The following is a 144179-nucleotide window of genomic DNA, read 5'->3' as shown; positions in this document are numbered from 1 at the left end:
GCAATCCAAGACTTGCCTATTGGCAAGATTCGTCCAACAGAGGTGAAGGAGAGTACTTCGTCCGTCCAAGGCATCCACAAGTGGGACACACCAATAAGAAGAAAATGAGGAAGTACACCAAGATGAACCTCATCAACCTCCTTCTCCACCTCGACAAGCAAACGACAACATCAACAACGAGGAAGGCGAAGAGGAAGAACAAGATGATGAAGAAGATGTTCCACCCTGACCCAAACAAAAGCTCTCATGAGTTTGAGAAAGAGTCTCATAAGACCATCCCGTCGAACAAATCTTCAATGATATCCAAACCGGGAGAATCACTCACTCTAAAACTCGTTTGGCTAATTTTGGTGAACATTATTCATTCATCTCTAGCATTGAACCTATGAAGGTTGAATAAGCATTGGAATATCCGTATTGGATAAGTGCCATGCACGAAGAGCTACACAACTTTGAGAGGAACCAAGTGTGGACATTGGTTGAGAAGCCTGATAACGACCACAACATCATCAGTACCAAATGGGTGTTTCGCAACAAGCAAGACGAAGATGGACAAGTCGTTCGCAACAAAGCACGTCTCGTCGCCCAAGGCTACACTCAAGTCGAAGGTATGAACTATGGTGAGACATACGCCCCCGTTGCTATACTTGAGTCCATCCGCATCTTACAGGCCTATGCAAATCACCATGATATTACCTTCTACCAAACGGACATTAAAAGTGCTTTTCTATATGGTGAAATTGAGGAGGAAATTTATGTTAAACAACCTCCCCGCTTTGTTAATCCTAAGAAATCCGACCATGTTTACAAACTTCACAAAGCTCTTTATCGTCTTAAACAAGCTCCTAGAGCGTGGTATAAATGCTTGACCAAGTTCCTTATTGAAAAAGGCTTTGAAATTGGAAACATTGATTCTACGCTTTTTACTAAAAGGGTTAATGGAGAATTATTTGCGTGCCAAATTTATGTTGATGATATCATATTTGGTTCGACGAACCCTCATTTTAGTGAAAAGTTTGGAAAGCTAATGTCGAAGAAGTTTGAGATTTCTATGATGTGTGAACTCAAGTTCTTTCTTGGTTTGCAAATCAAGCAAACTAAGGAGGGAACCTTTGTTTCTCAAAAAAGTATACCATGGACTCATTCAAGAAGTTCAACATGCAAGAAAGCAAAGGTATGAAAACACCCATGCCTACTAGTAGACATCTTGACTTGACTAAGGATGGCAAATTGGTTGACTAAAAGGTTTACCGCTGTATGATTGGTTCACTATTATATCTATGTGCATCCCGTCCTGATATTATGCTAAGTGTGTGCATGTGTGCACAATATCAAGTGGCCCCCAAAGAATGTCATCTTGAGGCTGTGAAAAGGATAGTGAGATACTTAATTCATACACCAAATTTTGGCATTTGGTATCCTAAGAGGTCTTCTTTTGATCTTGTTGGCTACTCCAATTCGGACTATGCCGGTGACAAGGTTGATAGAAAGTCCACTTTGGGTACTTGTCAATTTCTCGGTAGATCTATTGTGTCTTGGTCCTCCAAGAAACAAAACTCGGTATCCTTATCCACCGCCGAAGTGGAATACATTGCCGCTGGTTCATGTTGTGCTCAATTACTTTGGGTGACCCAAACTCTTAAAGATTATGGGATCTATGTGAAGCATGTTCCATTGCTGTGTGACAATCAAAGTGATATTAAGATTGCTCATAATCCTGTGCAACACCCTCGAACTAAGCATATTGAAGTTCGTCATCATTTCATTTGAGATCATGTTGCTAAAGGAGATATTAATCTTAAGCATGTTTGTACCGATAAGCAATTGGCAGATATATTCACCAAACCACTTGATGAGAAAGTATTTTGCTGCTTGAAATGTGAATTGAACATCATTGATGCTTCAAACTTGGAGTGGAAACTACATTTGGATACATGCAAGACATGAGCCTTTGACTAATCCTTGACATTTCTCTTATGATGATGATCATATGTCTTGGATATACTTGTACCCTTGCATGCTATCTAACCCTTGTAGGTACTTTGATGAATCTAAATCTATGAGATTGCAACTCACTCACATCTTGATCAATCTCAACATCACCAAGTCTCTACAAATTGGTGGTTGAAGACAAGGAAGCATGAAACTTTTCAACATGTCCTTTGACAATCTCTATATATCAAATTTCATGCTTGTCACTTTGTATACACAAGTACTCTTCCTTGCAAGACTAACCCATGTAGGTAGGTGAACTCAAACTACAAGTGGTGCTCCCAATCATTGATGAGCTACATCAACCTTGAGCATCCCACACAAGTTCAACTACATGATCAACACCACCACCCAAGGTATGTTATTCCATCTTAGAGAAGCTTTACCCCAAGTCATGGGACAAAGCATCTCAACAAGATGTGAATACATCAAAATGCTTAAATGAAAAATGACAACCCCATTTTGAGCTTAAACGATGAGTATGACCTACGATCAAGTGTTCTCACTTGACTCCTCAGTCAATATACTCTAACATAGGTGAATTTGTCGCCGACCAATTATAGATGAAATTCTCTAGTGTTTCTCTGAGTTCTTGCATTTGCCTCTTGCATGTGAGTTTCCCTTTTATCAAAAAAAGCTTTATCTAGATTTCTTCCTTTTTCCCTTTTATCTTTCTGCTTTCCCTGCATCCAATTCCTTTCAAATCTTTGGGAGATCCTATCTACCTACTGAGCTGAGATGACAATTGTTCTCTTGCTGTGTTGAAATCGGCCTCACCGATTTGCTCTTCTCAGCCAAATCGAAAGAACTCGGTGCCACCGAAGCAAACACCTCGGTGTAACCGAATTCAACACTGAGAAAACAGTTTGTCATTTGCATTTTGCATATTTGTTCTAGGTCCACTCGTTGATTCTTGTCCTCTACCAGCATCTTATATTACATGTTGCTTTGAACTGTGACTCAAGGACCAAACCTACCAGACTCATGCTCCAGAAGATACCTTCTTGGAAATTGATGTAAAAGGGGGAGAGAGAGCACATCAAAGCTTATCACATAAGAGAATGCACCTTAAGCTTCTCCAGATGCTTATTATCCATACAGGAGAGAAGTCACATGTCTTCAAGAGGGGAAAGACATGTTAGTATGTGTTGATTGTTTATGATTGTTTTTGCTCTGATTTTCTTTTCCCTATCTTCTCCCATTATCCAATTCAAATTCAGGGGGAGAAAGACATCTAAGGAAGGGAAGGAAATCTTCGAATTCATTGCATATCTTTACTCTTTGGGGACATGTCTATATCCGATAGAGTACCTAGTACTCACTCTCTACATGTCATCCCAATCTTGGTACTCTTGTGGTCTCCTGTTCTTGCATTGCTTAGTAGGTGTTCTTGTGTTACTAACCCTGTTTCCTCAAGTTCACCTCCTCCAAAGCCAGCTCAAGACCACAAGGTAAGTATATGCATCACACTCATATCCATGGTGATGTCTTGCTTATGTACACATTGTTTGCAAGAAGGAATCATGAACATGAAGGTACACTTCCTATATTCACATCATTTGCTCTGATGCATATAGCCAAGATACATGTAACTCATTGCTTGCTCTGCCATGCTGATGCATTCACATGCTCTTTCATTCCACATTTATATGATTGCATACATGTAGGGGGAGCCTATGCATGTTACATGTCCTTCCAAAGCTTTACTTGCTATTCTCTATATCTTTATCTAAAGCTTTGATGTATGTTGTCATCAATTACCAAAAAGGGGGAGATTGAAGGCACAAGTGCTCCCTGGGTGATTTTGGTAATTAATGTCAACATATTTCTTGTTGGACAACAATTTTATCTAGTGTATTTCAGAGAGTTCAACAAAGGCGTGACGTGGACAAGAGGATGTGGAACCCCTTCAACAAGCTAAGGATGGAGGATTGGCAAAATCTCAAAAGCTCAGGACTCTACATTTTCATTTAATTGATACAAGATCACATTGAGTTCATAGGAAAGCCAATACTATTAAAAGGGGATGAGGTGTTGCTTAATGGCTTGCTTGCTCAAAGTGCTTAGTGATATGCTCCAAAGCCCTCAACCACTTTCTCATATCCACATATGTCCTAAACCTAAAGTCAAACTCATCCCCAATGATTTGATCTATGTGGCGCCACCTAGTTCATTTGACATAGCCACTGCCAGAAACCCTAATCAGTTCGATCTCACTGAGATGGACTTGCAAACTCTCTGTTGCCTATTGCAACCATTTCGGTCTCATCGAGATATGCAATCGGTCCCACCGAGTTTGCTTGAACAATTCTATGTTTTGCCTATTACCCAAATCGGTCTCACCGAGTTTGTGTAATCGGTCAAACCGAGTTGAGGTTTTACCCTAACCCAAGCACATCGGTTCCACCGAGTTGATCATATCGGTCCCATCAAAAAGCCTAACATTCACATTTTGAACTAAATCGGTCTGGCCGAGTTTCAGTATTCGGTCCCACCGATTTTGGTAAATTGTGTGTAACATTTAGATTTTGTGTGGAGGCTATATATACTGCTCCACCCTTCCTCCATTCATGGGGAGGGCCATCAGAACGTGCCTACACTTCCAGCATTCATTTTCTGAGAGAGAACCACCTAGTCATGTGTTGAGACCAAGATATTCCAATCCAAGCACAAGAATCTTGATCTCTAGCCTTCCCCAAGTTGCTTTCCACTAAAATCATCTTTCCAGCAAATCCAAATCCGTGAGAGAGAGTTGAGTGTTGGGGAGACTATCATTTGAAGCACAAGAGCAAGGAGTTCATCATCAACACACCATCTATTACCTTTTGGAGAGTGGTGTCTCCTAGATTGGTTAGGTGTCACTCGGGAGCCTCCGTCAAGATTGTGGACTTGAACCAAGGGGTTTGTATGGGCAACGAGATCGCCTACTTCATGGAGATCTACCCTAGTGAGGCAAGTCCTTCATGGGCGATAGCCATGGTGGGATTGACAAGGTTGCTTCTTCGTGGGTGGAGCCCTTCGTGGACTCGCGCAACCATTACCCTTCATGGGTTGAAGTCTCCATCAACATGGATGTACTATAGCACCACCTATCGGAACCACGGAAAAAATCTTCGTGTCTCCAATTGCGTTTGCACACTCCAATCCCGTCCCTTTACATTCTCGCAAGTGGCATTCTTTACTTTCTGCTGCTAATATACTCTTGTCATGCTTGCTTGAAATGTATTGTGAATGTTTAAACTTGTGCTAAAACTCCACCTTAACTTGAAGAAATTAAAAATTGCTACTTTTCTTTGTTGAGGTCTAATCACCCCCCCTCTAGACACCTCTTCTCGATCCTTTCAGACAACAACCCACCAGGGCGTGCCTGGGATTGCTGGTGCGCCCTGGTGTCTTGTGGTCACCAGGAGCACCCCCTGATGTTATTTGTGCCCGAAATTCTCAAATATTCAGAAAAAATCGTGTTAAAATTTCAGGGCATTCTGAGAACTTTTATTTTTTTGACACTTTCTAATTGCACGGGAAATTCAGAAAATAGGACAAACATGGAATTTTATTTTATTTAACTAAGAAAAACATTAAACAAAAGGGTATGGACAGAAGTTTGTGCCTACTAAATTCATCAAATTCATACCTCTCGAAAATGATCCATTAACAAGGTTGATCAAGTCTTATTAACAACCGCTTTCGATTAGCATGAAACCGAGGAACTTCCGTAGAACATGAAGTTACCTCCACGGGGATATGCATATCCCAAATAATAAGTATTGCATATTTCTTTTTGGCAGTTGGTAGAGGTAATTGAAAACTTCCAATAGTGAGTGTCGGAGATTTTTCAATAGCATTAATACCATTCACTTGGAATTGTTTCTTTGGAAAGTGCACCGTATGCTCATTACCATTGATATGAAAAGTGACCTTGCTTTTATTGCAATCAAGAATAGCTCCTGCAGTATTCAAAAAGGGTCTACCAAGGATAATCGACATGTTGGCGTCCTCTAGCATCTCAAGAATAACAAAGTCGCTTAAGATAGTAACATTCACAACAATGGGCACATCCTCACAAATACCGATAGGTATGGCAGTTCATTTGTCAGCCATTTGCAAAGATATTTCAGTAGGTGTGAGTTTATTCGAATCAAGTCTTTTATATAAGGAGAAAGGCATAACACTAACACCAGCTCCTAGATTCCCTCAAAAAAAAACACCAGCTCCTAGATCACATAAAGCAGTTTTGACATAGTTTCTTTTGTGGAGCAAGGTATAGTTGGTACTCCTGGATCTCCAAGTTTTTTAGGTACTCCATCACTAAAAGAATAATTGGCAAGCATGGCGGAGATTCCAGCTTCAGGTATTTTCCTTTTATTAGTGATGATATCTTTCATGTTTTTTGCATAAGGTGCCATCTTTAAAATATTAGTCAAGAAAGTTCGCAAAAAGACTCGCCTAATCATTTCAGCAAAGCGTTCAAATTCTTCATCTTCTTTTTTCTTAGATGATTTAGGTGGAAAGGGCATGGGTTTCTGAACCCATGTCTCTATTTCTTTACCATGTTTTCTAGCCACGAAGTCTCTTTTATCATATCTTTTATTTTTAGGTTGTGGGTTATCAAGATCAACATTAGGTTGTATTTAGACATAAATATCTGGTTATTTATCATTGTTTGGTTGGGTATTTTCATGAGCATCATCATTATCATTTTCATTACCACTAGCTGGATGTTCATTACCAGATTGAGTTTCAGCATCTGAAATAGATACATCATTGTTATCTTCAGGAGGTTTTTCATTCTCAGGTATGCATAGTCCTATCATTTTTCTTTTTCTTTTTCTTTTTATAAGGACTAAATGCATTAGTGTTAATTCTTTGAGAGTCTTGTTCAATTCTTTTAGGGTGTCCCTCAGGATAAAGTGGTTCCCGAGTCACTTTGCCTCCTCTAGTTACTCCTCTAGAAGCAAAGTCATTAATATTGTTGTTCATTTCATTTAGCAATTCTTTTTGAGATTGAGCAACTTGTTCTAACTAAGTTTGAACCATAGAGGCATGCTTTCCTACACCTCTAACATCATTAGAGATTCTAAATAACAAGTCACTCAAGCGAGCAATCATATTGAAATTATATTTCAATTGTTTCATAACATTGGCATTGAAATGATCTTGTTTGATGACGTACCTATCAAATTCATATATGTATTGACTAGGATGTTTATTGCAAGGGATGTCACTTTCATCAAACTTTATTAAAGAGTTTACCTCTACCACCTGTGGAGGTGGTGTGTCAAGCCCATGTATTTCTTCAATAGGTGGTAAATTCTTAACATCCTTTACTTTAATACCTTTTTCCCTCATACTTTTCTTTGCCTCTTGCATATCTTCGGGACTTAGATATAAGATACCCCTCTTCTTCGGAGTGGGTTTTGGCGGTGGTTCAAGAAGAGTCCAATCATCATAATTTTTCAATATATTATTCGGTAATTCATCAGCTTGTTCAATAGTTTGTTCCCTAAAAACACAACCAGCACAACTATCTCCCCTCGTCCTAGAGGGAATGATCTTGGTTTTGGTATCCTTCAGATTATTTATAATTATAAATTGATAATAATCCCAAGTGACTCAATAAATATAGCTATGCTCCCTGGCAACAACGCTAGAAAAAGGTCTTGATAACCCACAAGTACATGGGATCACAACAGTTTTCGAGGGTAGAGTACTCAACCCAAATTTATAGATTCAACACAAGGGGATGCAAAGACTATTTGCAAGTATTAGTAGTTGAGTTGTCAATTCAACCACACCTAGAGATTAAATATCTATAGCCCATGGTATGAATCGACCGGAAATATGACCAGGCCGGGCTTGGCGGTTTACTTGTGACCCGGTTAACACTTGGCGATTCACTTGGGACCCGCCCTGACCGGACGGTTTACAAGCAATCTGCCTGAACATTATGACTCACTGGTAACCCGGCAATGGGACAGACGGATGACAAGGCCCAAGGCACAGAAGGCCGGCTTATGTTAATAGTGGGCCGGTTTAAGAGGAAAGGCGTGAGGAATATTTACCTTACAAGGAGTTAAGACCCGGACTTGTATCTGGTTTGTATTAGAAGATAGACTAGTCTTAATCCTAATAGGACTCCACATGTAACCCGCCCCTTCAACTTATATAAGGAGGGGCAGGGCTCCCCAAAGAGGGACAAGAAAGAAGAAACAATCTCGAGGGCTAGACACAAAGAGCCGGTTGACCGACGACTCTCTCGTGATGATAATGAGGCCTAGCCACAAACAACATGTAAGGTTATTACCGGATGATGTTTTCCGGGGCCCGAAGCTATCTAAACGATTGTCTTGTGTTGCATCTCTCGATTCCGCTCAACCCCTCTCAAGCTACCACATAGATGCACTGGCCTCACGACTAAGTCCTCACACTAGGACATCTTCTATGACAAAACCTTGGCGCCCATCGTGGGGCCTGCGCACGGTGGTGTTGAGTTCTTGAAGGAATTTCATTCAGGAATCGTGAAGCTCGCATTATGTCAAAGAAAAAAGCGCCTGCACGGAAAGCGCGCAGGGTAACCCGGCATGAGACAGCCTTGAACAGAGTCGGTACGTTCATCAGTCTATGTTCAGAATTATTATTAATTTTGAGGTTGGCAGATGCAAGTCGGAAGATTGAGAGATTAGGGTTCAGTACGCCGCCGTCGCGTCGTTTCAATCCACCGAGTCCGGGACGAGAACTTCTGTACAAGGTGATTTATCTGCCACGTTTCTACTCCAAAGGCTGACAGGAATTTTTCTATAGCTATCGCGCGCCGGGTCGGGTCAATCAACACACGCGTGAGGAGACAAGAGTCAAAATACGAGGTGTTTTTATAAATTGATCTGCCAAAGACTATTGCTACTATTGCTCACAGTAGTACTACTTCCAATAAACAATTATGCTACTGTTGCTTGAAGGCAAGTCTATACGTTGTTACAGATTGCATAAAGTGATTTTGAGGAGGCAACCTGTCCTGCTTCACATGAGCATGCATGTTTGGACAAGGATTGCAACACCGGGTCAAGCTGGCAGGTGAAACAGGTCCAATCACCAGCGCCGTACGTCGAGGACGACTTGTTGGAGAAAGTTAACGGGCGTGAGATTCCTTGGACGTGCATCGTTGCCGTGCCAAGCCGGCCCCACTGCTCCTCTGCCCCGACTCGACCTCGTACTGCCGCGTAGTCTGACTGCCCCGGTTTCGTTTTCCTTCTCGCCGAAGTGGCCCCGTCTTCGATTGTTGCCGCTGCTATCTGTCACTCGGTACGAGTCCAGCCTTCCCGGGCGCACATCCTCACATGCGGCCTCGCCTCCCGCTACTGTTCTGCTGCGATCATCGGTTGCACCCTCGGCCGCTGTTTCGTCAACTCACCTCACCGGATTGTCGGGTCGTCTCCACTTTGAGCCGCCCTCGCGCAAGCTCACACCCGCGGCCTTGAGTCGCTCGTAGTGAATAAGTCGCCGACGCAAGGGTCTGGAGTTCTGCTGTGTGCTGCCAACGCAAAGTGATCCGTCGAATCCGATCAATCAACAAGCACGTGTGCAGGCAAGGGTCAACCCTCGAGTGATCCATCCATTGGTCTGTCAACACAAGAAGAAAAGTCAAACCAACAACAAATTGGAGGAGGATTTGGTAGTGGGTGCATGCCAACTCTGAAACATTTCCAACCTCGCTCTGGTTATACCTACTTCACTCTGCCTCTGCTTCAACAGCCGCCATCATCTGAAGGCCGCTGCAGTCAAGTATTATTCCATTGGATGTCAGGAAGACGCAGTACATCAACTAGTAAACAGAACCTGAGAAGGAAAAGAGAAACTCTGCTCAAGGGACCGTGTGTGCATTGTTCTGGACTTGTTTAAAAAGAAAGGGGAGGAGAAGGTCACATGGAGACCTCACGCACTTGAAGACAAGAGAACCAATCAATTCTTTTGTCAAAAACAAAAGCAGCACTATGCATTATCTAGCGCCAACATCCGTGTTCATCTGGCAAAAAATACCAGGTGTTATTCTTCCAATGTATTTTATCAGTACATGTTAATTCATCTGACAACATTTACTCTGGCCTGCAATATTTTTATAAAAGGACGGATATTAAAAGAAAAAGGGGTGGTATTATACCGCGGAGGCACGTTTGGCTGTGCCGTGCAGCTTCACGGACACGCGTATCGCGGTCCGGTTTACATCAATGCGCCGGCCGACTCGCTCGTCCACACCACCTTACAACACCACGGACGACTCGCACGTCCGCCCTCGCGGCCGGTTCATGCGTTCGTGCCGGCTTACAAAACGGAGGACAACTTGCTCGTCCGCACCGGCTTAAAACACCGGGCTGACTCATCTGTCTGCTCCCGTGACCGGCTCACCCGTGAGTGGTTTTAGTTTCACCTAGTGATCATCAACTTCATGGCGGGTTATTTCCGGCCTAAACGAATCACGTGCTATCCATCTAAATTCTATTTTATTAGTACGTACTATTTTTTGTCAAAGAACAATTACTTTGATCTGTGTATTTTTATATACATGACAATCATTCACTACAAATGTGGTTTATACCATGGGTATGGAGCATGGGCTGACAATATTCCACCCGGCGATAGTCCGTATCATGTTACCCGATGAATGGATGCGCACAAGCCGCCACCCGTACGGCCCGGTCTACATCTACACAGCGGGCCGCACCTGTCTACATGAGCTGTTTATTGAGTATGAGCAAGTCACAGCTTGGGTAGCTCGGTTTTCTTTCAACAAAATGGAGGCAGATTATCATATACTATCAACTGCCGTCTGCACTGGGTGGCTCAATGGGCAGGCACACAAGTCGCCCCCCTACAGTTTGGTTAATTTCAAATCACCAGTTGGAAGGAACCATTGGCCAAGTTGTTGGCACGGCTCATACGGGATCATTTATAACCCGCCGCAGTCACCTCAACCTTCTATGGATTCACATCGTGCTATCAACACCAATGATATACAAATTATGCCGGTTTATATCACGGTCAAATATGGAGAATCTCAAGTCAACTCCTTGAGTCACCTTGAGACTCAAGAGCTACAATGACATGACTCAGCAAATCTGGCTAGTTTCAGCAAATTTAAGAACCTCGGGACGATGGAGGGAAAGATAACCCGATCCCGGAGGCTACTACTATATTGATGGAAATTTAAAAGCTGTCAGAAAATTTCCGGCTTAAAAAGTATATGACAATTACAAAATTCTGGCTCAATGAAGAAGTTTTGGGTCATCAGAAAGGATTCCGGTTCAAAATCCGGTTCAAGACACATCTCTCTCCCATAAAGCATTAAAGCTCTCAAATATCTGGTTTAAAATCCGGCTCAAGGGACGTCAATCTTACTAAAGCTCTCAAATATCCGGTTTACAATCTGGTTCAAGGGAAATATGTCTCCTACAAAGCCCTGAAGCTCTCAAATCCGGTTTAAGAATTTCCGGTTCAAAAAGAATTGATCTCTCGCAAGTTCGAGTCTAAAGGCCGTCAGAAAAATTCCGGCTGAAAATGAAGATTCCAGTTTAAAATCCGGTTCAATGAAAAATTAAAGGGACCAAAGAGAGTGTGTCGCCCAGCACAACTCAAACATAGGCACCCGGCGAACAAAGTTCAGAAATATATTACTTGGGGGTTTCTGTTTACAAAGCGGAGTTCTGATTACCCATTGATCCGGCTATCAAGCTAATATTACCATAAGAGCACAGCTCTGGTTACTTCGGTAATCCGGCTGTCAAGCTAATATTATCTTGATTGGCCAAAGAGAGTATGTTGCACAGCACAAGTCAAACATATGCACCCACTGAGCACAGCTCAAAATGTTACCTGGGGCTCTTTTCTTGCACAAAAACAAAGAGTTTTAACCCTTTGTAATAGGCTATCAAGCCAGGCTTGGAAGCCAGGTGTATTCACCTAAAACCCCGGGTTATCCTACCTTTTTAAGTAAGCCACTCCGTCCAGGTAAACCTGGTATGACCCGCCGAACTTTTGACAAGTCAATATCATAGACCCTGAACTTGTCAAAGTTAAAACAATGATTGGTTAAAGATTGAGGTCCATCTTAAACGGCTTTGTAAAATGGTAACTCAGTGGCCTGGTAAGCCATGAAAATCCTCGATTTGGGGCCTGACAGCCCGTGAAAAGCCTCGACTACAAGTTTTCATTTGCTTTTATTTGCCAAGTTTTTTCTCCTTTGATGAGATTTATAATGTTTTTGATAAACCGGCGTTCATTGATCCGGCTTGGATTTCAACTAAAAGTTGTTAGTACATGATCAATTATAATCCGGCGCTTATTGACTCGGTCTGGTTTCGACTACAAGTCGCTAGTGTTATATATGGATAATCCGGTGTTTATTACAACCCGGTATGGTTTTATCATAAACTGGCAAAATATGGGAGGAGTTATCAGTACTCAAGATTGGGTTATCACCCTTACTGCACAGGTATCCTAAATCGGTAGTACGATTCAATATCACAGGAACCGGTTTTCCAAACTGGATTATATTATTCAAATCTTTAATAGCCAACATGGCTGGATTTTTATGGTTATTAATAACCAGTATTATGATTGAGGTTTTCAAAGTCGCTTTAGCGCAATGGCTATTATTTTATCAATGGATATGATTTATTTTACAATGGAAGGAATAGTCCCGAGTCGTTGTAGGCTTACGACCCGGCACTTGGGGGCTACATTATTCAAAGTTGAGATTATATCAAGTATGCCAGTCTCATGTCGCTGCAAGCATGCACCATGACACTTGGGGGCTAATGCAAAGTCATTTTTTGCTCATCTTATTGAAGACCCGACTCATCACATCATAATGAGCCGGCCCTTGGGGGCTACCAATTTATCCTATCAACAATTCGAGGTACACAAGTTAAATCCATTATATTGCAGGGTCCATTGCTTAGTTGATAAAGCACAAAGCTCTTAACCTTGTGGATGTGGGTTGAAGCCCTACGATGGAAGCTACATTATAAGATGTTATTTTCATTAAAGTATATATCAAGTCCCAGCTCATTATTGCATAATGACCCGGCCCTTGGGGGCTACACTGGTTAAGTTTTTATGAGCATAAGGCAATTTCAAGTCCCAGGTTGCTGCAAGCATAACAACCCGACACTTGGGGGCTACATATATGGAGTATTCAGTTTTTACTAGTGACTGAGATGAACAACATGGATTTCTTCAAAGTGGCAGTAATTATATGGAAACAAGTCTCAAATCATCATTTTGTTCTGCTCAAGACTTGGGGGCTACAGGTAATTTATGGATATAAGGGAGAAATATATTCCATTTTTCAGTTTTGAGCAAACCAGATTGACCCAGCATCACTAATCATTATGACCCGTTGTCTGCAACAATCATAACCCGGCATCATCAATAATCATGGACCGGCGTTGGTAATAATCATGAACCGGCATTGGAAACAATCATGACCTGAAATTATCAGTTTTTATAACCCGGTGATTTTGGAAATCATAGATCGGCAGGTTTTATATTTTCAAGTCGGCTAAATATCAGTTGAATATTTGAAGACCAATATTTTTTGTCAAGATAGAGCATTGAAGGCCGACTCAAATGAATTCTTTATTTACAATATTCTCTTCTACGAGAAAATTGATTATGAAGTTGGTCTATTCACCTGGATTTTCTAGAAGGAGGAAATGACAAGGATTTAAGGATGATCAGGTGTCGGCTTACAAAATATTTAACCCGGAGCACAACCTGCCAAATTTGTTCTTGTGTTTATATTGCAGATCAGTTTAACATGGATAAATCTAAATTAAACTGGGGGCTAATGTTAGGGATATACCCCCCGGTATGAACCGGACGGAAATATGACCCTACCGGGCTTGGCGGTTTACTTGTGACCCGGTTAACACATGGCGATTCACTGGGGACCCGCCCTGACCTGACGGTTTACAAGCAATCTGCCTGAACATTATGACTCACTAGTAACTCAGCGACGGGACAGACGGATGACAAGGCCCAAGGCCCAGAAGGCCGGTTTATGTTAATAGTGGGCCGGTTTAAGAGGAAAGGCGTGAGGAATATTTACCTTACAAGGAGTTAAGACCCAGACTTGTATCCAGTTTGTATTATGTCACAGCCCCAGATCAGCCTTGCTTGACTTTGCCTGCTCATCATGTCATCATGTTTAAATTACTAAGAAACTTGAAATGGGGATGTTGAAACCCTAGCACTAAATGAATTCAACTAGGGCTTACTAAAATCTTTTTCAATAAACCCAAAATGTCCCTAAGAAAAGTTCATGATTTCTGGTTAAGGTGGAAACCTCTGCCAAAAATGATGAATATATTCATAGATCATTTTTGGATTTTCGAATCAAATCATATTGTATTTGAGTTTGGGCATTTAAATACTATAAATAATTTAAGTGCTCAATTAATTCTGAACTTAAGTGTGGGCTGTTAGGAATAATCCCAACAGAGCCCACAATTATTTGCAGGATTTTTGGAAACATTTTACCATTTTTAATAAAGCCCAATATTTACAGAAAAATAGAAAAAAGAAATAAAACAGAGCAACCTTACCTGGACTTACCTTGAGGCCCACCAGGGATACCAGCCCACCTGCGCGGCCCGTTACTGTGCAGCCCAGCTGCCAGTCATCTTCCTCCCCCTCGCCCCGAAGCAGCTGTGTGCTGGGCGCACGCGCGTCGACGCCGGCCACCTCCTGCTTCGCGCTGGAGGCCTCTTCTTCGTCCTAATCTGCGTCTGGCGATGCCACGCACCCTTCTGGACCTCTCTCATAATCTCCCGTGCTTCTCCCACCTCCTCTACTCTCTCCCGCGCCACACCCGAGCGCACCCGACGCCGCCGTTTGCTGCCACCACGGCCACCGACCACCCCTCGCCCTGCCGATGAGTCCAGAAGCTCCGCCGCGTCGTCCTCGACCTCCTCGCTGAGCTACGCAACGCCGGACGCCCTGAAGCCTCGCCAATGCCGCCGTTTCCGACCTCGGTTGCCGGAGATCCCCGTCATCGGTTCGCTGCAGCCAGGCCGTCCCCGAGCCTCCCGTGCTGATCTTCAGGACCGCTGTGAGCTCCTGCTGCTTATCCCTTGCTCTCCCCCTCCGTTCCCGTCCCCTAGCCCCGTCCCCCGATGACGGCCGAGCTTGCCGCCGCCGTGCCATGTCGTTGCCGTGGCCACAGTCGCCCTCTCCCGTTTTTGAGCATGCCTCCGTGCTCACCGAGATCCCAGGAGCCGAACACGACCAACACCGGGCCCTGCCGTGCACCATAGGTCCTTCTCCCCTCCCCGCCGAACTCCGGCCGCCGCTGCGAGCTCGTTTCCGGCGAGCTCGGTCCACCCCGGCTGCTGCCGCTAGTCGTGTTGGATGCGCGTGAGTCCCAGCACCACGTAGAGCCCCTCCGCCGCTCTTTTGGCCGCCGAAGGGCGAAACCCGGCGCCCTCCGCCGTCTCTAGCTCCGCCGGCGACGAGCCGCGGGTCAACTCCAGCGAGTTGACCCGGGTTTAACCCATGTTTGACCCCCAGGGTCACTGACGCATGGGCCTCGCCCTGTTAATTCTTAGTTAGGTCTAGTTAGAGCTAATTAACCTAGATTAGTGCTTAATCTAACACTAACTAACGATGTTAGTTAGATGTGTCACTGACCAGTGGGCCCCACTGGTCAGGTTTGACCCGAATGTGGTCAGTTGACCTGCTGACCTCAGCCTTACGTCGTGCTAACACAGTAGATATTTTCTAGGATTTAAAATAAATCAAAATGATTTATTTATTTCAGGAAATATCCAAAACTTCTAAAAATCATAGAAATTCAACCGTAACTCCAAATGAGATAATTTATATATGAAAAATGATCAGAAAAATCCAATCTACCCATCTGTACTATTTTCATGCATGTTAGAACAACTTATGACTACTGTTTAGGACAATTCACTTAAATGGCATTTAAATAACCACATGTGAAGTTTGAATTTGAATCTTGGATTCAAACCAACTTCATTTAATCTAGTTTTAGTTGCATTAGCTCAAACCACAGCATATTGCCATGTCACATTCATGCATCATATTGTTGCATTGCATTGATTGTGTTTCTTCTTTGTTTGTCGGTGCTTGTCCCCTCTCAGTAGACGTGGTACCGACGATGTGATCGATGACACCGATGAAGAGCTATACTATCTTCATAAGTGCCACGCAAGCAAAACCCCCTTGTTCATTCCGATACAATCCCACTCTCTCGCTCCTGCTCTCTTTTACTGCATTAGGACAACAACGATTCAACTGTTACTTGCTGCGGTAGTTGAACCCCCTTATCCTCTGCATGACCTGTCATTGCCACAGTAAATAGATGAAACCTACTAGCATGAGTAGGAGTTGTTTGAGCCCTGATGTGCCTACTCATTCATGCTTGTTTGTCATGCCTGCTACTGCTTAGAGTTGAGTCAGGTCTGATTCATCGGGAATGAATCGGAGGTGTGTGAACATGTCCTACTGTTGAGAGCTAAGTGTGTGAACACGATTTGGTAAAGGTAGCGGTGAGAGGCCATGTAGGAGTACATGGTGGGTTGCCTCATTGCAGCCGTCCTCAGGAACTGAGTTCTGTGTCTGTGATCCATGACCAGATACTACCACGCATTGGAATGCTTAAGTGCCCCTCTCAACTTATTAATCAACTTGATCTCTGTCCAGGAGTTGCAACTAGTTTCTGGTGTTTGTAGGTAGTGTTAGTAGTCTACCCAGTGGCACCCGGTACAGGTGGGCTTGGGACAGACTAGGCCCCATGGCACGGTGTACCAAGCGTAGATCCACCCGTCGAGGTGGGCTTGGGAACCCTGCACACATCGTTTGGGGCCGTGAGCGACACCCCAGCCGGATCTCCTTGCGGATGGAACTCGAATAGGCGATAAACCTGGACTAGAGACTTGTGTGGTTAGTCAGGTCATGGACGACACCCTCGCTGGGCTTCCGCTTGAAGGTTGCCGAGTACGTGTCGTGTAAACGACGGTAAGTGGTGAGAGCGTGTGTGAAGAAGTACACCCCTGCAGGGTTAATATGATCTATTCGAATAGCTGTGTCCGCGGTAAAGGACTTCTGGGTTGCCTGTACAGTTCATAGACAAGTGAAATTGGATACTCTAAAATATGCAAGATAAGCATGAGTGCTATGGATGGCGTTCTTGTAGGGAGACGGGAGCGGATCCATAGTGGTGTATTGATATGGTGAATATGTGGACTCGTGTGCGCCACCTCAAAAGAGTTACTTGCAGTCATAGATCAGGTTAGGCACCGAGTCAAAGCTGGCTTGCTGCAGTTAAACCCCACCATCCCCTTGTTGATAATGATGCATATGTAGTTAGATCTGATGTAAGTCTTGCTGGGTACATTTGTACTCACGTTGCTTAATTTATGTTTTTGCAGAGAGACTTCTGTCAGGACCCCGATCCTAAGTCACACCAATCTACAATGTAACACATCATATCACTTTGCGGCCTCACGCATGGTATTCTCACGGGTGCCACCTTACCTGGCCCGAGACTGTTTGCGCCTTTTGGCTCATGTATATGATAGTGCCGCTAGCATCCATATGACAAAGAACCCGAGCTGACATGGCTAGTCGTGAACCCAAAGTGGCACTAACTTACAGGTACAGGCATACATGACCCAACAACGAACGTGTCGGTCATCAGCGAGTGAATCCAGGTTGTAGCACTAGGCTAGCAGGACTCCGGTGAACCGGGCTGTAGCGGGCTAACACGACTCCGGTATTCATCGCGTGACATTTCCCCGAAGGGACAGACACAGGAACGAAGAAGGACACATGCCGGCCAGCCTAAGTGTTCCGGAGCAGTAGCAAGCTACCATGGCTCAGTGGAAACACTAGGAGACATTTCCCGGTAAGAGAGGCTACTAAGGATAAACAACTAGATAGTCAGATCCCACACATACCAAGCATTTCAATAACATACACACAATATGCTCGATATGTGCAAATACAACATGGCATCACAACATGACTCTACGACTCAAGTATTTATTCAATAGGCTCCGAGGAGCGAGATATTACAAACATGGGTTTCATGACCCAACACTCAGAGCATACAAGTCAAAGCACAAGCAGAAGGTTAACATGTCTGAGTACAGACATCTACAAATGAAAAAGGCTGAGAAGCCTGTCAATCTACCAGATCCTACCGAGGGCACAAGATCGTAGCTGAGGTAACAAGCTAAACGTCGAAGTCCACGCGGTACTACTAGCGAGACTGAAGTCTCTCTGCAAAAACATAAATTAAGCAACGTGAGTACAAATGTACCCAGCAAGACTTACATCAGATCTATCTGCATATGCATCAGTATCAACAAAGGGGTGGTGGGGTTTAACTGCAGCAAGCCAGCTTTGACTCGGTGGCTATCCTGAACTACGACTGCAAGTAACTCTTTTGAGGTGGCGCACACGAGTCCACATATTCACCATAACAATACACCACTATGGATCCGCTCCCGTCTCCCTACGAGAACGCCATGCATAGCACTCACGCTTATCTTGCGCATTTTAGAGTATCCACTTTCACTTGTCTATGAACTGTATAGGCAACCTAGAAGTCCTTTACCGTGGACACGGCTATTCGAATAGATCATATTAACCCTGCAGGGGTGTACTTCTTCACACACGATCTCACCACTTACCGCCGTTTACACGACATGTACTCGGCAACCTTGAAGCGGAAGCCCAGCGAGGGTGTCGGCCACGACCTGACTAACCACAAAAGTCTCTCGTCCAGGTTTATCGCCTATTCGGGTTCCATCCGCAAGGAGATCCGGACGGGGTGTCGCTCACGGCCCCAAACGATGTGAGCAGGGTTCCCAAGCCCACCATCCGGGTGCCACTTGGTACACCGTGCCACTATGCCTAGTCTGTCCCAAGCCCACCTGTACCGGGTGCCACTTGGTAGACTACGAACACTACCTACAAACACCAGAAACTAGTTGCAACTCCTGGATAGAGATCAAGTTGATTAATAAGTCGAGAGAGCTTGGAGCGCCCGGAGCCCAATGTGTGGTAGTAACTGATCATGGATCACAAACACAGAACTCAGTTCCTGAGGACGGCTGCAATGAGACAACCCACCATGTACTCCTACATGGCCTCTCACCGCTACCTTTACCAAATCGTGTTCACACACTTAGCTCTCAACAGTAGGACATGTTCACACACCTCTGATTCATCCCCGATGAATCAGACCTGACTCAACTCTAAGCAGTAGCAGGCATGACAGACAAGCATGAATGAGTAGGCACAATAGGGCTCAAACAACTCCTACTCATGCTAGTGGGTTTCATCTATTTACTGTGGCAATGAACATGTCATGCAAAGGATAAAGGGGTTCAGCTACCGCAGCAAGTAACAGATGAATCGGTGTTGTCCTAATGCATTAAAAGAGAGCAGGAGCGAGAGAGTGGGATTGTATCGGAATGAACAAGGGGGTTTGCTTGCCTGGCACTTTTGAAGATAGTATAGCTCTTCATCGGTGTCATCGAACTCATCGTCGGAACGTCGTCTACTGAGAGGGGACAAATACCGGCAAAACAAGGGAGAACACAATCAATGCAATGCAATAATATGATGCATGAATGTGACATGACAATATGCTGTGGTTTGAGCTAATGCAACTAGCAATGGGTTAAATGAAGTTGGTTTGAATCCAAGATTCAAATCCAAACTCCATATGTGAAGGTTTAAATGCCATTTAATTGAATTGTCCTAAACAGTAGTCATAAGTTGTTCTAAGATGCATGAAAATGGTACAGATGGATAGATTGGATTTTTCTGATAATTTTTCATATATAAATTATTTGATTTGGAGTTACGGTTGATTTTATATGATTTTTAGAAGTTTAGGGCATTTTCTGGAATTTCCTGAATTATCTTTATTCCAGAAAAGATTAATTGCGTCAGCATTGCGTCAGGGAGATGTCAGTGGTCAACGGGGCTGGTCCAGGTCAAACCTGATGCTGGGACCCACTGGTCAGTGACTAGACAAAATAACAGAGACTATTAGTGCTAATTTAATCCTAACTAAAAGTGTCAGTGGGCGTGGCCCACATGTCAGTGATACAGAGTTTAGTTAGCGAGGTGATTAACCTCTAACAGTGCTAATTAGGACTAACTAAAACCTAAACTAACTCTAGTCAGAGGCCGGCCCCACATGTCATCGACACAGGAGGGGCCCAGTCATGGTCAAAGTGGGTCAAACCCACCGGCGACTCGACGCCGGCGAGGCCTGAGATGGTGGCGCGGCTCGGAAAATGCCCACAGGGCACGGACGAGGCCGTTCTTGGGCTTGTTGGAGAGCTCTCGTTGGCGCGCGTCGAGTGGTGGTGGTGGCCGGACCTATGGTGGCTGGAGCCAACGACGGCGAGCTCCAAGGCGGTGGCCGGAGTTTGGGTGGTCGCGGGATCGGTGTTGCAGCTCGCAAGCGAGCCATCTGATGTGCTGGGGCTGCTCTACGGGGTGCTACGAGCGTGTTGGAGTCGCCGGGGTGACCAAATGGTCACCGGAGCTGCGTTGACGGCGAGCTCGGACGGTGGCGTGCTGCGGGCAGCAAGGGGGCGACGGCTACGGCGAGCAAGAGGCAGCGGGGTTAGGGGGGTTAGATGCATGTGCTCACAGCGAGTCCAAGGAGCGCGGGGGCGAGGTCGGGGACGTCCGGTAGCTCCCGAATCGGCGGCGATGAGCTTCGGTGGCCGGCGACGGAAACAGCGATGGTGGCAGTGTTGCAGCGCGTCCGGGACCTCGTGGCTCGGTGGAGATGAAGAGGGGGTCGAGGCGGAGCCTCTGGGCGCAATGACGAGGCGAGGCAGTGGCTGTGGCCACGGCGGTGCTCGTCGGTGGCGACGGCGGCGCTCGGGTGCGAGAGGGAGAGAGAGCAGAAGAAGGGATGGGGTCCATGGGGAGAAAGGAGAGGTGCAGGGGGGCGAGGGGGAGTGCGTGGCACTCGGAGCTGGCTCCAGAAGCGGCGGAAGCAGGAGGTGGCTCGGGTGCGTGCCGGCACGCGGTGGCCACACACCCTCCTGCCTACTGGCAGGAGGTTGAAGATGGTGGCGGCTGCGGTGGGCTGGGCCGCTAGAGTTGGGCCAGGTGGGCTGCGAGGTGAGAGCCAGGTAAGATTCCCTCTCTCTCTCTCTTTTAATTCCATTTTCTATTTTCTGCAATTGTTTTGGCCTCATTAAAAATGTCAGAGAAATATTAAAATCCTGAAAATATTTGTGGCACTGTTGAAATTATTTCCAACAGCCCTCAACTGGTTTCAGAATTATTAGAGCATTTAAAAATATTTATAAGATTTAAATGCCCCAATTCAAATACAATATGAGTTAATTCAAAAATCCAGAAATGACCTATAAATATGTTCATCATTTTTGGCAGAGGTTTTCACCTTTATCAGAAATCATGAACATTTTCAAAGGCATTTTGGGTTTATTGAAAATGATTTTATTTGGGCCTATTTGAATTCATTTGGTGCTAGGGTTTAAACAATCCCCATTTCAGGTGTAACTGAAATTTAAACATGATGCAACACATGACTAGCTAGCTCAGAGCAAACCAGAAGCTAGGGATGTGACAACTCGCCCCCACTAAACAAGAATCTCGTCTCGAGATTCAAGCGTAGGGTAAGATGAAGGGGGACGCAAACTAACACAATCTTCACGATCCAAGGTGCACTTCATGAGAGCATTGATTCGATCACCATCTTTGTCTCGTCGTCTTGCTCTAAGAACTCCAACTAACATGACAAGAAGAGGAAAGGAAAACTCTAGAAGAATTGATCTTCTCGAGGATCGAACACCTCAGGATCAACTCACGGGGTGAGTCATTGAAACATCTCTCGATCTGAGATATGAAGCATACATCTGAAGGAATGGAATGAGATAGATGATGAGGGTTCACTAGGTAGACAACAATTCTACCCTTAAGAGGGTGGTGAATGGTTGTCATCGTAGCGAGGAGTTGAACTGTCATGATACCATAACGAGACATCTTAGAGGAGGGGTATTCGTAGATTATTACCCTAAGTGGCAAAAAGAATTACCTTTGATATAGAGATCATTGAGACTCTCTATACCAGCATGGGCAATCTCAAGTGATCGTTTGGAGGAGTTTGGTAGAATGGCATACCCAGATTAGAATGGATGATGTGGATTACCTTGTTGAAAACAACACAAGGAATGATTTTAGTAACTAGGGAGAAGCTCAACAGTAGAGAGTGAGTCCACTGTTTGAAAAGTTATAGCATAACAGAGGAAACTGAGAGCAATCCCAGTTAGTGCCGATGATAACACCTAGCGCTTGTGCGTGCTCTCAAGAACTTGAGCATTTCCATATTCATCAAGGTTTTACCAATATCCGTGTCAAGGATCCTGGCAACACAACTTACTACCATGATGAATGGTGATGGAGGTTGCAGATGCAAAGGAAGATAACACTTTCTCAGATTTCACCTTAGCGAGGCCAATGAATCAAAATCTGGAAGATCGACCGAGAGACATTTAGCACTCCGCTTCTAATGTTCTCCTTGATGTGCTAGTGTAACCCATTCATTGAAATGGTTTGGTATCTAGAACATCAAGTAAAAGGTCGGACTTCGGGAACGCAAAAATCATAAGGCACAACTAGGGAGTAAATCCTACGAAGTCCTTATGGGAAGGTGGCCAACTTCCTCAATCAAGATACTACAATAAAAGGTCTTTCGGCCGGGTGGTGCTGGCCACGACATCCACTTTACCGGTTATCGAGGGACCAATGTTATAGTTCTTGGGAAATGTTCCAACCATCATATCTGCCTGAGATTCAGATCTGGTTTGTGTTAGGATATTCCAGACTCATCGAGTCTAGGAAGAAAAATGAAAGTTTGCAACACAAATCGACGAAATGACGTTGCGAGATTCTCGGGAAATGAACTACGATAGCAAGCTCCAAAACATGAGCTGGTTCTGCTACACATGTGTGAACACGCTATCTCAGACAAACATGATCACATGGTAGTCTTACAATAAAAACACTACCGAGTTCTGGTAGGGAACCATCATTGAGGATATAGGAATCTTGTGCATGAACTAGTATTTGCACAGCAACTCCTTTTCCTTGAACAATTCAATCAGTGGCTTGGTGTGCTACGGAATACATATGGAGTGGAGGTAATTAATCTACCAAACCATAGTATACTTTGCACATGTGTGACTAATTTGGGATGATTCCAGGGGAAACAAAACAAACCTTTCTTGAATTCATGGCGGCAACTTGCTCCAAATGCACATGAATTAGAGGAAGTCACTCCTTTCATCCAAACATATGTTCAAGAATGGATCACGAAATAATGCTTACAAAAGTTTCCAACACCAGCTTGATGTCCGACAAAATCATGGAGAGGATAAGGATCTTGTCGATGGGCTCAACAACAATTTATCAAAATTTCCATAAAATAGAATTCCATGACTAGGTGAACAAGGTGATAGCATTGGTCAGACCAAAAGATGTAATGGTGTATGCTCGAGGGATAACCGCAACTAAGACAACATTACGAACATCGTTGGTTCTGATTTGATTTGACGACAGCCCATACTCAAATCAAAGTTTTTATAAGATAATAGGTCCAACAACTGATCACAGGGACCAATCGATGAAGATATCATCTTTCTTTAACTAACACACCAACGCCAAGATATCCCTTTGAAATGAACTAAGTTAGGTAAGCTTTTATCTTCCAACTCTCCAAGTTGTCGTTTAGCTTAACCAACTAGCTCAGGGGTATCCTGCACAGATCCTTGGAGAAGGGGGTGGTTTGCAAGAAACCAACTTGATCACGAACTCAACATAGCGGTCAGGTGACAACCTGGTAACACTTCCGAGAAGATAGTCGGAAAATCACGAACCACCGATATGTTACTAAACTCGAGATCAATCTTGCTTTTCACGGCAAGACGATATGATCAAAAGAGCAAGGAACCGACAAAATCCTAACTCACCGACCGAAGAGTGCACCGGAAAATGGACTAGGTGGCACGATCGGCCTTAGGGTGATGACTCAATAATCAACACGCTAAGAATGAGAATATTGTCCATGAACTACCAAGCAACACGGTTGCCAGGGGTATAGATTTCACACATCACGATTCACTTGTCGGTGTTCCGGTTACAATAACACGGAACCGAGGAATGAATAATGATGGTGAGAAGTATCACTGTATCAAGAGTTCATAGGATGGTGTGCAATTCCCATGATATTCTTGGTATAAAGATGGTAACACTCCAAGGTGGAACAGAACAAAAACTGGATTAGTATTTTGATCTACGGAGTATGACTACTTTGACCCAATCCTAAATATGGATGAGGTACTGGAGTTCATTTCTCCTAGTCATTCTGGAATAGAATGGCTTGACGGAACACATGAATAATAGGCATCGATAAACATGAATGCACGACTACTCCTGACTATCAATTGGTAGATGCGGGTCATAATACAACTAAAGGGGGAACAACTCAAAAGAACATATGACTTTCTGAGTTGTGGATGCATGGATTAGCATGTCGAACGAGTTCAACATATTTCTTCCGGACAACCCATGCGGAAAGGTAGAACTGGCAGATTCACAATATAGAATGGAGAACTCATCAAAAGCACTCTGGTTGTGATCTTTTGGTTCAAAAGAACTCCTGCCAAGAATGGTTCATGGTATTTGGGAGAACGATATACCACGGACCTCGGGGACTATCGCAAAGGTTGCTAATATTCTAAAGGAACTAGCAAATACTAACAACAAGAAGTAAGTAGAGAAATCTCGGGTTCAAAAACCCAGAAGTAGAATGTCTACTAACTATGTGGCATCACGGGATGCCTTCGGGAATGATGGCCAGAATCATCACACTGGGACACAGAACATGGCTAGATTACTAGGTGATACTCTAGACATCTAGGGTCATAATAATAGCTCCAACATATACGTTGAGGCAATAGAGTACCTCAACTCACCGTTTAGTGTGGTTAAACTGGCCAGAAAGGACGAAACAGAGGGAAGGATTTTGCAATTGCATCAGATTATTTAGAAACCTGGGATGACTCGGACAACATAACGTCTGTAAATGCTCAAAAAGATTTGAGACATGCTATAAAATGGTGGCATAATCACTCGATCATCATAATATCAAGGTTCTGAGATCAACTATGAACATACAGAAGATAGTAGGAACTTAACTCAAGCTTAGAACCATCAATCCTATAGGACTATGGATTAGTAACACGTGATCCTGATAGAAGGAAGAGAAAGCCTAGTTCCTTAACCCCGTAGGAAAGATAAGATGACTCAGATCAGAAGGGCATGAGGTAAAGGAGTAAAAAGAACCTTACGTTCCATCCCACAATCAATTCCCTTATATAACTAAAGAATTTCTAGACTCAACTTCGACCAGTTTGGCTTGGTAATCCTACAGGCAGTCAAGCTCTGATACCAAAGCTGTCAGGACCCCGATCCTAAGTCACACCGATCTAGCATGTAACACATCATATCACTTTGCGGCCTCACGCACGGTATTCTCACGGGTGCCACCTTACCTGGCCCGGGACCATTTGCGCCTTTTGGCTCACATATATGATAGTGCCGCTAGCATCCATATGACAAAGAACCCGGGCTGACATGGCTAGTCGTGAACCCAAAGTGGCACTAACTTACAGGGACAGGCATACATGACACAACAACGAACGTGTCGGTCATCAGCGAGTGAATCCAGGCTGTAGCACTGGGCTAGCAGGACTCCGGTGAACCGGGCTGTAGCGGGCTAACAGGACTCCGGTATTCATCGCGTGACATTTCCCCAAAGGGACAGACACAGGAACGAAGAAGGACACATGCCGGCCAACCTAAGTGTTCCGGAGCAGTAGCAAGCTACCATGGCTCAGTGGAAACACTAGGAGACATTTCCCGGTAAGAGACGCTACTAAGGATAAACAACTAGATAGTCAGATCCCACACATACCAAGCATTTCAATAACATACACACAATATGCTCGATATGTGCAAATACAACATGGCATCACAACATGACTCTACGACTCAAGTATTTATTCAATAGGCTCTGAGGAGCGAGATATTACAAACATGGGTCTCATGAACCAACACTCAGGGCATAAAGTCAAAGCACAAGCAGAAGTTTAACATTTCTAAGTACAGACATCTACAAATGAAAAAGGCTGAGAAGCCTGTCTATCTACCAGATCCTGCCGAGGGCACAAGATCGTAGCTGAGGTAACAAGCTAAACGTCGAAGTCCACGCGGTACTACTAGCGAGACTGAAGTCTCTCTGCAAAAACATAAATTAAGCAACGTGAGTACAAATGTACCCAACAAGACTTACATCAGATCTATCTGCATATGCATCAGTATCAACAAAGGGGTGGTGGGGTTTAACTGCAGCAAGCCAGCTTTGACTCGATGGCTATCCTGAACTACGACTGCAAGTAACTCTTTTGAGGTGGCGCACACGAGTCCACATATTCACCATAACAATACACCACTATGGATCTGCTCCCGTCTCCCTACGAGAACGCCATCCATAGCACTCACGCTTATCTTGCGCATTTTAGAGTATCCACTTTCACTTGTCTATGAATTGTATAGGCAACCCAGAAGTCCTTTACCGCGGATACGGCTATTCGAATAGATCATATTAACCCTACAGGGGTGTACTTCTTCACACACGCTCTCACCACTTACCGCCGTTTACACGATATGTACTCGGCAACCTTCAAGCGGAAGCCCAGCGAGGGTGTCGGCCACGACCTGACTAACCACACAAGTCTCTCGTCCAGGTTTATCGCCTATTCGGGTTCCATCCGCAAGGAGATCCGGCCGGGGTGTCGCTCACGGCCCCAAACGATGTGAGCAGGGTTCCCAAGCCCACCATCCGGGTGCCACTTGGTACACCGTGCCACTGTGCCTAGTCTGTCCCAAGCCCACCTGTACCGGGTGCCACTTGGTAGACTACTAACACTACCTACAAACACCAGAAACTAGTTGCAACTCCTGGACAGAGATCAAGTTGATTAATAAGTCGAGAGAGCTTGGAGCACCCGGAGCCCAATGTGTGGTAGTAACTGATCATGGATCACAAACACAGAACTCAGTTCCTGAGGACGGCTGCAATGAGACAACCCACCATGTACTCCTACATGGCCTCTCACCGCTACCTTTACCAAATCGTGTTCACACACTTAGCTCTCAACAGTAGGACATGTTCACACACCTCTGATTCATCCCCGATGAATCAGACCTGACTCAACTCTAAGCAGTAGCAGGCATGACAGACAAGCATGAATGAGTAGGCACAACAGGGCTCAAACAACTCCTACTCATGCTAGTGGGTTTCATCTATTTACTGTGGCAATGACAGGTCATGCAAAGGATAAAGGGGTTCAGCTACCGCAGCAAGGAACAGATGAATTGGTGTTGTCCTAATGCATTAAAAGAGAGCAGGAGCGAGAGAGTGGCATTGTATCAGAATGAACAAGGGGGTTTTGCTTGCCTGGCACTTTTGAAGATAGTATAGCTCTTCATCGGTGTCATCGAACTCATTGTCGGAACGTCGTCTACTAAGAGGGGACAAATACCGGCAAACAAGGGAGAACACAATCAATGCAATGCAATAATATGATGCATGAATGTGACATGGCAATATACTGTGGTTTGAGCTAATGCAACTAGCAATGGGTTAAATGAAGTTGGTTTGAATCCAAGATTCAAATCCAAACTCCATATGTGAAGGTTTAAATGCCATTTAATTGAATTGTCCTAAACAGTAGTAATAAGTTGTTCTAACATGCATGAAAATGGTACAGATGGATAGATTGGATTTTTCTGATAATTTTTCATATATAAATTATTTGATTTGGAGTTACGGTTGATTTTATATGATTTTTAGAAGTTTAGGGCATTTTCTGGAATTTCCTGAATTATCTTTATTCCAGAAAAGATTAATTGCGTCAGCATTGCGTCAGGGTGACGTCAGTGGTCAACAGGGCTGGTCCAGGTCAAACCTGACGCTGGAACCCACTGGTCAGTGACTAGACAAAATAACAGAGACTATTAGTGCTAATTTAATCCTAACTAAAAGTGTCAGTGGGCGTGGCCCACATGTCAGTGATACAGAGTTTAGTTAGCGAGGTGATTAACCTCTAACAGTGCTAATTAGCACTAACTAAAACCTAAACTAACTCTAGTCAAAGGCCGGCCCCACATGTCATCGACACAGGCGGGGCCCAGTCATGGTCAAAGTGGGTCAAACCCACCGGCGACTCGACGCCAGCGAGGCCTGAGACGGTGGCACGGCTCGGGAAACGCCCATAGGGCACGGACGAGGCCGTTCTTGGGCTCGTTGGAGAGCTCTCGTTGGCGCGCGTCGAGTGGTGGTGGTGGCTGGACCTATGGTGGCCGGAGCCGACGACGGCGAGCTCCAAGGCGGTGGCCGGAGTTTGGGTGGTCGCGGGATCGGTGTTGCAGCTCGCAAGCGAGCCATCTGATGCACTGGGGCTGCTCTACGGGGTGCTACGAGCGTGTTGGAGTCGCCGGGGTGACCAAATGGTCACCGGAGCTGCGTTGACGGCGAGCTCGGCCGGTGGCGTGCTGCGGGCAGCAAGGGGGCGACGGCTACGGCGAGCAAGAGGCAGCGGGGTTAGGGGGTTAGATGCAGGTGCTCACAGCGAGTCCAAGGAGCGCGGGGGCGAGGTCGGGGACGTCCGGTAGCTCCCGAATCGGCGGCGATGAGCTTCGGTGGCCGGCGACGGAAACGGTGATGGTGGCGGCGTTGCAGCGCGTCCGGGACCTCGTGGCTCGGTGGAGAGGAAGAGGGGGTCGAGGCGGAGCCTCTGGGCGCAATGACGAGGCGAGGCAGTGGCTGTGGCAACGGCGGTGCTCGTCGGTGGCGACGGCGGCGCTCGGGTGCGAGAGGAAGAGAGAGCAGAAGAAGGGATGGGGTCCAGGGGGAGAAAGGAGAGGTGCAGGGGGCGAGGGGGAGTGCGTGGCACTCGGGGCTGGCTCCAGAAGCGGCGGAAGAAGGAGGTGGCTCGGGTGCGTGCTGGCGCGCGGTGGCCACACGCCCTCCTGCCTACTGGCAGGAGGTTGAAGACGGTGGCGGCTGCGGTGGGCTGGGCCGCTGGAGTTGGGCCAGGTGGGCTGCGAGCTGAGCGCCAGGTAAGATTCCCTCTCTCTCTCTTTTAATTCCATTTTCTATTTTCTGCAATTGTTTTGGCCTCATTAAAAATGTCAGAGCAATCTTAAAATCCTGAAAATATTTGTGGCACTGTTGAAATTATTTCCAACAGCCCTCAACTGGTTTCAGAATTATTAGAGCATTTAAAAATATTTATAAGATTTAAATGCCCCAATTCAAATACAATATGAGTTAATTCAAAAATCCAGAAATGACCTATAAATATGTTCATCATTTTTGGCAGAGGTTTTCACCTTTATCAGAAATCATGAACATTTTCAAAGGCATTTTGGGTTTATTGAAAATGATTTTATTTGGGCCTATTTGAATTCATTTTGTGCTAGGGTTTAAACAATCCCCATTTCAGGTTTAACTGAAATTTAAACATGATGCAACACATGACTAGCTAGCTTAGAGCAAACCAGAAGCTAGGGATGTGACAACTTCAGTCTCGCTAGTAGTTCCACATGGACTTCGACGTTTAGCTTGTTACCTCAGCTACGATCTTGTGCCCTCGGCAGGATCTGGTAGATAGTCAGGCTTTTCAGCCTTTTTCCTTTCTAGATGTCTGTACTCACACATGTTAAGCTTCCGCATGTGCTTTGACTTGTACGCTCTGATTGTTGGGTCATGAGACCCATGTTTGTAATATCCCGCTCCTCGGAGCCTATTGAATAAAATACTTGAGTTGTAGAGTCATGTTGTGATGCCATGTTGTATTTGCACATATCGAGCATATTGTGTGTATGTTATTGAAATGCTTGGTATGTGTGGGATTTGACTATCTAGTTGTTTATCCTTAGTAGCCTCTCTTACCGGGGAATGTCTCCTAGTGTTTCCACTGAGCCATGGTAGCTTGCTACTGCTCCGGAACACTTAGGCTGGCCGACATGTGTCCTTCTTCGTTCCTGTGTCTGTCCCCTCGGGGAAATGTCACGCGATGAATTCCAGAGTCCTGTTAGCCCGCTACAGCCTGGTTCACCGGAGTCCTACTAGCCAAGTGCTACAGCCTGGATTCACTTGCTGATGACGGACACGTTCATTGTTGGGTCATGTATGCCTGTCCCTGTAAGTTAGTGCCACTTTGGGTTCACGACTAGCCATGTCAGCCCGGGTTCTTTGTCATATGGATGCTAGCGGCACTATCATATACGTGAGCCAAAATGCGCAAACGGTCCCGGTCCAGGTAAGGTGGCACCCGTGGGAATACCGTGCGTGAGGCCGTAAAGTGATATGATGTGTTACATGCTAGATCGGTGGGACTTAGGATCGGGGTCCTGACAGCTTTGGTATCAGAGCCTGACTGCCTGTAGGATTACTAAGCCAAACTGGTCGAAGTTGAGTCTAGAAATTCTTTAGTTATATAAGGGAATTGATTGTGGTATGGAACATAAGGCTCTTTTTACTCCTTATACCTCATGCCTTCTGATCCGAGTCATCATATCTTTCCTACGGGGTTAATGAACTAGGCTATCTCTTCTGTCTATCAGGATCACGTGTTACTAATCCGTAGACCTATTGGATTGATGGTTCTAAGCTTGCTTTCAGTTCCTACTATCTTTTGTATGTTAACTGTTGATCTCGAAACCTTGATATTGTGCTTCTGAGTGGCTATGCCACCATTTTTGTAGCATATCTCCAATCATTTTGAGCATTTACAGTCGTTATGCTATCCGAGTCATCCCAGGTTTCTAAACCATCTGATGCACTTGCAAAATCCTTTCCCTCTGGTTTTGATGTTCTTCTATGCCAGGTTAATCACACAAATTGTTGAGTTGAGGTACTCTACTGCCTCGACATATATGTTGGAGTTTTTATTATGACCCTAGGTGTCTTAGGGGATAATCTAGTAGTCTAGCCATGTTTTGTGATCCCAGTGTGATGATTCTGGCCCTTATTCTCGAAAGCATCTCGTGATGCCACTTAGTAGTAGGTATTCTACTCATGGGTTTCTGAACCCAAGATTTCCCTACTTACTTCATGTTGTTGGTGTTTGCTAGTTCCTTTAGGATAGTAGTAACCTTTGCGATAGTCCTCGAGATTCGTGGTATATCCTTCTTCCAAATACCATGAACTGCTTATGGCAGAAGTTCTCTGCTAAACCGAAAGATCACAACCAGAGTGCTCTTGACGAGTTCTCGATTCTATGTTGAAACTCTGCCAGTTCAACCTTTCTGCATGGGTTATCCGGAAGAAATATGTTGAACTTGTTCGACATACTAACCTATGCATCCACAACTCAGAAAGATATATGTTCCTTTGAGTTGTCCCTCTGTAGTTGTATTCCGATCCTTGTCTATCAGTTGATAGTCAAGAGTATGCGTGCAATCGTTCATCGATGCCTATTGTTCTTGTGTTCCGTCAAGCCATTCTATCCCAGAATGACTAGGAGAAATGAACTCCAGTACCTCATCCATATCTAGGATTGGGTCAAAGTAGTCATACTCCGCAGACCAAAATACTAATCCAGTTTTTGTTCTGTTCTACCCTGAAGTATTACCCTCTTTATGTCAAGAAAGTCATAAGAATTACACACCATCATATGAACTCTTGATACAGTGATACTTCTCGCCCTCATTAGTCATTTCTCGGCTCCCATGTTGTTGCAACCAGAATGCCGACAGATGAACTATGATGTGTGAAATCAATACCCTAGCAACTAGCTGCTTGGTAGAAAATGGACAATATTCTCATTCTTAGCATGTTGGTTATTGAATCATCATTCTAAGATTGATCGTGCTACCTAGTCCATTCTCCTGGTGCACTCCTCGATCAATGAGTTAGGATTATTTCGAATCCTCGCTCTTTTGATCATATCATCTTGCCCTGAAAAGCAAGACTGCTCTCGAGCTTAATAGCATATCGGTGGTTCGTGATTTTCCGAATATATTCTCGGAAGTATGACTAGGTTGTCACCTGACCGCTATGTTGAGTTGTGAGCTAGTTGGTTTTCTGTAACCACCCCTTCTCCAAGAATCCGTGTTGGATACCCTGAGCTAGTTGGTTAAGCTAAACAACAACTTGGAGAGTTGGAAGATAAAGCTTGTCCGACTTAGTTCATTCCAAAGGGATATCCTTGTGCGTGTGTGTTGAAGAAAGATGATATCTTTATTGGTTGATCCTCGTGATCAATTGTTGGATCTATTATCTTACCCAAACCTTTGATTTGAGTATGGGCTATCGTCGAATCAAATCAGAACCAACGATATTCGTAATGTTGTCTTACTCGTGGTTGTTCCTCGAGCATACACCATTATATCTTTCGGGTCTGACCAATGCTATCACCTTGTTCACATAATTGTGGAATTCCACTAATATGGAAACCCGGATGAATTGTTGTTGAGCCCATCAACAGCATTTTGTCTCCTCCATGATTCATGTTGAACATCAACCTAGTGTTGGAAACTTTGTAAGCAATGCCTTTGTGTTTCGTTCATGAAGCTTGTGCTTGGATGGAAGAAGAGACTTCCTCTAATTCACGTGCACTTGATGTAAGTTGCCGCCGTGGATCTGAGAAAGATTATTTTTGCTTTTAGGGAATCGTTCCAAGTTGGTCATGCACATGTGTGAAGTACTCTATGGTTTGGTAGGTTGGCCGCCTCCATTCTATATGGGTTTCCTAGCACACCAAGCCACTGATTGATTTGCTCGAGGAAAAGGAGTTTGTTGTGCTAATTCTAGATCATGCACAAGACTCCAATATCCTCGATGATGGTTCCCAACGAGAACTCGGTAGTGTTTATTGTAAGACTTCTACGTGGTCATGCTTGTTTTGGATAGCGTGTTCACATGTATGTAGCAGAAACAACTCATGTTTTGGAGCTTGCTATCGTAGTTCATTTCCCGAGAATCTCGCAACGTCATCTCGTCGATATGTGTTGCAAACTTTCATTTTTCTTCCTAGACTCGATGAGTCTGGAATATCCTAACACCAACCATATCTGAATCTCAGGCAGATATGATTGTTGGAACATTTCCCAAGAACTATAATAATGGTCTCTCTGTAACCGGTTAAGTGGATGTCGTGGCCAACACACCCAGCTGGAAGACCTATTATTGTAGTATCTTGATTGAGGAAGTTGGCCACCTCCCCATGAGGATTTCTTATGGATTTACTTCCATAGTTATTCCTTAAGATTTTTGTGATCCCGAAGTCCGACCTTTACTTGATGTCCTAGATATCAACCCAGTTTAATAAATGGGTTGCGCTGGCACATCAAGGAGAACATTAGAAGCGGAGTGCTAAATGTCTCTCGGTCGATCATCCAGATTTTGTCCCCTTGGCCCCGCCAAGGTGAAATTTGAGAAGGTGTTATCTTCCTTTGCATCTGCATCCTCCATCACCATTCATCATGGTAGTAAGTTGTGTTGCCAAGATCCTTGACACGGATATTGGTAAAACCCTGGTGAATATGGAAATGCTCAAATTCTAGAGAGCACGCTTAAGCAAAATCATCCCTTGCGTTGTCTTCAACAAGGTAGTCCACATCATCCATTCTAGTCCGAGTATGTTATTCTACCGAACTCCTCCAAATGATCGATTGTGATTTGCCTTAAGCTGGTATAAAGAGTTTCAATGATCTCTAAATCAAAGGTAATTCTTTTTGCCACTTAAGGGGATATATCTACGAGTCACCATCCCTAAGGTGTCTCGATGTGGTATCATGGCAACTCAACTCCTCGCTACGTTGACAACCGTTCACCACCCTCTTAGGTGTGGAATTGTTGTCTACCTAGTGAACCCTCGTCATCTGTTCCACTCCATCCCTCTAGATGTGTGCTTCATGTCTCAGTCTGAGAGATGGTTCTATGTCTTATTCCGTGAGTTAATCCTGAGTTGTTCGATCTTCGAGAAGATCGATCCTTCTAGAGTCTCCTTCTTCTCTTCTTGTCATGTCAGCTGGAGTTCTCAGAACAAGACGGCAAGACAAAGATGGTGATCGAATCAACACCCCTATGAAGTGCAACCTGGATCGTGAAGATTGTGCTAGTTTGCGTTCCCCTTCATCTTACCCCATGCTTGAATCTCGGGACGAGATTTTTGTTTAGTGGGGGTGAGCTGTCACTGCCCCAGATCAGCCTTGCTTGACTTTGCCTGCTCATCATGTCATCATGTTTAAATTACTAAGAAACTTGAAATGGGGATGTTGAAACCCTAGCACTAAATGAATTCAACTAGGTCTTACTAAAATCTTTTTCAATAAACCCAAAATGTCCCTAAGAAAAGTTCATGATTTCTGGTTAAGGTGGAAACCTCTGCCAAAAATGATGAATATACTCTTAGATCATTTTTGGATTTTCGAATCAAATCATATTGTATTTGAGTTTGGGCATTTAAATACTATAAATAATTTAAGTGCTCAATTAATACTTAAGTGTGGGCTTTTAGGAATAATCCCAATAGAGCCCACAATTATTTGCAGGATTTTTGGAAACATTTTACTATTTTTAATAAAGCCCAATATTTACAGAAAAATAGAAAACAGGAAATAAAACAGAGCAACCTTACCTGGACTTACCTTGAGGCCCACCAGGGATACCAGCCCACCTGCGCGGCCCGTTACTGTGCAGCCCAGCTGCCAGTCATCTTCCTCCCCCTCGCATCGAAGCAGCTGCGTGCTGGGCGCACGCGCGTCGACGCCGGCCACCTCCTGCTTCGTGTTGGAGGCCTCTTCTTCGTCCTAATTCGCGTCTGGCGATGCCACACACCCTTCTGGACCTCTCTCACACTCTCCCGTGCTTCTCCCACCTCCGCTGCTCTCTCCCGCGCCACACCCGAGCGCACCCGACGCCGCCGTTCGCTGCCACCACGGCCACCGACCACCCCTCGCCCTGCCGATGAGTCCAGAAGCTCCGCTGCGTCGTCCTCGACCTCCTCGCTGAGCTACGCAACGCGGACGCCCTGAAGCCTCGCCAATGCCGCCGTTTCCGACCTCGGTTGCCGGAGATCCCCGTCGTCGGTTCGCTACAGCCAGGCCGTCCCCGAACCTCCCGTGCTGATCTTCAGGACCGCTGTGAGCTCCTGCTTCTTATCCCTTGCTCGCCCCCTCCGTTCCCGTCCCCTAGCCCCGTCCCCCGACCACGGCCGAGCTTGCCGCTGCCGTGCCATGTCGTTGCCATGGCCACAGTCGCCCTCGCCCGTTTTTGAGCATGCCTCCATGCTCACCGAGATCCCAGGAGCCGAACACGACCAACACCGGCCCCTGTCGTGCACCATAGGTCCTTCTTCCCTCCCCACAGAACTCCGGCCGCCGCTGCGAGCTCGTTTCCGGTGAGCTCGGTCCACCCCGGCTGCTGCCGCTAGTCGTGTTGGATGCGCGCAAGTCCCAGCACCACGTAGAGCCCCTCCGCCGCTCTTTTGGCCGCCGGAGGGCGAAACCCGGCGCCCTCCGCCGTCTCTGGCTCCGCCGGCGACGAGCCGCGGGTCAACTTCGGCGAGTTGACCCGGGTTTGACCCATGTTTGACCCACAGGGTCACTGACGCGTGGGCCTCGCCCTGTTAATTCTTAGTTAGGTCTAGTTAGAACTAATTAACCTAGATTAGTGCTTAATCTAACACTAACTAACGATGTTAGTTAGATGTGTCACTGACCAGTGGGCCCCACTGGTCAGGTTTGACCCGGATGTGGTCAGTTGACCTGCTGACCTCAGCCTTACGTCATGCTAACGCAGTAAATATTTTCTGGGATTTAAAATAAATCAAAATGATTTATTTATTTCAGGAAATATCCAAAACTTCTAAAAATCATAGAAATTCAACCGTAACTCCAAATGAGATAATTTATATATGAAAAATGATCAGAAAAATCCAATCTACCCATCTGTACTATTCTCATGCATGTTAGAACAACTTATGACTACTGTTTAGGACAATTCAATTAAATGGCATTTAAATAACCGCATGTGAAGTTTGAATTTGAATCTTGGATTCAAACCAACTTCATTTAATCTGGTTTTAGTTGCATTAGCTCAAACCACAGCATATTGCCATGTCACATTCATGCATCATATTGTTGCATTGCATTGATTGTGTTTCTTCTTTGTTTGTCGGTGCTTGTCCCCTCTCAGTAGACGTGGTACCGACGATGTGATCGATGACACCGATGAAGAGCTATACTATCTTCAGAAGTGCTAGGCAAGCAAAACCCCCTTGTTCATTCCGATACAATCCCACTCTCTCGCTCCTGCTCTCTTTTACTGCATTAGGACAACAAAGATTCAACTATTACTTGCTGTTGTAGTTGAACCCCCTTATCCTCTGCATGACCTGTCATTGCCACAGTAAATAGATGAAACCCACTAGCATGAGTAGGAGTTGTTTGAGCCCTGATGTGCCTACTCATTCATGCTTGTTTGTCATGCCTGCTGCTGCTTAGAGTTGAGTCAGGTCTGATTCATCGGGAATGAATCGGAGGTGTGTGAACATGTCCTACTGTTGAGAGCTAAGTGTGTGAACACGATTTGGTAAAGGTAGCAGTGAGAGGCCATGTAGGAGTACATGGTGGGTTGTCTCATTGCAGCCGTCCTCAGGAACTGAGTTCTGTGTTTGTGATCCATGACCAGCTACTACCACGCATTGGAATGCTTAAGTGCCCCTCTCAATTTATTAATCAACTTGATCTCTGTCCAGGAGTTGCAACTAGTTTCTGGTGTTTGTAGGTAGTGTTAGTAGTCTACCAAGTGGCACCCGGTACAGGTGGGCTTGGGACAGACTAGGCACCGTGGCACGGTGTACCAAGCGTAGATCCACCCGTCGAGGTGGGCTTGGGAACCCTGCACACATCGTTTGGGGCCGCGAGCGACACCCCGGCCGGATCTCCTTGCGGATGGAACCCGAATAGGCGATAAACCTGGACTAGAGACTTGTGTGGTTAGTCAGGTCGTGGCCGACACCCTCGCTGGGCTTCCGCTTGAAGGTTGCCGAGTACATGTCGTGTAAACGTCGGTAAGTGGTGAGAGCATGTGTGAAGAAGTACAACCCTGCAGGGTTAATATGATCTATTCGAATAGCCGTGTCCGCGGTAAAGGACTTATGGGTTGCCTGTACAGTTCATAGACAAGTGAAAGTGGATACTCTAAAATACGCAAGATAAGCGTGAGTGCTATGGTTGGCGTTCTCGTAGGGAGACGGGAGCGGATCCATAGTGGTGTATTGATATGGTGAATATGTGGACTCGTGTGCGCCACCTCAAAAGAGTTACTTGCAGTTATAGATCAGGTTAGCCACCGAGTCAAAGCTGGCTTGCTGCAGTTAAACCCCACCATCCCCTTGTTGATAATGATGCATATGTAGTTAGATCTGATGTAAGTCTGGCTGGGTACATTTGTACTCACGTTGCTTAATTTATGTTTTTGCAGAGAGACTTCAGTCTCGCTAGTAGTTCCACGTGGACTTCAACGTTTAGCTTGTTACCTCAGCTACGATCTTGTGCCCTCGGCAGGATCTGGTAGATAGTCAGGCTTTTCAGCCTTTTTCATTTCTAGATGTCTGTACTCAGACATGTTAAGCTTCCGCATGTGCTCTGACTTGTATGCTCTGATTGTTGGGTCATGAGACCCATGTTTGTAATATCCCGCTCCTCGGAGCCTATTGAATAAAATACTTGAGTTGTAGAGTCATGTTGTGATGCCATGTTGTATTTGCACATATCGAGCATATTGTGTGTATGTTATTCAAATGCTTGGTATGTGTGGGATCTGACTATCTAGTTGTTTATCCTTAGTAGCCTCTCTTACCGGGGAATGTCTCCTAGTGTTTCCACTGAGCCATGGTAGCTTGCTACTGCTCTGGAACACTTAGGTTGGCCGGCATGTGTCCTTCTTTGTTCTTGTGTCTGTGCCCTTGAGGAAATGTCACGCGATGAATTCCAGAGTCCTATTAGCCCGCTACAGCCCGGTTCACCGGAGTCCTGCTAGCCCAGTGCTACAGCCTGGATTCACTCGCTGATGACCGACACGTTCGTTGTTGGGTCATGTATGCCTGTCCCTGTAAGTTAGTGCCACTTTGGGTTCACGACTAGCCATGTCAGCCCGGGTTCTTTGTCATATGGATGCTAGCGGCACTATCTTATACGTGAGCCAAAATGCGCAAACGGTCCCGGGCCAGGTAAGGTGGCACCCGTGGGAATACCGTGCGTGAGGCCGCAAAGTGATATGATGTGTTACATGCTAGATCGGTGTGACTTAGGATCGGGGTCCTGACATATTAGAAGATAGACTAGTCTTAATCCTAATAGGAATCCACATGTAACCCGCCCCTTCAACTTATATAAGGAGGGGCAGGGCTCCCCAAAGAGGGACAAGAAAGAAGAAACAATCTCGAGGGCTAGACTCAAAGAGCCGGTTGACCGGTGACTCTCTTGTGATGATAATGAAACCTAGCCACAAACAGAATGCAGGGTTATTACCGGATGATGTTTCCCGGGGCCCAAAGCTGTCTAAACCCTTGTCTTGTGTTGTGTCTCTCGATTCCGCTCAACCCCTCTCAAGCTACCACATAGATGCGCTGGCCTCATGACTAAGTCCTCACTCTAGGACATCTGCCGTGACAAAACCCTGACAGGAGGCAAAGACTATTTGCAAGTATTAGCAGTTGAGTTGTCAATTCAACCACACCTGGAGATTAAATATCTGTAGCAAGATAATTAGTAGCACAGTAATATGATAGTTTTGATAGCAGTGGTAACAGTAATAGTAATGGTAATAGTGATAGCAATGGTTTTGTAACAAGTGTAATAGTAGCAATAGCAATAGTAACTTAGCGAGAGCAATGTGTGGAAAACTCGTAGGCATTGGAACGGTGATTTGTTGGATGATATTCAACATATAACAGTCATAACCTAGGGCAATACAAAACTAGCTCTAGTTCATAAATATAATGTAGGCATGTATTCCGTAAATAGTCATACAAGCTTATGGAAAAGAACTTGCATGAAATCTTTTGTCCTACCCGCCCGTGGTATCGGGCTCCATAAGGAAACTAAGGGATATTAAGGCCTCCTTTTAATAGAGAACCAGAAAAAATCATTAACACATAGTGAATACATGAACTCCTCAAACTATAGTCATCATCGGAAAGTATCCAGATTATTGTCACCCCAGGGTTTACGGATCATAACACAAAGTTGGTGCATATGAATAGCAAGATCGGATCTAGAACATAGATATAATGGTGAAAACATAAACGATTCAGACATGAAATCATGGCACTCGGGCCCTAGTGACAAGAATTAAGCATGGCATAGTCATAGCAACATCAATCTTAGAACATAGTGGATACTATGGATCAAGCCCTAACAAAACTAACTCGGTTACATGATGAATCTCATCCAACTCATCACTGACCATCGAGCATATGAAGGAATTAATCACTCCCGGTGGGGAGCATCATGGAATTGGCGATGAAGGAGGGTTGGTGATGACGAAGACCAAAGATTCCCCTCTCCGAAGCCCCAAATGGACTCCAGATCTGGCCTCCCGATGAAGAACATGAGGTGTCGGAGGCTCTGCCTCGTGAAATGTGATAATTCTTCCTCTTTTTTTCCTCCAAAAATAGATATTTATAGAGTCGGTGTTAGGGACTATGGGGCCAGAGGTGGGCACAACCCACCAGGGCGAGCCAGAGGGGGGGGGGGGCGCTCTGGTGTCTTGTGCCCATCCAGGGTCCCCCCTCCGGTGGTTCTTGGTTCCAGTATTTTTCTTTTATTATGAAAAATTTCTCCAAAAAGTTTTGTTCCATTCCGAGAACTTTTATTTATGCACAAAAACGACACCATGGTAGTTCCGCTGAAAACACCGTCTGTCCGGGTTAGTTTCATTCAAATTGTGCAAATTAGAGTCCAAAATAAGAGCAACTTTTTTAGGAAAAGTAGATACGATGGAGACGTGTCAGTAGTTGGTATCAATCTTGAGAAGTTGAGTTGACAAAAATTTTGTGGACTAAAATTTTCAGAATTTTATTTATATGAATAAGATGAGTTTCTTTAGGAAGTTTTCCTCCAAGAAGAATGGTAAAGGAGTCATTGGGGAATCATCGGACAATGACCTCAACACTCTGAGAATGGTGGAGGTGCGGCCGTGCGAATGGCCGCATAATGTCTTCATGGAGGAGGCCAGGTTCCATCAAGAGTTTGCCCAATTTGTTGCAAATGCTGGGCTAACCGACTTCCTCGCAGCTGATTGTGACCAACACCACCTCTTTACAAATTCCTTTGTGCACAATTTTCATTTTCTGAGTAGGAGTAATCCTCCCTGAGGTGTGGTTTAATTTATATGCTGAAACCCATCAGATACCGCTCACTGACTTTTGTGACATATGTTTGATCCCTTGTGATGGAGAATTAAGGGAGCCTAGACCGGCAGAGTTTGAGGACTTTCTCCTGACTTTGACAGTGGGGGATGAGAGAGGCGTGTCGAACGCCACTGCCACTAGTTTATAGTTTCCTTCTGTGCATTACATTGCTTTATTCATTGCAAAGTGTTTAACTACTAGGGAGAAGGTTGGTGCACTCAGTGCCCCCGACCTTGCTATTTTACGCCGTGCACTACACAGTGACCACACCTTTAGCCTAGGGGCTATTATTGCATGTCGTTTGCACATCAACAGGACTAAGGGCCAAATTCATGGTGGTATTTATGCTACTTGCTTAGCAAGCCACTTTAACATTCAGATACGCCAACATGATTATCCTATGCCCTGAGTCTTATCTTGATCACCAAGCATTGGAGGATCAAAGTTTATCAACACCGCTGATTCTTTTCATAACATTCGTTACAAATTGGTTTTCAGTGTCAATACCTGTGATGTTATGCCACTGCCTGCACCTGCTTTGTTTGATTCTTTTGCCAGGAACGGATACAGGGTCATGCATAAGGATATTACTGCCTATCGAACAACCAGGTAGTGGCAGAGGAGGAGCCCCAGGAGTGGGACGCTTAGGTGCCACCACCAAAACACTTCTACATGGGACCGGATGGCTATTACAGATGGTGATTACCAAGCTAGGCCAAAAGCCTAAGATTGGGGGAGTACGTATTTCCACCGACATTATATTCATGTTCACACATTTTGTTGGGGAATGTTGCATGGAAAACAAAAAATTTCTATGCACACACAACATCTATCCATGGAGATGCATAGCTACGAGAGGGGGATAGCATCTTCATACCCTTGAAGATTGCTAAATGGAAGCATTTATCAACGCGGTTGATGTAGTTGTACACCTTTGTGATCCGTCCCGATCAAGTACCGAATGTACGTCACCTCCGTGATCAGCACACATTCAGCTCGCTGACGTCCTCGCCTTCTTGATCTAGCATAAGGGCGAAGTAGTAGATGAGTTCCGGCAGCACGATGGCGTGGTGATAGTGGTGGTGAAGAATAATCTCCGCAGGGCTCCGCCAAGCACACCAGAAACTATGACGGAGGATAAACTAGAGGGGACGGGGTTGCTGGCACACGACATGGTGATTCATGATGTGTTCCGGGTGCTAGCCCTGCCCCTCTATTTATATGTTGAGGCCTGGGGTCGTAACTTAGAGAAAGAGCCTCGTCAAAGTCGGTTTTGCCCGCAAGGCAAGAGTCCTTCTCAGACTCCAGGACCAGACGCCAGGGTCCTTGGCATCTGGCCCCCTGGCTTTTCCACCTTTCAAAAGCCTCATGGGCTTTCCCACTTGGCCCAAATAAAGTATTCTTGTACCCGAACATTTCGGGAAACATCCAAAACCCCTTCCGGTGAATTATGGAATCCTTCCAGAGACTAAACACTATTATCCCATATATTAATATTTACCTCCATGCTAATCCAGAGCTCCTCGTCCTGTTCGTGATCTCATCCGCGACTCCGAACAACATTCGGTCACCAACATACATAACTCATATAATACTACATCGTGAACGAACGTTAAGCATGCAGACCCTACGTGTTCGAGAATGATGTAGACATGACCGAGACGCTTCTCTGGTTAATAATCAATAGCGGGACCTAGATGCCCATATTGGTTCCTACATATTTCACGAAGATCTTTATCGGTCAAACCTTTATGACAACATACATAGTTCCCTTTGTCTGTCGGTATGTTACTTGCCCGAGAATCGATCGTCAGTATCTCCATACCTAGTTCAATCTCGTTACCAGCAAGTCTCTTTACTCGTCCCATAATACATCATCCCGTAACTAACTCCTTATTCACTTTGCTTGCATGCTTCTTGTGATGTTGTATTACCGAGAAGGCTTAGAGATACCTCTCCGTCATATGGAGTGACAAATCCCCGTCTCGATCCATGCCAACTCAACAGACACCTTTGAAGATACCTGTAGAGCACCTTTATGATCACCCAATTACATTGTGATGTGTGATGGCACACAAGGAATTCCTCCGAAGTCCGGGAGTTACATGATCTCATGGCCGAAGAAACATGTATTTGACATTAAGAAAGCAGTAGAAATAAAGTGAATGATCATGTGCTATGCTAACGGTTGGTTCTTGTCCATCACATCATTCTCCTAATGATGTGATCTCGTTATCAAATGACAACTCATGCCTATGGTTAGGAAACCTTAACCATATTTTGATCAATGAGCTAGTCTAGTAGAGGCTCACTAGGGACACAATATTTGTTTATGTATCCACACATGTATTTAAGTTTCCAGTCAATACAATTCTAGCATGAATAATAAACCTTTATCATGAATAAAGAAATATAATAATAACAACTTTATTATTCCTCTAGGGCATATTTCCATCAGTATCCCACTTGCACTAGAGTCAATAGTCTAGATTACATTGTAATGAATCTAACACCCATGGAGTCTTGGTGCTGATCATGTTTTTCTTGTGGAAGAGGCTTAGTCAACGTGTCTGCAACATTCAAATCCGTATGCACTTTACAAATTTCTATGTCTCCATCCTCGACATATTCGTGAATGGAGTTGAAGTGTCGCTTGATGTGTTTTGTTCTCTTGTGAAACCTGGCTTCCTTTGCTAAGGAAATTGCTCCAGTGTTGTCACAAAAGATTGTCATTGGACCAATGCACTAGGTATTATCCCTATATCGGATATGAACTCCTTCATCCATACTCCTTCATGTGTTGCTTCCGAAGAAGCTATGTACTCTTCTTCACAAGTACATCTCGCCACGACGCTCTGTTTAGAACTGCACCAACTGACAGCTCCACCATTTAATATAAACACGTATCTGGTTTGCGACTTAGAGTCATCCGGATCTGTGCTAGCATCGACGTAACCCTTTACGATGAGCTCTTCGTCACCTCCATAAACGAGAAACATATCCTTGGTCCTTTTCAGGTACTTCAGAATATTCTTGACCCGTGTCTAGTGATCCACTCCTGGATTACTTTGGTACCTCCCTGCCATACTTATGGCAAGGCACACATTAGGTTTTGTACACAACATGGCATACATTATAGAACCTATGGCTGAGGCATAGGGAATGACTTTCATTCTCTCTATCTTCTGCCGTGGTCGGGCTTTGAGTCTTACTCAATTTCACACCTTGCAAATCAGGCAAGAACCCCTTGTTGGACTGATCCATTTTGAAATTCTTCAAAATCTTATTAAGGTATGTTCTTTGTGAAAGTCCTATTAAGCGTATTGATCTATCCCTATAGATCTTGATGCCCAATATGTAAGCAACTTCATCGAGGTCTTTCATTGAAAAATTCTTATTCACGTATCCTTTTATGCTATCCAAAAATTCTATATCACTTCCAATCAATAATATGTCATCCACATATAATATTAGAAATGCTACAGAGCTCCCACTCACTTTCTTGTAAATACATGCTTCACCATAAGTCTGTATAAAACCAAATGCTTTGATCACCTCATCAAAGCGTTTATTCCAACTCCGAGATGCTTGCACCAGTCCATAGATGGATCGCTGGAGCTTGCATACTTTGTTAGCACCTTTAGGATCGACAATCCCTTCCGGTTGCATCATATAAAACTCTTCCTTAAGAAACCCATTAATGAATGCAGTTTTGACATACATTTGCCGGATTTCATAATCATAAAATGCGGCAATTGCTAACATGATTTAGACAGACTTAAGCATCGCTACGGGTGAGTGATACATCTCCAACGTATCTATAATTTATGATTGTTCCATGCTACTATTTTTTGCTTTTTTTACATCGTAGGAAATCAATATCAAACGGAGTCCAAACACCGCGAAACTTTTTGTGGATTTTTTATGGACCAGAAGACCGCCAACGGGCCAGAGCAGAACCTGGGGGGGTGCCCCGAGGGGGGACAACCCTCTAGGGTGCGCCTGGGGGCCCAGGCACGCCCAGGTGGGTTATGCCCACCTCGGTGGCCTCCCGCACCCCCTCTTTGCCCTATAAATTCCCAAATATCCCAAAACCCTCGGGGCCATCTTCATCATCCCGGCGTCCACCATGATGTGGAGGGAGTAGTCCACGCTTGGGGCTGAGGGTTTGTACCAGTAGCTATGTGTTTAATCTCTCTCTCTCTCTCTCTCTCTCTCGTGTTCTTGGGATGTCACGATTGTGATGTATCACGGGCTTTGTTAATATAGTCGGATCATAAGGTGTTTTCCCCTCTCTATCTTGTTGTGATGAATTGCGTTTTCCCCTTGAGATTTTCTTTTATCTGATTGAATACTTTTATGGATTTGAGAGCACTTAATATATTTTATGCATATGAATACTCGTGGTGACAATGGGGTATCGTATTGATTCACTTGATATATGTTTTGGCACTCAACTCGCGGATTCCCACGGTGATATTGGGGTAATCGACACATAGGAGTTGATGCACGTTCTTGTCTTTGTTTCTTCGGTAGAAATATTGGGGCACTCTTTGAAGTTCTTTGTGTTGGATTGAGTATTATGAATCTAAAATTATTTGGTGTTATTCTAGTACGAACTCTTGGATAGATTGATCAGAAAGAATAGCTTCGAGGTGGTTTTGTACCCTACAATCAATTTCTTCTTATGTTCTCTGCTAGATAGGAACTTATGAGTGATTCTTCATCGCACTTTGAGGGGTGGTTATATGATCCAATTGTATTAGCACTGTTGAGAGGTTGCACTAGCGAAATCATGGACCCTAGGCCTCATTTCCAAGCATTGCAATACCGTTTTTGTGCCCGTTTACTATTTGTTACCTTGATGTTTTTATTTATTCAGATTATAAAAATAAATTTCTACCATCCATATTACACTTTTATCACCATCTCTTCGTTGAACTAGTGCACCTATACAATTTGCCATTGTATTGGGTGTGTTGGGGACACAAGAGATTTCTTATATTTGGTTGCAGGGTCATTTGAGAGAGACTATCTTAATCCTACGCCTCCCATAGATTGGTAAACCATGGGTCATCCACTTGAGGGAAAATTGCTACTATCCAACAAAACTCTATGCTTGGAGGCCCAACACGTGTCTACAAGAATAAAGTTGCGTACTACACATCAAGCTCTTTTCTGGCGTCCTTGCCGGGGAGGTTAGGTAAGAGGCACTCACATCCCGTCGACGAAGCTCTTTTCTGGCGCTGTTGCCGGGGAGGTGAGTGCTTGAAGGTATATCTTTAGATCTTGCAATCAAATATTTTAGTTTCTTGTTTTATCATTTATAAAAATAAAACTACAAAAAAATGGAATTGAGGTTGCATCATATTATTCATCTTTATAATGTCTTCCATGAAAATGATGGAAAGGAAAATTGTGCTCAATTGATAGAAGAAGAATTTTATAAGATGTTTGATAAAAAAGCTTTGAATGATGAGCATGATTGCAATGTTGTTAGTATGAATTCTTTGAATATTCATGATGCTAATGATTTGCAAAACCATAAACTTGGGGAAGCTATGTTTGATGAAGATGATACTTTTGGTCCCCCAAGATTTGATGTGCAAATTTTTTATAATGATTGCATGCCTCCTATTTATGATGATTATAATGATGAGAGTGAATTTGGAGAGTTCATGACTTTATTTAGTGATGGATCCACCATTTTGGATGAGGCTTCAATTGACTTTGATAATAAAGTTGCTATCTATGATGATTATGGTGATGACATGTATGCTATAAAGAATAACGATAACCATGATACTTGTCATCATGATTTTAATTTTCACTCTCATGATAGTTATTTTGTTGAGTTTGCTCCCACTACTATTGATGACAAGAAATTCGCTTATGTGGAGAGTAATAAGTTTTCTATGCTTTTGTTTCATGAAAATAATGCTTTATGTGATGGTTATATTGTTGAATTCATTCATTATGCCACTGAAAATTATTATGAGGGAGGAATATATGCTTGTAGGAATTGCAATAATATCAAGTTTCCTCTCTTTATGTTGAAAATTTTGAAGTTACACTTGTTTTACCTACCTATGCTAGTTGATTCTTGTTCCCATAAATTATTTTCTCACAATATCCCTATGCATAGGAAGTGGGTTAGACTTAAATGTGCTATTCATATGATTCATGATGCTCTTGTTATGTTTCAATCTGTGTCTTTTATGCGAGCATCATTGAACTCATCATGCCTAGCTAAAAGGCATTAAAGAAAAGCGCTTGTTGGGAGACAACCCAACACTTTTACCTACTGTTTTTGTGTGTTCACATGATTAGCTACTGTAGTAATCATGTTTTATTGCTTTTGTTTCAATAAAGTGCCAAGTAAAGCCTTTGGGATAGCGTGGATGATAGTTGACTTAATTCTGTCCAAAAACAGAAACTTTTGCGCTCAGTCCAGGAATGTTGAAAATTAACTGGAACGTGCTTTTGATCTGAATTTTTATAGATGATAGATATACAAATTCTCTACGTTGTCCTAATTTTTCAGAATTTTTGGAGTAGCAAAAGTATGGTTGGAGTACAGATTACTCCAGACTGTTCAGTTTTTTATAGATTCTGTTTTCAATGCATAGTTTGCTTGTTTTCTAGTTTCTATGGCTTATATTGCTTAATATAAATTGTAGAAATGATATGCTACAGTAGACATTGTGTGTAAACAATTATGAATCTTGTCTTTGACAGTACCAAAGTGAAATGGTTTGCTCTTTATCATACTAACCTTTCTCACGAAGTTCTGTTAAGTTTTGTGTGATTGAAGTTTTCAAGTTTTGTGTGAGATATCGATATGAGGAGAATAAGAAGTGACAATACCCTAAGCTTGGGGATTCCCAAGGCACCCCAAGTTAATATCCAAGTAAGATCCAACCAACTTAGCTTGGGGATGCCCCGAAAGGCATCCCCTCTTTCATCTCCAACATTATCGGTAACCTCACTTGGAGTTATATTTTCATTCATCACATGATATGTGTTTCTCTTGGCACGTCATTTTATTTTACTAGTATTTGCTTGCTGTTATTTATAATAATATTTTGCATCTTTCTGTTCAATAAAAATGTCAAGGATAGCCTTTACCATGCTTATTTTGCAAGTATACATGTTGCTGTTTCAAAACAAAAAATTTATCGTTGTTGCAAAAATTCCCTAAAAAAGTCAGAATGTGATAAAATTTTGAAACTTTTTGCAAAATAAGCTCTCATAAATTTTCTACAGTGTGGTAAATTTTCATAATCTTTGGAGTTTAAGAAGTATTGATACTCTTGCACTGTTTACATACTGTATTGTTTTGGCAGATTGCTGTTATGTTGGCATTGTTTGCATATGTTTACTTGTTTAATGATTCTATTGAAGGATAGGAGTATTAAATATGCAAAGGCATTTAGTATGCAATGTTGAATAATAATTTTAGTGATTTGCTACAGTGGAGAATGATAAGGTTTTGCATTGGTTTATACTAACTTATCTCACGAGTTCTTCTTGAGTTTTGTGTGGATGAAGCTTTTTGAGATTTAGGAAAACCGTGATATAAAAGGAATTAAGGAGACACAAAAGCTCAAGCTTGGGGATGCCCAAGGCATCCCAAGATAATATTTCAAGAAATCTCAAGCATCTAAGCTTGGGGATGCCCCGGTAGGCATCCCACCTTTCTTCTTAAACAATTATCGGTTAATATCGGTTGAGTCTAAGTTTTTGCTTCTTCACATGATGTGTGATATTCTTGGAATGTCATTTTATTTTGTTTTTGCTTGCCGTTTTAATAAAGGGACAATTGCATTTTTGTCCCTAGTTGGTTTCTACCCACGGGTTTTTCCCTTACTTTTCAAGCCTGCTCAGTTTTACCCTTACTTTTTCCTTCGAGGTCGTCCAAATGCCCTTCTGTCACGGTTCCGTCCGGTCAACGCCGTTTGACCACGGCGGTGCGCCGTTTTGGACATTTTTACCCCTGTTAAAAATACACACACTCTCTCTCTTACATGCGGGACCCGTTGAGAAAAAGAAAAAAGAAAAAATAGACTCTCTCTCTCCTTACATGCGGGGAACATGAGTAAATAAAAAAAGTAAAAAAAAACACACTCTATCTCCTACCTGTACCTCACCGGAGTGCGTCTCACGGTCGGCGACCGGCGGCGCTCCGTAAGGGCTGCGGGGGAGCGGTCGGGAGGCCGGGACTCGCACGAGGAGATCCCCATGTATACGATGGAGAGTTAAGGGAGGCCGGTAAGGTCCGTAAGCGAGGGGACGGAGCTCGGTGGCGATGGCCGAAGCACGGGCTACGCAGGGGAGGTATGTCTAGGTCAAGGAACTCAATGGGGAGGCACCAGAAGCTTTGTGGGGACGTCCTGAAGCCCATGATGTACGCAAAGACGGCGGGGGCTTGCAGGATACGGAGATCGAGCGGCGACCGCTGGCAATCGGAGGTGGGGAAGATGATGACCAGGTCAGTGGTTCCAGCCTCCCTTCGTTGATTCTCTTTGCGGAGATACTCATGCAGTGGCTGTGAACCTCTGAGACACCTTATTGGGGGCACGGGGAAGCCGTTGGCCACGCGGACGACCAACTTGCCTGCAGTTCCGGCGAGATCCCCCTCCTGGATGTGCACGCGCGCGCCCTCCTAAGGTTCATCGACTGGGCCACGCGTGCGACCCACGGTTCCCATGCTCCTCCCGGCAGCCTCGCGCGAAGTTCTGCGGCCGCACGCTGAGCTCCGGTGGCGCCTCGCCGGCTGCCCTCGTAGTGGCTCCGGTGGCGCCTCGTCGTCCGCGCTACACGTGCGCCCTGCGGATCCTGTGCGCCTCCAGCGCGGGAGGTTCCACGCCCGCAGGTCAAGCTCCGGCGAGCTCCCACGATTGGTCGTGCATGCCGGCGGTGGCCATATCCGAGCCGGCATCGTGTCCTTGTCATGGTTTTGCCGGCCCAATTAGTTTAGGCTAATAGCCCAATGCCAAGCGGGCCCGTTAGTGTTAGGTGTTTAGTTTAGTTAGCAGGGTTAATAGCCCACTGCCAAGTGGGCCTCCGTTAGTATTAGGTTAGTTGTTTAAATTAGTCAGCAGAAAAGTTACTCAAAAAAAGTTGTTTAAATTAGTTCTAGCATTAGCATGGCTCAGTTTCAATGACATGTGGACCCCAGCCTTCATGTTGACTAGTCCTTGTTGACTGGAGCATCAAGACAGGGGCACAAATGTCCAAAACGGCACTCCGCCGTGGTCAAACGGTGTTGACCGAACGGAACCGTGACGGAAGGGTATTCAGATGACCTCGTAGAAAAAACTAAGGGCAAAACTGAGCAGACTCAAAAAGTAAGGGCAAAACCCGTGGGTAGGAACCAACTAGGGACAAAAATGCAATTGTCCCTTTAATAAAATGCTTAGATCAGAAAGTTTTTGAATAAGTGAGAGTCCTCAAATAACTACCGATTTACTTAACCACTCGCTTGATCTTCACTTATATCTTTTTGGAGTAGCTTGTCATTTGCTCTAGTGCTTCACTTATATCTTTTAGAGCATGGTGTGCTTTAGTAATTTTGAAGAAATTATCTCTTGCTTCACTTAAATTAATTTGAGATAAAGAAATATTATGCTCATGATCTTCACTTATGTTTGTTTGAGCTTATCAAAAGCAATACATGAAAATTAGGTCCAAAGTGATAGATGTCCAAGAAGGATATAATAAAAACTTTCATGAAGATCATTGGACAAAATAAACTTGATTCCTCATAATAGTTTTGAGATATGATGATGTGATATGTAAGTCATGTTGATGAGTAATTATGCTTTAGTAAGAATATTGGTGTTAAGGTTTGTGATTCCCAATGCAAGCACGAAAGTCAATAGTTGTGCAATGAAATTACATCCTACTTGTGGTGCATTACTCGGTGTCAATTATGCTCAATGCTCGCTTATGTGATTATTTGTTTCTTGGTTGGTCGCTTCTCAATCTTTTGCTAGCCTTCATTTTGCACTAAGTATGATCACTACTTGTGCATCCAAAATACTTTAAACCAGTTTTGCCACATGAGTCAACCATACCTACCTATATGCGGTATTCTTTTGCCGTTCTAAGCAAATTTGTATGTGTCATCTCTAATTTTCAAAATAAATTTCTCTTTTGTGTGCTCGTACCGCTCACGAGTCGGTGAGGGGTGGCCAATATTTTTCCATGCTAGATGTGTTGTTCTCACGATGAGTGTTTATTCACTTGTCATTGCACGAAAGTAAGGCAAAGGTATTAGGGATGCTCACTCCTGGAATGAAAAATGAATTTACTTTATGTTGTCAAATAATAAATTCCTTGGAAAGTGTTGGTATGGAGGGCACCCCTGGATACGGTTAGCCATGGAAAGTAAAAGTATGGTTGAAAAAGGAATAAACTTTATTTTCTGTTTGGGAACCGCCTATGATATATCTAGCATGGAAAGTGTTGGGAGCTCTAAGTCATTTTTGTTGGCGGGAAAAGTATGTCTCTCAAAATGTTTTTATCTCTCAATTTTCTCTTTGAGCTCTGGCACCTCTACAAATCCCTACTTCCCTCCAAGAAGGGCCTTTCTTTTTTACTTATGCAATTTTTAATTTTTATTTGAGTCTCCATCTTCTCTTATAAAGCACCAACTAGGGGGCACTATGATAGTACTAGAGCATTGGGTGTAGCTAATAGCGAGTGTGTTTCATGAATGGATCAATGATTGAGCATGATGGGCTAGGGATAACTTATTTTAGCGTTGATATTTTGAAAGACATGGTTGCTTGTTGGTATGCTTGAGTATTTAAGTCCTCATGTCAAAACTAGACTATTGCTTTGAACCATATAAAAGTCCAAATGTCCATGCTATAAAGAAAATAATATGAGATGACATGTTAGGCAGCATTCCACATAAAAATTCTTCTTTTATCATTTACCTACTAGAGGACGAGCAGGAATCAAGCTTGGGGATGCTGATACATCTCCAACGTATCTATAATTTTTGGTTGTTCCATGTTGTTGTATTATCTTTCTTGGATGTTTTACAATCATTTTGTAGCAACTTTATATCATTTTTTGGGAATAACCTATTGACCTAGTGCCCAGTGACATTGCTGTTTTTGCTTGTTTTTTTTACATCACAGGAAATCAATATTAAACAGAGCCCAAACACCGCGAAACTTTTTATTGATTTTTTATGGACCAGAAGACCACCAATGGGCCAGAGCAGCACCTGGGGGGTGCCTCGAGGGGGGCACAACTTACCAGGGCCGCCTGGGAGCCCAGGCGCGCCTAGGTGGGTTGTGCCCACCTCGGTGGCCTTCCGCACCCCCTCTTTGCTCTATAAATTCCCAAATATTCCAAAAACCCTCGGGGTTAACCTAGATCAGAAGTTTTGCCGCCGCAGGCCTCTGTAGCTACCGAAAACCAATCTAGACATCGTTCCGGCACCCTGTCGGAGGGGGGAATCATCTCCGGTGGCCATCTTCATCATCCAGGCGACCACCATGATGAGGAGGGAGTAGTCCACCATTGGGGCTGAGGGTTTGTACCAGCAGCTATGTGTTTAATCTCTCTCTCTCTCTCTCTCTCGTGTTCTTGAGATGTCACGATCTTAATGTATCGCGGGCCTTGTTAATATAGTAAGATTATATGGTGTTTTCCCCTCTCTATGTTGTGGTGATGAATTGAGTTTTCCCTTTGAGATTTTGTTTTATCAGATTGAACACTTTTATGGATTTGAGGTCACTTGATATATGTCTTCCATATGAATACTCGTGGTGATAATGGGGTATCATATTGATTCACTTGATATATGTTTTGGCACTCAACTCGCGGATTCCCGCGGTGACACCGGGGTAATCGACACATAGGGGTTGTTGCACGTTCTTGTCTTTGTTTCGCCGGTAGAAATCTTGGGGCACAATTTGAAGTTCTTTGTGTTTGAGTATTATGAATCTGAAATTATTTGGTGTTATTTTAGTACGAACTCTTGGATAGATCTATCGGAAAGAATAGCTTTGAGGTGGGTTCATACCCTAGAAATGATTTCTTCTTATGTTCTCTGCTAGATAGGAACTTTGGAGTGATTCTTCATTGCACTTTGAGGGGTGGTTATATGATCCAATTATATTAGCACTGTTGAGAGGTTGCACTAGCGAAAGTACGGACCCTAGGCCTCATTTCCAAGCATTGCAATATCGTTTTTTTGCCCGTTTACTATTTTCTACCTTGTTGTTTTTATTTATTTAGATTATAAAAATATATTTCTACCATCCATATTACACTTTTATCACCCTCTCCTCACCAAACTAGTGCACCTACACAATTTTCCATTGTATTGGGTGTGTTGGGGACACAAGAGATTTCTTGTATTTGGTTGCTGGGTCATTTGAGAGAGACTATCTTCATCCTACGCCTCCCATGGATTGATAAACCTTAGGTCATCCACTTGAGGGAAAATTGCTACTGTCCTAAAAAACTCTGTGCTTGGAGGCCCAACACGTGTCTACAAGAATAAAGTTGCGTAGTAGACATCAGTGAGAAAGTCTCCTCATAGTCAACCCCTTGAACTTGTCGAAAACCTTTTGCAACAAGTCATGCTTTGTAGATAGTGATATTACCATCAGTGTCTCTCTTCTTCTTAAAGATCCATTTGTTCTCAGTGGCTTGCCGATCATCGGGCAAATTCACCAAAGTCCAAACTTTGTTCTCATACATGGACCCTATCTCAGATGTCATGGCCTCAAGCCATTTTTCGGAATCTGGGCTTGTCATAGCTTCTTCATAGTTCGTAGGTTCGCCGTTGTCCAACAACTTGCCTTCCAGGATAGGATTACCATACCACTCTGGTGCGGAGCGTGTTCTGGTCGACCTAAGAAGTTCAGTAGTAACTTGATATGAAGTTTCATGATCATCATCATTAGCTTCCTCTATAGTTGGTGTAGGCACCACGGAGACGGTTTTCTCTAATGTGTTACTTTCCAATTCGAGAGAAGGTACAACTACCTCATCAAGTTCTACTTTCCTCCCACTCACTTCTTTCGAGAGAAACTTCTTCTCTAGAAAGGACCCATTCTTGGCAACAAAGATTTTGCCTTCGGATCTATGGTAGAAGGTATGCCCAATAGTTTCTTTCGGGTATCCTATGAAGACGCACTTATTTGCTTTGGATTCGAGCTTATCTGGCTGAAGCCTTTCGAAATAAGCGTCGCATCCCCAAACTTTAAGAAACGACGGCTTAGGTTTCTTGCCAAACCATAGTTCACATGATGTCGTCTCAATGGATTTAGACCATGCCCTATTTAACGTCAATTCGGTTGTCTCTAATGCATAACCCCAAAACTATAGTGGTAAATTGGTAAGAGACATCATTGAACACACCATATCTAATAAATTACGGTTATGACTTTTGAACACACCATTGCGCTACGGTGTTCCAGGTGGCGTGAGTTGTGAAACAAGTCCACATTATTTTAAATGAAGGCCAAACTCGTAACTCAAATATTCACCTCCACGATGACGTTTGAACACACCATTGCGCTATGGTGTTCCAGGTGGCGTGAGTTGTGAAACAAGTCCACATTATTTTAAATGAAGGCCAAACTCGTAACTCAAATATTCACCTCCACGATGAAGTCGTAGAAACTTTATTTTCTTGTTACGATGATTCTCCACTTCTTTCTGAAATTCTTTGAACTTTTCAAATGTTTTAGACAAATGTTTCATCAAGTAGATATACCCATACATACTCAAATCATCTGCGAAGGTTAGAAAATAATGATACCTGCCATGTGTTTCAACACTCATCGGACCACACACATCAGTATGTATTATTTCTATAAGTCATTAGCTTGCTCCGTTGTCCCAGGGAACGGAGTTTTAGTCATCTTGCCCATGAGGCATGGTCCGCAAGTATCAAATGATTCATAATCAAGTGATTCCAAAAGTCCATCCGCATGGAGTTTCTTCATGCGCTTGACACCGATATGACCTAAGCAGCAGTGCTAGAAGTATGTTGCACTATCATTATCAACTTTGCATATTTTGGCATCAATATTGTGAATATGTGTATCACTACAATCGAGATTCAACAAGAATATACCATTTACTAAGGGTGCATGACCATAAAAGATGTTACTCATATAAATAGAACAACAATTATTCTCTGACTTATATGAATAATCCTATTGCAATAAACAAGATCCTGACATAATGTTCATGCTCAATGTTGTTACCAAATAAAAATTATTGACGTCTAAAACTAATCCCGAAGGTAGATGTAGAGGTAGCGTGGCGAAGGTGATCACATCAACCTTGGAACCATTTCCAACATGCATCATCACCTCATCTTTAGCCAATCTTTGTTTATTCCGCAGCTCCTGGTTTGAGTTACAAATATGAGCAACTGAACCAGTATCAAATACACAGGTGCTACTACGAGGATTAGCAAGGAACACATCAATAACATGTATATCATATATACCTTTGTTCACTTTGCCATCCTTCTTGTTCGCCAAGTATTTGGGGCAGTTCCGCTTCCAGTGACCGTTACCCTTGCAGTAGAAGCACTCGGTCTCAAGCTTGGGTCCAGCTTTGTGCTTCTTCATAGGAGCAGCAACTTCCTTGCCATTCTTCTCGAAGTTCCCTTTCTTTACCTTGCCCTTTTTCTTGAAACTGGTGGTCTTATTAACCATCAACACTTGATGCTCTTTCTTGATTTTTACCTCCGCCAATTTTATCATCACAAAGAGCTCATAAATCATTTTCTTCATTCCCTGCATATTATAGTTCATCATGAAGCCTTTATAGCTTGGCGGCAGTGATTGAAGAACTCTATCAATAACACACTCATCTGGGAGCTCAATTCCTAGCTGAGTCAAGTGGTTGTGATACCCAGACATTCTGAGTATGTGTTCACTGATAGAACCGTTCTCCTCCATTTTACAGCTGAAGAACTTGTTGGAGACTTCATATCTCTCAACCCGGGCATTAGCTTGAAATATCAATTTCAGCTCCTGTAACTTCTCATATTCTCTGTGGTGCTCAAAACGCTTTTCGAGCCCCGGTTCTAAGCCGTAAAGCATGGCACATTGAACTATAGAGTAGTCATTGGTCCGCGTTTGCTAGGCGTTCACAACGTCTAGATTAGCGGGAGCGGGTGGGTCACCTAGCAGTGCATCAAGGACATAATTCTTCTGTGAAGCAATGAGGATAATCCTCAAGTTACAGACCCAGTCCGTGTAATTGCTACCATCATCTTTTAACTTAGCTTTCTCTAGGAACACATTAAAATTCAACGGAACAGTAACACGGGTCATCTACAACATAGATTTGCAAAAACTATTAGGACCAAGTTCATGATAAATTAAGTTCAATTAATGAAAGTACTAATGAACTCCCACTTAAATTAACATCCCTCAAGTTATCTAAGTGATACACGATCCAAATCAACTAACCCATGACTGATCATCACGTGAGATGGGGTAGTCATCAATGGTGAACATCTCTATGTTGATCATATCTACTATATGACTCATGTTCGATATTTCGGTCTCCAGTGTTCTGAGACCATGTCTGTACATGCTAGGCTCGTCAAGTTTAACCCAAGTATTTTTCTTGTCAAAACTGGCTTACAACCGTTGTATGTGAACGTAGAATCTATCACACCCGATCATCATGAGGTGCTTTGAAACGACGAACTTTAGCAACGGTGCATACCCAGGAAGAACACTTTTATCTTGAAATTAAGTGAAGGGATCATCTTATAATGCTACCGTCGTTCTAAGAAAAATAAGATGCATAAAGGATAAATATCACATGCAATCCAAATATGTGACATGATATGGCCATCATCATCTTGTGCTTTTGATCTCCATCTCCAGAGCAACGTCATGATCTTCATCGTCATCGGCTCGACACCTTGATCTCCATCATTGTGTCAGGGTCGTCTCGCCAACTATTTCCACTACAAAAAAATACACTTCCGTGATGATATGTGTTTGTCACAGTAGGTCACGTTTTCTGTCATGCATGTACATCCATGACGATTTTATGACAGAATCAAGATAGTCATACCTGTGCTGTCGTAGAAGTGTTCCACGACAATACTAAAATTATCATCACGGAAGTGTCCACTTCTGTGACGATAAATGACGCGTCATGGAAGTGCTTTCATCAAGGGTAACTGACACGTGGCATCCACTGTAACAGGTCGTCATGAAGCTATCAGGTCCGATTTTGGATCCGTTAACCCGCTAACAACATAGACCAATGGCGGTTTTCCACGTGGAAAATTCTCATTGGCCGACAGAACCACGTGTCAGCTCCGCACCACGACAGATGTTAGCCGTCCAATGGACAGAAGGCGCCTATGGTACGTCGACATGTGGCACGGCCCAAGAGTGGCCCGTTTAGGTTAACAGGCTGGGCCTGTCAAAAGAAGCGGGCCAGCCCATGAGCGGCCTACTTGAGTCAAGCCCATTCACAACTGCGACCAATACGAGTTACACAGAATCAGCCAATCAAAGTCTCATTCTAGATTTCACAATTTCCAGCCCATCATCAGTTCCAGCCCGTTAACAGCCCGCTACATCTTTGGGCTCAATTACGGCCTGACCTTCTTTTGGCCTGTTAGCAGCCCATTATAGATATGGATCAATATGCCTCTGGTACGTCTTTTAGCCTTTTCTCGACCCATTCTATAAAGGGGCCAATTCTAGCCCGTTGTGACTTCCGACCTTTTCTCGGCCCATTCTATAAAAGGGCCAATTCTAGCCCATTGTGACTTTTGTCCTTTTCTCAGCCCGTTCTGTACAAGGGCCAATTCTAGCCCGTTCCGCCATCCAGCCTGTCAATGACCCGCACAACAGTTGGGCTTTTGGCGGTGCCACCTGATTTTGGTTCCATTAGAGGCCCAAGTTCCCTAGAGCACAATTTCAGCCCGACGCGACTTTTGGCCTGTTAAAAGTCCAGTTTGTAAATTGGGCCTCTTTTGGCCCAAAACACTTTCTGCCTCTTACTGGACCGTCAAGTAAAAGGGTCGAGACAAAATTGACGTTTATTTTGGCCTGATAGAGGCCCGCGGGCTGTTTCCATTTATAAGTGTCGGCGTTCTGGGAACGGGGGTCCCTAGACTTGCCTGCCTGCGGCCTGTGGCGTGGCTCAAGCAGTGGCCCAGTACGGCTCGTCTACATCAAACTAAGCTCAAGACCCTCGCGAGGGGCCAAGCCTCGCAGGGCGGACGGTGCAAGGCTTCCTTAGGGGCGGCCACACCAGGCAGGCTCGCGAGGAGGCGGAGAGATCAAGGTAGGGGTACCTCGCAAGGTGCTCATGACGCAAGCCATGACGTTCGAGACCAGGCGGGTGCCAGCCTGCGCAGTGTCCTCGTTTCCTCTTTGGTGCAAAGGGGGCAAGTGTACACGCGGAGTACCGAGGCATCAAGCAAAGGTTACCATATCGGTGCAACGAGACCAAGACCAGCAGAGCGGCAGGATGAAGGTCACCGTGGAGCCCAAGACGGCGTCATCTCCAGTGCCTTTGGCGGTCGAAGACAAACTTTAGTCAGGATAACTTGTACTAGCTGTTCCCCTTCAAAATGGCCGTTGTTGGCTCCCTTCCCATTCAATATTTGGAAGAGGACCAGGGCCCCTATAAATAGAGCTAGCCGCCACAATAGGAGGGACAAGCTGATCGGATCTCACCTCATCCAGAGCAGATCGAATCCACCCAAGTAGAACACCGCACCAGCTCAAGAACACCTCTCGCGAGGCTGTTCTTCCTCTGTACTATTCATCATCATCCCCAGAGGCAATCCACCACACCACACACTAGATTAGGGTATTACACCACAACGGTGGCCCGAACCAGTATAAACCTCGTGTCCTTTGTGTTGTTCATCGTGTCGCTTAGATCCACGGCGAGGCGTTGGGACATGGATCGGTAGGGGGAAGATCTTCGCGTGCACCCCAGAGTTCGAACCTTAAGGGTTTTGCCGGAACCCGATATCCAACATTTGGCACGCCAGGTAGGGGTGCGCCGGAATCTTTCTCCCGCTGTTCCATGTTCCATCCTTTGCCGCATCCATGGCGGACGCTCGCCGAGCTCGCGCCGAGCGTCGGGCTGCTCTCACCGCCCGGGTTGCCCAGACGGCACTCGTCAGTGGGCCTCCTCAGAGCTCTCCGTCGTCTGCCGCCAACGCCGCCACTGGCCCGGCGGGGAACAAGCAGCAGGCATCGTCGCTGCATCCCTCGATGCGGTGGGGAGGCCGCACCGCCACTCCGTCGCTAACTCCAGCTGGTTCGTCGTCCCATGCTCGTCGTGCTCCCACGGACGCCCAGGCCATGTTGCTCCTGGCACGTGAGCTCCTGCACTACCGCCCCGTCGAAAACCTCTATGAGGAGTGGCTCGCCCGCATTGATACGTCTCCAACGTATCTATAATTTTTTATTGTTCCATCCTATTACATTACCCCTTTTGGATGTTTATGGGCTTTATTTTACACATTTGTATCATTTTTGGAACTAACCTACTAACCGGAGGCCCAGCCCATATTGCTGTTTTTTGCCTATTTCAGTATTTCGAAGAAAAGGAATATCAAACGGAGTCCAAACGGAATGAAACCTTCGGGAGCGTGATTTTTGGAACGAATGTGATCCGGAGAGCTTGGAGTGCAAGTCAAGAAGCTTCCAAGGGCCCCAAGAGATAGGGGGCCGCGCCCCCCCTTAAGGGCGCGCCCCCTGTCTCATGGGCCCCTCGGGCAGCCACCGACGTACTTCTTCCTCCTATATATACCTACGTACACCAAAAACATCCAGGGGCACCATGAAACACAATTTCCACCGCCGTAACCTTCTATATCCGCGAGATCTCATCTTGGAGCCTTCGCCGGCACTCTGCCGGAGGGGGAATCGACCACAGAGGGCTTCTACATCAACATCCTTGCCCCTCCGATGAGTTGTGAGTAGTTTACCACAGACCTACGGGTCCATAGTTATTAGCTAGATGGCTTCTTCTCTCTTTTTGGATCTCAATACAATGTTCTCCCCCTCTCTTGTGGAGATCTATTCGATGTAAACTCTTTTTGCGGTGTGTTTGTCGAGATCTGATGAATTGTGGGTTTATGATCAAGTTTATCTATGAATAATATTTGAATCTTCTCTGAATTCTTTTATGTATGATTGAGTTATCTTTGCAAGTCTCTTTGAATTATCAGTTTGGTTTGGCCTACTAGATTGGTCTTTCTTGCCATGGGAGAAGTGCTTAGCTTTGGGTTCAATCTTGCAGTGTCCTTACCTAGTGAAAGAAAGGGTTGCAAGGCATGTATTGTATTGTTGCCATCGAGGATAACAAGATGGGGTTTATATCATATTGCATGAGTTTATCCCTCTACATCATGTCATCTTGCTTAATGCGTTACTCTGTTCTTATGAACTTAATACTCTAGATGCAGGCAGGAGTCGGTCGATGTGTGGAGTAATAGTAGTAGATGCAGGCAGGAGTCGGTCTACTTGTTATGGATGTGATGCCTCTATACATGATCATGCCTAGATAATCTCATAACTATGCGCTTTTCTATCAATTTCTCGACAGTAATTTGTTCACCCACCGTAATACTTATGCTATCTCGAGAGAAGCCTCTAGTGAAACCAACGGCCCCCGGGTCTATCTCTTATCATATTTGCTTTCAATCTACTTTTATTTGCATCTTTACTTTTTGCATCTATATTATAAAATACCAAAAACATATTTACTTATCATACTATCATTATTAGATCTCACTTTCGCAAGTGGCCGTGAAGGGATTGACAACCCCTTTATTGCGTTGTTTGCGAGTTCTCCGTTTGTTTGTGTAGGTGCGTGGGACTTTTGAGGAGCCTCCTACTGGATTGATACCTTAGTTCTCAAAACTGAGGGAAATACTTACGCTACACTTGCTGCATCACCCTCTCCTCTTCGAGGAAAACCAATGCAAGCTCAAGACGTAGCAAGAAGGATTTCTGGCGCCGTTGCCGGGGAGGTCTTTGCTCAAGTCAAGACATACCAAGTACCATCACAAACCCATCTCCCTCGCATTTACATTATTTGTCACACCCTAGCTAGTCATGCATCAGAGTGTGTGCATCATGTTTAAATTTCCATTTAATTTTGAAATGGGGATTTGTGAAACCCTCAGAATCATTTTTGAAAATGACCCAAATAAAAATTTCTCCAAAAGGGTCCAAGAAAATGCTCATGTTGCTCTCTGAAAATATTGGACAGAGATAAAAGTCAAACCAATATTTTTAAGAGCTCATAGGTATTTATTTTGGGCATTTGGAATTAATGCATAATTATTTGCATTGGAAATATATTATTTATATATATTAATATATGTCCAAATATTATGCCATTTATAAAGGAGCTCTGGAATAATATATCTAGCTCCTGCAAAAATTGGCATAAGGAAATAAAATGATTTAATATTTTATTTAAATCAAAACAAATGTCAAAAATTAAAAAACAGAAACAGAAAGGAAAGGGAAAACTTACCTGGCGCCACCACAGGCCCACCAGCCAGCCCACCTGGCCGGCCCAGCCCGGCCACCGCTCCAGCGAGCTGCTTGGCTTGCCAGGCAGGCAGCCAAGGTGCTCGGCGGCGGCACCGCAGCTCGCCACGCAGCTGCACGTCGCCCTGCTTCCCCCTCTCGCCGCCCTGATGGCCTGGACGAGCTCCACGTCGCGCCCCGACCCCCCTGGACACCTCCATTCGCCCCCAGTTCCTCTCCCTCGCGCTCCCACGCCATGGCCGACGCCACCGTCGCCGCACCGCCGCCGTAGCTGTGCTCCCCGTCGTCTCTACGCCGCGCCACCGTGTCCAGAAGCTCCGCCATCCTCTACTTCTTCGAGCTAGCCGAGCCCCAAGCGATCGCGTGCCCCGAAGCCGCCACACCAACCTCGCCCGAACCGCCATCGCCGGAGATCCCCTTCGCCGTCGCCGCCGCAGCAGCTCGTCCCCTACCACGCCGTCCTTTCCATCAAGACCGCAGTGAGCTAGGCTAACTTCCCCTTCCTCTCTTTCTCTCTCTCTCGTGCACCACAGCGAGCACACTAAGCTCACCCGCACGCGCCGTCGCGGACCTCTTCGCCGACGTGCTCCCGGCCATCCTCCGGCCACCTCGCCTTGTCCATCGCACTCACCACGCCGCGTTGGGGCTAACCATGCACTCCCCGCACCTCACCTCACACTCTAGCCACGAGTTCGTCTTCAACCGAACTCCAGCGGCCGCCAAAGTCGCCGTCGGCGCCAACTCCGGCCACCCCGAGCCCAACCACCACCACCAATAGTCGCGGCTCAACCTCAGCAACACGTAGATGCCTTCCGCCGTCCATTTGGTTGCCGGAATGGCAAAAAGCAGTTTCGCCGCCGCGTCGGGCTCGCCGGCGGCTAGACACCGGCGTGTTTGACTCTGACTTTGACCACGGGTGGGCCCCGGTTGACCCCCTGGGTCTATGACATGTGGGGCCCCCTTTGCTAATTAATCCAGTTAGTTTAAATCTAATTTAATTAAACTAATTGAATACTGACATGCGGGACCCACTGGTCAGTTTGACCTGGACCAGCCCGTTGACCACTGACGTCATCATGACGTAGTGCTGACGCAGTAATTTAATTACTGGAATTATTTTTTACACAGGAAATTCCAGAATATTATTTAAACTTCAAAAATTCATAACTTTTATTCTGTAACTCCAAATTGGACAAATTATATATGAAAAATGATCAGAAAAATTCAATCTATCCATCTGTACTATTTTCATGCATGATCAAACAAGTTAAATTGATGTTTTAAACAGAATAAGGAAAAGCACCTTAAAAGGCCATGTTTGAGTTTGAAATTTGAATCTTTGATTCAAATTTGTTCAAACCCTTCTGGTTTTAGTTGCATTAGCCCAACACACTCATATTGCCATGTTTCATGCATGCATCATATTGTTGCACATTGTTTGGTGATGGTTGTGTATCGGTGTCCTTTGCGACAGGTTCTGCCTTCGAGGAATACCGTGATTACCCTAACGAAGAACCGTATCAGTGCATCGAACCATCAGGCAAGCAACCAACCATTTGATCATATCGATACAATCCCATGTTCTCGCTCCTGCTCTCTTTTACTGCATTAAGACAACGTGTTTCAAACTGCTGTGTGCTACGGTAGTTGAACCCACTTCCTCTGCATGACCTGTCATTGCCACAGTAACTAGATGAAACCCACTAGCATGTGTAGGAGTTGATTGAGCCATATGTATGTGTTGCTCCTACCTTGCTATGCCTGCTATGCTTAGAGTCGTGTCAGGTCTGGTTCATCTGGGTGATGGGCTAGAGTGAAATGTTTATGTCGGTAATGAGAGTGGTATGGTGAACACAATTTGGTAAAGGTATCGATGGGAGGCCATGTAGGAGTACATGGTGGGTTGTTTCATTGAAGCCGACCTTAAGCACTGAGATCTGTATGTGTGATTTAAGAATCAGCTACTACCATGCATTGGGCCCTGAAATATGACCCCGCTCGACTTCTTATTCACCCTAGCTCTCTGTCCAGGAGTTGCAAGTAGTTTCTGGTGTTTGTAGCCTACTGGAGGCCGTGGACAGCGCTGACCGTAGGGGTGGGCTGTGATGCGGTAGGTACGTGGCACGGTGTACCGAATACCCGTTAGGTATCTCGGGAACCCTGTTCACATCGTTCGGGGCCGTATGGGAAACCTCGGCCGGACTCCCTGCGGATGGAACCTGGATAGGCGATAAACCTGGACTAGAGGCTTAAGTGTTTAGGTAGGTCGTGGTCTACACCCACGTCGGCTTTCGTTTGAAGTCTGCCGAGCACATGTCGTGTACAGACGCTAAGTGGTGGAAACATGTATGAAGAAGTACACCCCTGCAGGGTTAACATGATCTATTCGAATAGCCGCGTCCGCGATAAAGGACTACTTGGTTGCCTATACAGTTCATAGACAAGTAAATGGAAACTACTAAAAGCCTCAAGATAAGTGTGAGTGCCGAGGATGGCTCTTCCGTAGGAAGACGGAGGTGAATCCTCGGTAGTGTATTGAAGTGGTGAATAGTGGACTCGTGTGCGCAAAACCATTTCAAGTTGGAGTATCGTAGGATAGCCTAGCCAAGAGTCAAAGCTGGCTTGCTGCAATAACCCCACCAACCCTTCTTGATAATATGCATGTATGTAGGATCTGATGTAAGTCTTGCTGAGTACCTTTGTACTCATGTTGCTATAATCTACATTTTTACAGAAGACGCTGCAACCCCTTCTGATGGGTTCTATGTAGACGTTGACATCAATGAGTAGGCTAAAGACCCAGGTGGTGACCCTGAGCTTGTGAAGGACCACGTAGTATAGTAGGCTTTCCAAGCCTCTTTTATTTTACTAGTTGTCTGTACTCAGACAAGTTACTTCCGCTGCTGGTTTGTATGACTGTATGACTTGTATGTTGGGTCGTGAGACCCGTACCTTTGTGTATGTTATGTATGGCTCCCTGAGCCTTAAATAAAGTACTTGTGTCGTAGAGTCATGTTGTGATGCTTCGTTGTATTTGCGCATATCGAGCATATTGTGTGTATGATTGAAATGCTTGGTATGTGTGGGATCTGACTATCTAGTTGTTTATCTTTAGTAGCCTCTCTTACCGGGAAATGTCTCCTAGTGTTACCGCTGAGCCATGGTAGCTTGCTACTGCTCTGGAACACTTAGGCTGGCCGGCATGTGTCCTTCTTCGTTCCTGTGTCTGTCCCTTCGGGGAAATGTCACGCTTTGAGTACCGGAGTCCTGTTAGCCCGCTACAGCCCGGTTTACCGGAGTCCTGCTAGCCCAGTGCTACAGCCCGGACCCACTTGCTGATGACCGACACGTTCGAAGCTGGGTCATGGATGCCTGTCCCTGTAAGTCTGTGCCACTTTGGGTTTACGACTAGTCATGTCAGCCCGGGCTCCTTATCATATGGATGCTAGCGACACTATCATATACGTGAGCCAAAAGGCGCAAACGGTCCCGGGCAAAGGTAAGGCGACACCCGTGGGGATACCGTGCGTGAGGCCGCAAAGTGATATGAGGTGTTACCAGCTAGATCAATGTGACATCGAGTCGGGGTCCTGACAGCGTTGGCATCAGAGCCGGACTGCCTGTAGGTTCTCCAAGCCAAACTGGTCGATGTTGAGTCTAGAAATTCTTTAGTAATATGTAGGGGAATTGTTTGTGGGATGGAACGTAAGGCTCTTTTTACTCCTCTATCTTATGACATTCTGATCTGAGTCAGTCCATTCTTCCACCGGGGGTTAAGGAATTAGGATCTATTCTCTCTATCAGGATCACGTGTTACTAATCAGTAGTACCTTATAAGTTTGATGGATACAAGCCTAGCTCAGTTCTACTACCACATTATGTTGTTAAAATGGATTCAGAACTTTGATATGATGATGTTGAGTGTGTACGAAATCCTTTGTCAAATGTCTCAAAATCCTTCTTGAGCATTTACAGCTGTTATGCTGCCGAAATTTTGCTAGAAATTCTAATGCCTTTGCATTATGATTGTGCTTTCAGATGGCCACTCGCGACCTCAATCAAGTGGTTCGCCTGACTCGATGCCTAGATGTACCCGGCCATACTGCTAAGTTGGTAAGGGTAATGACTGAGGCTGGATACCGCTGGTATCCTGAGTACACGGTCGAAGAGCAATTTCGGGACTTCAATCAAAGCCAGTATCTCTGCACTGTCAGGATATTTCCATCTTATCCTGGATCCATCGAGCCTCTTCACTGCTCCTATGGACTCGGGGTTACTATTGAGATGGCTGTGCAGGACGCCGCCTACTCTATGATGACCATTATGCGAGTCAGATCTGGTCTGTTTCGGGACTCTGATTTCCGGTATATGCCAGGATCACTTCCGGGAGCACAAGGGTATCTCCAGGCTATCTATGCTGACCCCACCCAGGAGGATTCACGGACTCGCACCACTGCTGAGATGCTCGAGGATAAGGACCGTGAAAATCGGGCCTTAAGGTTAGAGCTCTTCAATACCCGTGCTGACCACTGGGCCACTTTGACTCGGTTCGCCCCGGCGGTGCAAGCTGGATTTTCAGATATGCGCGATCTCTATCCTGTGAGATCTGCTTTGCCAGACGTGATGGGTTGGCGTGATGTAGGAGGCATCACCCCACCTCGCGGTCCCCGCAGGCCACCGTCTGTTGGTCCAAGACCTCATCCTAGCCCCTATGGTCCACAGGCTCCGCGAGATCGTCTGTTTCCGGATGATCATGTTGAGCTTCCAGGCTATGGAGGTGACTTCTACGAGGACTACTACGGATCGGTCTAAGTTAGTGGTTGTATCACTAGTTCGCACTAGCTGTGTCATCTATCGTTCCGCGTGACTCGTGGGATATGACCTAGTTTGTACTTTTCCGGAGTTGTAGAAAAATAATGTATAGGAGCTTGGAATGCCTCCGATGAGATGTAATCCTCTTTTCACTGTAATAGTACTTTGTTTGGTCTTGTACTGAACCCTGTATGGTGTGTATGACGATGGAATAAAAGAAGCAGTTTCTGTATTTACCATGTCATACGGATGATCATCTTGCATTTCGAGTTATTCCTTACATATTATATCCTATGTCGGAATTTTATCATCCTGACTAAATCATTGTCTTGTTTACCTAGGATGGTCAACACGCGCACTAATCCTGCTCCTCAAGAGCAGGCCGAAGGCAGTGAAGTCAGGGATGCAAATCTTCCTCATCCTCCTTCCCTAGCCGAGGTTATGATGGAAGCTGAGAGAAACAAGCGGGAGACCAACCGTTTGTTGGAGCGCATTGAACAGAACACGGCACACCATCAGAGGACTAACGTGGTGTCACTCAGTGATTTTATCAAATTACATCCACCCACGTTCCACCACTCCGTCGAGCCTCTCGACGCTGATGACTGGCTTCGCAGTATCGCTCACAAACTGCGTTCCGCGCTGGTAGCGGAGGCTGACAAGGTCACCTTTGCTGCATATCATCTTGAAGGCCCCGCCAGTCTATGGTGGGAGAATTATGGAGCTATGCGCCCGGCGGGACATGTCACTACTTGGGCTGAGTTCAGCGAGGCTTTCCGTGAACATCACATTCCGGAGGGTCTCATGGACCGTAAACGTGAGGAATTCTGCAATTTCACCCAAGGCCGACTTTCTGTGGATGTTTATAGCAGGGAGTTTGGTAATCTCGCACGATATGCAACCGAGGAAGTTTCTACTGACGCCAAGAAGCAAGCAAGGTTCCGCAAGGGACTTAGTCCTGAGCTTCGCCGTGACCTCTGTCTGCATGAGTGCACATCTTTTCAGAAACTTGTCAACAAAGCCATCAGTGCTGAAACTGGTCAGACTGACTATGACGCAACACGCAAGCATGGCCGTGACATGGGTTCCTCATCCGGTGCTGGTCCTCAGAAGCGCCGCGTGTGGGTGCCCAACACCGCTCTGCCACCCAGGTTCACACCGAGGCCATCTTTCCAGGCGCCTCGCCCTGTTCAACAGTCTGCTCCAGCCAAGCCCTATGGGGGTCCAGCCAACAATGCTCCTCCACGTACCAGTTCCATGACTTGTTTCAAGTGTGGGGAATCTGGTCACTATATGCGTGAGTGTCCCCAGACCAACCCCAATCAATCTGCTAAAGCTATTGGCCGTGGCAAGCCGACAGGAAAAATATTCCACGCCAAGCCGGTCACCGCTTCACGTGGCCATGTCAACTGTATCTCTGCCGAAGAAGCTCAAGAGGATCCCAACGTCGTTCTCGGTACGCTTTTTGTTAATTGCCACCCGACATCTGTTCTTTTCGATACAGGAGCTTCTCATTCTTTTATATCTGAAAATTATGCTCGTTTGCATAACGTCGCATTCGGTGATATGCCAACCTCTATGGTAATTCAAACTCCGGGATCCAAATGGCAAACTTCTAGAGTAAGCCATGGAAATGAAATCCAAGTCGACAGACTTGTTTTCCTTGCGTATTTGATAGCCCTTAAATCTTCAGATATTAATATCATTCTGGGTATGGATTGGATGTCAGCTCATCATGCCCAAATTGATTGCTTCTCTAGGACTGTTCGACTCACCCATCCTTCGGGGAAGATAGTTAATGTCTTGACCCGAATAGCCAAGCGACAATTATATTCTCTTAACGCCAGCCCTTTGCCAGACCTTGAGGACATTCCGGTAGTCCGTGACTTCCCGGATGTCTTTCCAGAGGAATTGCCAGGTGTTCCACCTGACAGGGATGTTGAGTTCGTAATAGACCTCATTCCAGGAACCGTTCCGATTGCTAGAAGACCCTATAAGATGGCACCCCTAGAACTAGCCGAGCTTAAGAAACAACTCGATGAGTCCTTGAAAAAGGGTTTCATCCGACCTAGCTCTTCTCCGTGGGCTTGCCCCGTCCTATTCGTCAAGAAGAAGGATGGTACGGACCGGATGGTTGTAGATTACCGACCTGTCAATTTGGTCACAATCAAGAACAAATATCCACTTCCCAGGATCAACGATCTGTATGATTAGCTCGCTGGATCCTCAGTCTTCTCCAAGATGGATTTGAGGTTGGGCTACCATCAAATCAAAATCAGAAACGGGGACATTCCTAAAACGGCCTTTGTTACTCGTTATGGCCAATACGAGTACACCGTCATGTCCTTCGGTTTAACCAACGCTCCAGCCACCTTTTCTCGGTTAATGAACTCAATCTTCATGGAGTATCTGGATAAATTCGTCGTAGTTTATCTCGATGATATACTCATCTACTCCAAGAACGAGGAAGAACATGCCGAACATCTAAGGCTAGTGTTGAAGAAACTTCGAGAGCATCGCCTTTATGCCAAATTTTCTAAATGTGAATTCTGGTTGTCAGAAGTGACCTATCTGGGTCATGTAATATCTGGTAAAGGTATTGCTGTTAATCCTGAGCGAGTTCAAGCCGTCCTTAATTGGACTCCACCCGAATCGGTCAAGCAAGTTCGGAGTTTTCTAGGCTTAGCGAGCTATTGTCGTCGCTTTGTCGAGAACTTCTACAAGGTTGCTAAACCTCTAACCGAACTCCTCAAGAAAGATAAGAAGTTCGAGTGGACTCCACAATGTGAGCACAGCTTTCAGGAACTGAAAAGACGCCTGACCTCTGCTCCCGTACTGGTACCGCCAGACTTCTCCAAGGACTTTGTTATCTACTGCGACGCCTCGCGACAAGGACTAGGTTGCATTCTCATGCAAGATCGACACGTAATTGCCTACGCTCCACGGCAATTGCACCCACATGAGGAGAATTATCCTATTCATGATCTAGAGCTTGCAGCCGTAGTCTATGCACTTAAGACCTAGCGGCATTACCTCCTCGGTAATCGTTGCGAAATATTCACTGATCACCAAAGTCTGAAGTACATCTTCACCCAACCGGATCTGAATCTCAGGCAAAGACGTTGGGTGGAGTTGATCACAGACTTCGACTTAGGAATAACCTACACCCCAGGGAAAGCCAACGTCATGGCTGATGCGCTAAGTCGTAAATCTTATTGTAACAACCTGATGTTACAACAAAGTCAACCGCTTCTCCATGAGGAATTTCGGAAGCTTAACCTTCACATTGTTCCTCAAGGTTTTCTTTCCACCTTGGTAGCAAAACCTACTCTTTCGGATCAAATCATTGCTGCCCAAAAGCGAGATAAGGGAATATCTAAAATCAAAGAGAACATTGCTAGCGGAGGTGCTAGTTGTTTCTCCACAAATGATCATGGTGTTGTGTACTTTGAGAACCGTCTAGTGGTTCCCAAGAACCAGCATCTACAGCAGTTGATCCTTAAAGAAGCTCATGAATCTCCTCTCACCATTCATCCCGGTAGTACTAAGATGTATCAGGACCTACGCCAGAGGTTCTGGTGGACTAGGATGAAAAGAGAAATTGCTCAGTATATTGCTAATTGTGACGTCTGTCGTCGTGTAAAAGCAGAGCATCAACGGCCTGCTGGCACCCTTCAACCCTTAGCTATTCCTGAATGGAAATGGGATAAAATTGGTATGGATTTCATTACAGGTTTTCCCAGGACCAAGAGAGGGAATAATGCTATTTTCGTCGTGGTTGATCGTCTTTCCAAAGTAGCCCATTTCTTACCTGTTCGTGAGAGTATAACTGCTAGCCAGCTGGCAGACTTATACATCTCCCGAATAGTGTCCCTCCATGGTGTTCCTTTGGAAATTAACTCGGATCGAGGAAGTCTTTTCACCTCTCGATTTTGGGAAAGTTTCCAAAATGCTATGGGAACCCGTCTCTCCTTCAGCACCGCTTTCCACCCTCAGTCGAGTGGTCAAGTGGAACGCGGCAACCAGATTCTAGAAGACATGCTTCGAGCCTCTGTTATCTCATTCGGAATGGACTGGGAGAAGTGCCTTCCATTTGCCGAATTCGCTTACAACAACAGCTATCAATCTAGCTTGGGTAAAGCCCCTTTTGAAGTTCTCTATGGACGACGGTGTCGAACACCCCTTAACTGGTCAGAGACCGGGGAAAGACAATTCTTTGGCCCGGATATGATTCAGGAAGCAGAAGAACAAGTTCGCATCGTTCGTGAAAAGTTGAAAACAGCCCAATCTCGTCAAAAGAGTCAATATGACCGAAAACATAAGGCTATGACTTTCGAGATTGACGAGAAGGCTTATCTTCGGGTCACCCCTCTGAAGGGAACCCATCATTTCGGTATCAAAGGCAAATTGGCTCCTCGTTACATTGGACCTTTTCGCATTCTCGCCAAACGAGGAGAAGTTGCCTACCAGTTGGAACTACCTCCGCATCTTTCCAGAGTCCACGATGTCTTCCACGTTTCTCAACTCAGGCGTTGCTTCTCGGATCCTATCCGTGAAGTGGACCACGAAACGCTTGATCTCCAAGATAATCTTACATATCGAGAGTACCCCATTCGTATCCTCGATCAGGCCGAACGTACCACCCGACGTCATAATATCAAGTTTCTCAAAGTACAATGGTCGCACCATTCTGAGGATGAAGCAACCTGGGAAAGGGAGGATCGTCTTCGACTCGAGTATCCCACCTTCTTCCCGGAGGAACCCAAATCTCGGGACGAGATTCTTTTGAGTGGGGGTGAGTTGTCACACCCTAGCTAGTCATGCATCAGAGTGTGTGCATCATGTTTAAATTTCCATTTAATTTTGAAATGGGGATTTGTGAAACCCTCAGAATCATTTTTGAAAATGACCCAAATAAAAATTTCTCCAAAAGGGTCCAAGAAAATGCTCATGTTGCTCTCTGAAAATATTGGACAGAGATAAAAGTCAAACCAATATTTTTAAGAGCTCATAGGTATTTATTTTGGGCATTTGGAATTAATGCATAATTATTTGCATTGGAAATATATTATTTATATATATGAATATATGTCCAAATATTATGCCATTTATAAAGGAGCTCTGGAATAATATATCTAGCTCCTGCAAAAATTGGCATAAGGAAATAAAATGATTTAATATTTTATTTAAATCAAAACAAATGTCAGAAATTAAAAAACAGAAACAGAAAGGAAAGGGAAAACTTACCGGCGCCACCACAGGCCCACCAGCCAGCCCACCTGGCCGGCCCAGCCCGGCCACCGCTCCAGCGAGCTGCTTGGCTTGCCAGGCAGGCAGCCAAGGTGCTCGGCGACGGCACCGCAGCTTGCCACGCAGCTGCACGTCGCCCTGCTTCCCCCTCTCGCCGCCCTGATGGCCTGGACGAGCTCCACGTCGCGCCCCGACCCCCCTGGACACCTCCATTCGCCCCCAGTTCCTCTCCCTCGCGCTCCCACGCCATGGCCGACGCCACCGTCGCTGCACCGCCGCCGTAGCTGTGCTCCCCGTCGTCTCCACGCCGTGCCACCGTGTCCAGAAGCTCTGCCGTCCTCTACTTCTTCGAGCTAGTCGAGCCCCGAGCGCTCGCGGGCCCCGAAGCCGCCACACCAACCTCGCCCGAACAGCCATCGCCGGAGATCCCCTTCGCCGTCGCCGCCGCAGCAGCTCGTCCCCGACCACGCCGTCCTTTCCATCAAGACCGCAGTGAGCTGGGCTAACTTCCCCTTCCTCTCTTTCTCTCTCTCGTGCACCACAGCGAGCACACTAAGCTCACCCGCATGCGCCGTCGCGGACCTCTTCGCCGACGTGCTCCCGGCCATCCTCCGGCCACCTCGCCTTGTCCATCGCACTCACCACGCCGCGTTGGGGCTAACCATGCACTCCCCGCACCTCACCGCACACTCTAGCCACGAGTTCGTCTTCAACCGAACTCCAGCGGCCGCCAAAGTCACCGTCGGCGCCAACTCCGGCCACCCCGAGCCCAACCACCACCACCAATAGTCGCGGCTCAACCTCAGCAACACGTAGATGCCTTCCGCCGTCCATTTGGTTGCCGGAATGGCAAAAAGCACTTTCGCCGCCGCGTCGGGCTCGCCGGCGGCTAGACGCCGGCGTGTTTGACTCTAACTTTGACCACGGGTGGGCCCCGGTTGACCCCCTGGGTCTATGACATGTGGGGCCCCCTTTGCTAATTAATCCAGTTAGTTTAAATCTAATTTAATTAAACTAATTGAATACTGACATGCGGGACCCACTGGTCAGTTTGACCTGGACCAGCCCGTTGACCACTGACGTCATCATGACGTAGTGCTGACGCAGTAATTTAATTACTGGAATTATTTTTTACACAGGAAATTCCAGAATATTATTTAAACTTCAAAAATTCATAACTTTTATTCTGTAACTCCAAATTGGACAAATTATATATGAAAAATGATCAGAAAAATTCAATCTATCCATCTGTACTATTTTCATGCATGATCAAACAAGTTAAATTGATGTTTTAAACAGAATAAGGAAAAGCACCTTAAAAGGCCATGTTTGAGTTTGAAATTTGAATCTTTGATTCAAATTTGTTCAAACCCTTCTGGTTTTAGTTGCATTAGCCCAACACACTCATATTGCCATGTTTCATGCATGCATCATATTGTTGCACATTGTTTGGTGATGGTTGTGTATCGGTGTCCTTTGCGACAGGTTCTGCCTTCGAGGAATACCGTGATTACCCTAATGAAGAACCGTATCAGTGCATCGAACCATCAGGCAAGCAACCAACCATTTGATCATATCGATACAATCCCATGTTCTCGCTCCTGCTCTCTTTTACTGCATTAAGACAACGCGTTTCAAACTGCTGTGTGCTACGGTAGTTGAACCCACTTCCTCTGCATGACCTGTCATTGCCACAGTAACTAGATGAAACCCACTAGCATGTGTAGGAGTTGATTGAGCCATATGTATGTGTTGTTCCTACCTTGCTATGCCTGCTATGCTTAGAGTCGTGTCAGGTCTGGTTCATCTGGGTGATGGGCTAGAGTGAAATGTTTATGTCGGTAATGAGAGTGGTATGGTGAACACGATTTGGTAAAGGTATCGATGGGAGGCCATGTAGGAGTACATGGTGGGTTGTTTCATTGAAGCCGACCTTAAGCACTGAGATCTGTATGTGTGATTTAAGAATCAGCTACTACCATGCATTGGGCCCTGAAATATGACCCCGCTCGACTTCTTATTCACCCTAGCTCTCTGTCCAGGAGTTGCAAGTAGTTTCTGGTGTTTGTAGCCTACTGGAGGCCGTGGACAGCGCTGACCGTAGGGGTGGGCTGTGATGCGGTAGGTACGTGGCACGGTGTACCGAATACCCGTTAGGTATCTCGGGAACCCTGTTCACATCGTTCGGGGCCGTATGGGAAACCTCGGCCGGACTCCCTGCGGATGGAACCTGGATAGGCGATAAACCTGGACTAGAGGCTTAAGTGTTTAGGTAGGTCGTGGTCTACACCCACGTCGGCTTTCGCTTGAAGTCTGCCGAGCACATGTCGTGTGCAGATGCTAAGTGGTGGAAACATGTATGAAGAAGTACACCCCTGCAGGGTTAACATGATCTATTCGAATAGCCGCGTCCGCGGTAAAGGACTACTTGGTTGCCTATACAGTTCATAGACAAGTAAATGGAAACTACTAAAAGCCTCAAGATAAGTGTGAGTGCCGAGGATGGCTCTTCCGTAGGAAGACGGAGGTGAATCCTCGGTAGTGTATTGAAGTGGTGAATAGTGGACTCGTGTGTGCAAAACCATTTCAAGTTGGAGTACCGTAGGATAGCCTAGCCAACAGTCAAAGCTGGCTTGCTGCAATAACCCCACCAACCCTTCTTGATAATATGCATGTATGTAGGATCTGATGTAAGTCTTGCTGAGTACCTTTGTACTCATGTTGCTATAATCTACATTTTTACAGAAGACGCTGCAACCCCTTCTGATGGGTTCTATGTAGACGTTGACATCAACGAGTAGGCTAAAGACCCAGGTGGTGACCCTGAGCTTGTGAAGGACCACGTAGTATAGTAGGCTTTCCAAGCCTCTTTTATTTTACTAGTTGTCTGTACTCAGACAAGTTACTTCCGCTGCTGGTTTGTATGACTGTATGACTTGTATGTTTGGTCGTGAGACCCGTACCTTTGTGTATGTTATGTATGGCTCCCTGAGCCTTAAATAAAGTACTTGTGTCGTAGAGTCATGTTTTGATGCTTCGTTGTATTTGCACATATCGAGCATATTGTGTGTATGATTGAAATGCTTGGTATGTGTGGGATCTGACTATCTAGTTGTTTATCTTTAGTAGCCTCTCTTACCGGGAAATGTCTCCTAGTGTTACCGCTGAGCCATGGTAGCTTGCTACTGCTCTGGAACACTTAGGCTGGCCGGCATGTGTCCTTCTTCGTTCCTGTGTCTGTCCCTTCGGGGAAATGTCACGCTTTGAGTACCGGAGTCCTGTTAGCCCGCTACAGCCCGGTTTACCGGAGTCCTGCTAGCCCAGTGCTACAGCCTGGACCCACTTGCTGATGACCGACACGTTCGAAGCTGGGTCATGGATGCCTGTCCCTGTAAGTCTGTGCCACTTTGGGTTTACGACTAGTCATGTCAGCCCGGGCTCCTTATCATATGGATGCTAGCGACACTATCATATACGTGAGCCAAAAGGCGCAAACGGTCCTGGGCAAAGGTAAGACGACACCCGTGGGGATACCGTGCGTGAGGCCGCAAAGTGATATGAGGTGTTACCGGCTAGATCGATGTGACATCGAGTCGGGGTCCTGACATTATTTGCCATTTGCCTCTTGTTTTCCTCTCCCCCACTTCACCCTTGCCGTTTTATTCGCCCTCTCTTCCCCAATCTCCTCCTCTCTTTTTCGCTTGCCGTTTTTTGTTTGCCGTGTGTGAGTTCGTTTACCTTGTCGTTATGGCTAGTCCTCCTATCCTTATTCTCACTCCCGAACAAGAAATTTTCAATTTTAAGCAAAGGGAGAGAGAAAGTTTAAAAGATGCTTGCCATAGAATTTGCAATGCCCAATATAAAGCTACTAGGAAGCTTGCTACTTCCATTCTTCTCCGCAATTTTTATGTAGGCATTACTCCTTGGAATAGATGTGTTCTTGACATTGCTACCGGAGGTGATTTTATGAGTAGCCATATGTTTGATGCTTATAATGCTATGTTAGATTTGTTTGGCCCACCACCTCTTTTGGTTAATGGAACGGTTTTAACTTTAGAACATGTGATGCAACAGCTTGATATTATTGAAAATAAAATTGCCACTGTTGAGTTGGTTGAAAATTTGGATAAAAAGATTCATAATCACATTACCCAATTTGGATCTAGGGTTGGAGTTGCTTTGAAAAATCTTAAAGAAAAACAACCTATAGTCAATGAAAGAATAGATCTAGACTCTGCTAGAATTGGTAAACTTGAGGATATTATTACAAACTTAGGTTCCGCGTTTTCCCCCATGAAAAACACTCCAAAACCCCCTACTAAAACTGCCAAGTTTATTTATGTTCCTAAAAATAAGGGTGAATCTTCTAGTAAGGGAGACGCGGATCTCAAATCCATAAGTGTTCATCCCAATTGTCTCTCTATCGTTAAGGAACCTTTGCTACCAATGAATTTCTTGAATTTTTGCCCAAAGGTTTAGCCATTGCTAAAAGGGGAGAAATTCCTAAAGATCATAAGTGCTCTATTGATGAATTTAGTGCCAAAAATGACACTACTTAGATCTATCCTTGCTTTTATGCCTAGCTAGGGGCGTTAAACGATAGCGCTAGTTGGGAGGCAACCCAATTTTCCTTATGTTTTTTGTTTTTGCTCCTGTTTAGTAATAAATCTTGCATCTACCTTCTGTTTAGATGTGTTTTTATCTTTTAATTAGTGTTTGTGCCAAGTAGAACCTATAGGACAACCTACAATGATGGTTGATTTGATTCTGCTGAAAAACAGAAACTCTACAAGCACGAATATAATTTTGTTAAATCACAGGAACGTGCTTTTGCATTGATTATTTTTGCTTCTGTTCAATAAACAAAATTTCCAGGACTTCCTATTTTGGTAGGATTTTTAGAGTTCCACAAGTTTGCGTTAGTTACAGATTGCTACAGATTGTTCCGTTTTTGACAGATTCTGTTTTTCGTGTGTTGTTTGCTTGTTTCAATGCATCTATGGCTAGTAAATTAGTTTATGAACCATAAGGAAGTTGGAATACAGTAGGTTTAACACCAAAATAAATTAAGAATGAGTTCATTCCAGTACCTTATGTGGTGGTTTTGTTTTCTTTCACTAACGGAGCTTATAAGATTTCCTGTTGAGTTTTGTGTTGTGAAGTTTTCAAGTTTTGGGTAAAGCTTTTATGGACTATGGAATAAGGAGTGGCAAGAGCCTAAGCTTGGGGATGCCCATGGAACCCCAAGATATTCAAAGAATAGTTAAAAGCCTAAGCTTGGGGGTGCCCCGGGAAGGCATCCCCTCTTTCGTCTTCGTTCATTGGTAACTTTACTTGGAGCTATATTTTTATTCGCCACATGATATGTGTTTTGCTTGGAGCGTCATGTATTATATTAGTCTTTGCTTTTTAGTTTACCACAATCATCCTTGCTGTACACACCTTTTGGGAGAAGCCTATTTGATTAGAATTTGCTAGAATACTCTATGTGCTTCACTTATATCTTTTGAGCTTGATAGTTTTTGCTCTAGTGCCTCACTTATATCTTTTAGAGCACGGTGGTGTCTTATTTTGAAGAAATTGCTAGTCTCTCATGCTTCACTTACATTATTTTGAGAGTCTTTTAGAACATCATGGTATTTGCTATTATCATAAAGTTGGCCCTCGAATGGTAGGCATCCAAGTTGGGTATAATAAAAACTATCATAGGAAGTGAATTGGATGCTATAATCAATTTGATACTTGATAATTGTTTTGAGATATGGAGTTAGTGATATTAAAGTCATGCTAGTTGGGTGATTATGAATTTAAAGAATGCTTGTGTTGAAGTTAGCAAGTCCCGTAGCATGCACATATGGTTAAAGTTGTGTAACAAATTTGAAACATGAAGTGTACTCATCTTGTGCATCCTTATGAGTGGCGGTCGGGGACGAGCGATGGTCTTTTCCTACCAATCTATCCCCCTAGGAGCATGCGCGTAGTACTTGGTTTTTGATGACTTCTAAATTTTTACAATAAGTATATGAGTTCTTTTGACTAATGTTGAGTCCATGGATTATACGCACTTTTACCTTTCCGCCTTTGCTAGCCTCTTCGGTACCGTGCATTGCCCTTTCTCACCTTGAGAGTTGGTGCAAACTTCGCCGGTGCATCCAAACCCCGTGATACGATACGCTCTATCACACATAAACCTCCCTATATCTTCCTCAAAACAGCCACCATACCTACCTATTATGGCATTTCCATAGCCATTTCGAGATATATTGCCATGCAACTTTCCACCGTTCCGTTCATCTTCATCATGACATACTTTACTTTTGTCATATTGCCATTGCATGATCATATAGTTGACATGTATTTGTGGCAAAGCCACCATGCATTATTTTTCATACATGTCACTCTTGATTCATTACACCATCCCGATACACCGCCGGAGGCATTCATATAGAGTCATATCTTGTTCTAGTTTCCAGTTGTAATTCTTATGTTGTAATCAATAGAAGTGTGATCATCATCATTATTAGAGCATTGCCCAAAGAAAAAGAAAGTAAAAAAAAGAATAAAGGCCAAAAAAGGCCAAAAAAAAGAAAAAAAAGAAAAGAAAAAAAGAATAAATAAATAAAAAGTCTAATGTTACTATCTCTTTTTTTCCACACTTGTGCTTCAAAGTAGCACCTTGTTCTTCATGTAGTGAGTCTCATATATTGTGCTTCAAAGTAGCACCATGTTTTTCATATAGTGAGTCTCATAAGTTGTCTTTTTCATACTAGTGGGAATTTTTAATTATATAACTTGGCTTGTATATTCCTACAATGGGCTTCGTCAAATGCCCTAGGTCTTCCTGAGCAAGCAAGTCGGATGCACACCCACTAGTTTTATTTTTGTTGAGCATTCGTTTTTAGCTCTAGTGCATCCGTTGCATGGCAATCCCTACTCCTCATGTTGACATCAATCGATGGGCATCTCCATAGCCTGTTGATTATCCTCGTCAATGTGAGACTTTCTCCTTTTTTGTCTTCTCCACACAATCCCCATCATCATATTCTATTCCACCCATAGTGCTATATACATGGCTCACGCTCATGTATTGCGTGAAGGTTGAAAAAGTTTGAGATTATTTAAGTATGAAACAATTGCTTGGCTTGTCATCGGGGGTATAGAAGTTGGGAACATCTTTGTGTGACTAAAATGAAGCATAGCCTAACTATATGATTTTGTAGGAATGAACTTTCTTTTGCCATGCTATTTTGAGAAGACATGATTACTTTGATTAGTATGCTTGAAGTGTTACTATTTCCTTTATCAACATGAACTTTTATTTTGAATCATTTGGATCTGAACATTCATGCCACAATAAAGAAAATTTCATTATGAATTATGCTAGGTAGCATTCCACATCAAAAATTCCCTTTTTATCATTTACCTACTCAAGAACGAGCAGGAATTATGCTTGGGGATGCTTGATACGTCTCCAATGTATCTATAATTTTTGATTGTTCCATCCTATTATATTACCCCTTTTTGGATGTTTATGGGCTTTATTTTACACATTTATATCATTTTTGGGACTAACCTACTAACCGGAGGCCCAGCCCATATTGCTGTTTTTTTGCCTATTTCAGTATTTCAAAGAAAAGGAATATCAAATGGAGTCCAAACAGAATGAAACCTTCGGGAGCGTGATTTTTGGAACGAACGTGATCTGGAGAGGTTGGAGTGCAAGTCAAGAAGCTTCCGAGGGCCCCACGAGATAGGGGGCCGCGCCCCCCCTGTAGGGCACGCCCCTGTCTCGTGGGCCCCTCGGGCGGCCACCGACGTACTTCTTCCTCCTATATATACCTATGTACCCCGAAAACATCCATGGGCATCACGAAACACAATTTCCACCGCCATAACCTTCTGTATCCGCGAGATCTCATCTTGGAGCCTTCACCGACACTCTGCCGGAGGGGGAATCGACCATGGAGGGCTTCTACATCAACATCCTTGCCCCTCCGATGAGTTGTGAGTAGTTTACCACGGACCTACGGGTCCATAGTTATTAGCTAGATGGCTTCTTCTCTCTTTTTGGATCTCAATACAATGTTCTCCCCCTCTCTTGTGGAGATCTATTTGATGTAAACTCTTTTTGCGGTGTGTTTGTCGAGATCCGATGAATTGTGGGTTTATGATCAAGTTTATCTATGAATAATATTTGAATCTTCTATGAATTCTTTTATGTATGATTGAGTTATCTTTGCAAGTCTCTTCGAATTATCAGTTTGGTTTGGCCTACTAGATCGGTCTTTCTTGCCATGGGAGAAGTGCTTAGCTTTGGATTCAATCTTGTGGTGTCCTTACCCAGTGACAGAAAGGGTTGCAAGGCACGTATTCTACTGTTTCCATCGAGGATAACAAGATAGGGTTTATATCATATTGCATGAGTTTATCCCTCTACATCAGGTCATCTTGCTTAATGCGTTACTCTGTTCTTATGAACATAATACTCTAGATGCAGGCAGGAGTCGGTCGATGTGTGGAGTAATAGTAGTAGATGCAGGCAGGAGTCGGTCTACTTGTTATGGACGTGATGCCTATATACATGATCATGCCTAGATAATCTCATAACTATGCGCTTTTCTATCAATTGCTCGACAGTAATTTGTTCACCCACCGTAATACTTATGCTATCTCGAGAGAAGCTTCTAGTGAAACCTATAGCCTCTGGGTCTATCTCTTATCATATTTGCTTTCAATCTACTTTTATTTGCATCTTTACTTTTTGCATCTATATTATAAAATACCAAAAACATATTTATCTTATCATACTATCTTTATTAGATCTCACTTTCGCAAGTAGCCGTGAAGGGATTGACAACCCCTTTATTGCATTGGTTGCAAGTTCTCAGTTTGTTTGTGTAGGTGCGTGGGACTTTTGAGGAGCCTCCTACTGGATTGATAGCTTGGTTCTCAAAACTGAGGGAAATACTTACGCTACACTTGCTGCATCACCCTCTCCTCTTCGAGCAAAACCAACGCAAGCTTAAGACGTAGCACGCATCACCGAGCTTGTCAGCGCCGCAGGGGGCTCCCCTACGCCGTCCCTCTCGCTGCCTCGCCCTATGTCCTACGTGGGTGATGCAGCTCAGGAGGTGCCTCTGCCACCTCCTCCCCAAGAAGGGGCCCTGGCTCCAAGGTGCGCGGCCCCTAGACGAGACCCGCCGCATCCAGCGACCGCGCGACAAGAAAGGAGCTGCCAAGAAATCCGTCGTCCCCAAGAAGGCGCTCGCGTGCTCCCTGCTCCAGCACGCCAAGAACGCATCCCTACGCCAACACGTCAAGACCCCGCGCTGCCCCTGGCGGCGGCGCGGGAATCTCCAAGAGCAAGCCCCGCGTCTGCAAAGGGCTCTGGTGGCCATTGCAGGTTGCCCCGCCTTCACCACCTAGCTACGCAGTGTCTCCTGGCCGGGCAAGTTCAAGTCAGATCTGCCTCCTCGCTACGACGGCACGGTCGACCCTGCGGAGTTCCTACAGCTCTACGAGCTGGGCATCGAGGCAGCCAACGGAGACGAAAAGGTCATGGCAAACTGGTTTCCCATGGCGCTCAAAGATGGCACCCGCACCTGGCTCCTGAACCTGCCTCCCGGCATGATCTCCACTTGGAACGAGATGCACACCCGCTTCATCGCCAACTTTCCAGGGCACTCGCGACCGTCCTCTAGTCATGGGTGACCTGCGCCGCATCAAGCAGCAACCTGGAGAGGCCTTGCAGAAGTACATCTAGCGCTTCAACAACGCTCGCCTCAAGATTCCCAAGGTGACTGAGGAGGCCATCATCTCAGCTGTAACACCCCGGATGTAACTTTCCATATTTGTAACTCCAACTCTTGCCATTTTCGGCTATGTGCTATGGTATTCCCTCCGTGGTTGGGTTTTGTCTTCCGTTTTGCATTTTGTTCATGTCATGCATCTCATATCATGTCATCATGTGCATATCATTCGCATACGTGTTCATCTCATGCATCTGAGCATTTTCCCTGTTGTCCGTTTTGCAATCCGACACTCCCACATGCACCGGCGCACCCCTCTTGTCTCTTTTCATGAGCATGTGTTAAACGTTCTTGGAATGGACCGAGGCTTGCCAAGTGGCCTGGGTACACCACCGGTAGACCACCTGTCAAGTTCCGTTCCATTTGGAGGTCGTTTGATGCTCCAACGGTTAACCGGGTGTCTGCAAAAGCCTCTTTTGGGTTGCAGCCCAACACCCCTCCAAAACAGCCCAATAACACATCTAAGTCACTTCCATGCTCTCCGTCGTTGGATCATGATCGTGTGGGCGAAAACTACACCCCATTTAGAGTCTACTAACTCCCTCTACCTATAAATATGTGCACCCCTCCGAAATTTCTGGATCCCGAAACCCTAGCCCGCTCCCTCTCCGCCGCCGGACACGTCCGGGCGGAGCCGGACACGTCCGCCGCCGCGCCCCAGCCACTCCAGACGTGCCACGTGGCGCGCCGCCGCCTCCCACCGCCGAAGCCCACCGGGCCCGAGGCCGGCCCCTGCAGCCCGCACCGCGCCGCCCCGGCCGCCGCCGCCCCGCGGTTCTCGCCGCCGGCCGCGCCCCCGGCCGGATCCGGGCGCCCCGGCCGGCCCCGACCCCGTCTTCGGCCTTCTCTCGCATCAACTCCGGCGAGCCGCCACCGGCCCGCCTCGATCCATGCGAGCATGATCCAGATTTGGAACCCTAGAGGTTGACCTCTTTTTTTCGCCAAGTCTGCATTATTTTTATGCCATATTCATCGCGCCATATCTTCTCATCCGTAGATCCGTTTCATGCATATGATATATCGAAATGTTCATCATGATGTGCTCTTCATTTTGTTCTATTGGGACATGTTCATTTGAGGTCATCTCGGTGCCCAAATCTCTGATGCAAGAGTGCTATATAATGCTAGTTTCTGATTCTTAATAGTTTGTGGGCATTTGTCATTTTTGCTACATTTATTGTGTGCATCTTATGGGCATGAGCTCTACATGTCTTTTGTACTATGTCATGCCATCTTTACAGGGGTGTATGCCATGTATTTTTGTGATCAATGTGGTGACTAGAACAAGCATGCAAACTAGGCTTCGTGATGTTGCTGATTTCAGTCCCTGTTCTGCTGTTATTTTTATGCCATGAAAACTTGATACTACAAAGAGATCCATGCATATTTTGAGATACTTCAGTAAGGATGTTTTGAACATATGATTATGATATATCCATCCATGCCCCTGTTGGGAATTATGGAGTAGTCTAGCATGTTATTTTCTTGCTCTACTTTTGCTATAAAATGTTTCCTGGCAGATTGTTTACATGATATTCAATTTTGCCAAGGTTGTTGTAGTTTATCCTTACATGCTATGATCTTGTTCTTGCCATGTTTAGTTTCATAAACATGTATTCTTGCTGGTTCTATGCTTATCTTGTCATGCAATGACTTGTGGTGAGTGAATCGAGCTTGCAAAGATGCCTTCGTAATGCTGTTAATGCCATGCTCTGTTTCCTGATTCTGTTAACGGAACTTGCTATGTTTACATGGGTGCCATCATATCTTCTGATCCTTTTAGGCTCATGGTCAGTAAAGGACTTTTGTTCTATGCATTTAGTAATATCATGCCATGCCTTAAGTTTCTATGATATGTTCTTCTAGCATGTTGATTGCTTGCTCTGAACATTGCTACCTGATGCTGTTTATGCCATGTCCAAGCTGATATCTTTTGCATTTTTGCCATGTTTGTTTGAACCTACTATTTAGTGATTTAGCCGTAGCTCAGTGTTCCTATTTTGTCAAGCATCTCCTGTAGATCACTGTCATATGCTTTGTTGTTATGTTGGGGTGCTATAGCATAGTTTCTTGATGTATTCTAAGTGCTATCATGCTGTTAACCGCATATTTGTGTCATTCTTGTTTTGCTCGCCATTTGCAAACCGTGCATACGATTTCGGTGATCTTTATATCGATTTCAACCGAAATCATCTCATCTTTCCAGTGGCATACTTGGTTTGCCAACTTTATGCCTTCTTCATCATTTTCCTTCCAGAGCACGCATAAGCATTGCATATCACATCTCGCATATCATGCCATGTATTGCATCATGTTGCTTGTGCATTAAACCGTGATTTATTGTGGTTCCATTGCTTGCGTTCTTGCTTTGGGTAGAGCCGGGAGACGAGTACGTGAACGAGGAAACTGTTGAGTACGCTAACGAGGATCAAGCTTTCGACAACTCTGAGAACCTTGCAGGCAAGATGACCATACCCTCGATATCACTTCTATCTTTGCTTTGCTAGTTGCTCGCTCTATCGCTATGTTAGCTCTACCTACCACTTGTTTATCATGCCTCCCATATTGCCATGTCAAGCCTCTAACCATCCTTTCCTAGCAAACCGTTGTTTGGCTATGTCACCGCTTTTGCTCAGCCCCTCTTATAGCGTTGCTAGTTGCAGGTGAAGATGAAGTTTGTTCCTTGTTGGAACATGGATACTTTGGGATATCACAATATCTCTTGTTTAATTAATGCACCTATATACTTGGTAAAGGGTGGAAGGCTCGGCCTTATGCCTGGTGTTTTGTTCCACTCTTGCCGCCCTAGTTTCCGTCATACCGGTGTTATGTTCCTTGATTTTGCGTTCCTTACGCGGTTGGGTGATTTATGGGACCCCCTTGACAGTTCGCTTTGAATAAAACTCCTCTAGCAAGGCCCAACCTTGGTTTTACCATTTTCCACCTAAGCCTTTTTCCCTTGGGTTTTCGCGAGCCCGAGGGTCATCTTTATTTACCACCTGGGCCAGTGCTCCTTCGGGTGCTGGTCCAACCTGGAAGATGTCCAGCGCCCCCTGGGCAACCAGGGTCTATGCCAACCCGATGTCTTGCCCATCCGGTGTGCCCTGAGAACAAGATATGTGCAGCTCCTATTGGGATTTGTCGGCACATTCGGGAGGCTTTGCTGTTCTTGTTTTACCATTGTCGAAATGTCTTGCAAACCGGGATTCCGAGAATGATCGGGTCTTCCCGGGAGAAGGTATATCCTTCGTTGACCGTGAGAGCTTGTGATGGGCTAAGTTGAGACACCCCTGCAGGGTATTATCTTTCAAAAGCCGTGCTCGCGGTTAAGAGGCAGATGGGAATTTGTTAATGTCCGGTTGTAGAGTACTTGACACTTGACTTAATTAAAATGCATCAACCGCGTGTGTAGCTGTCACGCCCAACATGCGACCCTATCCAAAAGGAACTCAAAGGTCCCACCAACGATAGACCCGCATATTGAAACGCTTTTGCAAGGTGGATATCATTACATCAACATTACATAATAGATGGGGATACATACAAGAGGCATAGAATGCCACACGAATACAACATCACAATACATCAGAGCATCATCCGACTACGGATGAAACACAAACATAAACTCAAACGACATCCACCCTGCTAGCCCAGGCTGCCGACCTGGAACCTATCCCCTGATCGAAGAAGCAGAAGAAGAACTCCAATACAAGCAAACATCGCTCTCGCGTCATGATTATCGCACAACCTGTACCTGCAACTGTTGTTGTAGTAATCTATGAGCCACGAGGACTTAGCAATACCATTACCATGGGTATCAAGACTAGCAGAGCTTAAAGGGAAAGGAAGGGGTAAAGTGGTGAGGCTGCAGCAGCGACTAAGCATATATGGTGGCTAACATACGCAAATAAGAGCGAGAAGAGAGCAAGCGGAACGGTCGTCAACTAGTAATGATCAAGAAGTGATCCTGAACTCCTACTTACGTCAAACATAACACATAAACCGTGTTCACTTCCCGGACTCTGCCGAAAAGAGACCATCACGGCTACACACACACGGTTGATGCGTTTTAATTCGGATCTGGTGTCAAGTTGTCTACAACCGGACATTAACAAATTCCCATCTGCCTATAACCGCAGGCACGACTTTCGAAAGATTATACCCTGCAGGGGTGTCCCAACTTAGCCCATGACAAGCTCTCGCGATCAACGAAGGAATAGACCTTCTCCTAGGAAGACCCGATCAGACTCGGAATCCCGGTTTACAAAACGTTTCGACAATGGTAAAACAAGACCAGCAAAGCAGCCCGATGCGCCGACAAATCCCGATAGGAGTTGCACATATCTCGTTCTTAGGGCACACCGGATGAGCGAAGCGTACAGCAACCGACGTAACCCAAGTTACCAAGGGATGGCCCCGCACGGTGCTCTAGTTCGGACCAACACTTAGACAAGCACTGGCCCGGGGGGGGGGGGCTAAAATAAAGATGACCCTTGGGTTGGCCGACCCAAGGGAAAGGGTAGGTGGTGGTGAGGCAAATGGTAAAAGCAAGGTTGGGCCTTGCTAGAGGAGTTTTATTCAAAGCGAACTGTCAAGGGGGTCCCATAAATCACCCGACCGCGTAAGGAACGTAAAATCCGGGAACATAACACCGGTATGACGGAAACTAGGGCGGCAAGAGTGGAATAAAACACTAGGCAAAAGGTCGAGTCTTCCACCCTTTACCAAGTATATAGATGCATTAATAATATAAGAGATATTGTGATAACCCAACCAAATCCTGTCCACCATGGAGAAATCTTCAACTTCACGTGCAACTAGCAACGCTATAAGAGGGGCTGAGCAAAAGCGGTAACATAGCCAAACAACGGTTTGCATAGGAAAGGTGTCAAAGGTTAGAGGTTCATGGCAATTTGGGATGGCTTGATGAGCAAAAGATAGGTAACGCAGCATAGCGATAGAACGAAGCAACTAGCATAGCAATGATAGTAGTGAGATCCAGGGTAGCGGTCATCTTGCCTGAAATCCCGCAAGGAAGAAGAACGAGTCCATGAAGAAGACGAACGGATGAAGCCGAACCAACCATAGACGAACGAATCCTCACGATCGCAACGAAACGGGAACTATCGAGAAGAAGCACACAACATGGTAAACACACCACACATGAACAAGGCATGATGCACAACAAGCATGATACATGACAAGGCTACATGAAGCTACTCATGGCATGAGATGATGCAAACAAGAACAACACATCAAGGCAAGTTTAAATGAGGCCGGGAACAACATATATCCATTCCGGTAAGTCCTCATATGCAAATTTCGAAATTGGCCCAGATCTGAATAAACATTATGTTCAAGTAGTTAAACATGAAGTTAAGATGCACAAAGATGATCTACACGAGATTCTAGTCAAATTACATATAAAGTTCATTTAATTCGGAGCTACGGCCTAGAAGATATGAGCAAAACAAGTCGAACATGGCATTGATGCAAAATGCACCCAAACATCAAGCAAACACACCAAAACAAGGATGCAACATGATAATATGAAACTATATGCAATTCTAAGCAAGTTTCATATAGAGCACACTCAAAACGGAGCAACGGTTCAACACACACACACATGAAACAAGTTTAAAGTACAAGCTGTCCAAAACAGCAACTAGGCATATTGCAAGCATCAAGACAATAAGCTACAGTATCTCAACATAATAACAAAAGGCATGGGCATGAAGTACAGGTAAAGCACAACAAAACATGAACACTGAGCTATCTCCAGAAATCACTAGAACATGCTCAAACACACATGGTAAGATTGCAAGTTATAACAATTCAGACTTTGCAGAAAATAACATCACGATGCAATGTTCAGAGCTATCAAATAACATGTTACAGGAACTTATCGTGGAAAAAAAAGGCATGGCATGAATCTACTAAATGCATAGATCAAAAGACTCTTAGTGGCCATAAGCCAAAAAGGATCAGAAAATATGATGGCACCCACGTAAACATAGCAAGTTATATTACAGATTCAAACATGGCAGGAACATAATTATGAAGGCATGTAGATGAGCTTGTGCAACTCACTACAGATCATTACATGGCATGGCAAGGCACCCAACAGTAATAAGACATGTTTGTGAAGCTAAGAATGGCAATACCAGGGTCATAGGATGCATGGATCACTAGCAAACCACATGGAAACAAGTGAACTTAATGTTAACAGGCTGACAACAACATTTTGAAGAACCTTTGGAGCAAGATGTGAACAATCTACATCAAGCTATAAATGCAACCAGGGGCATGTATGGATAGAGGATGACATGTAGATCAAAACATGCTTATATAACATCTCCAGATTATGCATAGAATGATTAGTAGCAACATGTTTATATAGCATCACGAAATAACAGATTTAGCCTAGCAAAACAGCAACATCATGAACACTACTTAACAAGCTCGATACACTCACCACAAGTCATTGCATGACTAGATAAGCATAGCATCATCAAGAAGACATGTTTTTGTAACAAACCAAGTCAAGAACAAGTCCATAGCATGCAAGGATCAAATATAGCAAGCTTGGCCAAATTGAATAAGTAAACAATCTGCCAGGAAATATTTTGAAGCAAAAGTAGAACACTCAAATGACATGCTAGACAACTCCATAATTGCAACAAAGGGCATGAATGCATAGAAAATAACCTATTGTTGAAAACACCCTTACTTAAGTATCTCTAAATATGCATGGATCTCTCTGTAGCATCAAGTTTACATGGCATCAAAATTACAGCAGAACAGGGACCAAAATCAGCAACATCATGATGCCTAGTTTGCATGATTGTGCTAGTCACCACATTGATCACAAAAATACATGGTAAGCACCTATGTAAATAAGACATAGCATAGCTCAAAACACATGAATACATCAACCTCATAGGATGCACACATCAATCATGGCAAAAATGACAAAAGAGCTCGTTCTGTTAATAGACAGCAGAAAACATCATGAAGCACTCTTACAACGATGATTCAGGAATCTAGATGACCTCAAATGAATATGATGCAATGGAATGTAATAATGTACTCGTCGAGGCGAACAATTTGACATATTACACGCACGAAACGGAGTTACGGATGCAGAGATACGGCATGACGAACATGGCATGAAAATTACAGAATCTGGGGACTTAGCAGATTTATACCTAGCGAGAAACGGGATCGAAATCGGGGAAGCTCTGTTCCTCGTACAGGATGACTCTGGCGCAAGTCAACGACGACCGTGCGGCGTCGTGGGGCTCCGGTAGACGTCGGGGAGGCCGGGGATGGGTGGATCCGGGCATGGGGAATCCATTCCCGGCGACGAGGCGGCTTGGGGCGGCGCGGACACGGAGATCGGGGCGGCCATGGTTGTCCTGCAAGGTCCCACAGAGAGAGAGAGCTCGAAGGTGAGAGGGAGAGAGAGGTAACGAGAGAGAGAGAGCAGCACGGGAGGAGGGCACGAGGGGCCGGCCTGCTGGTAGAGAGGGCCACTGCTCCGGCGAGCAGCTCCAGCGAGGACGCCGGCGGGGCCTGGTGCGGGAGCCAAGGCACGGGGCGGTGCTCAGGCACGGGAGGTGCGGTGATGGGAGGCTCGCGGGGGCACGGGCGGCGGAGAGTGGGCCCGGCGAGGCCCGGTTCGGCCCCGGGGCGGCCGAATCTGGGCCCCGGCGGCGATGTGGGCGCGGGCGGCGGCGACGTGGCACGACGCGAGTGGTGGAGAGCGGCGGCGGGATGACGTGGCAGCTCGCGATTGGCCCGGGCGACGTGGCTGCGGGCGGTGGACACGTCCGGTGGCGGCGCGGACGTGTCCGGCGGCGCGAGGAAGAGGAGGCTAGGGTTTGATCTGCGTTTTTCGACGGGGAGGGACACATATTTATAGGTAGAGGGAGCTAGGAGAGTCCAAATGGGGAGCGGTTTTCGGCCACGCGATCGTGATCGAACGACCGAGAGCATGGAAGAGACTTAGATGGGTTTTGGGCCACTTTGGAAGGGGTGTTGGGCTGCAAGACCAAAGAGGCTTTTGCGGTTACCCGGTTAACCGTTGGAGTACCAAACGACCTCCAAATGGCACGAAACTTGACAGGCGGTCTACCGGTGCTATACCAAGGCCGCTTGGCAAACCTCGGTCCATTCCGAGAACGTTTAACACCCACTCAAAACGAGAGACAAAAGGGGAACGCCGGAGGGCATAGGAGCGCCGGATTGCAAAACGGACAACGGGGAAAAAGCTCGGATGCATGAGACGAACACGTATGCAAAATGAAATGCACATGATGACATGAAAATATGCAACACGCAAGCAAATGACATGGCAACGACGACGAATAACTGGCAGACACCTGGCGCATCGGACTCGGGGCGTTACAACACTCCTCCACTAACAAGAGATCTCGTCCCGAGATCTTAGGACCAAGACGGAAGGGAAAAAGGGAAAAGGTGAAACAAGAACTCAGGAGAAGAAGCAAAGAATCGAGAGCACTCGAGAAGAAGAGAGGAACGACGAGAAGGACGAGAATCGAAAGCTCACAGAATCAGATAGGCTATGAAACAACTCCAGTTAGAATGAGATAAGAAAGGAATAAGACTTAAAGGATTTAGGCAGCACTCCGGTTGAAAAAGGAAAGAATAGAACAGGGACTTGAGAGGATGGAAAGATACTTGATTAACTCTTGAAGAATGAATTAAATCATGAAGAACCACCATGAAGAACTCCGGTAACAAAAGGATGATGAGATTGAATGAAGGATGAAAGAATAAGATGAGCCTTGCGATGATTTAGATGGAGGTTCCGATGAAATGGCTGAGGAAATTTGAACTCCGGAAAAGAAAAAGATGAAAACACTTGGAATCAAGTATTTATTCAACAATAACAAACTCCGAAGGAAGGGATTATTCACTGGATGAAATAAGAATAAGATTTATTGTATTCTTATCCTTCATCAAATTAAATTGATGACTAGCAAAGGATTTTTGCATATTACTTATTCTTCTTGAAAAAGGATTGAGAACTGACATGTCGCAAACTTGAGAAGGTCTTCATGAACCACCGGTATCATTGAAAGAACGAAAGAGTTAAAATGATAATCAAAGAAAAAGAATCTTGAATGAACCACCGTACGAATTTGGAAATGACTGACGAAAGAGGATGAATCACCGGGAGAATTAGAAGAACCAATAAGAAAGAGGGGATTCAGATGCAAAAGAACAAAGAGATGACGAGCTGATTAAAGAACACTTGAACGAAGCACCGGGATAAATAGAGAATGATAACTGGAATAATGGCCTCCGGTGAAAAGAAATGGAAAACAACTCCTGACATACTCAGGATGGGTAAGAAAAGAATATCTGACAAATGGAATATTTCGAGGGGATAATATGAAGCTAGAACCACGAAACTCCGGGAGAACAGACAAGACTTAGAGGAAAAACTCTTCTTCGGTCTTCAACTATCGACGAGAAACAACACCAAAATTATTGAGGTACTCCGGAAGGATGAAAAGCGAAGGGGTTGAGCCAACAATGACATGATTTGAAATCGATCTTGAAAGGCATGTGACTGATGGAAACCATTCTTACGTCAAACTCCAAAAGAATTTGAGAATAACTCCGGGGAAATTAGAAGAGTCAGGTAAGATCCTGGGAAAAGACCTGTGGGTTAGGGCCCACTAAAGAGAAAACACCGTTGAAAAGGATTGTTGAACAGATAAATGATGCACCGGAACAATTGAAATATTTGAATGAGGTGATAACCTCGAATTAATTGAAACACAGACGAATCTCCTGAGATGACTTGAATACTCCGGAAGGATAAACTGGCGAGAGGCGAACGAGCAAGGAGAACACTTGTGCTGAGGGAAAGAATATAATCAACTCGAAAAACTTGAACTGAGTCCACCGGAAAAAGAAATGGGATGAAGAATCTCAAACGAGATGAGAATCATCGATTGAAATGATTGAGGGAATACTGAAGAACCTCCGTACGAATGAAAATTGATGCTCGAAAGAGACTGAGGCTCCGGGAAGAAGAGGGTGGGAGGGCGGGAAAACAAAGGAAACTTGGAAGGGGAAACCGACGAATATCTTGAAGAGAAAACACCGGTTGAAATCATTGAAGAAAGAAGGCAAAGACTTCGCACGAGTAGGATGAATACTCGATTACGGACTCCGGTTCCAAGATGAAAAGGGGTGGGCGGGTGGGAAAGAAAACAACTGAGGATTGAACTCAAGAAGAAGAGGCTCGAGTCAACTTGACGAGAAATGCACCGGATGAAAAGAGCTGAGAGCCAACGATCAGAAAACCAACTGCGTGATCCTAAAGAAAATTTGAAGGGAAGAGGAGTAGTTCAAAACACCTATGTCAAGATTCCTGACCAGAGCGACGAAGGGGCAGAGGAGTAAAAAGAATTTCTACTCTCCGATATAACTAGACTCTGAAAAATAGTTTTCTTCTAGACTCAACAACGGCCAAACTACACGATCAATCAAGGGGGCTCCTAGGGTCTGATACGACCACACGTAATGTTGTACCGCATCAGATCATAGATATACATGAGCCTAAAATATTTCAGTTTGGTGAAGATAACAGGGAGGTTGAGTCTTTGGTGTTGATTACATGCAATAGTGACACATGCAACTTTGGGAAAATATACACTAAGTTGGGCATAATCGAAGAGAAGATACAAACTGGGCACGAAGACACAAAAGTGCATCAGGTACAAAAATTGGTTGGAACAATTTACGCATGGACTAGTATTATTTTCGGTTCAGCTAAGACTACATGTTCTAGTACTACTTGGGTCCATGGCAGTACGTGGTTCCATCAAGATCTTGTGAAGGAAATCCACGAAAGCAGTCATTGGTTAGAGATAAAATAGAAAATATATTACCTGATGTTTTGGGATCGGTCAAGAAGATAAATGGCAGAGTTCTATTTCTTTTCTTGCCACGTAAGGAATATCAGGCGGGTGCACATATGTGGGATATATGGAGTCTACTATGTCTACGGGAAATTGGATGGGGTCCACCAGCACCAAAACTGAAGCCGGCGATGCATCCATCAAAACTAGTACTTTCTGTTTCCTTAGATAGACTGAGTCGGTTTTTTTAATTACGTGTATCAAGTGCTTGCTTTCCAAGTTAGTTAGGAGGTGCAGCTATTATATAAAGCCGATTGAGTCCATTGTAAAAGGAGGTTATTTTTTTATATGAAATAGACACGATGTGTTTTTCAGGGTAGACACCCGTATCAAGTTTTGGAGGGATCTTTAGAAAACCTCTGTGTTGCGATTTCTCTTCGTGAAAATTGTTTTGCGCGTGAGTACCTTCGTCGAGATTGGTTTTCTCGTGCTGGGCCGCAAGGTTCAAACCCTCTACTTCGTGTACATCGCGTGCGCGAGCGAGAGGTTGCTACTGCTGGTGGTGGAGTGTCGTGAAAGGTCGGGCCGCAACAACGGATCGGATCTCGCCATCGAGGTTCGGTTCTTATCAGGTGGTATTCAGAGCATCAGGTTGTTCATGACACTATGGAGAAGATGGAGAGCGCATCGTCATTTAGTAAGTTAAGCTATGGGTTTCAGTTGGAGGAGGAAGGCCGCTGGGCCGGACTATTTCACACCTGTGTGGTGGTGAGAGAGAGATCATGTGCCATGACGATCGATCACATGAGTTTGATCAACGCTGCAAGCAGCGAGATGGTGGAGAAGCTGAATCTACCAATGACACCACGTCCAGAACCATATTTGTTTTGTTGGGGTCATGAAGATCTCACTGTCACGCAGCAAACCAAGGTACCGTTTTTATTGGAAAATTATTTTTGTGAGGTTTTGTGCGACGTGATTCCGGCACCGATGATTTCATGTCACTTGTTATTGGGCGAGCCATGGTACAAACAACATGATGTTGCGTACGATTGCAAATCACACAGATATACCGTCAAGAGGGCGAAGAACTATAGCCTCATGCCAATGGGTGAGGAGAGTTTTATTTCTTGGAGGAAAGAGCATCTTGAGAAGATAAAAGAGAAGGAAGAAAAAGAAAAGAAAAGGGTCGAAGCTATTGGAAATTTTACAGTGATCGTTCAGTCTCCAAATAAAAATATTGTTGAAGAGCTTACCTCGAAACCGAGGATGGTTTCGTTTCAAGGAGGAGAGGATGATACGACCACACGTAATGTTGTACCGCATCAGATCACAGATATACATGAGCCTAAAATATTTCAGTTTGGTGAAGATAACAGGGAGGTTGAGTCTTTGGAGTTGATTACATGCAATAGTGACACATGCAACTTTAGGAAAATATACACTAAGTTGGGCATAATCAAAGAGAAGATACAAACTGGGCATGAAGACACAAAAGTGCATCAGGTACAAAAATTGGTTGGAACAATTTACGCATGGACTAGTATTATTTTCGGTTCAGCTAAGACTACATGTTCTAGTACTACTTGGGTCCATGGCAGTACGTGGTTCCATCAAGATCTTGTGAAGGCAAATCCACGAAAGCAGTCATTGGTTAGAGATAAAATAGAAAATATATTACCTGATGTTTTGGGATCGGTCAAGAAGATAAATGGCAGAGTTCTATTTCTTTTCTTGCCACGTAAGGAATATCAGGCGGGTGCACATACGTGGGATATATGGAGTCTACTATGTCTACGGGAAATTGGATGGGGTCCACCAGCACCAAAACTGAAGCCGGCGATGCATCCGTCAAAACTAGTACTTTCTGTTTCCTTAGATAGATTGAGTCGGGTTTTTTTAATTACATGTATCAAGTGCTTGCTTTCCAAGTTAGTTAGGAGGTGCGGCTATTATATAAAGCCGATTGAGTCCATTGTAAAAGGAGGTTATTTTTTTATATGAAATAGACACGATGTGTTTTTCAGGGTAGACACCCGTATCAAGTTTTGGAGGGATCTTTAGAAAACCTCTGTGTTGCGATTTCTCTTCGTGGAAATTGTTTTGCACGTGAGTACCTTCTTCGAGATTGGTTTTCTCGTGCTGGGCCGCAAGGTTCAAACCCTCTACTTCGTGTACATCGCGTGCGCGAGCGAGAGGTTGCTACTGCTGGTGGTGGAGTATCGTGAAAGGTCGGGCTGCAACAACGGATCGGATCTCGCCATCGAGGTTCGGTTCTTATCAGGGTTGGTCGAGGCTCTGATACCAACTTGTCACGCCCAACATGCGACCCTATCCAAAAGGAACTCAAAGGTCCCACCAAGGATAGACCCGCATATTGAAACGCTTTTGCAAGGTGGATATCATTACATCAACATTACATAATAGATGGGGATACATACAAGAGGCATAGAATGCCACACGAATACAACATCACAATACATCAGAGCATCATCCGACTACGGATGAAACACAAACATAAACTCAAACGACATCCACCCTGCTAGCCCAGGCTGCTGACCTGGAACCTATCCCCTGATCGAAGAAGCAGAAGAAAAACTCCAATACAAGCAAACATCGCTCTCGCGTCATGATCATCGCACAACCTGTACCTGCAACTGTTGTTGTAGTAATCTGTGAGCCATGAGGACTCAGCAATCCCATTACCATGGGTATCAAGACTAGCAGAGCTTAAAGGGAAAGGAAGGGGTAAAGTGGTGAGGCTGCAGCAGCGACTAAGCATATATGGTGGCTAACATACGCAAATAAGAGCGAGAAGAGAGCAAGCGGAACGGTCATCAACTAGTAATGATCAAGAAGTGATCCTGAACTCCTACTTACGTCAAACATAACACAGAAACCGTGTTCACTTCCCGGACTCCGCCAAAAAGAGACTATCATGGCTACACACACATGGTTGATGCGTTTTAATTCGGATCTGGTGTCAAGTTGTCTACAACCGGACATTAACAAATTCCCATCTGCCTATAACCGCAGGCACGACTTTCGAAAGATTATACCCTGCAGGGGTGTCCCAACTTAGCCCATGACAAGCTCTCACGATCAACGAAGGAATAGACCTTCTTCCAGGAAGACCCGATCAGACTCGGAATCCCGGTTTACAAGACATTTCGACAATGGTAAAACAAGACCAGCAAAGCCGCCCGATGCGCCGACAAATCCCGATAGGAGCTGCACATATCTCGTTCTTAGGGCACACCGGATGAGCGAAGCGTACATGAACCAACGTAACCCAAGTTGCCAAGGGATGGCCCCGCACGGTGCTCTAGTTCGGACCAACACTTAGACAAGCACTGGCCCGGGGGGGGGGGGCTAAAATAAAGATGACCCTTGGGTTGGCCGACCCAAGGGAAAGGGTAGGTGGTGGTGAGGCAAATGGTAAAACCAAGGTTGGGCCTTGCTGGAGGAGTTTTATTCAAAGCGAACTGTCAAGGGGGTCCCATAAATCACCCGACCGCGTAAGGAACGCAAAATCCGGGAACATAACACCGGTATGACGGAAACTAGGGCGGCAAGAGTGGAACAAAACACTAGGCAAAAGTCCGAGTCTTCCACCCTTTACCAAGTATATAGATGCATTAATAATATAAGAGATATTGTGATATCCCAACCAAATCCTGTCCACCATGGAGAAATCTTCAACTTCACCTGCAACTAGCAACGCTATAAGAGGGGCTGAGCAAAAGCGGTAACATAGCCAAACAACGGTTTGCATAGGAAAGGCGTCAAAGGTTAGAGGTTCATGGCAATTTGGGATGGCTTGATGAGCAAAAGATAGGTAACGCAGCATAGCGATAGAACGAAGCACCTAGCATAGCAATGATAGTAGTGAGATCCAGGGTAGCGGTCATCTTGCTTTAAATCCCGCAAGGGAGAAGAACGAGTCCATGAAGAAGATGAACGGATGAAGCCGAACCAACCGTAGACGAACGAATCCTCACGATCGCAACGAAACGGGAACTATCGAGAAGCACACAACATGGTAAACACACCACACATGAACAAGGCATGATGCACAACAAGCATGATGCATGACAAGGCTAAATGAAGCTACTCATGGCATGAGATGATGCAAACAAGAACAACACATCAAGGCAAGTTTAAATGAGGCCGGGAACAACATATATCCATTCCGGTAAGTCCTCATATGCAAATTTCGAAATTGGCCCAGATCTGAATAAACATTATGTTCAAGTAGTTAAACATCAAGTTAAGATGCACAAAGATGATCTACACGAGATTCTAGTCAAATTACATATAAAGTTCATTTAATTCGGAGCTACGGCCTTGAAGATATGAGCAAAACATGTCGAACATGGCATTGATGCAAAATGCACCCAAACATCAAGCAAACACATCAAAACAAGGATGCAACATGATAATATGAAACTACATGCAATTCTAAGCAAGTTTCATATAGAGCACACTCAAAACGGAGCAACGGTTCAACACACACACATGAAACAAGTTTAAAGGACAAGCTGTCCAAAACAGCAACTAGGCATATTGCAAGCATCAAAACAATAAGCTACAGTATCTCAACATAATAAAAAAAGGCATGGGAATGAAGTACAGGTAAAGGACAACAAAACACGAACACTGATCTATCTCCAGAAATCACTAGAACATGCTCAAACACACATGGTAAGATTGCAAGTTATAACAATTCAGACTTTGCAGAAAATAACATCATGATGCAATGTCCAGAGCTACCAAACAACATGTTACAGGAACTTATCATGAATCTACTAAATGCATAGATCAAAAGACTCTTAGTGGCCATAAGCCAAAAAGGATCGGAAAATATGATGGCACCCACGTAAACATAGCAAGTTATATTACAGATTCAAACATGGCAGGAACATAATTATGAAGGCATGTAGATGAGCTTGTGCAACTCACTACAGATCATTACATGGCATGGCAAGGCACCCAACAGTAAGAATCCAGGTTTGTGAAGCTAAGCATGGCAATACCAAGGTCATAGGATGCATGGATCACTAGCAAAACACATGGAAACAAGTGAACTTAATGTTAACAGGCTGACAACAACATTTTCAAGCAACTTTGGAGCAAGATATGAACAATCTACAGCAAGCTATAAATGCAACCAGGGGTATGGATGGATAGAGGATGACATATAGATCAAAACATATTTATAGAACATCTCCATATTATGCATAGAATGATTAGTAGCAACATGTTTATATAGCATCACGAAATAACAGATTCAGCCTAGCAAAACAACAACATCATGAACACTACTTAACAAGCTCGACACACTCACCACAAGTCATTGCATGACAAGATAAGCATAGCATAATCAATAAGACATGTTTGTGTAACAAACCAAGTCAAGAACAAGTCCATAGCATGCAAGGATCAACTATAGCAAGCTTGGCCAAATTGAATAACAAGTAAACAATCTGCTAGGAAACACTTTGAAGCAAAAGTAGAGCACTCAAATGACATGCTAGACTACTCCATAATTGCAACAAAGGGCATTAATGGATAGAAAATAACCTATTGTTCAAAACACCCTTACTAAAGTATCTCTAAATATGCATGGATCTCTCTGTAGCATCAAGTTTACATGGCATCAAAATTACAGCAGAACAGGGACCAAAATCAGCAACATCACGATGACTAGTTTGCATGATTGTGCTAGTCACCACATTGATCACAAAAATACATGGTAAGCACCTCTATAAAGAAGACATAGCATAGTTCAAAACACATGAAGACATCAACCTCATAGGATGCACACATCAATCATGGCAAAAATGACAAAAAAGCTCGTTCTGTTAATAGACAGCAGAAAACATCATGAAGCACTTTTACAATGATGATTCAGGCATCTAGATGGCCTTAAATTAATATGATGCAATGGAATGAAATAATGTACTCGTTGACGCGAACAATTTGACATATTACACGCACGAAATGGAGCTACGGATGCAGAGATATGGCATGATGAACATGACATGAAAATTACCGAATCTGGGGACTTAGCAGATTTATACCTAGCGAGAAACGGGATCCAAATCGGGGAAGCTCTGTTCCTCGTACAGGATGTCTCCGGCGCAAGTCAACGGCGACCGTGCGGCGGCGTGGGGCTCCGGTAGACGTCGGGGAGGCCGGGGATGGGTGGATCCGGGCATGGGGAATCCATTCCCGGCGACGAGGCGGCTTGGGACAGCGCGGACGCGGAGATCAGGGCGGCCATGGTTGTCCTGCAAGGTCCCAGAGAGAGAGAGAGAGCTTGAAGGTGAGAGGGAGAGAGAGGTAACGAGAGAGAGAGAGAACAGCACGGGAGGAGGGCACGAGGGGCCGGCCTGCTGGTAGAGATGGCCGCAGCTCCGGCGAGCAGCTCCGGCGAGGACGCCGACGGGGCCTGGTGCGGGAGCCAAGGCGCGGGGCGGCGCTCAGGCACGGGAGGTGCGGTGACGGGAGGCTCGCGAGGGCGCGGGCGGCGGCGAGCAGGCCCGGCGAGGCCCGGTTCGGCCCCAGGGCGGGCCGGATCTGGGCCCGGGCGGCGGCGGTGATGTGGGCGCGGGCGGCGGCGACGTGGCACGACGCGAGTGGTGGAGAGCGGCGGCGGGATGACGTGGAAGCTCGCGATTGGCCCGGGCGACGTGGCTGCTGGCGGTGGACACGTCCGGTGGCGGCGCGGACGTGTCCGGCGGCGCGAGGAAGAGGAGGCTAGGGTTTGATCTGCGTTTTTCGACGGGGAGGGACACATATTTATAGGTAGAGGGAGCTAGGAGAGTCCAAATGGGAAGCGGTTTTCGGCCACGCCATCGTGATCGAACGACCGAGAGCATGGAAGAGACTTAGATGGGTTTTGGGCCACTTTGGAAGGGGTGTTGGGCTGCAAGACCAAAGAGGCTTTTGCGGTTACCTAGTTAACCGTTGGAGTACCAAACGACCTCCAAATGGCACGAAACTTGACAGGCGGTCTACCGGTGCTATACCAAGGCCGCTTGGCAAATCTCGGAACATTCCGAGAACGTTTAACACCCACTCACAACGAGAGACAAAAGGGGAACGCCGGAGGGCATAGGAGCGCCGGATTGCAAAACGGACAATGGGGAAAATGCTCGGATGCATGAGACGAACACGTATGCAAAATGAAATGCACATGATGACATGACAATATGCAACACGCAAGCAAATGACATGGCAACGACGGCGAATAACCGGGAGAGACCTGGCGCATCGGACTCGGGGCGTTACAGTAGCCGTGATGGTCTCTTCTGGGCGGAGTCCGGGAAGTGAACACGGTTTGGGTTATGTATGAGCGTAAGTAGTTTCAGGATCACTTCTTGATCACTTCTAGCTTCTTGACCGTTGCGTTGCTTCTCTTCTCGCTCTCACTTGCGTATGTTAGCCACCATATATGCTTAGTGCTTGCTGCAGCTCCACCATATTACCCCTTTCCTACCTACAAGCTTAAATAGTCTTGATCTCGCCGGTGTGAGATTGCTGAGTCCCCGTGACTCACAGATTCTACCAAAACAAATGCAGGTGCCGAGGATAACAGTGCAAGTGGCGCAATCGAGCTCAAGTGGGAGTTTGACGAGGACCTTGGTCGTTACTATGTTTCGTTTCCAGATGATCAGTAGTGGAGCCCAGTTGGGACGATTGGGGATCTAGCATTTGGGGTTGTCTTCTTTTCATTTGGATTTGTCCGTAGTCGGTCTATGAGTGTATTTTGAATGATGTATGATTTATTTTATGTATTGTGTGAAGTGGCGATTGTAAGCCAACTCTCTTTATCCCTTTCTTGTTCATTACATGGGATTGTGTGAAGATGACGCTTCTTGCGACAAAACCACCATGCGGTTATGCCTCTAAGTCGTGCTTCGACACGTGGGAGATATAGCCGCATCGTGGGTGTTACATCAGCCTTCTCTGACGGCGTCCGCGACATCAAGATGAAGGAGGAGCTGGCTATCCACGAGGACCTGTGCATATCTCTGGAGCTATCCAACCTGGAGACCAAGTGCGCAAGAGCTGAGGTGGGGCGCCTCTCCCTTCTCGAGCTTCTAGCTGCTGACCCTGAAGAGAAGAAAGCCAAGGCCAAGGACGTGAAGCGCAAAGGGGAAGCTGTGCTCATGGCAGAACCAGACACGAAGCGCGGCAGGGACCAGTCGGAGTTGTCCAAGGGCACACGATTTTGTGCCTACCACAACCTCTACACCCACAACACCAACAAATGCCAAGAGCTCAGGGCCGTTCGAGAAGGACGCATCGGTCGACGCCCCGAGCGCAACGATCGAGGCTACGGCCGAGGAGGAGGAAGAGGTGGAGGACGATGGGACGACCGAGGCCCTCGCTAGGAGTGGCGTGACCGACCTCGCGAGGATCGCTGGCAGGTCCAGCCTCGCGAGGGGGCTTGGAGGGATCAGCCTCGCGAGGATCCCAAGAAGGGCAACGCAGGCCTTCCTCCTCTGCCACCACCACAGGGTAACGCAGGAATGATGACCACCACCAGGACGAGGGGGTTGGGGGCTTCCAGGAGCCGCATGCTATCGCTTGCATCTTGGGCGGTGCCCAGGCCCTAGCCTCTCGGTGCATCTTCAAGCAGTTTGCTCGCGAGGTGAACGCAGTCCTCCCCAAGCTCAAGGCCATGCGCCCTCTCAGGTGGTCCATGTGCGCCATCACGTTCAGCTCAGCGGATTAGCTCAAGTGCGAGGCTACAGCTGGCGTCCTCCCAATGCTTTGTTCCCCAGTCATCAACAATGTGCAAGTTACCAGGACCCTCATTGATGGCGGCGCAGGACTCAACGTTCTGTCCATCGAGATGTTCAACAACCTCCAAGTGCCTTATGATCAACTTCAGCCAACCAAGCCTTTCCCGGGAGTCACTAACGGCAACACCACTCCGATAGGGCAGGTTCGCCTCCCTGTCACCTTCGGACAGCGCAAGAACTACCGTACCAAGCTCATCGACTTCGGCGTTGCCCACATTCGCTTGCCGTACAATGCCATCCTCGGGTATCCAGCGCTGGCTAAGTTCATGGGGAAAACTACCATGGTTACAATGTCCTCAAGATGCCGGGAAGCGGCACAATCATCACGGTCCCCTGCGAAGAGAAGGATGCGGTGTGCTCCCTCGAGCGTGCCTTCCAAGCTGCATCAGTCGAGGACCCAGATGGCAAGAGCGGGAACCCTCCCGAGGCAGTTCCCAAGAAGAAGAAGACATCACCTAGCTCAAGGCCTCAGGAGGTAGGCATCTCCGGAGGCGCCACATCAGGATCTGCTCCCGTGCAAGGGGCGCCTTCCTCCATCGCATAGGAAGGCGTGCCCGGAGGGACTCTCTCCTGGAGGGACTCAAAGTTTTCCAAGGTCACGAGGGAGGCGCTCGGGCACCACTTGGAGGTGTGCTTCGCAATACGTTTCCCTCAGGAAGGCAGGGGCAAGGAGGGCCCAACCCTCAGGAGTTCATCACCAAGGCCACTCAGGAGCTGCAGGAATCAAGAGTCATGCACGGTGATCACCGCCTACCCGGCGTAGCTCCCCATCCAGGCAAGGTTGGCGGGCTGCGCGTCTGCATCGACTACCCAGGGCTCAACCGAGTTGTGTCTCAGGAGCATTTCTGGCCTTCGCGCGTGGGATGCTGTGAGGGTCTGCCACACAGCTACCTTTGCATGCCTTTCGGTTTGCCAAACGCGACTGCTGCTCACCAGCATCTTATGCGGAGCATTCTGGAAGCTTAAGAGGCTGGGCACCACGCGGTCCTGGCAGAGATGGAGATGGTCCTCAAGGAGCCGCCCGGACCCCCGAAGCCTCCCGAGGATCAGGGCTCCGATGGCTCGTGAGGATCGGCTTCTTCGTCACGCGTCGTCAGCTACTTCAACACCTGCTCTACAATGATATCAGGTGACATCTTTCGAGTTTCATTTCAGCTGGGAGCGCCCTAAGGGCTGAGTTATTCCTAGGTCGCGTGGCTATGTCCCTGCGGCATGTATCCGTTTTGCTTATGTCTTCAATTTACCTTATTGGGGGCGCCCCTGAGGCTGCATCATCCCCAAGCCGCTCGGGCCTGACCCAGTGGCGTGTATCCTTCCTGCAGTTATCTAAGCTGATTTGCTTTCATGCTTGACCTGCCAATGATTATCATCTCCTGCCTACCACGGCCCCCTTTTTCTTTCTCTCTCATGCAAATCGCTTGCACGTTAAAAGGGGGCGCCTGAGCATCGCGACTCAGGGGCTCTTACTGGCTCTCCAGCCCTCACCCCCTGGCCTTATCCATTGCATCGCGACCTGGCATACGAGCGGCGGCTGAGCTTTCTTGAGGGCCGGGACCTGAGGACATAGAGAATTTGTATCTAACCACCTTGCAAGAACACTTAGCCACCCAAGACTCAAGTTCAGGCACAAACCGCCTTGAGGTAGGGCCTCGTGTGTCCCGTGCTGGTTCACGAGTGCCCAGATACACCTCGTCTATCCCTACTATGCCGGCCACGTGTCAGGGTGGGGCTGTACACGCCTCGGGGGCTCCTCTCGGAGGGGCCCCCCTCCCACGTACCAGTGGAAGAACCATGCTCCATGCTGGCTGACGATGCTGCCGAGGAGCGGTTATGCCCGTACACATACGGAAGCGCTATGCTCCGCGCTGGTGATAAACTACTGAGGGCAGCCCACAGTTTTATCAACCTGAGGGAGCCCAGAGCTCAGTGTCTGGCCTGATCGCAACGCCTCCCTCGGGAGCACCATGCGAGGGGGCTGGACAAGGGGGTTGCGCCCGGGTCATGCCCGAGCGCACGCCACCCAGCCAGGTCCCTCGGACCTAGTCGTCGCGCACCCCTCCCTGAGCGGAGCCAAGGTATGAAGACCGTTTGAGCGTCAAGGGGGACTCCTGAGCATCGTGACTCAGGAGCCTACTTGGTCACGTAGCCCCTCACTCCTTAGTTCTGAAAGGCTAACGGCGGTTAAGGTATGCGCAGGGCTGGGCCCTACCGACGTAGAACGACAGATCTACTCCTACACTCCCTCCCTATTTGCTTTTTGCGCGTAAAGGGGGACTCCTGAGCATCGCGACTCAGGAGCCTAACTTGCCACATAGCCCCTCACTCCTTGGTCCCGTCCTCGTGATCCGGTCGGGGCTAACGGCGGATGAGGTATGCGCGGGGCCGGGCCCTGCCGACGTAGAACACAAAGCAAATAGGAAGGAAACCGCAAAATCTCGCAAATTCAGAAGCAAATATTACAAACTATAAATTATCCTCACGATACCAAACACAAGTTTAAACGCCTCCACGAGGCACGGTGCATGTTGCAGGAGTTGAAACAGGAAAGAGGCCGCGAGGAGATCACCCTTGAGCAGCGCCATCATTCATGGCGGAGTCGCGCTTGTCAGCTCCACCTCCCGAGGGCGCGGAGCCAGCAGCACCTGCCTTGGGCGCAGTGGCGAAGGCGCGGAACTTCGCCAGCAATGCTTCCGCTCGGCCCTTCACGGCTTCAACAGCGGCGGTGGAGCACTCGGCGTCCACAGGCTCCAGCAGATCGTCAAAGTTGGTGTCGGGGTTGCGAAGGTAGACGTGGCTGAGGATCCGCGTAAGCGCTGCGGAGGAAAGGATGCGAGCTTCAACCTCGGCCATGGGGCCGATGCCGGTCATGACCTCCTTAAGCGCTTCGACCAGGAAGGGAAGCAGCTTGGCGGGACCATCCGTGGCTCCGGCCAGCGACTTCTCCAGACCATCATCGTAAAGCGACTTCAGCGCCCTATGAGATCTCTCCTCGTAATCCGTGAAGGCCACACGATCCTCGGCCAAGACCTTCGCCTCGGCGTCTAGCTCAGTCCTCTCCGCCTTTAGCTTCTGCTCAAGTGTCTTCAGCCAGCCGCGATCAGCGGACTGCTCGGCGTCGCGGTCCCCGATGGCGGCCTCCCGAGCCTTCATCTCTTCCTCCTTTGCCTTGCGGTCGCGAATCTCCTTGGCGAGCTCGTCACGCAGACCCTGCAGCTCGTTGAAGCATCCTTCAACGCCGCATCGCGGGCGGCTATGGCCTGGGTGGTGACTTGCTTCTCCTCCTCGGAAGCCGCCACAGCCTGGCTCAGCGCTGCTCGGACGGAGGCGTCAGAGTGAACCCAGCCAGAGACCAGCTCTAGGCGCCCGGCCACCAGGCAGGGGTTGGCACCTTGGAGATATTCTCGCAGCCGACCTAGCTCAGCAGCAGCACGGTCCAAGGCGGTAGAGGAGGCAGAGGATTCAGGAACCGGTGGAGCAGAAGGAGGAGATGGCAGCGTGATCACGACTTGGGAGACTGGGAGCTCTTGAGCCTTGGCAACCTCAGCGACAGCGTCAAGCACCAGCGCCTCCAGGGTTAGCAGGGCCACGGGGGCTGGCACCCCACCAGAGCGTCCCTCCTGGCCTTGCGAGGACGACCGGGCAGGGGAGGTGCGAGCTCAACTGCCTCCCCTTCCCGCAAGCGAAGGCGCAGCCACGACAAGTGAGCTTGCCTCAAGTGGAGTCACTGTGTCCCCCTTCAGCCTCTTCGCCACAGGCGGCAGCCTACTCAAGCGACGGAGGATGTCAAGCCCTGACAGCGAAAACAAGAGCAAAGCAGAGTTCGAGTACTTATTGATCAGTCGCGGCGTGCTCCAATGGCCTCCTGCCGAGCTTAAAGCCCGAGAGCCTCTTGCGGGGCGCAGCCTCGGGAGGTCCAGCAGTAGAGGAGGGCGCACCAGAAGGGCTGGAGCTAGCTTCGGGCAGTGCCGGGGCAGAAGTAGCCCCTCGGGAGATCAGCCGCGACCTGTCCTTCTTCGGGACAACGGGCGGGTCCTCTCCCCCTCGCCTGTTGTCAGCCTCGTCATCGTCCGGCATGGAGCGGAGGACGTTGGCCCTGCGCCAGGGGGAAGTCTCCCCCGTCTCCTCGATGGTCGCCTCCGAGTCTCCTCCTCTTCCTCGTCTTCCTCCTCTCCTCCACGGGAATCATCGGAGGACAACTCCACCGGTGCCACTGCCTCCTGGCCCTCAGGAGGCACCTCCGGCATGAGGCCGCTCCCACCGAAGGTGGGCATGGCGTCCACCACCTGCTCCCAGTCGTCACAAAGGAACAAGGGGACAGGAGCGCCCTCCAGACCTTCCACATCCTCTCCAACCAGGAAGCGGAGAGCTGCGGTCAGATCTTCATCAGCCAGGGCCTCCGAGTTTAGGCGGAGATCGGCGTCCGCATCTCTGAGCCTCCACAACGGGCGCGAGTGCGCCTGAAGTGGAGCCACTCGATGCGCTAGGAACTCCCTCAGGATCGTGGCCCCGGTCAGCTTCGCCTTCTTGATGTTCCCCGGCCTCAGGTCGGCGTTCATCTTCTCTAGCACCAGCTTCACCCGGCGGTCGTCAAGCTTCGCATGAGACCACGCCTCATCAGCCTGGGGCTGCTCCGTGGGCAGCGCCAACCGAGAGTGGATGCATCCGGCATCCAGCATGACCCACTTGCTCTTGAAGCCGTCGGCCCTCTTCCCGGCCTTTGAGATCATGTTGGATTTGGAGTACGCAACAAAGCCAGTGCACGCTGAGGTATGGGCGCTGGTGACTCAAAGGGAGAAGAAGTGGCGCAGGAAGGCCACGGAAGGCATCACCCCGACGGGCGCCTCGCGGTAGTAGGCAAAAATCGACAGAAGGAGAACAGAGTTGGGATGGAGATGCAGAGCCTGCAGCTTATAATGGCGGAGGACAGCATAGAAGAACTCAGAGAAAGGAGGCACCAGGCCGACAATGACGGCGCTCATGAAGAAGGGGTAGAAGTTACTCCCCTTGGGCTCCGGCTGGGCGGAGCCGGCTTGGAGCGGAGTCTCCTCCATCTCGCCGCCATCATCAGGCGCATGAGGGCGAGATTCTTCTACGTCACGTTTGGGGGATCGAGGGCCGGCGAGTACCAGGCTGGTGGAGCCTCGGCCGCGGTCTTGCGGGGCGCCATTGCTCGCTGGAGGAGAAAGGATGAGGCGGATCTGGAGATTTCAGAAGCAGGAGGGAAAGAGCAAGAAAGGGGATCTAGAGCAAGGCAAGTGAGAGCAATGAAGGTAAGCCTAACCCAGGCCAGCCTTTTTTCAGTCGGGAAATTTCCGAGGCAGCGCGGGGAAGCGGAGACGCCCACGTCTAGTCAACCGCCACGCGGCGACCAAGGCCGTAGGCTGTTGGGGCCCATAGCGCTCTGCACTTGCCCTTTGGCTTCGCTACTAAGCCAAGTCCGAGCGCGCCTTGGGCCCGGGGGCAACTATCGGCGTTCTGGGAATGGGGGTCCCCAGACTTGCCTGCTTGCGGTCTGCGGCGTGGCTTAACCAGCGGCCCAGTACGGCCCGTCTACATCATCCCAAGCTCAAGACCCTCGCGAGGGGCCAAGCCTCGCGGGGAGGATGGCGCAATGCTTCCTCAGGGGCGGCCCCACTAGGGAGGCTCGCAAGGAGGCGGAGAGATCAAGGCAAGGGTACCTCACGAGGTGCTCATGACGCAAGCCATGACGATCGAGACCAGGCGGGCGCCATGCGGGCACCAGCCTGCGCAGTGTCCTCGTTTCCTCTTTGGTGCAAAGAGGTCAAGTGCAGGCGCGGAGTACCGAGGCATCAAGCAAATGTTACCATATCGGTGCAACGAGAACAAGACCAGCAGAGCGGCAGGACGAAGGTCACCGTGGAGCCCAAGACGGCGTCATCGCCAGTGCCTTTGGCAGTCAAAGACCAACTTTAGTCAGGATAACTTATACTAGATGTTCCCCTTCAAAATGGCCGTTGTTGGCTCCCTTCCCGCTCAATATTTCGAAGAGGACCAGGCCCCCTATAAATAGAGCTAGCCGCCATAGTAGGAGGGATGGGCTGATCGGATCTCACCTCATCTAGAGCAGATCGAATCCACCCAAGTAGAACACAACACTAGCTCAAGAACACCTCTCGCGAGGCTGTTCTTCCTCTGTACTATTCATCATCAGCCCTAGAGGCAATCCACCACACCACACACTGGATTAGGGTATTACACCACAACGATGGCCCGAACCAGTATAAACCTTGTGTCCTTTGTGTTGTTCATCGTGTAGCTTAGATCCACGGTGAGGCGTTGGGACGTGGATCAGTAGGGGGAAGATCTTTGCGCGCACCCTAGAGTTTGAACCTTAAGGGCTTTGTTGGAACCCGATATCCGACAATAAGGCCCTATCGAGCTTTCAACCTGTTAACAGCCTGCTAAGAGCCGTTGTTACAGTGCGCCACATCGATTGGTATCCACTTAATATTAGTTGACCAACCCAATTAAGGCCCGCTTTGACTACAGATGTTTGTTTGTTTGGATGGCGTCCAGGCAATGTTTGGGCATGTTGGCCCCCAATTCAATGATATAGCATATACAAAGAATTATCCTACTCTATGCTATTGCCTCTAAAAACCCTACACTACAATAAAGAGATTAAAAGCCTACACTATACAATAAAGAGACTAAGGCATAGAAACGAAGAATAATCCTATACTATACAATAAACAAATTAAAGCAGATTCTATCCATTGGGCATTAGAGTTTGGCATCAGTGATAATAAAGCATACACAAACAGCAAATTACGTACACTGGGCAAATAAATCTCATACATCATGGACGCGCATCAACAGAACTTACCATTTGAACAATAATCTCTTCAGAAAATAGGATTGGCCGGATTCAGATAGCACAAATTTCAGTCTACAAAATCTCCAATTCCTTTGTGGTTACCCCAGTGTCTTGTTTCATTTTTTGACTCCTACATCTAATACATGCAACTCCAATCTCAACATGTTGATTGCATGTTGAGAATCATATACACGTTGTCTTGCCACCTCTAGTTGATGCTCGAGAACATCAGCACATTCCAATTCCAATCCATAATCATTTGGTAACGGCAATGCCTCACTGCTCTCAGATCTTTGTGTTGATGTCACTTCATCCTGAAATGTTTCTGTAAGTACACATGACTAGGGCCAAAATATAGTTACAACAGTGAAGCGAGCAAGACCGACTACCTTGTACATGGAAAAACAAGACTAACAATAATGTTACACATCATGAAGCATAAGGAATTGATATTTTAAAAATTATAAAAATGGTAGTCTGTGCAGCCCGCATACAGAAATCTCTCTTAGCTCACCAGAGGAGCATGATGTTGGGGCCAAATCCAAAACATAGGCATGTTACAGATTTAGACTACACACAACTACTGAACATTATATATATATATATATATATAGTGTGCCACGTTCCAGAAGAGTCTTAGGGAGCATAATTAACAGTAGAGGGATTCATACAAACCTACTACAACAAGAAAAACTATGCAATCATTAGCGTCGTATAAACTAGATTGTGAGACTCATGCAGTAATAGTTGGTTAATAGACTTCAAATCTTGAGGCGCCCTTTGCCAGAGTAATTAAATGGTAAGCCCTTTAATTATGTCAACTAATAGTTATACAAGTACCCTACATCAAGCATCATTGTTTGGGCATCTCATTAACTAGCAACAAATAAAGCAATTGAAAAGAGCAACTTAACTATGCCTGAAACAAACATGCAATTGAACTGTTGAGTTGGCAGCATGCATACATGCACGCCTCAATAACATCCCTGGCCTAGCTACATTTACTATATAAAGGAACAAGTAATGTAATATTGTTTGTCCCCTATGAAGTATCTCAACTCGTATGTAATCAAGATCCTAGTAATGATAGGGAGGCTAATGATGTTAACATGCGTTTTGTTATGACATTTATGACATCGACAACTACCATAGTAGGAAGCAGTTTCACACTGTTCACTATTATAAGATGTGTTAGATAATTAAAAGTAGACTACATCCATAATGAGTGAATATACACATTAAAATGTGTGTACATACATCCGATTTGCAAAAAAATTAGAACATTAGTGATGAGTAGATGGAGTTTTAATCAATGGCCCAATGACTGGGTTACAGGTGAGGTGAAGAACCCTACGCAAGCACAATGTCAGACAAATAGGATGTCTTGGTAATTGTATTATAGTGACTTACCATAACTGGTTGAACAGGCTCACGCTCCTCCTCCTTCTCTCGCAAGGCTCCCTCCTAACATCTTGTACTTGGAAATCCTCAATCTTATCTTCATTGCACCCCCTCTACAAGGTGACACAAACTAGTTACTGCTCTCCGTGGAAGATAAATATGCATACTTTCCAGTCAGTGAACAACACCAAAGGATGAGTCTATAACAAAACAATGAAATGACGAGTTAATGAACAACACCAAAGGCACATAATGAAACATGTCACATCTCTTGCACACAATCAAATGAGCATTTAGTATGTGTGCATTGTGTCAAAACTAGGCATACCATAGAATTGGACCTCCAGGTACTCTTGGAGAGCCTAGTTTAGTGTATAGACAAATCTTTATGTCACCTATGATTTATAAAAGCCCCCACTACAGCAGCCCTTAGTGTTTAAATCATTGACAAGCTCTATTAGGTCAAGAACAACAAGTAATCAAAGCAAACAGTCCTAGTATGGCTGGCTGATAAAAATAAGCAATTTCACAGATGTGTGAGCAAATCATGCACAACACTGAATTACATATCAAGAAAAGAAGCATAAAAGGAGGCTTAAAGACCATCACTTGACTGACCAGATTTAAGGGGCATTTAAACATCATGTGCAACGTATGAACTAACGTAAACACCGCATATTCCAGATTCTATAATGAAATGCACATGTATTTGGTTATGCCATGTATGATGCCTAAATGTACACTATAGCAGGCAGGACTGATTCATCATTGCATGCACAATTGAATTGCAGCTTAAGGGCTAGTTCATTTCCTCCTTTTCAGAGCTTATTGTGAAAATAAGCCATAAAAGATGTAAAGAACTCATTTTTCAGTTATGGACTTGGGCTTAACTTATTTCAATTGGGGGGGGGGGTTGCTTTGTGCAGAAGCTCACTAAAAATTGAAGGGGAGGGGAATAGAGAAATGACTCTATTGTCTGTCTATATTACACTCAAAATGCCACTGCTCACGCCCGTGTCACACCTGACCCTCAAGTAAAAACAAACATGCAAGCATTCATTGCCCTGCCTGCTTGCATCTCCTCTCCCCTTTCCCTCTGCCTCGATCCCCTGCCTGTAGCGCTAGGGTTCCTCCAGCAAGACGCTGCGACAGGTCCCATCTGGCCTGCTTCGATGATGATCTGTCCAGCTAGGATACATGGCTAGTAGGTAGGGCCCTCTATCCCCAGTTACTCCTCCCTCTGGCGCTGCCCCTCACTCTCATGGTCTCCAGCAGCTGCTCCGCTATGGTCCGTCCAATGCACTACTCCCGCGGTCGCCGCACAACTACGACCGATGCCCCACTCTGGCAGAAGGCACCTCATTCCCCCTCCCCTCCTCCCAGGCCATGGCCTTGAGGTGCTGTTGAAGCATGAGCTCATCCAACAAGGTGAGGATCTCCTCTGATTTTTTTGCCAAATTTCCATTCTGATCCGCTATACGATGAATTGCTATGAGTTGTTGCTGCTGCTATATGATGCATTGCTATGAGCTGCTGCTATATGATGAATTGCTATGAGCTGCTCCTACTGCTATATGATGAATTGCTATGAGTTGCTACTGCTGCTATATGATGAGTTGCTATGAGATGCTCCTAGTGCTGCTATATGATGAATTGCTATAAGCTTCTCCTACTGTTGTGATATGATGAATTGCTAGCTGTTGTTGCTGCTGTATGATGAGTTGCTATGAGCTGCTACTGCTATATGATGCTTTCAGGTGGTGCTGTTATATGATAATAACCAGACACTTGGACCATCAAATTTCGATAAATAATGGTTCTTCATTTAAATTTAGGCATTGAGTTCTTCATTTAAACTAGGAAATGGGCTCTCTATGGAAGACATTTACCAAAGTATATTGTGCCAAGTAGGTGGTATCTTTGTATTTGCATTTTGAACAAATATTGATGGTCTGTTTTCCTATCATATTAATTACTGCACTGGGTTCAATTCTTGAAGTTTGCAAGTCCAATTAATTTTCATATGGGCAGCAAAATGCCAAAATATAATGCAATCTAGACTCTTCAATGATCATACCACAGATAAGCTGAAAAAGCAGGCAATGAAAAGAACTGGTTGGCTTATTATCTGGAGCTTATATTTAAAGGGGCTTAATTTCTTAGGACAACTCGAAATAACTGTTCCTAAGAACCTGGCTAACAACACTGACAAACAAATAACATGTCACGATGATTGCAATGGAGTGACCTACCATAGCACACTGTATAGGCTCACCGTTGCCTCTCCTTTTTTGTGATGTTCCATGAAATTGCCACATACATCTTGTACTAAGAAATCTTGTACTTTTTCATTGCGGCACCCCATCTGCAAGTTGACACGGCTAATTTGAGATATCTCTACATGATAATACATTGCATATCCCTTGCGCATATTTAAACCACCAATTAATAATTGTGTGCATAGCATAAACTATCGATGAGTCTGTGTACTGGACTAGCAGGCACTCTAAGGGAGCCTAATGTAGTGCACTGGAATTCCTACATGCCATCTACGATTTTGTGTAATGTACTACCTTTGTTCCTAAATATATGTCTTTGTAGAGATTCCTCTATGGACCACATACAGATGTATATAGATGCATTTCAGAGTGTAGATTCACTCATTTTGCTCTGTATGTAGTCCATAGTGGAATCTCTAGAAAGAGTTATATTTAGGAATGGAGGGAGTATCATGTATGACATCTACATCTCTAATTTAGCAGCCAGTAGTGGAAATCATTGTCTGCACAAAGGGAGAACTAGTCAAAAATCCTAGCAAAGCACGCTGGCAGGCTCACAACAATACAAGAGAGATACGCACTTACAAGATCATAGCAACTCCTCTATCCAAGATCTTGGTTGGCCAAGCTATTAGATCCAGAAGAAACATCATCCTTGTAGTTCTTGCCAACTGCATAACAATGTAACAACGACCTGTTAGTATATCTGAAGTACATCGGGCATGTGATGTTGGACGGGTTTAAAGGTGACAAGTACCTAGGCCGCAGCGGGTGCTTGGGATCTTGTAAGACGATGAGAATCAGGTTAGAAACATTAAGGGAGATGACGCTGCGCTGGTTGTCGGGGTCTGGTAAGGAGATATAGAACCGAGGAGTAGCGTGTTTGTGAAGCGGCTCTGGTAGGGTGGACTAAGGTGTGGGCGGAGTGTATCTGAGGCCATGGACAAGGGCGTCGGTGAAGCTGCTCCATTGGTTGCGTTTAGGATGGTGTCGACGATGTGCATCTGCGGCCGTGGACGGGGTGTTAGAAGCTGCTCCAGTAGGTTGGACAAGGGTGCGACAAAGCAGATCTGAGGCCGTGGACTTGGGCATTGGCAAAGCGGCCCCGGTAGGGTTGAGAATGGTATAGGCGAAGCTACACCGGAAGGGTTGAGGATGGTGTCGGCGAAGCGTCTCTAGTAGGGTTGAGGAAGGTGTTGGCGAAGAGGATCAGAGGCCATCGACGGGGGCGTCAGTGGGGCAGATCCGGGTCTGCGGACGAAGCGTCTTCGGTGGGGAGTACGAAGGAGCCACTGCAGATGCACTGCGATTGACGAGAGTACCGACGAAGCAGATCCGGCGACATGGACAATGCTGCTACTGAATGGGCTATGGTATAGAGATGGATGAGCAGTCTACTTGTTTCTAGGGGAGGTGGGAGGGGTAGATGCGTCCATAGAAGCAGATCTGGTGAGGTGGATGACGCTGGCAATGAATGGGCTCTGGTACGCCGGTGGATGAGCAATCTAGGGTTTTGAGAGGGAAGGGGTAGCAAGGCCGATGAAGTATGGAAGGCATGATGTAAGAAGCTCTGGTGCTGTGGAGTAGTCGTTTTTGTGGGAGGGGGAGGAAATGGGGGTGCCGTGTGGTGGGGGGAACCGGAAGTTACCAAGGAAACCCCGACCTATTATGTAATTGAGGGCCATATTGTAGCTATTGTTCTCCATGCACCAAGGACAAAAGGGGAATTTCGCATGCTAAAGACTAGGTGGCAGAAATTTTAGAAGGAGGCGGGAGATTTTGCCGCCCGTAGGATCGTTCGTATCCAATTTCAACTAATTTTGGACAATGCTAGCGGGAAGGTCATGCGAGACTGTATACACGGGGCACACGTCAGCAGTATTTAGTCCACCCCAGAAAAAAAGACAATAACTCAGGATGACGCACCGATAACTTGGATGTTCACACGGGCGCGGCCAATCATACGGGTGTAGAGGTGCGTCCAAAAAAAGGATCAAACGCTCAGCCTATGTATTTCTCGTGTAAATATATAGTTTAGTGTCATTGGTTATTTATTTTAAACACAATGCATTAACGTGTTAATTTTAATTATATTGTACAACGACAAATGGATAATATAGATACACAAAAGAAATGGATATTGTAGTCCGCTACTTAAAAGTGTATTTTTCGAAACGGAGGCAAAATCTTTGCCTCGTCTCATTAATAAAGAAGAAGATTTTGCCCATTTAATTGCGGAAAACCGGGAAAAAACTGAAACACTTTTAAGAAGTTGGCTAGTGCTACTTAAAAGTGTTACCTCATATGATTACATGACCTCCATTTCATAAATTGTGTACCCGTTGAATTCGTATATGAATATTACATATATTACTTCATAATGGAACCTTAAATCATCCAATACTAATGAATTTGAATGCAAAACTAACAATGGTGCATGTACATGATAGCAACAGTGGTTGTTTGAAGAAACATCACTATAACTTTGGCATGCACAATTGAAAAAGACTATTTGAAAGAAAAAATGTGATATGTGAGTATCCAATCTTTATAGTGTTGAATCGATATTGTATCTTTGGCCACAGTACGAAGTAGATGATATGTGAATGAAGTGTGCAATCTCTCTCACACGCATACATATCATCTCATTTCTCCATGGGCATCGGAAACACACATGCGCACTTTGTGTATTTTATCTCCATTCGTCAATGTTAGAATTCGTCTATGTACCCCGTCCTACAAATCTCTCACACTAAAACACACACACTCTCTCTGTCGAACACGCCCACCCCTTTAATTCCGCCCACCCACCGCCACTAATGTCTCAAATTATAACTATGTATCACACACATATCCGTAAGGTTAACTCGAGTCCCGAACCATATGAATACATACAATGGGATTCCAAGAGAGCACCTTTTTTTTGAGATTTCACTCACACACCCATCCACACACACACACAAACACACACACACACACACACACACACACACACACACACACACACACACACACAGAGAGAGAGAGAGAGAGAGAGAGAGAGATTGTTTCTCTCTTCATTTTTTCTAGCACTTGCATGCACACCGCTTGTTTATCTCCATGATGCTTTAAGTATGCCTTACACACATGCTATCTACCTACCCCTTAATATAGATACTACGTAACACACAAACTCATCCTCCTCCCTATATCTAAGTGTCACTGGCACCCCCCGCACACACACACTTCCCGACACCGAAGGAGTAGGGTGACACCTCGATCTTGATACTAATCTATCTACTGGCTTCTCTCTCAAATACACACACACACACTCGCTAGTTGTGCCTTTGTGCCTACCGTGCGCGCACTCTCGACACCTTTCGCTCCCCCCACCCCCCAAACAGTGACAACAGAAGGGTGACACCTCGATCTTGATCTTAATCATCCATTGGCCTCTCTCTCAAACACACACACACACACTCGATACGTATTTATCTTCGTACCCCCTTGATATGTAGATTTCTCATGCACGCACAGCTGTAGTACCAATGACACTGAACCCATTGTGCCTTGTTTTTACTGGACTCATGTGATAGTTTTCGCCATGTTTTCTATTAATTAACAAGGCAACCTTTTCTTTGTTACTACTAGTGAATTTGAGATCAATCGGGGCAGACATAAAATATATCACTTCAAACAAATTATTGCAGTAACTATTTCTCTACTCCTATAAAAGACTCAGTTGGTGATGATGGTGTGTATGCCATCTGTCATTTCTTACTATTAGATCTGCATCTAACGGCTGTGAGGTAAGTTATGTAATTTTTGCAACAATAGCCCACTTCTCTGCTCCAATTTGCAGAAAACCCCGTATTATCTTGAAAGCAACCATGTCCCTGCCTCATCTCATCAAAACAGCCTGAGAAATATATTTTGAGTGAAACGTAATATATTTTTAGTGGTATATGTATATCAAAACAAGAGTGTTTTCTTTAAAGTTTGTGAACAAGTACTATTGTACTTTGGATCCGTTGCAATGCACGAGCACATTGCTAGTTTAAAAGGTGATATATCTCTTGTATCATCCACAACGAACATATGGTGGACTGGTTAGCGCCAGATGCTCGCAACGCGATGACTTGAGTTCAAATTATGTCTTAAACTTTATTTTTTTACATTTTTTTAATATATACTTCTTTCACTACTGTACTGACAGCGGAACCCACAAAGTACTTAGAATACAAGGTTGGATTTGTTTCTTTTTAACTTTCTGTATGAATCTGTAGCCACCCTGTAAGTCATGTACACTGTACATGCAGTTAACTTTTTAACTTTAAGAATTATACATGCAATTAACTCAAATGGATTGGATGTGACTCTATTATTTCCAGCATAAGAGCATCTCCAACGGCAACCAACAAATTTCCTCCCGCTTCCTTCCACGGAGTACGACATGTGGCCTTGTTTAAACTGAGGGCGGACGGGAGAAGCTCGGCCAACGTTGCATTTAATTTTGGCCTGCTCATGAACGGACGTGTGGCCAGAGTAGGTTTCTCGGTTTGCAAGCGGGTTTAATGGAGGCATTTGATGGAGGCGAGGAGGCATGTTCAGCCGGGCGTACAGCGGGCAGAGCAGTACTGGTCAATTTGACTAGTAAACTAGGATAGTAAAAATATATTGAGTTGTCGGATGTTGGGTTCTGGCAGACCCTTAAGGTTCGAACTCTGGGGTGCGCACGAAGATCTCTCCCCTACTGATCTACGTTCGATCGGCTCATGAGACCTAAGCTAAAAACGATGAACAACACGAGTGACACAAGATTTATACTGGTTCGGGCCACCGTTGTGGTGTAATACACTACTCCAGTGTGTGGTGTTGTGGATTGCCTCAGGGGCTGATGATGAACAGTACAAGGGAAGAACAACCTCGCAAGAGGTGTTCTTGAGCTGGTGCGATGAACTGTTTGGGTGAGTTCGATCGCCTCTCTCTCTAATGAGCACTCGATGAATCCGTCCCCTTCCTCTGTGGTGGCTAGTCCTATTTATATAGGCCCTGGTCCTCTTCCCAAATATTGAGCGGGAAGGGCGCCAACAACGGCCATTTCAAAGGGGAACATCTAGTACAAGTTATCCTGACTAAAGTTGGTCTTCGCCTGCCAAAGGCACTAGCGATGACGCTGTCTTGGGCTCGACGGTGACCTCCATCCTGCCGCTCTGCTGGTCTTGGTCTCATTGCACTGAAATGGAAACCTTTGCCTGATGCCAAGGTACTCCACGCCTGTGCTTGCCCCCTTTGCACCAAAGAGGAAACAAGGACACTACGCAGGCCGGCGCCCGCCTGGCGCCCGCCTGGTCTCGATCGTCATGGCTTGCATCATGAGCACCTCGTGAGGTACCTGGCCTTGATCTCTCCGCCTCCTCGCGAGCCTGCCTGGCGAGGCCGTTCCTGAGGAAGCCTCGCATCGTCCGCCCCGCGAGGCTTGGGCCCTCGCGAGGGTCTTGAGTCTTGTGCTGACGAAGATGGGCCGTACTAGACCACCACTTGAGCCACGCCGCAGGCCGCAGGCAGGAAAGTCCGGGGAAAACCATTCCCAGAACACCGACAGTAGCCCCCGGGCCCAAGGCATGCTCGGGCTTGGCTTAGCGGAGAAGCGAAGGGGCAAGTGCGAAGCGCCGCGGGCCCCATCAGCTTGCGGCCTTGGGCGCCGCATGGCAGTTGATTGGACGTGGGCATCTCCGCTTCCCATGTTGCCTCAGCAACTGCCCGACTTGACAAGAGGCTGGACCAGTGGGTGCTCCGGTCCCTTTGTTCCTTCGCGATGACTAGAAGCTGGTGGTGGACGCCATGCCCACCTTCGACGGGGTCGGTCTGGTGCCAGCGGAGGATCCTGAGGGCCAGGCGGCGACGGCGACGGTGAACCTGTCCTCTGGTGAATCCAGCGGAGAAGAGGAGGGAGATGACAACGAGGACGAGGAGCGTGACTCGGAGGCGACCTTTGAGGGGACTGGGGAGACTTCCCCCTGGTGCAGGTCCAGCGCCCTCCGCTCGATGCCTGACGATGATGAGGCCGGCGCCAGGTGAGGAGGGGAGGACGCGCCCCTGGTCCCGAGGAAGGACAGGTCCGGGCTGATCTCCCGAGGGTCTTCCCCAGACCTCGCATCAGCCGAAGTCAACTCTAGCCCTTCAGGTGCACCTTCCTCTGCGGCCGGGCCTCTCGAGGCTGAGCCCCGCAAGAGGCTTTCGAGCTTCAAGCTTGGCCGGAGTCTGTGGGATCCCGCGGTAGTTAACCAGTAAGTACTCGAACTTTGCCTTGCTCCTATCTTTTCGCTGTTGAGGCCTTACATCTTCTATTGGGTAGGCTGATACCTGCGGCGAAGAGGCTGAAGGGAGACGCGGCGACCCCGCCTAGGACGGGCTCCTCAGCCATGGCCGTGTATTCACTTGCGGGAAAGGGAGGCAGCAGAGCCCGCACGTCCCCTGCTCGGTCATCCTCGCGAGGCCAGCAAGGACACTCCGGCGAGGAGTTAGCCCCCGTGGCCCCGCTGACTCTGGAGGCGCCGGTGCTTGATGCTGTCGCTGGAGTGGCCAACGCCTAGGAGGTTCCTGATACGTCCATTTTGCATCATGCTTTTATGTCAATATTTATTGCATTATGGGCTGTTATTTCACGTTATGTCACAATACTTATGGATATTCTCTCTTATTTTACAAGGTTTACATGAAGAGGGAGAATGCCGGTAGCTGGAATTCTGGGCTGGAAAAGGAGCAAATATTGAAGGACTATTCTGCACAACTCCAAAAGTCCTGAAACACCACGGAATGTCTTAAAAGAAATAAAGGAAAATCATCGCCAAAGATGAAGGCCAGGGCGCCCACATCCTGCTCACAAGGGTGGGGGGCGCCCCCCCGGGCCCGCCCCTCTACCTCGTGGGCCCCCTGGTAGCTCTCCGATGCCCATCTTCTCCTATATGAATTCTTTCGATGAGAAAAACATAGAGGGCAACCTTTCGGGACGAGACTCCACCACCACGAGATGGAACCTTGGCGGAACCAATCTAGGGCTTCGGCAGAGCTGTTCTGCCGGGGACACTTCCCTCCGGGAGGGGGAAATCATCACCATCGTCATCACCAATGCTCCTCTCATCAAGAGAGGGCAATCTCCATCAACATCTTCACCAGCACCATCTCATCTCCAAACCCTAGTTCATCTCTTGTATCCAATTCTTGTCTCCAAGTCCGGGATTAGTGCTAGTAGGTTGCTAGTAGTGTAGATTACTCCTTGTAGTTGATGCTAGTTGGTTTACTTGGTGGAATATCATATGTTCAGATCCTTTATGCACATTATTACCCCTATGATTATGAACATGAATATGCTTTGTGAGTAATTACGTTTGTTCCTGAGGACAAGGGAGAAGTGTTGCTATTAGTAGTCATGTGAATTTGGTATTCGTTCAATATTTTGATAAGATGTATGTTGTCTAACCTCTAGTGGTGTTATGTGAACATTGACTACATAACACTTCACCATTATTTGGGCCTAGAGGAAGGCATTGGGAAGTAATAAGTAGATGATGGGTTGCTAGAGTGACAGAAGCTTAAACCCTAGTTTATGCGTTGCTTCGTAAGGGGCTGATTTGGATCCATATGTTTCATGATATGGTTAGGTTTACCTTAATGCTTTTGTTGTAGTTGCGGATGCTTGCAATAGAGGTTAATCATAAGTGGGATGCTTGTTCAAGTAAGAACATCACCCAAGCACCGGTCCACCCACATATCAAATTATCAAAGTACCGAACACGAATCATATGAGCATGATGAAAACTAGCTTAACGATATTCCCATGTGTCCTCGGGAGCGCTTTTCCTATTATAAGAGTTTGTCCAGGCTTGTTCTTTGCTACAAAAAGGATTGGGCCACCTTGCTGCACTTTATTTACTTTTGTTACTTGTTGCTCGTTACAATTTATCTCATCACAAAACTATCTACCACTTATTCCAGTACTTGCAGAGAATACCTTGCTGAAAACTGCTTATCATTTCCTTCTGCTCCTCGTTGGGTTCGACACTCTTACTTATCAAAAGGACTACGATAGATCCCCTATACTTGTGGGTCATCAAGACTCATTTCTGGCGCCGTTGCCGGGGAGTGAAGCGCCTTTGGTAGGTGGAATTTGCTAAGGAAAAATTTATATAGTGTGCTGAAATTTTCTGTCACTTGTTACTATGGAAAGTAATTGTCTGAGGGGCTTGTTTGGGGTATCTTCACTCCATCCAGTAGAGCAAAGAGTTTCTCCTCAACCTACTGAACCTACTGAACCTATTGAAAATGAAACTCCTTTTCAGATTCCTTCGGGTATGATGGAAAAACTGCTAGCTAACACTTTTACAGGAGATGGAACAAAGCAGCCTGATGAGCATCTACGTTATGTGGATGATGTTTGTGGACTATTTAAGCTTGCAGGTATACCCGATGATGCTGTTAAGAAGAAGGCTTTCCCTTTATCTTTGAAGGGAGGCGCATTGACATGGTATAGGCTATGTGATGATGAGATAATGGAACTATAAAAGATTGAAATTGGAATTTCATCAAAAGTATTACCCTATGCATCTTGTTCATCGTGATCGCAATTATATATATAATTTTTGGCCTCGCGAAGGAGAAAGCATCGCTCAATCTTGGGGGAGGCTTAAATCAATGTTATATTCATGCCCCAATCATGAGCTCGCAAGAGAAGTAATTATGCAAAAAAAATATGCTCGGCTTTCTGATAACAATCGCACCATGCTCGATACTTCTTGTGCTGGCTCTTTTATGATGAAGACTATTGAATTTAGATGGAATTTATTGGATAGAATTAAATGCAACTCTGAAGATTGGGACCTCGACGAAGGTAAGGAGTCAGGTATGACACCTAAGTTTGATTGTGTTAAATCTTTTATGCATACCGATATTTTCCATAAGTTTAGCACTAAATATGGACTTGACTCTGAGATAGTAGCTTCTTTCTGTGAATCTTTTGCTAGTTATGTTGATCTCCCCAAGGAGAAGTGGTTTAAATATCATCCCCCCATAGAAGTAAAAGTATCTGCACCTATTAAAGTTGAAGAAAAGACTGTCACTTATAATGATCCTATTGTTCCCACTTCTTATGTTGAGAAACCACCTTTCCCTGTTAGAATGAAGGATAATGCTAAAACTTCAACTGTTGTTCGTAAAAGCAATATTAGAACTTATTCACCTCCTGAGCAAGTCAAAGTAGAACCTAATATTGCTATTGTTAAAGATCTCTTGTCTGATAATATTGATGGGCATGTTATTCAATTCTCTGGTGAAACTGCTAGAATTGCTAAACCCTGTGATAGAGATAAACATAGACCTGTGGTAGGCGTGCCTGTTATTTCTGTTAAAATAGGAGATCATTGTTATCATGGCTTATGTGATATGGGTGCTAGTGCTAGTGTTATACCCATTGACTTATACAAAGAAATTATGCATGAAATTGCACCTGCTGAGTTAGAAGAAATTGATGTCACAATTAAACTTGCCAATAGAGATACTATTTCACCAGTGGGAATTGTTAGAGATGTTGAAGTCTTGTGCGGGAAAACCAAATATCCCGCTGATTTTCTTGTTCTTGGTTCTCCACAAGACATCTTTTGTCCCATTATATTTGGTAGACCCTTCTTGAATACTGTTAATGCTAAGATAGACTGCAAAAAGAATGTTTTTACTATTGGCTTGGATGATATGGTTCATTAGTTTAATTTCTCTAAATTTAGTAAACAACATCGTGAGGAAGAATTTCCTAGTAAGGACGAAATTATTGGTCTTGCTTCTATTGCCGTACCTCCTAGTGATCTTTTAGAACATTATTTGCTAGACCATGAAAATGATATGGTCATGAATGAAAGAAGGGAAATAGATGAAGTATTCTTTAAACAGGAACCTATTCTGCAACACAATTTGCCTGTTGAAATCCTAGGGGATCCTCCTCCACCCAAGGGTGATCCCGTGTTTGAGCTTGAACCGTTGCCTGATAATCTTAAATATGCTTATCTTGATGAAAAGAAAATATATCCTGTCATTACTAGCGCTAACCTTTCAGAGCATGAAGAAGGAAGATTATTGAAAACTATGAAGAAGCACCGTGCCGCTATTGGATATACTCTGGATGATCTTAAGGGCATCAGTCCCACTCTATGTCAACATAAAATAAATTTGGAAGTTGATGCGAAACCAGTTTGTGATCCTCAACAACGTTTGAATCCTAAAATGAAAGAAGCGATAAGAAAGGAAATACTCAAGCTTCTGGAGGCAGGTATAATTTATCCCGTTGCTGATAGTCAGTGGGTAAGTCTTGTCCATTGTCTACCTAAGAAGGGAGGTATTACTGTTGTCCCTAATGATAAAGATGAATTGATTCCGCAAAGAATCATCACAGGTTATAGGATGGTAATTGATTTCCGCAAATTAAATAAGGCTACTAAGAAAGATCATTACCCCTTACCTTTTATTGATCGAATGCTAGAAAGATTATGCAAACATACACACTATTGCTTTCTATATGGTTATTCCGGTTTTTCTCAAATACCTGTGTTGGCTAAAGATCAATCAAAGACTACTTTTACATGCCCTTTTGGTACTTTTGCTTATAGACGTATGCCTTTTGGTTTATGTAATGCACCTGCTACCTTTCAAAGATGCATGATGGCTATATTCTCTGACTTTTGCGAGAAAATTTGTGAGGTTTTCATGGACGATTTTTCTGTCTATGGTTCCTCTTTTAATGATTGCTTGAGCAATCTTGCTCGAGTTTTGTAGAGATGTGAAGAAACTAATCTTGTCTTGAATTGGGAAAAGTGCCACTTTATGGTTAATGAAGGTATTGTCTTGGGGCACAAAGTTTCTGAGAGAGGTATTGAAGTTGATAAAGCCAAGGTTGACGCTATTGAAAAGATGCCATGTCCCTAGGACATCAAAGGTATAAGAAGTTTCCTTGGTCACGCCAGATTTTATAGGAGGTTCATTAAGGACTTCTCAAAAATCTCTTGGCCTCTGACCAATTTATTAAAAAAAGATGTACCATTTGTCTTTGATGATGATTGTGTAGAAGCATTTGAAATACTTAAGAAAGCATTAGTATATGCACTTGTTGTTCAGCCACCTGATTGGAATTTACCCTTTGAAATTATGTGTGATGCTAGTGATTATGTTGTAGGTGATGTTCTAGGGCAAAGAGTTCATAAGAAATTGAATGTCATCCATTATGCTAGTAAGACTCTAGACAATGCTCAAAGAAATTGTGCTACTACTGAAAAGGAACTTTTAGCAGTTGTATTTGCTTGTGATAAATTCAGACCCTATATTGTTGATTCTAAAGTAACTATTCACACAGATCATGCTGTTATTAAATATCTTATGGAAAAGAAAGATGCAAGACCTAGACTTATTAGATGGGTTCTCCTGCTGCAAGAATTTGATTTGCATATCATTGATAGAAAAGGAGCTGAGAACCCCGTTGCAGACAACTTATCTAGGTTAGAGAATGTTCTTGATGACCCACTACCTATTGATGATAGCTTTCCTGATGAACAATTAAATGTCATAAGCACTTCTCGTAGCACTCCATGGTATGCTGATTATGCTAATTATATTGTTGCTAAATTTATACCACCTAGCTTCACATACCAACAAAAGAAAAAAAAATCTATGACTTGCGACACTACTTTTGGGATGACCCACATCTTTATAAAGAAGGAGTAGATGAGGTTATTAGACATTGTGTACCTGAGCATGAACAGGAACAGATCCTATGCAAGTGTCACTCCGAGGCTTATGGAGGACACCACGCTGGAGATAGAACTGCACATAAGGTATTGCAATCCGGTTTTTATTGGCCTACTCTCTTCAAGGATGCCCGTAAGTTTGTTTTGTCTTGCGATGAATGTCGAAGAATTGGTAATATTACTAGACGTCAAGAAATGCCTATGAATTATTCACTTGTTATTGAACCATTTGATGTTTGGGGCTTTGATTATATGGGACCTTTTCCTGCCTCTAATGGATATACACATATTTTAGTTGCTGTTGATTACGTTACTAAGTGGGTAGAAGCTATTCCAACTAGTAGTGCTGATCATAACACTTCTATTAAAATGCTTAAGGAGGTTATTTTTCCGAGGTTTGGAGTCCCTAGATATTTAATGACTGATGGTGGTTCACACTTTATTCATGGTGCTTTCCGTAAGATGCTTGCTAAATACGACGTTAATCATAGAATTGCATCTCCATATCACCCTCAGTCTAGTGGTCAGGTAGAATTGAGCAATAGAGAGCTCAAATTAATTTTGCAAAAGACTGTCAATAGGTCTAGAAAGAATTGGTCCAAGAAACTTGATGATGCATTATGGGCCTCTTGAACTGCATATAAAAATCCTATGGGTATGTCTCCGTATAAAATGGTTTATGGAAAAGCTTGTCACTTACCTCTCGAACTAGAACATAAGGCATACTGGGCTATTAAAGAGCTCAACTATGATTTCAAACTTGCCGGTGAGAAGAGGTTATTTGATATTAGCTCACTCGATGAATGGAGAACCCAAGCATATGAAAATGCCAAGTTGTTTAAAGAAAAGGTTAAAAGATGGCATGACAAAAGGATACAAAAGTGTGAGTTTAATGTAGGTGATTATGTATTGCTATACAACTCTCGTTTAAGATTTTTTGCAGGAAAACTTCTCTCCAAATGGGAAGGTCCTTACGTTATCGAGGAGGTCTATCGTTCCGGTGCCATAAAAATCAACAACTTCGCAGGCACAAATTCCAAGGTGGTAAACGGTCAAAGGATCAAACACTATATCTCAGGTAATCCCATAAATGTTGAAACTAATATTATTGAAACCGTAACCCTGGAGGAATACATAAAGGACACTTTCCAGAACGTTCCAGACTGCGAAAAGGAATAGGTATGTGGTACGGTAAGTAAACCGACTCCAAAACAAATTTTAAGGCAATATTTCTCCGTTTTGGAATATTTAGAAAAATAGAAAAATAAGTAGCAGTCCGGGGAGGACACGAGGCCTCCACAAGGGTGGAGGGCGCGTCCTGCCCGCCTGGGCGTGCCCCCTACCTCATGAGCACCTCGTGTGCCCTCCGGACTCCGTTTCCTTGCACGATACATATTTTGGTCGGTAAAAATTCATTATATATACTCCCGAAGGTTTTGACTCTCGTATCATGCAAATCTCCCCTATTCCTGTTTTGAGCTATTTTTTTGACAGGTCCAGATCATCATGACGACCCCAAGTGCTTCCAAAGACAAGTTCTTCGAGAAGGTGATCAACACTTACCTCGCGGAGGTGCTGCGACACCCTCAAACCATTGAGATGCGTGATGGGTTGCTGCACATCCGCGATGTTGAGGGACCAAAGGGAACCAGAAGCGTGGAGTTGAGGCTCGAAGCAATGGAGCAACAAGTTTTCAAGTGCCAAGGGATGGTGGAGCGTGGAATCAACGCTACCCACAAGATGCTCGCAGAGTTCACCAACAACTACGAGCCGAATTCCAAGAAGACCGAGGAAGCCATCTTCAAGCTACATGAGAAGATCGAGCACCTCCAAGCCCAAATCTATGATCTACAAAACCAAAACTATGAGTATGAATATAGATTCAAAAGGATGAGTTTGGCTGCAGATTTGAGGATTCCGGAGACTCGATCATCCTTCTATGATGGTGAGCCTATGCCATGGAAGGTGGACGACAAGCTTGCATCATCACCAACACCTCCACCGCCAACAACCAAGAAGGAGACATAATCACATGGGTATGGGTACTCCCCTTGGCAACTGCCAAGCTTGGGGGAGGTGCCTGGTATCGTATCACCACCACAAATCCTATCTTTACCGTTTTTCTTAGTTCGATCCTATTAGTAGTATCTTGATTTAGTAGAATAAAGTCATGGCATAATCTAGTTTTGAGTTTTACTTTATGATCCTTCTTTGTAGTCGAGTCCGTGAGCTATATAATAAAGATTAGTGTTGAGTCAATGGCTTGAGTATTTTGCCATGATCTTGGGTGATTAGAAGAAAAAGAATAAAAAGAATCGAAGAGTTCATATTGATCTTAGTGAACGTAATGACTCTACATAGAAAGAGTTTGATGATTAAAAGTTGTTGGGAGTTGGCAAATATAGCTTTGTTCATCGTTGCAATTAATAGGAAGTAATAAGGAAGGAGAGGTTTCACATATAGATATATTATCATTGACATCTTTTATGATTGGGAGCACTCATTAAAATATGACATGCTAAAGAGTTGATGTTGGACAAGGAAGACAACATAATGAGTTATGTTTTCTTACATCTGAGATAAAGTATGTTGTCGTGGATCCTCTACCGTGTTGAGCTTGCCTTTCTGCCTCATGCTAGCCAAATTCTTAGCACCAAGTAGAAATACTACTTGTGCTTCCAAATACCCTTAAACCAGTTTTGCCATGAGAGTCCACCATATCTACCTATGGATTGAGTAAGATCCTTCAAGTAAGTTGTCATCGGTGCAAGCAATAAAAATTTATCTCTAAATATGCATGACTTATTAGTGTGGAGAAAATAAACTTTGTACGAACTTGTTGTGGACGCAATAAAAGTGACGGACTGCATAATAAAGGTTCACATACAAGGGGCAATATAAAGTGACGTTCTTTTGCATTAAGATTTTGTGCATCAACCATAAACGTGCATGACAACCTCTGCTTCCCTTTGCGAAGGGCCTATCTTTTATTATTATCCTCTACCTTATGCAAGAGTCACGGTGATCTTCACCTTTCCTTTTTCATTTTATCCTTTGGCAAGCTCAGCATGTTGGAAAGAACATGATATATATATCTAATTGGATGCAGGGGAGCATTAATTATATTGTTGACATTACCCTTGAGGTAAAAGGTTGTGGGGCAAAACTATAAGCTCCTATCTATCTCTGTGTCCGATTAAAACTCTGTAACCACAAGTATTGCGTGAGTGTTAGCAATTATGAAGGACTAAGTGATAGTTGAGTATGTGGACTTGCTCTTAAGCTCTGACATAGACTCTTTCCGATGTTATGATAAATTGCAATTGCTTCAACGACTGAGGGTATAAATTGTTGGTGCTCAATAAGGTTTCTGATTCATACTTTGGCTTTGTGAAAAGATCATCACTTGAACATGAGTAATCATATGACAAAATCTATATATGTTGCTATTATGAAATAATCATGATGCCTTCATGTCCGTATTTTATTTTTATCGACGCCTCTACCTCTAAACATGAGGACATATTTATTGTTATCGGCTTTTCGCTTGAGGAAAAGCGAGGTCTAAGCTTGGGAGAGTTGATACGTCCATTTTGCATCATGCTTTTATGTCAATATTTATTGCATTATGGGCTGTTATTTCACGTTATGTCACAATACTTATGGCTATTCTCTCTTATTTTACAAGGTTTACATGAAGAGGGAGAATGCCGACAGCTGGAATTCTGGGATGGAAAAGGAGAAAATATTGAAGGACTATTCTGCGCAACTCCAAAAGTCCTGAAACTCCACGGAATGTCTTAAAATAAATAAAGAAAAATCTTCGCCAAAGATGAAGGCCAGGGGGCCCACACCCTGCTCACGAGGGTGGGGGCGCCCCCCTGGGCGCGCCCCCTACCTCGTGGGCCCCCTGGTGGCTCTCCGACGCCTATCTTCTCCTATATGAAGTCTTTCGATGAGAAAAAAATAGAGGGCAACCTTTCGGGACGAGACTCCGCCGCCACGAGGCGGAACCTTGGCTGAACCAATCTAGGGCTCCGGCAGAGCTGTTCTGCTGTGGACACTTCCCTACGGGAGGGGGAAATCATCACCATCGTCATCACCAATGCTCCTCTCAACGGGAGAGGGCAATCTCCATCAACATCTCCACCAGCACCATCTCATCTCCAAACCCTAGTTAATCTCTTGTATCCAATACTTGTCTCCAAGTCCGGGATTGGTGCTAGTAGGTTGCTAGTAGTGTTGATTGCTCCTTGTAGTTGATGCTAGTTGGTTTACTTGGTGGAAGACCATATGTTCAGATCCTTTACGCACATTATTACCCCTCTGATTATGAACATGAATATGCTTTGTGAGTAATTACGTTTGTTCCTGAGGACATGGGAGAAGTCTTGCTATTAGTAGTCATGTGAATTTGGTATTCGTTCAATATTTTGATAAGATGTATGTTGTCTAACCTCTAGTGGTGTTATGTGAACGTCGACTACATAACACTTCACCATTATTTGGGCCTAGAGGAAGGCATTGGGAAGTAATAAGTAGATGATGGGTTGCTAGAGTGACAGAAGCTTAAACCCTAGTTTATGCGTTTCTTCGTAAGGGGCTGATTTGGATCCATATGTTTCATGCTATGGTTAGGTTTACCTTAATACTTTTGTTGTAGTTGCGGATGCTTGCAATAGAGGTTAATCATAAGTGGGATGCTTGTTCAAGTACGAACAGCACCCAAGCACCGGTCCACCCACATATCAAATTATCAAAGTACCGAACGCGAATCATACGAGCATGATGAAAACTAGCTTGACGATATTCCCATGTGTCCTCGAGAGCGCTTTTCCTATTATAAGAGTTTGTCCAGGCTTGTCCTTTGCTACAAAAAGGATTGGGCCACCTTGCTGCACTTTATTTACTTTTGTTACTTGTTGCTCGTTACAATTTATCTTATCACAAAACTATCTGTTACCACTTATTTCAGTACTTGCAGAGAATACCTTGCTGAAAACTGCTTATCATTTCCTTCTGCTCCTCGTTGGGTTCGACACTCTTACTTATTAAAAGGACTACGATAGATCCCCTATACTTGTGGGTCATCAGTTCCTTCCTCCCAAGCTGTGATCACGCTGCTGTCTTCTCCTCCTACTCCCCCGGCTCCCGTCTCCTCTGCTTCTTCCGTTGCCTTGGACCGTGCCGCCGACGAGCTGAGTCAGCTACGGGAGGATCTCCGGAGCGCGGATCCCCGCCTGGTGGCCGGGCACCTGGAGATGGTCTCCAGCTGGGCTAGCTCTGATGCCTCCGTCCGAGCGGCGCTGAGCCAGGCTGTGACGGCTTCTAAGAAGGGGAAGCAAGCCACCTCCCAGACCACGGCCGCTCGCGACGCAGCATTGAAGGATGCTTCAATCGTCAAGGGCCGCTGCGAGAAGCTGGAGGGTGAGCTGGAAGGGTTTCGTGATGAGCTCGCCAAGGAGGTTCGTGACTGCCAGGTGAAGAAGGAGGAGATGAAGGCTCGGGAAGCTGATGTCAAGGAGCGCGACGCCGAACTCTCAGCCGACCGTGACCGTCTGAAGACGCTGGAGTAGGCGCTGAAGGTGGAGAGGGTCGAACTAGATGCCGAGGCAAAGGTCTTGGCCGAGGACCGCGCGGCCTTCACGCGCTACGAGGAGAGGGCCCGTATAGCGCTAAAAACGCTCTACGACGGGGGCCTGGAGAAACCACTGACCGGAGCCAAGGAAGGCCCCGATAAGCTGGTTCCCTTCCTCGTCGAGGCGCTTGAGGAAGTCGTGATTGGTGTCGGGGGTTGGGTGCGACATATGCCAATGAATGGCTTATCATGGTGGGAGTGAGTAGAACGTCGCCGGTGCCTGGAAGCGGGATAAGGCGTAGACACAAATGTCGGTGTACTTTACCCAGGTTCGGGACTCTCCTGGGAGATAACACCCCTAGTCCTGCTCTGCGGGATCTCCGCATGATCACTAAGGTACAAGTGATACAAAGGTGCTCCTTGAGCTATGTGCTAGAGGCAGAAGGAGGCAAGGCTAGCTCTCTTCCTGCTCTAGGGGGGTGGCTAGTTCTAATGGAGTCGGAACCCTTTGCATGGGGGCCTGGGGGTTTATATAGGCCTAGCCCCAGGGGTACAATGGTAATCTGGCCGGCTGTTGGGCTCGACTGTCAGTGTCTCCAGCCTCCGACTTCTCCACCGACCGCTGGGCCCGCCGCCTGGTGGGCCCTGCCGACTGGTTGGTGGCTGCTTACTGTAGCCGTGTCGTTGGTGACGGGGGCTTGGTCATCTTAGCATGGCTACAGTCCCGCCACCTGGTGGGAGGCCACTGTAGCCACACCTGGTCTTATCAGCTTAATGGCGTGCTTGCCTCGGGATAAGGGATGGCCGCCTGCTAGAGGCCGGCCCTCTCGAATCCGCCTGGTCGAGCTTCTGCCGTCTTCCTTGGGGTCACTGCCCAATAGGGCCTGCCTCTGGCAGGCCGTACTGACAGGCTGTCGTGGGGAACAGGGCTCCGCCTTCCCGGAGCGATGTCAAGGTGGATACGGCACAGTTCTCCGCCATGCGGAGATCTCCGTCTGTATGGAGCACTGTAGCCACGCCCGTCTCGAGCGTGGGAGGCGACGTGCTTCACTGTAGCCATGCTTTGACTTGTACTCTCGATGGGGGCTCGGCCGCACCGTGGTCGTGAGGTGGCCGCCTGCTCGTTACCACCCTCTTTGGAGGGCGGCCGCCAGGAGCCGATCACCCGGAGCGCCATAGTCTTGGGTCGGTCGCCCTCTGGCAGCCGGCCGTTGAGCCAGCCGGCCCCAGAGGGCAGAGCTTCAGCTTGGGGCCCAGCTAGGCGGAGCTGGCCCAAAGTCTTGATAAATCCAGGGACTCGGGTGAGCCTACCCGTGGCCCATTACTCCGACAGTAGTCCCCGAAGCCGATGAGGCACTGCGGTCGAGGGGCTGCGAAGCCTCAGCAGCTTCCTGGGAAGGTGCCGGTCCGCTGCGCGGCCAGCCGTCTGCTGAGGCCGACTTCTTCCAGGCAGAGCTCGCACTGTTGATTTTTGAACTTCAAGGCGGGAAATAGGTGGCGTTCCTGCCGCCCGCCACGGACGCGCCACGCGGCACACGTCAGCCTGGTCAGCCTGCCACCCCACGTTTCGGACGGGACGTGACACAGGGCCGGGCCCGCCACTACCGTGGCTCGGCAACCGGGCGGATCCATTGCACCGAAGGGGGCGGTTGCCATTCCGCACGACCATTAATGGCGTGGTAAGTGTGCGCGGGAAGCGGGGGCCGTGGGGACGTGGACGCAGTTAATCCCATGACCCCACGTCTTGCCCCCTCGGCTTCGTAGCCTGGGCGCTATAAGTAGGGAGGGGGGAGAGGTGCGGCAAAGCTCCCGCGCCCCCTCCCACTCTTCTTCTTCTTCCTCTCATCCCCCGCTGCTGCTGTTGCCGTAGCGCTACCGCCGTTGCCCACCGCCGACGCGTTTCTCCTCTCTGTCCCGCCAGCCGAAGCCATGGGCGACTGGGATGGATCGACCGTGATCGAGGATCACATCTCCTTCCTCCGCGACACGCGCCGGATGCCCAGCGCGGCCTTCGTCAAGGCGCGGGTGCCGCCGGAGATGGAGATCTCGCCGGTGCCGCAAGAAGGCGAGCGGATCATCTTCCGCTCGCATTTCCTATGCGGCTTCGGCCTCCGGCGAGCGACTTCTTCCGCTCCTTCCTCAACTTCTACAATCTTCAACCTCACCACCTCACGCCCATCGCCGTGACCCTGCTCTCCGCCTTCGTTACGGCGTGCGAGGGCTACCTCGGCATCCTCCGCACAATCGAGCTGTGGGGAGCATTCTTTTATGGAAAGGTCGGCACTTCCGCCAAGGAGACGGCGGCCGAGTGCGGGGGCTTCATCGTCATGTGCCAGTCGGCGAAGCGGAATGCCTTCCCCGTCATCAAGCTGGCGCAGTCGGTGAAGATGTGGCAGCAGTCCTACTTTTACGTCGAGAACGTGGACCCGGCTACCGACTTCCTCAACCTGTCGGCCTACGAGGCCGGCCCCCCACTGGGGCTCGCACTTCCTGGAAGTACAAACCGAAGCCGGTGTCGGCGGACGCGACGGACGCCATCGGCCGACTCCGAGTGCTCCAGGGGTCGGAGGGCATCGTGGCCTCCGACCTCCTCGTCGCCTTCGTCGAGCGTCGGGTCCTCCCGCTCCAGAGCCACCCTGATCCGATCTTCTGGATGGGCGGACACTGCAATCCGTGCCGGCTGTGCACGAAGGGGATGCCGCCCGCTGAAGTTTCGTTGATGGTAAATGAGATCTCTGACCTCAAAATGTCAGAGAAGGAGTGGCGGTACGGGAAGCGGCCATACTCTCGCCACAACCCGCCTCCTGCTGTAAGTTTGTTCTTTTTGTCCTTTGAACTGTTTCCTTCAGCTTCGTTTCTCTTCATGATGCTGCCCTTTCTTGGTTGCAGATTTACATGTCTAAGGCAACGGCCGCCCTCCTGGGGCTGGGTGATGCCCTCCAGGCGGATAGGGTGGAGAGCGATTTGGATGGTCCCGACTTGGGGGCGGCCACCCTGGTCGACGACGCGATAGGCGGTGATGGCAGAGCGGACAGCTGTAGTGGAGAAGGCGGCTCTGAGGGAGGCGGTGGCATGGAGGCTTGGCCCGACGACGAAGAAGATGCATACGAGCCGCGCCCTGCCCGGAGCTCCGCCACCACCGGCGCCGACCCCTCTTATGGACCGCCCGCCCCAGGCGGCAAGCGCAAGCGGAAATAGGGCTCGACCCTGTTTAGCAGCGCTCCAAAGAAGCTGAAGAACCCGGCCGCGGCGACCAGGCGGAAAGAAACCGCGGCCAAGGTGGCCCAATATCAGAGGCAGCCAAAGGTGTCTGTTATGGTGTCGGCGTAAGTATCCTTCCCTCACTCCTTGTCTTTTCGTCATTCTGGCATGAACGCCTTCCGACTTGTCTTCTTGTTTCAGGGCCCCGCTGACCCTCGAGAAGTCGGGCGCCGCCTCGGTCCTCAGGTCGGCAACGACCTCCTCGACCAGTCGGCGCATCGACCCGGCCGCCGACCTCCGGGAGGCGACAGAGCAGAACGCGCGGGAGGCACGCGAGGAAGAGGTCGACCGCCTGGCCAGGGAGCAGGAGGCCTTGTCCACCGTGTCTGCTGAGAGGGCGCTGGCGCAGGCGGAAGCCCAGGCCGCAGAGAAGGAGCAGCTCGCGGAGGCCGTACGCCACCAAGATCTGCTGCTCGTGGTGCTCTGAACACCGTGCCGCCTCCGCCTGACTTCGAGGCGATGACCGGAGGAGCTGGCAGCGACTACCCGATCCGGGAGCGGGGGAGCGGTGACGTGGCCATGTCGGATGTCTTCGTTCCGCCGCCCCCGCCCCCGCCGCCTCCGCCATCCAGCGAGCCACAGAACGAGCAGCCTGTTGCGCCGCCGGTGCCGCCGGTCGAGGATACGGTGGTAACGGTCCTTGTTCCTGCAGTGCGTATCCCCACGCGCCGCAATCTGGAGAAGGCGGCCTCAGCACCGCGGTCGCAGGGGATCGGCGCCACGAGCTCGTCGGCCCCTGATACCAAGGCGACCAGCGCCGCGCCCGTGGGTTGGATACACGGGGGCGGGACTGGCGCCCTGAACCAGGCGTCGCTTGACATCCAGGCCAAGCTCCGGGCAGAGGCGGAGGCGCTCAAGCGCTGCAACGAGGCCTACTTGGAGTCGCGCACCGCCATCCGGGTAAGTTGTCCTTGGCTTTCTTCTTTGGATGATCTTCTTTGCTTCTCTCGTGGGGGCGCGCAAGCGCACCCACTGGGTGTAGTCCCCAAGTTCCGGGCCGGCTGCTGAGCAAGCGGGTGGGAACTTTATCTTGCAACTCTTGACTGCTGATTTTATCTGATGTCTCTTTTGTAGGACTATCATAACCTCCGCGTGACCGCCTACAACTCTAAGGTTCGGGAGCTGGAGGCGCAGGCAGCCCATCTGGCCGAAAGCCGGCGTAAGTCTCTGTCTCCTTTCTTTGCGGTGGCGCGCTGGCGCACCCGCGGGCTATAGTCCCCGAGGTTCGGGCCGACCGCTGAGCAGTCGGGCCGAATCTCCTCAGTTGTATTTTTCCCTTGTCAACTACTTCTTTTCCGCGGGGGCGCGCTGGCGCGCCCGCGGGCTGTAGTCCCCGAGGTTCGAGCCGACTGCTGAGCAATCGGGCCGAATCTCCTCGGTTGTTTCTTTCCTTTGTCTTGTCCGCTTCACTGATGCCTTCTGCTTCTCTTTCTTTCTTCATAGGCTAATGCCGCCCTGCAGCAGCAGCTGGGCGAAGCCAAGACCTCCCTGCATGGCAAGGAGGCGGAGTGCAGCAAGCTGGCGGAGGAGCGGGACCGCCTGGTCGCCCAACTTACCGAGGAGGCGGAAACCCTCAAGGCGGCCCAGCTAAAGGCGGAGACGACGGAGACCGGCCTCCTCGCCGAGTTTGAGATTGAGCGCTCCGCCTGGGCCGACAAGGAGGCCCATGTGATGGCCTCCTTCAGCAGCATCGAAGACTTGGTCGATGGTAAGCCTTATTCTCTTGGTTTCTTGTTTTGAGCTGTCAGCCTTTCCTTATAGCCTTGGCCTTTTTCTTATTTCGCCCAGACAGACTTCTTCCTGGGCCATTCTGTAGCTGCGATCCAAATGATCGAGGCCCAGCATGAGGAGCGAAGGGTGGAGGGTGCCCAGATCTCCGCTGATGCCCCGCGGACTCTTGGCGAACAAGTCCTCATCATTCAGGCCCGGCTTCGGCCTGCTCACCGCTTGCTGCGCCGCCTCCAGCGCGTCGGAGCCCAGGTGGTCTCCGCCCTCTGACCAGGCTTGCCGGCTCCGCGCACCCCAAGTCGGACTGCCGACTGGTTGGAGGTGGCGACCGGCCGCCTGGAAGCCTGGAAAGGTTCAGCAGCCCGGGCAGGGGCGCGCCGGGCCTTGGAATTCATCAAGGCGTGGTACCCTGGGCTAGATCTAGCCCAGTTATCCATGTTCCAACTGGAGGCACAGGAGGAGCTGGCGGCGGTGGAAGCTGAGCTTGTCAACAGGGCGGCGGCGATTGCCGACTTCACCAACACCAGCGTCTTTGTCCCGGAGGTGGTCGAGGAATGCGGCGAAGCTCCGCACGAGTGGCTCAGGTTAAACCCGGAGGACAGAGAAGATTCAGCTAAAGTCATTGACTCCAGCGACGAAGGGGAAGACAGGGAGGTGGACGAGGAGGAGGAAGAGGAGGAAGACGAGGAGAGCGACGCCGACATGCCGGAGGTCGGGGCGGACGGTCAGCCCCAGCCTGACCGGGCCTCAAGCAACGAGCCACGCACTAAGGTGCCGCCCGTTACTGAAGATGGCTAGGCAGGGACCGACCAGCCACCCGTTCCTCCGACGGATGCCACCGACTCCGTCCTCCAGTCCTCCGCTGCCCCGCCTGCTGCTGGCGATCCCTCTGCTCAGACGGAGCCGCCTGTTGCGCCAGGTGGTGCAGCCGACTCCAGCGTCCAGTCGGACTCCTTGGCCACGCCATTCGGCATCGTCCAGCCGGATCGTTCTGCCGCGCCAGCCGGCGCCGCCCAGCCGGTGTCTTCCGTTGCGCCAACCGGCACCACCCAGGCGGATTCTTCTGCTGTGCCAACCGGCACCGCCCAGCCGGAGTCTTCTGCTGCTGCTTTCTGCTTGTTGTTCTGAACATTTTGTTAAATTCGTGCAATTCCACCCTCGGGGTGTATATCAAACTCTGTTTGAATGCTGGCCAGAGGCCTTTATCCATGTAAATATTTATTATTGCTTGTGCTTGCTGTGCCGACCCCCAGCCTTTTTCCCCTTTTTCTCCTTGGTTTTTTCCTTTGCCGCCGACCCTTTGTCTTTGCTTTCACCAGCCAGGCGGCCGCTCTGCGGACCGTGGCTGATTTGAGCACTCTAGCCGTTTGTGAGGGGGGCTAGGACTTAGCCATTCGTAGCATTTGGTAGTAAAGTGGAGGCCGGCCGTCTGGCTGCCATGTAGCCAGACGGCTAGGTGCGATGCCTCCCTCTACTATATGCGTTTTCTTCCTTAGTCATTCTTTCGTGTGGGGCACCTCTTTGCATCCTTTGCCCGCCATGCAGTCGCTCTGCGAGCTGTGGCTTCTGACAAAGGAAGTTTTTGGTGCCGGCACACTACTTGTCCGGCTGTAGGAGGCGGCATATTGTAGAAGGCGGCGAGGCTCCGGGCCGACTGGTCGAACCCGGTGCCAGGCGGAGAAAATAGACTATACATTCTCATAGGCGTGACACTTATCATATAGATAAAAGAGGGCAGTTCCTGAGCTCTTGGCGGACCCGGAGTCTTTATACATAGTACAAAAGGTAGTGTGATACATACTGCTTTGAACTATAAAACCTTCGGAGGAGGTTTGCGTTCCATTGCCTCTCCGTCTCTTTGCCTGAATCATCCCTCGTGCGCGCTCTAGGCTTCTGGGCATCGATCAGATAGTAGGCATCGTTGCCCAACACCTTACTGATGATGAAAGGGCGTTCCCAAGGTGCCGAGAGCTTGTGCTGTCCGGCTGTTTGCTGGATCAGCCGAAGCACAAGGTCTCCCTCCAGGAAGGATCTTGGCTTCACCTTGCGGTTGTAGTATCGGCGCAGACTCTTCTAGTAGATGGCCGACCGGCTGAGTGCCAACAGCCGGCCTTCCTCTAGCAAGTCGACGCCATCTTCTCGTGCTTCCTTGGCGTCCGCCTCGGTGTACATGGTGACTCTCGGGGAGTCGAACTCAATATCTGTCGGGATGACGGCTTCGGCACCATAGACGAGGAAGAAGGGCGTGAAGCCTGCTGACATGTTTGGAGTTGTGCGCAGGCTGCAGAGGACGCCCCGGCAGCTCGTCGAGCCAGCAGCCAGCCGAACACTCCAGAGGCTCGACTAGTCGGGGCTTGAGGCCGGACAGAATGAGTCCGTTTGCACGCTCCACTTGGCCATTTGACTGTGGGTGGGCAACAGACGCTAGGTCCAGGCGGATGCCCTGTGTTGCATAGAAACGAGCCAAGGCTCCCTTGGCGAAGTTGGTGCCGTTGTCGGTGATGATGCTGTGTGGGATGCCGTATCGCGTGGTGATGTCAGCGATGAAGGTCACGGCAGTCGGCCCATTCAGCTTCTTGATTGGTTTTGCCTCTATCCACTTGGTAGACTTCTCCACAGCAACGAGCAAGTGAGTCATGCCACCGCGGGCCGTCTTGAATGGTCCCACCATATCCAGTCCCCATACAGCAAAGGGCCATGCTATGGGGATGGTCTTGAGTGCAGAAGCCGGCAGGTGTGGCTTGGAGCGGAACCTCTGGCACCCTTGACACTTCTGAACTAGCTCTTTGGCCTCTTCCAGGGCAGTCGGCAAGAAGAACCCGTGGCGGAAAGCCTTGGCCACAAGTGATCTTGAAGCTGCGTGGTGGCCGCACTCGCCCTGGTGGATATCTTTGATTATTGCTTGGCCTTGGTCCGAATCCACACAACGCTGATAAACCTCTTTGACGCTTTGTCGCACCAGCTCTCTGTTGACTATGGTGTAAGCTGCAGCTCGCCTCTGCACTTGTCGGGCTGAGATTTCATCGGTTGGCAGCTCTTTATTCACCAAGAACTTGAGGATTGGCTGGGCCCATGAGGGCGCCGCAATTTCTTCGACTCCGACTACTGCAATTTGTATGAGGGCGGTCGGGCCGGGAGGCGGCGGGTTGGCAGCTGCTTCCACCTGCTGTGTTGAAGAAGTCCCCAGGCTGACTGCTGAAGTCCTCGGGCCGGGCTCTGAAGTCCCCGGGCCGGGTGTGGCTATAGCTGTCCCCGGGCCGCCTGCTGAAATCCCCGTGCCGGCCTCCGGGAGCGTCAAGTCGGATCCGACTGCTTCTGGGGGAGCCGGCACAAAGATGGAGTCTGAATCAGGAGACGGCTTGACAGACGGCTTCAGAAGGCGGCGTAAGGCGACGCCGGCTGGTATTTCTTGTCGGGTGGAGCCAATCCGTGCCAGGGCATCTGCTTGCTCATTGTCATTTCTTGGCACGTGAAGGAACTCACACCCATCAAAGTATCTGCTGAGTTGCTGCACGAGGAAGCGGTAGCTTGCCATGTTTGCATCCTTGGCGTCCCAGTCGCCTGACGACTGCTGGACCACCAAGTCAGAGTCACCATAACACAGGATCCGGCGAATGCCGAGTTCCTTGGCAAGCTGGTGCCCGTGTATGAGTGCCTCATATTCTGCTACGTTGTTGGAGGCGGCGATCTAGACCTGCAACACGTATTTGAGCATGTCGCCCTTGGGAGAGGTGAGGACAATGCCGGGTCCCAGACCAGTGCGCATTTTTGAACCATCAAAATGCATCCGCCAACGAGTGGAGTCTGGTGCAGGTGGCAAGTATTGGGTCTCGGCCCAATCGACGAGGAAGTCGGCCAGCACTTGTGATTTGATAGCGGTGCAAGGCTTGTAGTAGATGGTGTAAGGGGCCAGATCAATAGCCCACTTGGCCACTCGGCCGGAGGCGTCTATGCTTCCAATGATCACAGCAAGCGGGGCTGTGCAGACGACAGTTATTGGGTGTTCTTGAAAGTAAGGCTTCAGCTTCTTGGCGGCAAAGTGCACTCCATAACACATCTTCTGGTAATGGGGATAGTTTTGCTTGGAGGCGGACAATACTTCACTCAAGTAATACACCGGTCTCTGTACCGGCAATGCTTTGTCCTTCTCCTTGCGCTCTACTACCATGACTATGCTGACAACCCGACTGGTGGCTGCAATGTATAGGAGCATGGGCTCCTTCTCAGTCGGAGCCGCCAGGACAGGCGGGGTTGCCAACATCTTCTTGAGTTGGAGAAATGCTTCGTCCGCCTTGTCGTTCCACTAAAAAAAGTGGTCTTCTTCATGAGTTGGTACAGGGGAAGAGCCTTCTTGCCCAGCCGACTGATGAAATGGCTGACTGACGCCAGGCAGCCGGTGAATTTCTTCACGTCCAGCAGTCGGGTGGGCACCTTCATCATCTCAATTGCCTTGATATTCATGGGATTGCACTCTATGTCGCGCTCTTAGACCAGGAAACCGAGAAGCTGGCCGGCTGGCACTCCAAAGACACATTTCTCCGGGTTGAGATTGATATGGAATTGGCGCAAGTTCTCAGAGGTCTCCTTGAGGTCCTCGAGCAGCATGCCACGCTTCTCCATCTTCACCACCACATCATCCACATATACGTGGGCATTTCTGCCGAGTTGCTTGAGGAGGCACTTCTGCATGCAACACTGGAACGTGGCGCCGGCGTTTCTCAAGCTGAACGTCATGGTCAGGTAGCAGAAGACTCCAAATGGCGTGATGAAGGCGGTCTTCAGCCTGTCGGCTGGGTTCAGTTTTATCTGGTGATACCCGGAATATGCATCCAAGAAACTCAATAGCTCGCATCCGGCTGTGGAGTCTATCACTTGATCAATCCTTGGCAGAGCAAAGGGATCTTTGGGGCAGGCTTTATTGAGGCTGGTGTAGTCAATGCACATGCGCCACTGCTTGTTCTTCTTCAACACTAGGACTGGGTTGGCCAGCCATTCTGGAAAGAATACTTCCATGATGAATCCGGCTGCTAGAAGCCAGGATATCTCTTCTCCGGCAACTCTTCTCTTCTATTCTGATAGGCGGCACAAGGGCTGCCTGACCGGCTTGACGTCAGGTCAGACATGTAGCTTGTGCTCAGCGAAATCCGTTTGAACACCCGGCATGTCTTTGGGTGACCATGCAAAGATGTCCCGATTCTCACGGAGGAAATCGACGAGCTCGCTTTCCTATTTGCTGTCAAGGCTTGTGCCTACGACAGCGTGCCTCTCTGGGTGCTCCGGGTCCAAGGGTATTTTCTTTGTTTCCTTGGCTGGCTTAAACGAGCCCTCAACCTCCGACTCCTAGGGGGTGGGTGACATTTCCGGCTTCTTGCCTGCCAACGCCACCACCCGGTCATGGAGCCGCTTCTCAGCTGCAATCACGAGGGACTCGGCCAGCCGGCTGCTATCTGCGGCGCAAGCGATCGACTTCTTGTAGTCTCCGACTACTGTCAGGATCCCCTTGGTACTCGGCATCTTCATCTTGAGGTAGGCGTAGTGGGGGACTGCCATGAATTTGGCCAGAGCAGGTCGACCTAGCAGTGCATGGTAGGGGCTCTCAAGGTCCACCACTTCAAACCAAACTTGCTCTTGGCGGAAGTGATTCTTGTCTCCGAAGAGGACATCAATCTGGGTCTTGCCGATTGGTGAGCAGGAAAGGCCAGGGACTATGCCATGGAATACAGTCCGACTGGGGACGAGCTGCTTCTGCTTGATTCCCAACTTCTCCATTGTGTCACGGTACAGAATATTGATGCTGCTGCCGCCATCTATCAGGGCTCTGGAGAAACGGGCTGCTCGCCTCTCCGTTGCAAGGGTTTCTTCTAGGACTAGGGCATATGAACCAGGGCAAGGCATCACTTCCGGGTAGTCAGCCCTACTCCAACTGATAGGCTTCTCGGACCAATGCATGAACTCTGGAGTGTTGGTGGCCACTGCTTGCACTTCTTGTTGTTGTTGCCGTCTGCTGCGCCTGTCGTCGGCCATGCTGGTGAACACAACATAGGCTTCGTGTTCCTCTGGGTACTCATCTTGTATGGCTTCGACTGGTCGGGCCGCCGGCTGCTGGGGCTGAGGAGGCGGCGGTCTGGCAGGCGGAGGAGGCATGAGTCCATCTCCCTTGGCAATTCTGGTGAGCCAGTGACAGTTCCGAGTGGTGTGGTTGGAGGGCTTTGCGCCGCTATGGAACTTGCAGGGTGCATCCAAGGTTTGCTCGTAAGAGAAGGTAGGCAGCCAATTGGACTTGCCGCCCTTCTGTCGCTTGGGGGCCGGCTGCCCTTCTGGCTGCTGATCCTCGACCGTCGCCACCTGCCGGCTGGTGGAAGCCGGCTGGCTGGCCTTCCGCTTGTTATCACCTGGTTGCTGTCGCCGACTGGTGTCACCAACCGGAGTCCGGGGTGCCTGAGGTGCCACCTTGCCGGACGCATCTACCAAGATTTCCGCCTTCATGAAGGAGTTGGCGATGGCGTGCTTGTCGGTGATGACCAATAGCTCATCAAGGGTCTCGGCCTCGTCACAGAGGAGTCGATGCTTGAGGAGGGTGCCCTCTCGGCACCCGGTAGTGAAATACTCGATCGCCTGCACCTCGTGCACGCCTTCGCAGGAATTGCGCAGCTCGGTCCAGCGCGTGAGGTAGTCGCGAGTTGACTCCATGGGCCCTTGGACGCACAAGGAGAGTTGTCGGGGCTTGGGAGCCCGCTTGTAGGTGCTGGTGAAGTTGCGGATGAAGACCTCAGTGAAATCAACCGAGCTGTTGATGTTGCAGGGCTTCAGGCTGTTGACCCACGTCCGGGCAGTGCCTTGAAGCATGAGCGGGACGTACTTCACGACAACGCGCTTGTTGCCGTTTGCTATACTGACGGCCGTGGAGTAGTCGACCAGCCAGTCCTCCGGCTTCACGGAGCCGGTGTACTTGGGCGTATCTCGTGGGAGGGTGAACCCCTTGGGGAAGGGCTCATCTCGGATTCGGGGGCCGAAACAGGGCGGGCCCAGCGCATCTTCTTCTTCAAGTGCCAGGGATCGGTTGAGGCGATCGATCCGATGGCGAGCATCATTCTCTCCAACTCCCTCTCGATGGCCAAGGCGGTCGCCGAGTGTCGGGTGCATGACAGGAGGCGGAGTGGGGTACCTCGCTCCACGAGGCGGGGGAGGCGGCAGGTCGCCTCACCGCTCTACTGCATGAGGACGGCCGTCCTCGCCCGGCTCGATGGAGAGGCGCGTCCGACTATGGCTGGCAGTCGGCTCGTTGCCCTTTCCTCCGCGGGCGCCACCAGTCGGCGTCCGGGAGGTCGCCCCATGATCTGGGCGTGGGGGAGGCTCGCTGTTTCGTCTGGCCGGGACCTCAGTGCGGCAGGCAGCCTCGTGCTGCGCGACAGCCGCGTCTAGGAGCTGCTGGACTCGCTCCATCATGTGGCGGAGCTCGTCGCCGTTGTATTTGTTCAGCTCATCCATTACCGCCTGGGCGGCCCGCATGTTCTCTGCAGGTGTGGCGTAGACGGGGCGCTCCGCCCCGAACATGCTGGCGATGGTCGCGCCATGCTGCCGGACTGTGCCGAAGCGGCTAGGCCCCTCAGGAGCCGCCGTGCCGCCTACGGCCCGGTCCATCTCGCGCCGATAGGCGTCCGAAAGCCGGCGCATGCTGGCCAGCATTTTCGACAAGCTAGAGGCGGCGTGCCTCCAGCGCCTCCGCGTCCGCGCCCTCGGGAATGGCGTCGAGGGGATCTTGAGCACGCCCGTCCGAGTGCTCCTCGCTGTTGATTACGAGTACCTCGATGACGGTGCCCCCGCCGCTGTACTCGTGAGGAGGCGGCTCGCCGTAGACCACCATGTTGGTGGGGAACGTGTCGAGTGACACTGTGTCGGAGCCGACGATCATCGGATCGGTCGAGCCGACGGACTCTAGGTCCACAGCAGGCTCACTGGTGACGTGGAGCTGGTCGCGGAGGCTGACGAGGCGGCTCTCAGGGCAGCTTGTGCCCGCGTCGGAGGCCAGCTCGTCGGAGAGGTCGATCTCGCCGACGAGGTCAGTGAGGCAGCTCGCCGCGCAGGCTATCTCCGCGCCGTGCAGCGCGTCGGGGCTGACGCCGTCGGGTGTGCTTGGCTGGCTTCGCTCGCTAGGAAGGAACAGGGTTCCCGTCCAGAGCAGATCTCCGGGTGACGGTGGACCTCGCTCCACGGTGGGCGCCAAGTGTCGGGGGTTGCGTGCGACATATGCCAATGGATGGCGTATCATGGTGGGAGTGAGTAGAACGTCGCCGGTTCCTGGAAGCGGGATAAGGCGTAGACACGAACGCCGGCGTACTTTACCCAGGTTCGGGGCTCTCCTAGGAGATAACACCCCTAGTCCTGCTCTGCGGGGTCTTCGCATGATCACTCAGGCAGAAGTGATACAAAGGTGCTCCTTGAGCTGTGTGCTAGAGGCAAAAGGAGGCAAGGCTAGCTCTCTTCCTGCTCTAGGGGGGTGGCTAGTTCTAATGGAGTGGGAACTATTTGCATGGGTGGCCTGGTGGGTTTATATAGGCCTACCCCCTAGGGGTACAATGGTAATCTGGCCGGCTGTTGGGCCCGGCTGTCAGTGTCTCCAGCCTCCGGCTTCTCCGCCGACCGCTAGGGCCTGCCGCCTGGTGGGCCACGCCGACTGGTTGGTGGCTGCTTACTGTAGCCGTGTTGTTGGTGACGGGGGCTTAGTCATCTTAGCGTGGCTACAGTCCCGCCGCCTGGTGGGAGGCCACTGTAGCCACACCTGGTCTTATCAGCTTAATGGCGTGCTCACCTCGAGATAAGGGATGGCCGCCTGCTGGAGGCCAGCCCCTCTCGAATCCATCTGGTCGAGCTTCCACCGTCTTCCTTGGGGTCACTGCCCTATAGGGCCCGCCTCTAGCAGGCCGTACCGATAGGCCGTCGTGGGATCAGGGCTCCGCCTGCCCAGAGCGACGTCATGGTGGATACGGCACAGTGCTCCGCCGTGCGGAGATCTCCGTCTATACGGAGCACTATAGCCACGCCCGTCTCGAGCGTGGGAGGCGACGTGCTTCACTGTAGCCATGCTTTGAGTTGTACTCTCGATGGGGGCTCGGCCGCACCATGGTCGTCAGGTGGCCGCCTGCCTATAGCCGCCCTCTCTGGAGGGCGGCCGCCAGGAGCCGGTCACCTGGAGCGCCGTAGTCTTGGGTCGGCCGCCCTCTGGAAGCCGGCCGCTGAGCCAGCCGGCCCTAGAGGGCGGAGCTTCATCTTGGGGCCCAGCTAGGCGAAGCTGGCCCAAAGTCTTGATAAATCCAGGGACTCGGGTGAGCCTACCCGTGGCCCATTACTTCGACAATTGGCATCGGCCCCATGGCTGAAGTCGAGGCTCGCGTCCTTTCCTCCGCAACACTGACGCGGATCCTCAGCCATGCCTACCTCCGCAACCCCGACGCCAACCTTGACGACCTGCTGGAGCCTGTGGATGCCAAGCGCTCCACCGTTGCTACCGAAGCCGTCAAGGGTCTAGCGGAGGCCTTGCTGTCGAAGTTCCGCGCCTTCAACACCGCGCCCAAGCGAGGCGCTGCTGGCTCCACAGCTCCTGGAGGTGGGGCTGCCAGGCGCGACTCCACCACGAGCGGTGGCGCGTCCCAGGGGTGATCTTTTTGCGGCCTCTTTCCTGCTTTGGTTCCTGCAACATTCACCATGCCTCATGGAGGCGTTTAAATTTGTGTCTGGTATTGTGAGAAGAATTTATGGTCTGTAATATTTGCTTCTGGATTTGCTAGATTTTGCGATTTCCTTCCTATTTGCTTGTGTTCTACGTCAGCAGAGCCCGGCCCCGCGCATACCTCAGCCGCCGTTAGCCCCGACCGAATCACCAGGACGGGACTAAGGAGTGAGGGGCTACGTGACAAGTTAGACCCCTGAGTCGCGATGCTCAGGAGTACCCCTTGATGTGCAAAAGCAAATAGGGAGGAGATGAAGGAGAGGATTTATCGTTCTACGTTGATAGGGCCCGGCCCCGCGCATACCTCAACCGCCGTTAGCATTTCGGAACTAAGGGGTGAGGGGCTACATAACCAGTTAGGCTCCTGAGTCGCGATGCTCAGGAGTCCCCCTTGACGCTCAAACGGGTCTTCATACCTTGGCTCTGCTCGGGGAGGGGCGTGCGATGACCAGGTCCGAGGGACCTAGCTGGGTGGCGTGTGCTTGGGCGTGGCCCGGGCGCAGCCCCCGTGCCCAGCCCCCTCGCGCGGCACTCCCGACGGGAGGCATTGTGATGAGGCCAGACACTGAGCTCTGGGCTCCCTGAGGTTGACACAGCCGTGGGCTGCCCTTAGTTGTTTATCACCAGTGCGGAGCATGGCGCTTCCGTATGTGTACGGGCATAGCTGCTCCTCAGTAGTGTCATCAGCCAGCGCGGAGCATGGTGCTTCCAATGATGCGTGGGAGGGGGCCTCCCCTCCGGGAGGAGCCCCCGGGGTGTGTACAGCCCCGCCCTGACATGTGGCCGGCACGGTAGGGCTATGTGAGGTGTATCTAGGCACCCGTGAGCCAGCGCGGGACTCACGGGGCCCTACCTCGAGGCAGGTTGTGCTTGGCTCTGGGCCTTTGTCGG

Source organism: Triticum aestivum, chromosome 6B, assembly GCF_018294505.1.
Source record: "Triticum aestivum cultivar Chinese Spring chromosome 6B, IWGSC CS RefSeq v2.1, whole genome shotgun sequence".
Lineage (NCBI taxonomy): Eukaryota > Viridiplantae > Streptophyta > Magnoliopsida > Poales > Poaceae > Triticum > Triticum aestivum.
Note: the sequence above shows the minus strand (reverse complement) of the source record.